Source organism: Salmo trutta, chromosome 1 (genome assembly GCF_901001165.1).
Source record: "Salmo trutta chromosome 1, fSalTru1.1, whole genome shotgun sequence".
Classification (NCBI taxonomy): Eukaryota; Metazoa; Chordata; class Actinopteri; order Salmoniformes; family Salmonidae; genus Salmo; species Salmo trutta.
In genome coordinates this window covers 11,521,194-11,653,816 of record NC_042957.1, presented here as the reverse complement: position 1 = coordinate 11,653,816, position 132,623 = coordinate 11,521,194, and the positions used below count along the sequence as shown (strand labels likewise).

The 132,623-nt window shown below is 45.1% G+C and overlaps 4 protein-coding genes across 4 annotated transcripts; all 4 read left to right on the top strand.

The window, feature by feature from the left end:
- The first annotated feature begins 16,042 nt into the window (after nucleotides 1–16,042).
- On the top strand, nucleotides 16,043–45,405 carry LOC115162015 (homeobox protein Meis2-like). The gene is made up of 13 exons (XM_029712968.1): nucleotides 16,043–16,714; nucleotides 17,050–17,279; nucleotides 17,674–17,815; nucleotides 18,083–18,133; nucleotides 19,404–19,454; nucleotides 19,669–19,815; nucleotides 27,342–27,456; nucleotides 36,793–36,932; nucleotides 40,308–40,384; nucleotides 42,210–42,268; nucleotides 42,861–42,950; nucleotides 43,120–43,217; nucleotides 44,284–45,405. Exons 1-12 carry the CDS (start codon nucleotides 16,697–16,699, stop codon nucleotides 43,176–43,178), a joined length of 1,179 nt encoding a protein of 392 aa, XP_029568828.1. The 5' UTR covers nucleotides 16,043–16,696; the 3' UTR covers nucleotides 43,179–43,217; nucleotides 44,284–45,405.
- A 17,971-nt stretch (nucleotides 45,406–63,376) lies between these two features.
- LOC115161879 (zinc finger protein 770) lies at nucleotides 63,377–70,354 on the top strand. Its single transcript, XM_029712723.1, has 2 exons — nucleotides 63,377–63,525; nucleotides 66,234–70,354. The coding sequence occupies exon 2, from the start codon at nucleotides 66,262–66,264 to the stop codon at nucleotides 69,694–69,696; it is 3,435 nt and encodes a 1,144-aa protein (XP_029568583.1). The 5' UTR covers nucleotides 63,377–63,525; nucleotides 66,234–66,261; the 3' UTR covers nucleotides 69,697–70,354.
- Nucleotides 70,355–97,340: 26,986 nt separating this feature from the next.
- LOC115161672 (actin, alpha cardiac muscle 1) lies at nucleotides 97,341–100,747 on the top strand. The gene is made up of 7 exons (XM_029712533.1): nucleotides 97,341–97,361; nucleotides 97,770–97,914; nucleotides 98,383–98,707; nucleotides 98,885–99,046; nucleotides 99,160–99,351; nucleotides 99,617–99,798; nucleotides 100,375–100,747. The coding sequence occupies exons 2-7, from the start codon at nucleotides 97,786–97,788 to the stop codon at nucleotides 100,516–100,518; spliced, it is 1,134 nt and encodes a 377-aa protein (XP_029568393.1). The 5' UTR covers nucleotides 97,341–97,361; nucleotides 97,770–97,785; the 3' UTR covers nucleotides 100,519–100,747.
- A 99-nt stretch (nucleotides 100,748–100,846) lies between these two features.
- Nucleotides 100,847–104,129, top strand: LOC115161801 (gap junction delta-2 protein-like). Its single transcript, XM_029712615.1, has 2 exons — nucleotides 100,847–101,933; nucleotides 102,341–104,129. The coding sequence occupies exons 1-2, from the start codon at nucleotides 101,857–101,859 to the stop codon at nucleotides 103,194–103,196; spliced, it is 933 nt and encodes a 310-aa protein (XP_029568475.1). The 5' UTR covers nucleotides 100,847–101,856; the 3' UTR covers nucleotides 103,197–104,129.
- Nucleotides 104,130–132,623: the final 28,494 nt, after the last annotated feature.

Below are 132,623 nucleotides of genomic sequence, written 5' to 3'. Positions count from 1 at the left end.
TCACATACTAACACACACACACTCGGCCATCCTGGCGCACCACTCAGAACAAGGACAGGCTAATGATAACAAGTTGACACTGAGGGTTTTAGTGTGTCTCTCCTCTCGATTAATACATCGATGTGGTCATCACACAGCGACCCACATTGTAAAGACAAAGAAATCCTAATATCTGAATGATAGAGTAAATTAACTCTATATAATAACACAATGACCTCTATGTAATGATATAATGATCTCTATGTAATAATATAATGGCTTCTAATATAATGACCTCTATGTAACAATATAATGACCTCTATATAATAATATAATAACCTCTATATAATAATATAATGACCTCTATATAATAATATAATGACCTCTATGTAATAATATAATGACCTCTATATAATAATATAATGACCTCTATGTAATAATATAATGACCTCTATGTAATCATATAATGACCTCTATGTAATAATATAATGACCTCTATATAATAATATAATGACCTCTATATAATAATATAATGACCTCTATGTAATAATATAATGACCTCTATATAATAATATAATGACCTCTATATAATAATATAATGACCTCTATGTAATAATATAATGACCTCTATATAATAATATAATGACCTCTATGTAATCATATAATGACCTCTATGTAATAATATAATGACCTCTATATAATAATATAATGACCTCTAAGTAACAATATAATGACCTCTGTGTAATAATATAATGACCTCTAAGTAACAATATAATGACCTCTATATAATAATATAATGACCTCTATGTAATAATATAATGACCTCTATATAATAATATAATGACCTCTATGTAATAATATAATGACCTCTACGTGATTATATAATGGCTTCTAGTATAATAACCTCTACATAATAATATAATGACCTCTATATAATAATATAATGACCTCTAAGTAACAATATAATGAACTCTATATAACAATATAATGACCTCTATGTAGTAATATAATGAACTCTATATAATAATATAATGACCTCTATGTAAGAGACCTCTATGGAGTCTCTCATCTCCTCTAGAGGAGGAGGTGGAGTCGCTCATCTCCTCTTGAGGTGGAGGTGGAGTCTCCCATCTCCTATAGAAGTGGAGGTGGAGGTGTAGTCTCCCATCTCTTATAGAGGTTTAGGTGGAGTCTCTCATCTCCTCTAGAAGTGGAGGTGGAGTCTCTCATCTCCTCTAGAGGTGGAGGTGGAGTCTCCCAAATCCTCTAGAGGTGGAGGTGGAGTCTTTCATCTCCTCTAGAGGTGGAGGTGGAGTCTCCCATCTCCTATAGAAGTGTAGGTGGAGTCTCCCATCTCCTCTAGAGGTGGAGGTGGAGTCGCTCATCTATTCTTGAGGTGGAGGTGGAGTCTCCCATCTCCTATAGAGGTAGAGGTGGAGGTGTAGTCTCCCATCTCCTCTAGTGTTGGAGGTAGAGTCTCTCATCTCCTCTGGAGGTGGAAGTAGAGTCTCTAATCTCCTCTAGAGGTGGAGGTGGAGTCTCCCATCTAATCTAGAGGCGGAGGTGGAGAGGGAGTCTCCCATCTCCTCTAGAGGTGCAGGTGGAAGTGTAGTCTCCCATGTCCTCTAGTGGTGGAGGTGGAGGTGCAGTCTCCCATCTCCTCTAGAGGTGGAGTCTCCCATCTCCTCTAGTGGTGGAGGTAGAGTCTCTCATCTCCTCTAGAGGTGGATGTGGAGTCTTTAATCTCCTATAGAGGTGGAAGTGAAGTCTCGCATCTCCTCTAGAGTTGGAGGTGATGTCACCCATCTCCTCTAGTGGTGGAGGTGGAGGTCTAGTCTCCCATCTACTCTAGAGGTGGAGGTGGAGTCTCCCATCTACTCTAGAGGTGGAGGTGGAGTCTCCCATCTACTCTAGAGGTGGGGGTGGAGTCTCTAATCTATTCCAGAGGTGGAGTTGGTCTCCCATCCCAGGTGGAGTCTCCCATCTATTCTAGAGGTGGAGGTGGAGGGGGAGTCTCTCATCTCCTCTCGAGTTGGAGGTGGAGTCTCCCATCTCCTCTAGAGGTGGAGATGGAGGTGGAGTGTCACATCTTCTCTAGAGGTGTAGGTGGTGTCTCCCATCTCCTCTAGTGGTGGAAGTGGAGTCTCCCATGTCCTCTAGAGGTGGAGGTTGAGTCTCTCATGACCTCTAGAAGTGTAGGTGGAGTCTCTCATCTCCTCTAGAGGTGGAGGTGGAGTCTCCCAAATCCTCTAAAGGTGGAGGTGAAGGTGGAGGTGGAGTCTCTCATCTCCTCTAGAGATGGAGGTGGAGTCTCCCAAATCCTCTAAAGGTGGAGGTGAAGGTGGAGGTGGAGTCTCTCATCTCCTCTAGAGGTGGAGGTGGAGTCTCTCATCTCCTCTAGAGGAGGAGGTGGAGTCGCTCATCTCCTCTTGAGGTGGAGGTGGAGTCTCCCATCTCCTATAGAAGTGAAGGTGGAGGTGTAGTCTCCCATCTCCTATAGAGGTGTAGGTGGAGTCTCCCATCTCCTCTAGAGGTGAAGGTGGAGTCGCTCATCTATTGTTGAGGTGGATGTGGAGTCTCCCATCTCCTATAGAGGTGGAGGTGGAGGTGTAGTCTCCCATCTCCTCTAGTGTTGGAGGTGGAGTCTCTCATCTCCTCTGGAGGTGGAAGTGGAGTCTCTAATCTCCTCTAGAGGTGGAGGTGGAGTCACCCATCTCCTCTAGAGGTGGAGAGGGAGTCTCCCATCTCCTCTAGTGTTGGAGGTGGAGTCTCTCATCTCCTCTGGAGTTGGAAGTAGAGTCTCTAATCTCCTCTAGAGGTGGAGGTGGAGTCACCCATCTCCTCTAGAGGTGCAGGTGGAGGTGCAGTCTCCCATCTCCTCTAGAGGTGGATGTGGAGTCTCTAATCTCCTATAGAGGTGGAAGTGTAGTCTCCCATCTCCTCTAGAGGTGGAGGTGGAGTCTCCTATCTCCTCTAGAGGTGGAGGTGGAGTCTTTCATCTCCTCTAGAGGTGGAGGTGGAGTCTCTAATCTCCTCTAGAGTTGGAGGTGAAGTCAACCATCTCGTTTAGAGGTGGAGGTGGAGTCTCCCATCTCCTCTAGAGGTGGAAATGTAGTCTCCCATCTCCTCTAATGGTGGAGGTGGAGGTCTAGTCTCCCATCTACTCTAGAGGTGGAGTCTCCCATCTACTCTAGAGGTGGGGTGGAGTCTCTAATCTATTCTAGAGGTGGAGATGGAGGTGGAGTGTCTCATCTTCTCTAGAGGTGGAGGTGGAGTCTCCCATCTCCTCTAGTGGTGGAAGTGGAGGTGGAGTCTCTCATCTCCTCTAGAGGTTGAGGTGGAGTCACTCATCTACTCTAGAGGTGGAGGTGGAGTCTCTTATCTCCACTAGAAGTGGAGGTGGAGTCTCCCATCTCCTCTAGAGGTGGAGGTGGAGTCTCCCTTCTCCTCTAGAGGTGGAGGTGGAGTCTCTCATCTCCACTAGAGGTGGAGATGGAGGTGGAGTCTCCCATCTCCTCTAGAGATGGAGGTTGAGTCTCTCTTCTCCTCTAGAGGTGGAGGTGGAGTCTCTCATCTCCACTAGAGGTAGAGATGGAGGTGGAGTCTCCCATCTCCTCTAGAGGTGGAGGTGGAGTCTCTCATCTCCTCTAGAAGTGGAGTTGGAGTCTCTCATCTCCTCTAGAGGTGGAGGTGGAGTCTCCCATCTCCTCTAGAAGTGGAGGTGGAGGTGGAGGTAGAAGTGGAGTCTTCCATCTCCTCTAGAGGTGGAGGTTGAGTCTCTCTTCTCCTCTAGAGGTGGAGGTGGAGTCTCTCATCTCCACTAGAGGTGGAGATGGAGGTGGAGTCTCCCATCTCATCTAGAGGTGGAGGTGTAGGTGGAGTCTCTCATCTCCTCTAGCGGTGGAGAAAAAGGTGTAGTCTCCCATCTCCTCTAGAGGTGGAAGTGGAGTCTCCCATCTCCTCTAGAAGTGGAGGTGGAGTCTCCCATCTCCTCTAGAGTTGGAGGTGGAGTCTCCCATCTCCTTTAGAGGTGGAGGTGGAGGTCTATCATCTCCTCTAGAGGTGGAGGTGGCGTCTCTCATCTACTCTAGAGGTGGAGGTGGAGTCTCTCATCTCCTTGAGAGGTGGAGGTGGAGTCTCCCATCTCCTCTAGAGGTGAAGGTGGAGTCGCTCATCTCCTCTAGAGGTGGAGGTGGAGTCTCTCATCTCCACTAGAGGACAAGGGTGAGTCACTCATCTCCTCTTGAGGTGGAGGTGGAGTCTCCCATCTCCTATAGAAGTAGAGGTGGAGGTGTAGTCTCCCATCTCCTATAGTGGTGTAGGTGGAGTCTCCCATCTCCTCTAGAGGTGGAGGTGGAGTCGCTCATCTAATCTTGAGGTGGAGGTGGAGTCTCCCATCTCCTATTGTTTTGGAGGTGGAGTCTCTCATCTCCTCTGGAGGTGGAAGTGGAGTCTCTAATCTCCTCTAGAGGTGGAGGTGGAGTCACCCATCTCCTCTAAAGGTGGAGGTGGAGTCTCCCATCTAATCTAGAGGCGGAGGTGGAGAGGGAGTCTCCCATCTCCTCTAGAGGTGGAGGTGGAGGTAGAGGTGGAGTCTTCCATCTCCTCTCGTGGTGGAGGTGGAGTCTCATCTCCTCTGGAGGTGGAGGTGGAGTCTATAATCTCCTCTAGAGGTGGAGTCACCCATCTCATCTAGAGGTGGAGGTGTAGGTGGAGTCTCTCATCTCCTCTAGCGGTGGAGAAAAAGGTGTAGTCTCCCATCTCCTCTAGAGGTGGATGTGGAGTCTCCCATCTCCTCTAGAAGTGGAGGTGTGGTCTCCCATCTCCTCTAGCAGTGGATGTGGAGTCTCCCATCTCCTCTAGAAGTAGAGGTGGAGTCTCCCGTCTCCTCTAGCGGTGGAGGTGGAAGTGTATTCTCGGGTGCACCTCAGCCACGCTCAAGGTCCTAAACGATATCATAACCGCCATCGATTAAAGACAGTACTGTTCGTCCGTCTTCATCAACGTGGCCAAGGCTTTCGACTCTGTCAATCACCATATTCTTATCGGCAGACTCAACAGCCTTGGTTTCTCTAATGACTGCCTCGCCTGGTTCATTGACTACTTCTCAGATAGAGTGTCAAATCGGAGGGCCTGTTGTCCGAACCTCTGGCAGTCTCTATGGGGGTTCCACAGGGTTCAATTCAATTTAATTTCTCTGTATACATCAATGATGTCGCTCTTGCGGCTGGTGATTCTCTGATCCACCTCTACGCAGACAACACCATTCTGGATACATCTGGCCCTTCTTTGGACACTGTGTTAACCAACCTCCAGACGAGCTTCAACGCCATACAACTCTCCTTCCGTGGCCTCCAACTGCTCATAAATGCTAGTAAAACTAAATGCATGCTTTTCAACCAATCGCTGCTCGCACGTGCCCGCCCGACTAGCATCACTACTCTGGACAGTTCCAACTTAGAATATGTGGACAACTACAAATACCTAAGTGTCTGGCTAGACTTTAAACTCTCCTTCCAGACTCATATTAAACATCTCCAATCCAAAGTTAAATCTAGAATCGGCTTCCTATTTCGCAAAACAAAGCCGCCTTATCTCAGCTCACTGGTCAACACCCACCCGTAGCATGCGCTCCAGCAGGTATATTTCACTGGTCATCCCCAAACCCAACACCTCCTTTAGCCGACTTTCCCCTCACTAACTTTAAGCATCAGCTGTCAGAGCAGCTTACCGATCGCTGCAGCTGTACACACAGCCCATCTGTAAATAGCACATCCATCCAACCAACCAGCTACCTACCTCATCCCCATATTTATTTTTGTTTTTCTGCTCTTTTGCACACCAGTATTTCTACTTGCACATCCTCATCTGTACATATATCACTCCTGTGTAAATTTCTAAATTGTCATTTACTTCACCACTATTGGCCTAATTATTGCCTTACCTCCTTACTTCATTTGCACACACTGTATACAGATTTTTATATTGTGTTATTGACTGTACAATTGTTTATCCCATGTGTAACTCTGTGTTGTTTTTGTCGCACTGCTTTGCTCTATCTTGGCCAGGTCGCAGTTGTAAATGAGAACTTGTTCTCAACTGGCCTACCTGGTTAAATAAAGGTGAAATAAATAAAAAAGAAATAAAAATACTTTTACAAGGGACTGTATAATAGGTATGGTCTGGATTTCTGGTTAGTGAGAACTCTACCTTCACTCTGAGCTCACTCACCTATGTGTCTCTTATACACATGCAGACACTGTAAAAGATATGCACTGCGTGGAATGATGTGTTGTAACAGACTGAAGCAAAGCAATAGGTTATATTTTCAGTCCCACAGAGTGCTTATTGATAATCAGATGATGTGTTAACCCCTTAGATTGCTGGACTTATTGGTGGGTTATATTATAGGACAACCCATGCTGACTGTTCACAATCTGTTTGGGGATTTATAAGCAACTCTTCGCCTTTGATAGCACATTATTAAATGTACAAAAAAAATAATAATCTGCTGTATGGTTAGGCTACTAATATTTGTGTATCAGTGCATATAAATTCATATTAAAGAAACCCAAAACAAACAATGTGGTTTTATTATTTCCAGTCTTCATACGTGACTACTTTATATGTTCAGTATGCTTTAACAAGGAGGTCGTTAAAGCATCCAAATATACACACAGCAGCATCTCTCCTCTCCATACACACCTCCACACACACCTCCATACACACCACCATACACACCTCCATACACACCTCCATACACACCTCCACACACTGCTCCATACACACCTCCATACACACCTCCATACACAACTCCATACACACCTCCACACACTGCTCCATACACACCTCCATACACAGCCCTACAGCTCCACACACAGCTCCACACAACCCTACAGCTCCACACACAGCCCTACACAGCTCCACACACAGCCCTACAGCTCCACACACAGCTCCACACACAGCCCTACAGCTCCACAAACAGCTCCATACACACCTCCACTCACAGCTCCACACACAGCCCTACAGCTCCACACACATCTCCACACACAGCTCCACACACTGCTCCACAGCTCCACACACATCTCCACACACAGCTCCACACACTGCTCCACAGCTCCACACACATCTCCACACACAGCTCCACACACAGCTCCACAGCTCCACACACATCTCCACACACAGCTCCACACACTGCTCCACAGCTCCACACACATCTCCACACACAGCTCCACACACAGCTCCACACCTCCACACACAGCTCCACACACAGCCCTACAGCTCCACACACATCTCCACACACAGCTCCACACACCGCCCTACAGCTCCACAAACAGCTCCACACACAGCTCCACACACAGCTCCACACACAGCCCTACAGCTCCACAAACAGCTCCACACACAGCTCCACATCTCCACACACAGCTCCACACACATCTCCACACACAGCTCCACACACAGCCCGACAGCTCCACATCTCCACAGCTCCACACACAGTTCCACAGCTCCACACACAGCTCCACACACAGCCCGACAGCTCCACATCTCCACAGCTCCACACACAGCTCCACACACAGCTCCACACACAGCTCCACACACAGCCCACAGCTCCACACACAGCCCCACAGCTCCACACACAGCTCCACACACAGCTCCACACACAGCTCCACACACAGCCCGACAGCTCCACATCTCCACAGCTCCACACACAGCCCACAGCTCCACACACAGCTCCACACACAGTTCCACAGCTCCACACACAGCTCCACACACATCTCCACACACATCTCCACACACAGCTCCACACACTGCTCCACAGCTCCACACACATCTCCACACACAGCTCCACACACAGCCCTACAGCTCCACAAACAGCTCCACACACAGCTCCACATCTCCACACACAGCTCCACACACATCTCCACACACAGCTCCACACACAGCCCGACAGCTCAACATCTCCACAGCTCCACACACAGTTCCACAGCTCCACACACAGCTCCACACACAGCCCGACAGCTCCACATCTCCACAGCTCCACACACAGCTCCACACACAGCTCCACACACAGCTCCACACACAGCCCACAGCTCCACACACAGCCCCACAGCTCCACACACAGCTCCACACACAGCCCGACAGCTCCACATCTCCACAGCTCCACACACAGCCCACAGCTCCACACACAGCTCCACACACAGTTCCACAGCTCCACACACAGCTCCACACACAGCTCCACACACATCTCCACACACATCTCCACACACAGCTCCACACACTGCTCCACAGCTCCACACACATCTCCACACACAGCTCCACACACTGCTCCACAGCTCCACACACATCTCCACACACAGCTCCACACACAGCCCTACAGCTCCACAAACAGCTCCACACACAGCTCCACACACAGCTCCACACACAGCCCTACAGCTCCACAAACAGCTCCACACACAGCTCCACATCTCCACACACAGCTCCACACACATCTCCATACACAGCTCCACACACAGCCCGACAGCTCCACATCTCCACAGCTCCACACACAGTTCCACAGCTCCACACACAGCTCCACACACAGCCCAACAGCTCCACATCTCCACAGCTCCACACACAGCTCCACACACAGCTCCACACACAGCTCCACACACAGCCCACAGCTCCACACACAGCCCCACAGCTCCACACACAGCTCCACACACAGCTCCACACACAGCTCCACACACAGCCCGACAGCTCCACATCTCCAAAGCTCCACACACAGCCCACAGCGCCACACACAGCTCCACACACAGTTCCACAGCTCCACACACAGCTCCACAGTTCCACACACAGCTCCACACACAGCTCCATACACAGTTCCACAGCTCCACACACAGCTCCACACACAGCTCCACCACAGCTCCATACACAGTTCCACACACAGCTCCACACACAGCTCCATACACAGTTCCACACACAGTTCCACACACAGCTCCACACACAGCTCCATACACAGTTCCACAGCTCCACACACAGCTCCACACACAGCTCCACACACAGCTCCATACACAGTTCCACACACAGCTCCACACACAGCTCCACACAAAGCTTCACACACAGCTCCACACACAGCTCCACACACAGCTCCATACACAGTTCCACACACAGCTCTACACACAGCTCCATACACAGTTCCACACACAGCTCAACACACAGTTCCACACACAGCTCCACACAAAGCTCCACACACAGCTCCACACACAGCTCCACAGCTCCACAAACAGCTCCACACACAGCTCCACACACAGCTCCACACACAGCTCCACAAACAGCTCCACACCCCGCTCCACACAAAGCTCCACACACAGCTCCATACACAGTTCCACAGCTCCACACACAGTTCCACAGCACCACACACAGCTCCACACACAGCTCCACAGCTCCACACACATCTCCACACACAGCTCCACACACAGCCCTACAGCTCCACAAACAGCTCCACACACAGCTCCACACACAGCTCCACACACAGCCCTACAGCTCCACAAACAGCTCCACACACAGCTCCACATCTCCACACACAGCTCCACACACAGCCCGACAGCTCCACATCTCCACAGCTCCACACACAGTTCCACAGCTCCACACACAGCTCCACACACAGCCCGACAGCTCCACATCTCCACAGCTCCACACACAGCTCCACACACAGCTCCACACACAGCTCCACACACAGCCCACAGCTCCACACACAGCCCCACAGCTCCACATCTCCACAGCTCCACACACAGCCCACAGCTCCACACACAGCTCCACACACAGTTCCACAGCTCCACACACAGCTCCACACACAGCTCCACACACAGCTCCACACACAGCTCCACAGTTCCACACACAGCTCCACACACAGCTCCATACACAGTTCCACAGCTCCACACACAGCTCCTCACACAGCTCCATACACAGTTCCACACACAGCTCCACACACAGCTCCATACACAGTTCCACACACAGTTCCACACACAGCTCCACACACAGCTCCATACACAGTTCCACAGCTCCACACACAGCTCCACACACAGCTCCATACACAGTTCCACACACAGCTCTACACACAGCTCCATACACAGTTCCACACACAGCTCCACACACAGTTCCACACACAGCTCCACACAAAGCTCCACACACAGCTCCACACACAGCTCCACAGCTCCACAGTCAGCTCCACACACAGCTCCACACACAGCTCCACACACAGCTCCACAAACAGCACCACACACAGCTCCACACACAGCTCCACACACAGCTCCATACACAGTTCCACAGCTCCACACACAGTTCCACAGCACCACACACAGCTCCACACACAGCTCCACACACAGCTCCACAGCTCCACACACATCTCCACACACAGCTCCACACACAGCCCTACAGCTCCACAAACAGCTCCACACACAGCCCTACAGCTCCACAAACAGCTCCACACACAGCTCCACATCTCCACACACAGCTCCACACACAGCCCGACTGCTCCACATCTCCACAGCTCCACACACAGTTCCACAGCTCCACACACAGCTCCACACACAGCCCGACAGCTCCACATCTCCACATCTCCACACACAGCTCCACACACAGCTCCACACACAGCTCCACACACAGCCCACAGCTCCACACACAGCCCCACAGCTCCACACACAGCACCACACACAGCTCCACACACAGCTCCACACACAGCCCGACAGCTCCACATCTCCACAGCTCCACACACAGCCCACAGCTCCACACACAGCTCCACACACAGTTCCACAGCTCCACACACAGCTCCACACACAGCTCCACACACAGCTCCATACACAGTTCCACACACAGCTCCACACACAGCTCCATACACAGTTCCACACACAGCTCCACACACAGCTCCACACACAGCTCCACACACAGCTCCACACACAGCTCCATACACAGTTCCACACACAGCTCCACACACAGCTCCACACAAAGCTCCACACACAGCTCCACACACAGCTCCATACACAGTTCCACAGCTCCACACACAGCTCCACACACAGCTCCATACACAGTTCCACACACAGCTCTACACACAGCTCCATACACAGTTCCACACACAGCTCCACACACAGCTCTACACACAGCTCCATACACAGTTCCACACACAGCTCCACACACAGTTCCACACACAGCTCCACACAAAGCTCCACACACAGCTCCATACACAGTTCCACAGCTCCACACACAGCTCCACACACAGCTCCATACACAGTTCCACACACAGCTCTACACACAGCTCCATACACAGTTCCACACACAGCTCCACACACAGTTCCACACACAGCTCCACACAAAGCTCCACACACAGCTCCACACACAGCTCCACAGCTCCACAAACAGCTCCACACACAGCTCCACACACAGCTCCACAAACAGCACCACACACAGCTCCACACACAGCTCCACACACAGCTCCATACACAGTTCCACAGCTCCACACACAGTTCCACAGCACCACACACAGCTCCACACACAGCTCCACACACAGCTCCACAGCTCCACACACATCTCCACACACAGCTCCACACACAGCCCTACAGCTCCACAAACAGCTCCACACACAGCTCCACACACAGCCCTACAGCTCCACAAACAGCTCCACACACAGCTCCACATCTCCACACACAGCTCCACACACAGCCCGACTGCTCCACATCTCCACAGCTCCACACACAGTTCCACAGCTCCACACACAGCTCCACACACAGCCCGACAGCTCCACATCTCCACATCTCCACACACAGCTCCACACACAGCTCCACACACAGCTCCACACACAGCCCACAGCTCCACACACAGCCCCACAGCTCCACACACAGCACCACACACAGCTCCACACACAGCTCCACACACAGCCCGACAGCTCCACATCTCCACAGCTCCACACACAGCCCACAGCTCCACACACAGCTCCACACACAGTTCCACAGCTCCACACACAGCTCCACACACAGCTCCACACACAGCTCCATACACAGTTCCACACACAGCTCCACACACAGCTCCATACACAGTTCCACACACAGCTCCACACACAGCTCCACACACAGCTCCACACACAGCTCCACACACAGCTCCATACACAGTTCCACACACAGCTCCACACACAGCTCCACACAAAGCTCCACACACAGCTCCACACACAGCTCCATACACAGTTCCACAGCTCCACACACAGCTCCACACACAGCTCCATACACAGTTCCACACACAGCTCTACACACAGCTCCATACACAGTTCCACACACAGCTCCACACACAGTTCCACACACAGCTCCACACAAAGCTCCACACACAGCTCCACACACAGCTCCACAGCTCCACAAACAGCTCCACACACAGCTCCACACACAGCTCCACACACAGCTCCACACACAGTTCCACAGCACCACACACAGCACCACACACAGCTCCACACACAGCTCCACACACAGCTCCACACACAGCTCCACAATCAGCTCCACACACAGCTCCACACACAGCTCCATACACAGTTCCACACACAGTTCCACAGCACCACACACAGCTCCACACACAGCTCCACACACAGCTCCACACACAGTTCCACAGCACCACACACAGCACCACACACAGCTCCACACACAGCTCCACACACAGCTCCACACACAGCTCCACACACAGTTCCACAACACCACACACAGTTCCACTAACAGCTCCACACACAGCACCACACACAGCTCCACACACAGCTCCACACACAGCTCCACACACAGCTCCACACACAGTTCCACAGCACCACACACAGTTCCACTAACAGCTCCTCTCAGCCAAACTCTGAGACCTGTCACATGCATACTGTTTACCATTCATCACCCACCCTCTCTCCATCTCTCGCTATCTCCCTACACAGACCATTGCTTACCAATGCACTACCCTGCCTCACACACATACACACAGGCTTGCATGCAAGCATACACACACATACACATGCATGTCAGCAAAAACACACGCCTGCACACATACACACACACCCCACCCCAGTCTCTGCTGGCCTCCTTTCCCTGTCCAGTCCTGACATTGCTAATGATTCTCACTGGGGCACAGGATAACGTGTGACAGAGGCAGGCAGACCAGGGCTAAGGGTGGGGGGTGGAAGATGGGGGGAGGCGCGGGGGAGGGGTTCAGGGATGGTGGTGGGTCGTGGTCCTTGCTTTCTGCATGGTGGAAGGTTGGAGGATGCTCAGATGTGGGGAAGATGGTAATGTATTACATTTAAGACAGGCATGACACCCTGAATCAGCCTGCGTTCAGATCACTGGCTGGGCGAGAGAGTGGGAGGGGGAGGTGGGGAGGTAAACACAAAGGAGGAGAAATGGGGAGAAGAGGAAATGGAGGAGAGTAGTAGGAAATAACGTGCAATGGGAGAATTTAGCCCCAGGCATGGTGAATGTTTTGCTCATTTCTGTATAGTTAGGGTATTTATAATTCAAATGTATGCCTTTGGTAATTCACCAGCATAGAATATCAAAGGTCAGTGTGTAACATTTTTTTAACACATTAAAAATAATAAAAGAAATGCATTTTTGGGCGAAAAGAAATGACCACCTGATTATGAGTATTTATGGATCCTCCTCACAGTGTTTGTAATGATGAAGATAAAAGTGAGTCGGGTTTTTTTCATTTTATTTCAATTTATATGAGCTTATCTCAAAGTAGCTTGTCAATTTCAATCAAAGTTAAGGTAACATTGTGCATGATTAATTATATAAAGAGAATGTTTTGCTTGGTAGTCTGTATTTTTTCAATAAGGTTATGGATAATATTAATTAAACATAACATGTTGTTATATACCTATATAAACGTTTTTTTTAACAATTTTAAAACAAAATATTGTTCAACCTCAAAAGTCGGGAGGCTAATTTCCTCAAGCTGCTAAATGGCAATGCAATTCAGTAACCTCGTAAACATTTCAGATCCAATTGGTTTCATAAGGTGTCATCTTCAGAAGTTAGGGCAGGTTTATCAGTGATGTCACTCCTATTATTCTCTAACGTCACCGAGAAATTGGAGTAGCCTACAGAAGAGGCAGATCGTCTGTCATACTAGGCCTTGAGTAGGTAGCCATAGAACTAACCTACAGATCTTCAGACAGCTATGAGCACTCAGGCTTACATTTTTTAAGTTGAGGGTCTGATATCATATGTCAGTGAAGTGAGGTAATGTTCTTGTTGACGCGAACCCATTGTTTTGGTTGGCTAGGTAGGCTATACTTACCCAAACAGCAGTGCTAAGAGGGGACAGATTTACCAAGATCCGACCTTTTATTTTTGTATTCCGCGTATGAACCGTTTTAAACAAACATTCGAAGAAATGTTGTCATTGCCAAGCTGCTGTTGTTTTAAACATTGGAATCGAACATATTCCTGTCTCCATAAGCTTCAGGGGAGGAACACAATGCGTTAGGCCATATTATGTCATTATGTCGAGTTTGTTTTACTCCAATGGACTTTATGTACATGTAATTTCTTTAATTTCATTGGAATAAAAATATAGGTCTGTTCTTTATTGCAATCTAATAATAAAGCGAATATTGATATTTTGTTATTTGGGTTTGTATATACTGTTTTGCATGCATTTTGTAAAATTCTAAAGTAAATGATTGACTAACACAAAATGCACATTTAATTTCCAGTAATTTTAAACCTATTTCCAATGTCAAGATCTTTTATCATTACTTTTCCTGTTCTTCAAAAGCGTTCATTATTTCCTCCCTGCAGTCAAGTTAAACAAGTATTATGAGATAGGCCTATTATTAGCCATATAAAATGAACTATCTTCCTATTATGTAAATAATCGTTTATAATTATGTATAAATGCATTTCATAACTGCCCATAACTGCCCATGTCCAAATAATTTCTACTTGGACTAAACCTTACCTTCAAATCAGGATGTTTCATAATGTATTCAAACATTTGTCACAACAAAATGATAAGGCTATCTATCTGTATCTGTCCAGTATCTCTCTGGAAACCATATACATTCCTTGATGCGCATGTTGTTGGTCCAGAAGGCAAGTTTTGGTCGAAAAAATATATTTTTTGCTACCCTCTTTAATTGTTTTTATTTTCAATGTAACCAAAATATGATATTTCGCTTGTTTCACACGGAACCCCTAAAGTTTCTATATATAGAGCCCCAATGAACCATTTTTTCTAACAGTATATGGTGTCCATTTCAAGGAAGGGAACGCCGAGAGACTGGGATAATTCGAGCCAACACGCCTACAGCATTCCCACATTCTCAGACACAATCCGCTGACCACTGTATACAGTGTCTGTTCGTGTAAACTATGTTAACGGCATCGTTATACAAACTATGCGCTCGACCAGCAGGCCTACTTCAAGGCACTCCGATCTGTCATATAGACCAAAATATGTGCACAAAATATTTTAAATATAGGCAAAATGTATGCCATATCAAAAATATGACTGAGTGACCAATGTCAATGCTGCTCAGTGAGGTCTATTCGCGCAGAAATTCAAGCCCTGTTTTGTGCCTATCCATAGCCTACGCTATGCATGATGTACGCCTATGATTTTACCTGGATCATTACCACAGAAAGGGGGAAATAATTGTCATTTTTACCATACGCCAAACCCATAGGGTTATCATTCTCATCTCTTCTCAAGACTGCACTTTACCCATGGCTTTTGCGCCAGGCACCTTGCGTTAAAAGCATCAGACAGTTGGGCAAGTTAGGCCATTTAAAAACAAAAACATGTAGTTTTCTTGACGGTAACGTTCAAGGGGAATAGTTAAAGTGTTGAATTGCCATCTACCAAATTCCTTTATTGGTGACTGTTATTTTGCGTCACCCTCTGCTTGATCCAATGCAAACAACATTCGCTGGCGTGTCACAGGCATTGCTCCAATCCCCTTTATTTAGCAGTATGGGACTGGTTGCACCCTCCCACTTTCCGGGTTCCGTCATCACCTTCTCCCGCTGATCAGTGGAGCCAGTCTATCCTATAAGCGCGCTCACAGACAACCTGCTAACATTCGCTGACACCCTCACGTTTCAGAGCCAGAGGAAATGGCCACGAGGACCGACGCATCAATATAGTCTTTCTTATGAGATTTCATTCAAAAGCTGTGCGTTGGAGGAATGGACTGCCTTCTGGAACTAATAATCTCTGTACACCGTATTTAGATTACCTTGACAACCGGTCTCAGTGATTGACAGCAGGACCGATACATGCGAGTTGTTGATGCGCTTAAAAAACTTTTAACCGAAGGTTCTAGTTGGTCTTATCCGTTATGGTGATTTTTCCATTTAGGCTATTGTAATATTTTTTTTCTTGTTGAAAAATACACATCTTCCCCTTGCTGCGGGTTTCTTCTTTATTGCCACTGCGGATTACAATTCTCAAGTGGATGTAAAAGTCATCAACTTTATACACCACCTTCTCTGTGGACTCACAGTACCTGACCACCTTCTCTGTGGACTCACAGTACCTGACCACCTTCTCTGCGGACTCACAGTACCTGACCACCTTCTCTGCGGACTCACAGAACCTGACCACCTTCTCTGCGGACTCACAGTACCTGACCACCTTCTCTGCGGACTCACAGTACCTGACCACCTTCTCTGCGGACTGACACATTCCCTGTTTCTTACCTTTTTATCTCCAAGACAGGCGCATGTCGATGGCGCAAAGGGTAGGCTTTAGTGCAGTTGCAATGTATAATTTCTTATACATATTGATCGAACCTCATTTACCCATAAGTAATCTGGACAGGCTGAGAACATCTCAACTCTCCACATACAAGTAGCCTACACGTTGAGCTTTTCTCAGCAGTCTGCACCCAGCATTAGATTAGTTGTTCTGTTTTCCATGCATGGGAAATTTGATCAAATGAATGTTCACTGTCATTCTCATGAGTAAAGGCTTGTGTTTGGGGGATGTCTGTAGCCTACGATAAATCCGTGATAGAAGCATACCAACAGACAGTCCATGAGTTTCTCACATGTAACTCTGTCTTTCTCCATCCAGTACGATGAACTGTCCCACTATGGTGTTGGGATGGACGGAGTTGGACTCCCGGCGTCCATGTATGGAGACCCGCATGCTCCCCGGCCTCTTCCGCAAGTCCACCACCTGAACCATGGTCCGACTGCACATCCAACCCAGCACTATGGATCCCACGCACCCCACAACATCATGCCCAGCATGGGCAGCGTGGTGAACGACGCATTAAAAAGAGACAAAGATCAAATCTATGGGTGCGCATCAGAAATATTCCACATTTGTCTCTGCTAGGTTTTCTTATTCTTGTTAGACCTATACTCATAACATTTAGATGTGAATAGGGTATTTATCGACTATCGAGAAATTAGAACCAAATCCTAACTTGACATAGGCTACGTGCGTAAATCGAGTTTATGTCAATGCCACATTTTGCGCAAATAATGTGTTTTACGGGTATGCACGCATCTCAAGATTGTGGCCCTTATTCTGAGTGGAGACACTTCACATTTATCAGCTATGCTAGGCTAAAAACAAATACAAGACACGGATCATGAAACCTTAAAATACAACACAGTCCACTTGAACAAAACGTTTATTTAACATTCCTCGTCTAATTGGCGTTGATGTTTTGTCTGCATCATGTTGCAGTCACCCGTTGTTCCCTCTGCTAGCCCTGGTGTTTGAGAAGTGTGAGTTGGCGACCTGCACGCCCAGGGAGCCTGGAGTAGCGGGCGGCGATGTCTGCTCCTCAGACTCCTTCAACGAAGACATCGCTGTCTTTGCAAAACAGGTACTGGTACATGTGGTTTATGATAAGCCCTTTTTTTATGACCTAAAATATAGACAACGATAGGAATAGAGGTTTGTATAGCCTGCTTTGGCCATTATCTGTGCTTTTAAACGTTCATCATATTTTCCTTTTTTTAATGTTTGATAATTGATGGACGGATGGATGAATTGTTTGATTGATTGCTTGCCTGTTTGATTGATAGATTGATGGACTATCTGATTGATTGCGGTATGCAGACAATAGACTAATATGATGTTTTCTCTATAGATACGTGCAGAAAAACCGTTATTTTCATCGAATCAAGAGGTGGACAATTTGGTAAGCCAGATAACTTACATGTCCACTTTTTACGCATCAATTGCGCAGCTGGATAAATCGTGTCATATTGTCTTGTTTCACTTTGTTTAAATACAACACGACAATTCAGAATGTTCCATTGAAGGAGCAACAGGAAACGCAGACGAGTCGTAGTTAAAGGCCTATTTTGTTCCTCTGCAGCGGGTAGCCGCGGAGGTCCTTGCCTTGGGCATCCCAAAAGCAGGGACTGTCTAGGAACCATTGCTCTGCTAAAGCATCTATTTGATTAAGAAAATACATTGTAACATACTGTAACTTATGGCTACTTTACTGTATAGGCCTAAAGTGTGCATTCATTAATGTATGGTGTTATTACATAGGCCTAGTTACTATTCATTAATCTATGTTGTTATTACATAGGCCTAGTTACTATTCATTAATGTATGGTGTTATTACATAGGCCTAGTTACTATTCATTAATCTATGTTGTTATTACATAGGCCTAGTTACTATTCATTAATGTATGGTGTTATTACATAGGCCTAGTTACTATTCATTAATGTATGGTGTTATTACATAGGCCTAGTTACTATTCATTAATCTATGTTGTTATTACATAGGCCTAGTTACTATTCATTAATGTATGGTGTTATTACATAGGCCTAGTTACTATTCATTAATCTATGGTGTTATAACATATGCCTAGTTACTATTCATTAATGTATGGTGTTATTACATAGGCCTAGTTACTATTCATTAATGTATGGTGTTATTACATAGGCTTATTATTCATTAATCTATGGTGTTATTACATAGGCCTAGTTACTATTCATTAATGTATGGTGTTATTACATAGGCCTAGTTACTATTCATTAATGTATGGTGTTATTACATAGGCCTAGTTACTATTCATTCAGGTATGGTGTTATTACATAGGCCTAGTTACTATTCATTAATGTATGGTGTTATTACATAGGCCTAGTTACTATTCATTAATGTATGGTGTTATTACATAGGCCTAGTTACTATTCATTAATCTATGGTGTTATAACATAGGCCTAGTTACTATTCATTAATGTATGGTGTTATTACATAGGCCTAGTTACTATTCATTAATGTATGGTGTTATTACATAGGCCTAGTTACTATTCATTAATGTATGGTGTTATTACATAGGCCTAGTTACTATTCATTAATGTATGGTGTTATTACATAGGCCTAGTTACTATTCATTTGAGGCAAACATGTCAGCATGACTAAATACTACATTTGATATGTTCTTTTTTTCCAGATGATCCAAGCTATTCAAGTATTACGATTTCATCTTTTAGAATTAGAGAAGGTAAATTATGTTTTATTGTAAACCTATATTTAATGCTTTACTCTTTGCTTTTTTGTTATTATATTTTTTTGTAGGAACGTTATACAATCACTCATAATAGCATAGCTTTAACTTCTTGAAGTGTAATATTTTCCTCTAACACACATAGGCCTACACATGGCTGTGGCACCGAGATCTTGTAAGGGTGCTGCTAACACGAATTTTCATTGAATAGGTGCACGAGCTCTGCGACAACTTCTGCCATCGGTACATCAGTTGTTTGAAAGGCAAAATGCCCATCGACTTGGTTATAGACGACCGAGATGGCTGCAAATCCGACTTAGATGACCTGACAGGATCTTCCACAAATCTAGCAGATCACGTGAGTGTCTAGGCTTCGAAATTACATATTGGTGCTAATTCTTGCAAGGGGTGCTGCTAGTAGCATGGTCTTTACGATGTACAAAACTATAATTTCAAGATCATGGGCAATTTAGCCTAATTGTGAGTCAGTTTAATATATAACAAATTTAATCGACAGTTTTCAAAATAAACGGTCTCACATTGAATTTACTGGTTACTATTAAACAATTATTGTATTAGTAACCTATCAACAAAAAGTAATTCAATGCACCTACATGTCTGCAAAAATGAGTGCTAACGGTGATGTGTACTGAGGGAAGTTTTGTAGAGCTCTCATGTCTTCTTAAAAAGAAGAGGAATGAGAGAGGGAATTGTTCCCCTTTTTCAGCTCTATTGTATAAATCATCTATTTTATAGGTTTATCAGAGAGGGAGAGAGAAGATGACAATTAGATGACAATGTGTGCTAATTAGGAAGCCCTTTTTTATTATTTTATATTCTTTCCTTAATTTAATGTTTGATATATTTAATTTGAGCTAATACATTAGTAATAGATCAATTAAGATTGGTAATAATGATGATGGTGATGATGATGATGATGATGAGGATGATGATGATGATGGTGATGGTGATGATGAGGATGGTGATGATGATGGTGATGATGATGATGAGGATGTGATGGTGATGATGATGATGATGATGATGAGGATGGTGATGATGATGGTGATGATGATGGTGATGATGGTGATGATGATGGTGATGATGATGAGGATGATGATTTTTATTTATTTATTTCACCTTTTTTTAACCAGGTAGGCTAGTTGAGAACAAGTTCTCATTTGCAACTGCGACCTGGCCAAGATAAAGCATAGCAATTCGACACATACAACAACACAGAGTTACACATGGAATAAACAAAACATACAGTCAATAATACAGGAGAACAAAAGAAAACAACAAGTCTATATACAGTGAGTGCAAATGAGGTAAGTTAAGGCAATAAATAGGCCATGGTGGCGAAGTAATTACAATATAGCAATTAAACACTGGAATGGTAGATGTGCAGGAGATGTATGTGCAAGTCGAGATACTGGGGTGCAAAGGAGCAAGATAAATAAATAAATACAGTATGGGGATGAGGTAGGTAGATAGATGGGCTGTTTACAGGTGGGCAATGTACAGGTGCAGTGATCTGTGAGGATGATGATGAGGATGATGGTGGGGATGATGATGATGATGAGGATGGTGGTGGTGATGATGATGGTGGTGGTGATGAGGATGATGATGATGGTGGTGATGATGATGATGATGGTGGTGATGAGGATGATGATGATGAGGATGGTGGTGATGAGGATGATGGTGATGATGATGGCGATGAAGATGATGATAATCATGATGATGGTGGTGGTGATGATGATGATGGTGATAATGATGATGATGAGGATGTGGTGATGTTGGTGATGGTGATGATGTTGGTGATAATCATGATGATGATGAGGATGATGATGATGAGGATGATGGTGATGATGGTGATGATGATTGTGATGATGATGAGGATGATGATGAGGATGATGATGATGGTGATGAGGATGATGGTGATGATGATTGTGATGATGATGAGGATGATGGTGATGATGATGAGGATGATGATGAGGAGGATGAGGATGATGATGGTGATGATGATGAAGAGGATGATGATGGTGATGATGATGATGATGTGGATGATGGTGGGGATGATGATGATGATGGTGGTGATGATGGTAGTGGTGATGATGATGATGGTGATGGTGATGGTGATGATGATGAGGATTGTGGTGATGACGATGATGATGGTGGTGAGGATGAGGATGATGATGTTGATGATGATAGTGATGATGATGATGAAGATGATGATAATGATGATGATGGTGGTGGTGATGATGATGATGATGGTGATAATGATGATGATGAGGATGGTGGTGGTGATGATGATGATGGTGATGATGATGATGGTGGTGGTTATGAGGATGATGATGAAGAGGATAAGGATGATGATGGTGATGATGAGGATGGTGGTGATGATGAGGATGATGGTGATGATGATGATGATGATGATGAGGATGATGATGATGGTGGTGATGGTGATGATGATTGTGATGATGATTAGGATGATGATGATGATGAGGATGATGAGGATGATGGTGATGATGATGAGGATGATGATGAGGAGGATGAGGATGATGATGGTGATGATGATGATGAGGATGAAGATGATGATGATGGTGATGATGATGATGATGTTGATGATGGTGGGGATGATGATGAAGATGATGAGGATGGTGGTGATGATGTGGATGATGATGATGGTGGTGATGATGATGGTGATGATGATGAGGATGATGAGGATGATGATGGTGATGAGGATGATGATGATGAGGATGATGATGGTATGATCATGATGGTGGAGATGATGATGATGGTGGTGGTGATGATGATGAAGATTATGATAATGATGATGATGGTGGTGGTGATGATGGTGATGATGATGATGGTGGTGGTTATGAGGATGATGATGAAGAGGATAAGGATGATGATGGTGGTGATGATGAGGATGATGGTGGTGATGATGATGAGGATGAAGATGATAATGATAATGGTGATGATGATGATGATGATGATTAGGATGATGATGATGATGAGGATGATGAGGATGATGAGGATGATGGTGATGATGATGGTGATGATGATTAGGATGATGATGTTGATGATGTTGATGATGGATATGATGATGTGGATGATGATGTTGATGATGGTGGTGATGATGATGAGGATGTTGATGTTGATGATGGTGGTGATGATGATGATGGTGGTGATGATGATTATGATGAGGATGGTGGTGATGAGGATGATGATGATGGTGGTTGTGGTGATGATGAGGATAGTGGTGGTGGTGATGAGGATGATGATGATGAAGATTATGATGATGATGGTGTAGATGATGATGATGATGAGGATGATGACGAAGATGATGGTGGTGGTGGTGGTGATGATGGTGGTGGTGGTGGTGGTGATGATGATGGTGGTGATGATGATGATGATTATTGGGTCTGCATGGTGAAGAGTACAGCTGGATGTGTCCTGTTTGGTCTTTCCCCTCTCCCTCCCCTCTAAGAGGGCTATGAGGACTAGTGTTTGATTTTACACTTGAATGCTAAACCAATTGGATTACTATTGTCGGTAAAGAGGAGGGTCTTTGTCAATCCATGGGCCTATAGGGTGCCCCCTACACGGGCTCTTTCTCCTCCCACATGTCAATTCTGATTTCATGGTTCCTTTAATAACCCTACGGTACTGGAGCAATGGCATCAACTTTGTGTTGGGGAGATTCCTCATATTAGATTGCTGTCCTTTACACTAAGTAGGTTTATCCGAAGTAAACTACTCATGACTATCAGAAAAAAATGGTGTTTACTGTCCACATCTAATTTCATTGTATTCACATTGTTAGATGATGTTGCATTTTCTTAATTCAGTGGATGTAGACACAAACACACTTTGTATGTATGTGCGTGTTGTGAACATTGTTCAAGGTTCACTTATCTGACAGGACATTCTGCTGCTGGCTGTCCCGTGATCCAGTTCACCTTTTGTCCAATGCATATATATGGGCTGAACTTCTCTGGGTGTTAGGTCACATGCAGAACAGTGTATGAATGTATTCCTAATATAATAATAATGTATGCCATTTAGCAGACACTTTTATCCAAGGAGGCTTACAGTCACGCTTCATACATTTTACGTATCGTTGGAACCGGGAATCAAGCCACAATCCTGTTGTTGCAAGCATTCTATGCTCTACCATCTGAGCCATACAGGGCCACATGGCTTTCAGCATAATGTATGGGCTGTAGTCCTCTGGGTGTTAGGCACAGGCGGCTGGTGGCACCTTAATTGGGGAGGGCGGGCTCATAGTAATTGAAGGAACCAAATTAATGGAATGGTATCAAACACATCAAACACGTGGTTTCTATGTTAATACCACTCCATTCTCTCCATTCCGGCTATTATTATGAGCCGTCCTCCTCTCACCAGCCTCCTGTGGTGTAAGGACACATGCAATGCACACGCAGAACGGTGTATGTGAATGCCAACCACTCTGTATCTTGGGCCTAGTTCATGATTGAGAAGAACAACAGCTGTTTGTGTAGCTGTGTTGATTAGTGGTTGTGAAGGCAACTTTAGTGTCCATTTCCAGTCTTTCACATTTGCGTTATTTCAGAAACAATTATCTGAATACTAAAAGCAACTTGTGAGACTAAAAACAACTATCTCAAGGTCATCAGATTGTTAAATAGCCATCACTAGCACATTAGAGGCTGCTGCCTAGATACATAGACTTGAAATCACTGGCCACTTGAATAAATGGAACACTGGTCACTTTAATAATGTTTACATGTTTTGTTTACATATGTTTACATATGTAAATACTGTATTCTATTCTATTCTACTGTATCTTAGTCTATGCCACTCTGACATTGCTCGTCCATATACACTACAGGTTAAAAGTTTTAGAACACCTACTCATTCAAGGGTTTTCTTTATTTTTTACTATTTTCTACATTGTAGAATAATAGTGAAGACATCAAAACTATGAAATAACAAATATGGAATCATGTAGTAAACAAAAAAGTGTTAACCAAATCAAAATATATTTTATATTTGAGATTCTTCAAATAGCCTTGATAACAGCTTTGCACACTCTTGGCATTCTCTCAACCAGCTTCACCTGAAATGCTTTCCCAACAGGCTTGAAGGAGTTCCCACATATGCTGAGCACTTGTTGGCTGCTTTCCCTTCACACTGCGGTCTGACTCACGCCGAATCATCTCAATTTGGTTGAGGTCGGGGGATTGTGGATGTCAGGTCATCTGATGCTGCACTCTCCTTCTTGGTCAAATAGCTCTTACTCAGCCTGGAGGAGTGTTGGGTCATTGTCCTGTTGAAAAACAAATGATAGTCCCGCTAAACGCAAACCAGATGGGATGGTGTATCGCTGCAGAATTCTGTGATAGCTATGCTGGTTAAGTGTGCCTTGAATTCTAAATAAATCACAAACAGGGTCACCAGTAAAGCACCCCCACACCATAACACCTCCTCCTCTATGCTTTATGGTGGGAAACCAAAAATCTCAAATTTGGACTCCAGACCAAAGGAATAATTTAAACCAATCTAATGTCCATTTCTCTGGTTTCTTGGCCCAAGCAAGTCTCTTCTAATTAATGATGTCCTTTAGTAGTGGTTTCATTGCGGTAATTCAATCATGAAGGCCTGATTCACACGATCTCCTCTGAACAGTTGATGTTGAGATGGGTCTGTTACTTGAACTCTGTGAAGCATTTATTTGGCCTGCAATTTCTGAGGCTGGTAACTCTAATGAACTTATCCTCTGCAGGAGAGGTAACTCTGGGTCTTCCTTTCCTGTAGCGGTCCTCATGAGAGCTAGTTTCGTCATAGCGCTTGGTGGTTTTTGCGACTGCATTTGAAGAAATGTTCATTGTTCTTGAAATGTTCCGTATTGACTGACCTTCGTGTCTTAAAGTAATGATGGACTGTCATTTCTCTTTGCTTATTTGAGCTGTTCTTGCCATAATATGGGCTTGATCTTTTACCAAATAGAGCTATCTTCTGTATACCACCCCTACCTTGTCACAACACAACTGATTGGCTCAAATGCATTAAGAAGGAAAGAAATTGCACAAATTAACTTTTAAGAAGTCACTCCGGTTAATTGAAATGCATTCCAGGTGACTACCTCATGAAGCTGGTTGAGAGAATGCCAATGGTTTGCAAAGCTGTCATCAAGGCAAAAGGTGCCTATTTTAAGAATCTCAAATATAAAATATATTTTGATTTGTTTAACACTTTTTTGGTTACTACATGATTCCATGTGTTATTTCATAGTTTTGATGTCTTCACTATTATTCTACAATGTAGAAAATAGTAAAAATAAAGAAAAACCTTTGAATGAGTAGGTGTTCTAAAACTTTTGACCCGTAGTGTATATATATTCTTAATTCCATTCCTTTACTTTAGATTTGTGTGTATTGTGTGTATTGTTGTGAAATTGTTCGATATTACCTGTTAGATATTACGGCACTGTTGAAGCTAGAAACACAAGCATTTCGCTACACCTGCAATAACATCTGATAAATGCTTGTATGTAACCAATAAAATGTGATTTGATTTGATTTGCTGTACGTGTGAGAAGTTCATGACAAATCTTCAGGAGTTTAGAACTCTGTTCTCTCTGCCAGTTCTAGGCAGCTAAACCTCACAATGAGTACAGTATGTTGGTTCTCTTCAGGACACACCAACTCTGCCTCTCTTTTGGAAATGTTTGCGTGAGTCCACAACCCAGCCTATATCCAAGAGAGAGCAGCTCAATATTCGTGTTTATATCACAAACTTACAGAGTAAGAAGACTCATCTGAGTTAAGGGATGACAAATGTGTAATTGAAGATCAGTTGAAATCAGTTATGATGTCATAATTTATTATCTATTTGTATTATCTTAACTTCTCTACCTTTATGGATCTAAGTTTGTACGATACATTTTAAAGAAGGATAGACCACACTGTATCTGTAATTAATGTAATCTTAACAGCTGGGGTGTGAGTGAGTAAAGAACCCCCTTCATTAGCTTGATAAACGTGGAAACACATGGCACTTTGAATGGGACGCCACACAAACAGCTTTCTAATTACTGTGTGTTGGGATGGAAAAGGGGGCCTGCTCGTCGAGCTCGATGAGAGGCCTCATTCACACTGCGCTGCCATTGTTGCTGTGATTATTCTTGTCGTTGGCTGAGCTCTTCATCTGAGCGCCATCCGGCGAACAGCTGACGCCAAGAGGCTGAAGAGGTTGCTCTGCTGTTTGGCCCTCAGCTTTAGACTGTCTAAGTACCCTGGTCCCTGCGCATATATGGCCCAATAAATAGGTGTTCGGAGAGACCACTGGGCTTCAGAATCAGTCAAGACACCGGAGGATAGAGGAAAGGAAGAAGTGTTGCTGGAGCTCTGGTGCTGATTGCTTTGGCTCTACAGTATTAGCTAGTGTAGCTGAATATCAGCTTTAAAGTTTTATTTTTTATTTTATTTTGCCGCCGTCTCAGTCTCAGGGAAAATGGTAATTTACATTGTTGGATTATTGGATTATGGATTTTATGGACATGTTCTATTTTCTTATTGACAACATGGTCATATTGTGCGCTGTGGTAAATTGGCTGGGTTTGTGTGTGTTTGAGTGCGTATGTTTGTGTGTGTGTGTGCGTGTATGTGTGTGTGTTAGGGAGTTACATTGATGTTCAGCGATGGCATACTGTATCCACTGTTCTCTAATGTGATCTCTCTCTCTCTTTCTCTCTCTCTCTCTCTCTCTCTCTCTCCCTCTCCCTCTCCCTCTCTCCCTCTCCCTCTCCCTCTCCCTCTCCCTCTCTCTCTCGTTCTCTCCCTCCTCTGCTGTTGTGTGGTCGGGACGGGGGATATGTTGATTCTCTGTGGACCCCAGAACCCGGCGTCCTGGAGAGACCTGGATGACGCCCACTCCACGCCATCCGTGGGTACCCCGGGGCCCTCCAGCGGGGGCCACGTCTCCCAGAGTGGGGACAACAGCAGCGAACTCGGTAAGAGAACCACAGCTTCTCTTTAGACTCAATACCATATCAAAGGTTAACCTCAGTGCTGACCTCATACAAAGGCAATGGTCTTTTCTCTACTTGTGGGCTTTAGATGAAACTTAGTCTCTCCAGAGATCATAATGATAAGCAGCTATTGTTTCTCCATCCTTATCATTCAGATAATGTTGAGATAAGAGGTTGTTGTTGAATCAACAGTTAGTTTGTTGGGTTTTGATGGTGAGGGATCACTTATCCAGGTCAGGTGATAAAGTTCAAAAGTTTAATCTGATATGATGAGGGTAATTATTGCCAATGACTTGTTTTGCATGACTGTGTCCAGTATTGCTGTATAATAGCCTACTTGGCTTTCTGTCTGTGTGCCGGCTGTTCATTTGGCCTGTGATGAGCTCATTGGAGGCTATAAGGGTTTTATGACTTGTTTTTGTTTTTCTCTCCTATGGCCGCAGTAAAAATAGAATAGACTTTAAAGCAACTTACCACCCTCTGCCCATCAGGCATCAATAGCAAGGCACTGAGCTAAACAATGGCAGGATGTTTTGCAAGACAAGAGCAATTCAGAGGATGAAAGGACAGTCAGAAACAAAGATTAAGTTTATTCCTCCTGATTTTACTGCAGTTTCTTCCGTTATCCTAACTATCTGAAAAACACGTTCAACGAATTTCACTTAGCCTAGTATCCATGTCATGTTTAATGTCATTGTATGCCGTAACACAGTAGCACTGACTATGTGAATTGTATTGTCAGCAGAGGGGGAAAGGATGGTGTTGTCAGCAGAGGGGGAAAGGATGGTGCTGTCAGCAGAGGGGGAAAGGATGGTGTTGTCAGCAGAGGGGGAAAGGATGGTGTTGTCAGCAGAGGGGGAAAGGATGGTGTTGTCAGCAGAGGGGGAAAGGATGGTGTTGTCAGCAGAGGGGGAAAGGATGGTGTTGTCAGCAGAGGGGGAAAGGATGGTGTTGTCAGCAGAGGGGGAAAGGATGGTGTTGTCAGCAGAGGGGGAAAGGATGGCGCTGTCAGCAGAGGGGGAAAGGATGGTGCTGTCAGCAGAGGGGGAAAGGATGGTGTTGTCAGCAGAGGGGGAAATGATGGTGTTGTCAGCAGAGGGGGAAAGGATGGTGTGAATGGCTTTTTCCTTGGTTCCTCTGGAGATGTTTATTTTTTTAAACAAAAGCGGGGGGGGGGGGACCCAAAGTCCATGTCTCCCTGCCCTTTTGACCTGGGTAGAGAATGCATAGAGGCTGGGGAAGCACAATAACCCCTGCCGTGGAGCTGAGAAGGACAGAGCCACTTTATGTATGGAGGAACAAAGGGGAGAAATAGCCCCAGAATGATCAGAGTCCCAGTTATAGTCACTGGTAGCAGGATCTGATGCTTCCCTGCCTACCTGCTGCTCCTCATAATCCTCCTGGGGACTCGGCTATTTTTTCATCCCTTGTTTTCATCCCTTGTTTTCATCCCTTGTTACCATCCCTTTTCTCATTCAAGGGGATGAGGAAAGCAAACACTTTTAACATAGGAAGGGACCTGGGGGCCAAAGCGGGGCCTTTACGTCAGCAGCGCAGGCCTGGCTAGGAGATTACTGATGCTCTTCAAAGTACCTACTATGAGGGAGCTCCTATTGTCCGAATGGACATTAGTCATGGTTGTGTGGTTCAATGATAAAACCCTTAAAAGGGTGAACCTACAGTCTTATCTAATGGGAGAGAATTGTGGTTAGTATGGTTGGTATCAACCACAGGTAGTTGATATGTGGTTGGTTGATTGGTGGTGTAGTTATGGCTTAGTGACTATGTTAGCCATGTGGCTAACCGCTAACCCATTGCTTTATGCAGTCTTTGGTTGTTTTCTTGTAAGCTGTGTGATATGCAGAAGGGAATGTCTTTGATTCCACCTCCCCCGGAGTGACTCTCAGATAGATGGGGCACAGGGACAGTTCTAAAAGGGATGAGCTATCCTAGGAATGTTTTTTGGGGGCGGGGCTTGGAATGTCCGTCATAAAAAAAGAAAAGGAAACCAAGGGGAACTAGGTGCTGTGAAGCCGCTGTACACTAGCGTTTACAAAGAGGGGAATGCAGAGCGGGAAGAAACAGGATGCAGTCCGTGCATCTTTTTGTCTCCTCCGGATACCCCCGAAAATGGAATCCAGAACTGCTGGTGGTGACATACCAATGACACTGCAGGCTAATGTCCCCATATAACCTGTGACAAGATGCTCTCACAAATAACAAGGGAGAGAGGCACAAGAACTAGAAGTGTTCATCTTAATCCAGCCCTTACCAATCACCACTCCAAATCAATAGGATAAAGGCCTCTGGGAGGAACGATTCTAGATCTATTCATCAACATCAATATAGGATTCCCAGTGTCTTGGAAAGCTTCCAGACAACAACTCCCATTTAGCAGTGTGCATCATGGGTAATAACAGGAGGAGCTGAGAAGTGTCATTGGTGATGGATCAGGTCCAGGTGAGCTCATTAGGCAGGCTGCATTGAGTTCCCATCACTGATGCAGGCCGGAATACAGCAATCAGTTCTGTTAGCTAATAGCCAACCCTGCACTTTGTCTGATATGGACATGTCATCATGTGGATTCTCTTGCCTCATCTAGTTTTCCCAGTTTATACCTAATTGTAGGAGCACTGGTCTCTGATGTTGTTGATGAGAGAGAGGAAGAGAAAGGGAGAGAGAGAAGGAGAGACAGAGAAAGAATGAGAGAGGGAGAGAGAGAAGGAGAGACAGAGAGAGGAAGATAGAGGGAGAGAGGAGAGACAGAGAGGAAGAGAGAGGGAGAGAGAAGGAGAGACTGAGAGAGGAAGAGAGAGGGAGAGAGAGGGGCTTAGAGTAGGGTGTTGGGGGTTGGAAGCCAGCCAAGGATGCCTCTCTTCTTCATATCTTAGGGTGCTGTTTTCCCTAAAGCGCCCGAGGCAGTACTCCAGCCTTCCCCACGGCAGCAGCCCCCCGTGTCACGAGTGCAGACACCGGGGCAGGCATGCAGGGGGGAGGGAGGAAGGGAGCGGGGCAGGCAAGCAGGGAGGGAGCGGGGTAGGCAGGCAGGCGAGGGGGCTAGGCCACGGGAGGAGCGTTCCACGGGTACGATTTTGAGAGTAGTGCACTGTCACACTGCTTAGATTGGCTGAGTTGCCAGGGAACAGTCAGAAGCGATTAGCGTAGCAGAGGATCTGCCCTGCGGCCTTCCCTCTCTGGAGCAGGAAAAAAAAGAGGGCTGGGGGGAGAGGAGGGGGGCAGGGGGAGAGGAGGGGGGAGGAGGGGGGCAGGGGGGAGAGGAGGAGGACAGGGGGGAGAGGAGGAGGGCAGGGGGGAGAGGAGGAGGGCTGGGGGGAGAAGAGGGGGGCAGGGGGGGTTGACGCTCCTTAGATATAATTAGGCCGTGCTGGTGACTTCCTATTTTTCATTCTTTCCCTCATTCTCTCTTCCATTGGTTTCAGTTATTTGGTACAGAAACAGATACATAACTAATTTAAAATGACCAACATGGATTTTTGTCATTTTGATCACCCGCACCAGCCCAAATGTTTAGTCATTGATAGGTATCGTTTTTTATTGATTATTTCACCACTCAAGGCATTTCTGAACAAAATGTCTCTCCTAGCCTGTGAGACAGGATATTAACTGTCCTCTCTGAAACAACAGATCTCTTCAACACCATCCTCCAAGACTTTTCTTCCCACAACAAACCTCCTCATTTGTGTCAGTCATAAGACCAAAAGCTTAGAAAAGAAACCTGTTATAAAAGCTTGTTATAACATCTATGAACAGAGAGGATGAGGAATAGAGGACACACAAAGTAAAGCATCACATAAGCAAAGGAGACAGTGGCCAAACAACCTGCCCTGTCCTTGACTTGGACTACACCATTCATCAGAACACCTCCATCCCCAACCCACCCCTCCCCTCCCCTCCCCTCCCACCCCACTCAGTCCAAGTCATCCTTTTTAATGGCAATATTCATTAGCTGAAATATTTATGCATGATTATGGGTGCATATATAGAAGCCCCTTTGATTGATGCATCCCCAAAAACAAAAAGACATGCCAGGGCAAATCTTATGAAAAGTAGGGTTCCAGTCCCGCCTCCGGGGAGGAGTCTCTCAGATGCATTATTCACATGCCCTCCAGGCAGGCTTTCAAGGCATCTCTGCCCCGAGGGCAAGAAAAACAACCACCACTGTTAAAAGTAAATCATCTCGGCTGATGCACAATTAATGGCGGAGAGGGAGAAGGAAAGAGACAGAGAGAGAGAGAAAGAGAGGGAGAGAGAGTGCACAGAAGGTTCTGTGATGGAGAGCAATGGGGAGCGAGGGCAGGGGCGGAAGCCGCGGAAATCTCAGTTTAAAAGGGAGCCTTCTAGCCTTGATCTGTGAGAAGGTTCCCATTGAAACAATAATACAAGTAGGAGAGAGAGGCTGTGTGTGTTGTGTGGCTGTGTGTGTGTGTGTGTGTGTGTGTGTGTGTGTGTGTGTGTGTGTGTGTGTGTGTGTGTGTGTGTGTGTGTGTGTGTGTGTGTGTGTGTGTGTGTGTGTGTGTGTGCGTGTGTGTGTGTGTGCGTCGCAGTGTGAGTCAGACAATCCAACACAGACAGACTGGAGGGGGGTGTGAAGGTGGAAGGGGTAGGGGAAGGCTAGGTCACTGAACACATGGGGGGTTTGAGGGGGAATGACCACAACCCCCCCAGCCCCATAACACCCCCCTCCATCCACCCAAACATCCTTAGCACACATAGACAAAAGGAGCGCCCTGCTTTCAACTTCACAGGTGAGGGGGTTTGTTATGTTATTGTGATGTCATGCCTTAACTGTGAGGTCACAATTGTTATTTTGTTATTGTGACATTTTCCCTTTTTTTTTTTTTTTACAACTAAACCATTTGTCTTTATCAAATTGTGGAATATCTATACTGGGCAAAAATATAAACGCAATATTTAAAGTGTTGGTCCCATGTTTCATGAGCTGAAATAAAAGAACCCATAAAATTTCCATAAGTACAATAATTGTATTTTTCACAAATGTTGTGCATAAATGTATTTATATCCATCTTAGTGAGCATTTTGCCCTGCCAAGAGAATCCACCCACCTGACAGGTGTGGCATATCAAGAAGCTGATTAAACAGCATGATCATTACACAGGTGCACCTTGTGCTACGGACAATAAAAGTCCACTCATATGCAGTTTTGTCACACAACACAATGTCACACATGTCTCAAGTTTTGAGGGAGCGTGCAATTGGCATGCTGACTACAGGAATGTCCACCAGAGCTGTTGCCAGAGAATTTAATGTTTTTTTACCATAAGCCGCCTCCAACATCATTTTAGAGAATTTGGCAGTACGTCCAATCACAGACCATGTGTAACCACGCCAGCCTAGGACCTCCACATTCGGCTTCTTCTCTTGTCTGAGATCAGCTACCCGGACAGCTGATGAAACTGAGGAGTATTTCTGTCTGCAATAAAGCCCTTTTGCGGGGAAAAATGTATTCTGATTGGCTGGGCCTGGCTCCCCAGTGGGTGAATGCACCAATCTGTAAGTCACTCTGGATAAGAGCGTCTGCTAAATGACTTAAATGTAAATGTAAATGTAATTAAAATGCTGCTGCCTGCGCATTGTGTCTGGCCACGGCTCTAACAGTCATTACTTCATGTCAAATCAAATCAAATCAAATCAATCAAATCAAATTTATTTATATAGCCCTTCGTATATCAGCTGAAATCTCAAAGTGCTGTACAGAAACCCAGCCTAAAACCCCAAACAGCAAGCAATGCATGTGAAAGAAGCACGGTGGCTAGGAAAAACTCCCTAGGAAAAACTCCCTAGAAAGGCCAAAAACCTAGGAAGAAACCTAGAGAGGAACCAGGCTATGAGGGGTGGCCAGTCCTCTTCTGGCTGTGCCGGGTGGATATTATAACAGAACATGGTCAAGATGTTAAAATGTTCATAAATGACCAGCATGGTCAAATAATAATAATCATAGTAGTTGTCGAGGGTGCAACAAGCACGTCCGGTGAACAGGTCAGGGTTCCGTAGCCGCAGGCAGAACAGTGGGAACTGGAGCAGCAGCAAGGAGTCATCATGCCAGGTAGTCCCGAGGCATGGTCCTAGGGCTCAGTTCCTCCGAGAGAAAGAAAGAAAGAGAGAATTAGAGAGAGCATATTTAAATTCACACAGGACACCGGATAAGACAAGAGAATACTCCAGATGTAACAGACTGACCCTAGCCCCCCGACACATAAACTACTGCAGCATAAATACTGGAGGCTGAGACAGGAGGGATCAGAAGACACTGTGGCCCCATCCGATGATACCTCCGGACAGGGCCAAACAGGCAGGATATAACCCCACCCACTTTGCCAAAGCACAGCCCCCACACCACTAGAGGGATGTCTACAACCACCAACTTACCGTCCGAAGACAAGGCCGAGTATAGCCCACAAAGATCTCCGCCATGGCACAACCCTAGGGGGGGCGCCAACCCAGACAGGAAGACCATGTCAGTGACTCAACCCACTCAAGTGACGCACCCCTCCCATGGACGGCATGGAAGAACACCAGTAAGTCAGTGACTCAGCCCCTGTAATATGGTTAGAGGCAGAGAATCCCAGTGGAAAGAGGGGAACCGGCAAGGCAGAGACAGCAAGGGCGGTTCGTTGCTCCAGCCTTTCCGTTCACCTTCACACTCCTGGGCCAGACTATACTTAATCATAGGACCTACTGAAGAGATAAGTCTTCAGTAAAGACTTAAAGGTTGAGACTGAGTCTGCGTCTCTCGCATGGGTAGGCAGACCATTCCATAAAAATGGAGCTCTATAGGAGAAATGTCAAGCCTACAGCCTGGCTCTAACAGTCAGTACTTCATGTCAAACTTACAGCCTGGCGCTGTCAGTACTTCATGTGAAACTTACAGCCTGGCGCTAACAGTCAGTACTTCATGTCAAGCCTACAGCCTGGCGCTAACAGTCAGTACTTCATGTGAAACTTACAGCCTGGCGCTAACAGTCAGTACTTCATGTCAAGCCTACAGCCTGGCTCTAACAGTCAGTACTTCATGTCAAGCCTACAGCCTGGCTCTAACAGTCAGTACTTCATGTCAAGCCTACAGCCTGGCGCTAACAGTCAGTACTTCATGTCAAGCCTACAGCCTGGCGCTAACAGTCAGTACTTCATGTCAAACCTACAGCCTGGCTCTAACAGTCATTACTTCATGTCAAGCCTACAGCCTGGCGCTAACAGTCAGTACTTCATGTCAGGCCTACAGCCTGGCTCTAACAGTCAGTACTTCATGTGAAACTTACAGCCTGGCGCTAACAGTCAGTACTTCATGTCAAGCCTACAGCCTGGTGCTAACAGTCAGTACTACATGTCAGGCCTACAGCCTGGCTCTAACAGTCAGTACTTCATGTCAAGCCTACAGCCTGGTGCTAACAGTCAGTACTACATGTCAGGCCTACAGCCTGGCTCTAACAGTCAGTACTTCATGTGAAACTTACAGCCTGGCGCTAACAGTCAGTACTTCATGTCAAGCCTACAGCCTGGCTCTAACAGTCAGTACTTCATGTCAAACTTACAGCCTGGCTCTAACAGTCAGTACTTCATGTCAAACATGCAGCCTGGCTCTAACAGTCAGTACTTCATGTCAAGCCTACAGCCTGGCGCTAACAGTCAGTACTTCATGTGAAACTTACAGCCTGGCGCTAACAGTCATTACTTCATGTCAAGCCTACAGCCTGGCTCTAACAGTCAGTACTTCATGTCAAGCCTACAGCCTGGCTCTAACAGTCAGTACTTCATGTCAAGCCTACAGCCTGGCTCTAACAGTCAGTACTTCATGTCAAGCCTACAGCCTGGCTCTAACAGTCAGTACTTCATGTCAAGCCTACAGCCTGGCGCTAACAGTCAGTACTTCATGTCAGGCCTACAGCCTGGCTCTAACAGTCAGTACTTCATGTCAAACTTTCAGCCTGGCTCTAACAGTCAGTACTTCATGTCAAGCCTACAGCCTGGCTCTAACAGTCAGTACTTCATGTCAAGCCTACAGCCTGGCTCTAACAGTCAGTACTTCATGTCAGGCCTACAGCCTAGCTCTAACAGTCAGTACTTCATGTGAAACTTACAGCCTGGTTCTAACAGTCAGTACTTCATGTCAGGCCTACAGCCTGGCTCTAACAGTCAGTACTTCATGTCAGGCCTACAGCCTGGCGCTAACAGTCATTACTTCATGTCAAGCCTACAGCCTGGCTCTAACAGTCAGTACTTCATGTCAAGCCTACAGCCTGGCTCTAACAGTCATTACTTCATGTCAAGCCTACAGCCTGGCGCTAACAGTCAGTACTTCATGTCAAACTTACAGCCTGGCTCTAACACTCAGTACTTCATGTGAAACTTACAGCCTGGCGCTAACAGTCAGTACTTCATGTGAAACTTACAGCCTGGCGCTAACAGTCAGTACTTCATGTCAGGCCTACAGCCTGGCTCTAACAGTCAGTACTTCATGTCAAGCCTACAGCCTGGCTCTAACAGTCAGTACTTCATGTCAAGCCTACAGCCTGGCTCTAACAGTCAGTACTTCATGTCAAGCCTACAGCCTGGCTCTAACAGTCATTACTTCATGTCAAGCCTACAGCCTGGCTCTAACAGTCAGTACTTCATGTCAAGCCTACAGCCTGGCTCTAACAGTCATTACTTCATGTCAAGCCTACAGCCTGGCTCTAACAGTCAGTACTTCATGTCAAGCCTACAGCCTGGCTCTAACAGTCAGTACTTCATGTCAAGCCTACAGCCTGGCTCTAACAGTCAGTACTTCATGTCAAGCCTACAGCCTGGCTCTAACAGTCAGTACTTCATGTCAAGCCTACAGCCTGGCTCTAACAGTCAGTACTTCATGTCAAGCCTACAGCCTGGCGCTAACAGTCAGTACTTCATGTCAAGCCTACAGCCTGGCTCTAACAGTCAGTACTTCATGTCAAGCCTACAGCCTGGCGCTAACAGTCAGTACTTCATGTCAAGCCTACAGCCTGGCTCTAACAGTCAGTACTTCATGTCAATCGTGCTGCTCAGATTGAATTAACAGCTCATCATTTTTTATTGAGCTCTGTCATTACAGTATATGCCCCTCTACATTATCCAGAACTGTAGCAGAATGTGGATGAGGTCGTGCAAATGTGGAAGATGTGGAATCTTCTGTTGCTATGCTGTTGATTTGCCCTAGACCTCTGCTACTCTTTCAGTGTGCGTTTCTGGCGAATGGAGGTGATGTGTCTAAGTTAAAGACTTCTCCTAACATATCCCTTGTGGCTACTTTTTCTCCTGTTTTAGGAGATGGCCTCGACAACAGTCTGGCATCGCCGGGCACAGGAGACGAGGATGACCTGGACAAGAAGAGACAGAAGAAGAGAGGTATCTTCCCCAAAGTGGCCACCAATATAATGCGAGCGTGGCTCTTCCAGCACCTCACGGTAAGACAGCAGGCCCGACCTGGCCCTAGCTCCAGCCCTAACCAGACTCCACTACTGGGGTGGTTCTGTTACCCCAATCACATCTTGCTCTGCCCAAAGTACACCCTCTTGTGCAACTGGTCATGACTATCATGCATTTAACCATGAGGCCCATGTTTTGTAGACATCTTCTGAATCTTCCCACGTTCCCCATGTGGGTAGGCCAAGTACTCCTGGGGGTAATAGTAATACAAGTTACTGCATTCAACACTCAGTCATGTCACAACACAGGGGCATTGGTCTGTGACATTGTAGTGCTTTGCCGAATGATTTTCCCTGTGATTTTTTATTTGTAAAAAAACAGTAATTGTGGCTCAAGGGAACAGTGGGCTGTATAAAAGACAAGTAGTGTATGTTGTCTAACTGCAGACTCTCCATTATACAACACTTGTTAGGAATGATGCCACTATACTGAACGTCTGAACTTCGTTTTACAAAAACATAATAGACTACTTTCCCAGAATGCAACTCCTCTGTTCAGGCTCAGAAGGACTATCTGACATTCCAACGACTTCCAACCAATCCCCTATGAGGAGAGTTTCACCTTTTATCTCCAGACCCAATAGACAGCGCCGCAGTCTCTGACTCCTCCTCCTTCTCCTCTGGTTTTCTACTTTTCTCCTCTCCACTCGTAGATGTTTTCAAAGCTCCTTATTTGTTTTCTGGGTGAACATCTGTCACACATCTCCTGTACAGGATGTAAGAACCTTTAGATTGGACAGACAAAAAAGAAGAAGGAAAGGAAGGCTAATTGAATCATCCCCTCTCTGTTCCCTGTCTCTTTTCAGACTCACTGGTTAAGCACAAGTGTTTGTCATGGAAGGATGTGGCTCGGAAACACGGTGTAAGGGGGACTTTGGCCCCTCTATGTCCTCTGAATGGTCCCATTGCAACACCCAGGCGATCAGCCATTCATCGGGCCACAGAGGGTGAAGGAGACGGATTATGTTTTGTCCCAACTTTACCGTTGAGGCTGGGGTCGGAGAAGGGGAGAGAGGGTCTTTCTCTAGATAGTCTTAGCCTTCAGCTGTTATGCTCCTGTTCTGAGGAGGAGCTCTAAAGATCCTCCTCTACAAAGGTACAGAGAAAGCAGCAATGGAAGATTTAGATTCATTCTAGGATTCATTATTGGCCAACTAGCATGGTCATACAGTAACTGTTGGTTTTAGACCTCCACTTACATGCTGATTGAAACAGATCTTTGTGAAGCTCTCTTTTTAATGCTAATGTATTCAATTAGTTACAATAAACATACATTGCATTTCGCAAAAACACAGCTATAAAAGGGTGCTCTTGATCAACCATGAGGCCCTATCGGAGCTCAAAGGAATTTCTTGTTCAACCTTGAGGCCCTATTGGAGCTCAGAGGAATAAGTCTTGTTCCACCATGAGGCCCTGTTGGAGCTCAGAGGAATAAGTCTTGTTCCACCATGAGGCCCTGTTGGAGCTCAGAGGAATAAGTCTTGTTCCACCATGAGGCCCTGTTGGAGCTCAGAGGAATAAGTCTTGTTCCACCATGAGGCCCTGTTGGAGCTCAGAGGAATAAATCTTGTTCCACCATGAGGCCCTATTGGAGCTCAGAGGAATAAGTCTTGTTCCACCATGAGGCCCTGTTGGAGCTCAGAGGAATAAGTCTTGTTCCACCATGAGGCCCTGTTGGAGCTCAGAGGAATAAGTCTTGTTCCACCATGAGGCCCTGTTGGAGCTCAGAGGAATAAATCTTGTTCCACCATGAGGCCCTATTGGAGCTCAGAGGAATAAGTCTTGTTCCACCATGAGGCCCTGTTGGAGCTCAGAGGAATAAGTCTTGTTCCACCATGAGGCCCTGTTGGAGCTCAGAGGAATAAGTCTTGTTTAACCACAGCTCAATGACAGGTGACCTGAGTAAAGTAACATAGCTGAAAAGGGTTAGACATTGGAGAGAGGCCCCAATGTGACAACCCTCTGTGGATTGGACTGGAGACATTAGCAGAGGGTTTTATTTAGGAAGACAGAGACATTCTGCTGGGTTGAGGGAGGAGCACTGAGCCATCCGTCACTAGACTGTCAGACACCAAGCTGGGAGGTCACCATGACGATCACTTGTGGCAACAATGGCTTTTGTCACCACCATTGCGGTTTATGTGTGTGTGTGTGTGTGTGTGTGTGTGTGTGTGTGTGTGTGTGTGTGTGTGTGTGTGAGAGAGAGAGAGTGTGTGTGTGTGTGTGTGAGAGAGAGAGAGAGAGAGAGAGAGAGAGAGAGAGAGTGTGTGTGTGTGTGTGGGGGGGGGGTGTGTGGGTGTGTGTGTGTGTGGGTGCGGGCGCTGTGTGTGTGTGTGTGTGTGTGTGTGTGTGTGTGTGTGTGTGAGAGAGAGAGAGAGAGAGTGTTTGTGTGTGTGTGGGGGGGGTGTGTGGGTGTGTGTGTGTGTGGGTGCGGGCGCTGTGTGTGTGTGTGTGTGTGTGTGAGAGAGAGAGAGAGAGAGAGAGAGAGAGAGAGAGAGAGAGAGAGAGAGAGTGTTTGTGTGTGTGTGTGTGTGTGGGTGCGGGCGCTGTGTGTGTTTGTGTGTGTGTGTGTGAGAGAGAGAGACAAAGAGAGTGTGTGTGTGTGTGTGTGTGTGTGTGTGTGTGTGTGTGTGTGTGACTTTGTGTGTGTGTGTGTGCGTGCGTGTGTGTGTGCGTGCGTGCGTGCGTGCGTGTGTGTGTGACTGAAAGACCTGTTTAAAAATGAAGTTGTTTCGAGCTCATTCCTCACCCGGTGACCATAGGAGGTGGCTGCAGCCCTGACAGCGCCCACCACCCTGTACCCTGTGAATGGGTAAACTCTGTCTGCAATCTGCCGCCCTCCTCCCTCTGTCACACCGCCAGCAGAGAGGCAGGGGACAGGGAGACAGGGGGACAGGGGCCAGGCCCTATTCAGGCCCTAACAAAGGTCTCCATTGTGTTCCTTTGTATTGCATTTGATCATTTGTCAAATCATGTCAAATAATGTCAAACAATGCCACACGCTTTGAGCCCAAAGTGTTCGGGGGCCAATCAGTGGTCAGTCTTGGTTGTTCACTTGTGCTTATGCTAACGAGAGAGATTGACTTGTGTGTATATTAGCCAAGGGTCACTGTGGATGTGAGTCTATCACTGGGCGTGATTACATTTCCTGAGTTTGACTTTCCCTTATGTTGTGAATGGAAAGCCCCTGGTCGTATGTGAGGTGTGTTTCTGTCTAACCCTAACCCTAACCCTAACCCCTAGTCGTATGTGACGTGTGTTTCTGTCTAGACATGATCGTTTGTAAATCAATGCAAGCTGGGTGTTTTTTTTTTTACTGAAGATGTCGTTTTTTCTGTCCTCTGTGTACCACAGCACCCCTACCCTTCAGAGGAACAGAAGAAGCAGCTAGCACAGGACACAGGCCTCACCATCCTGCAAGTGAACAACTGGTGAGTAGCTAACCCTAACCCTAACGCTAACCCTAACCCTAACACTAACCCTAAAGCTAACGCTAACATTAACCCTAACCCTAAAGCTGACACTAACCCTAACGCTAACACTAACACTAACCCTAACACTAACCCTAAAGCTAACACTAACACTAACCCTAAAGCTAACACTAACACTAACCCTAACACTAACCCTAACACTAACCCTAACACTAACCCTAACACTAACCCTAAAGCTAACCCTAACACTAACCCTAACCCTAACACTAACCCTAAAGCTAACGCTAACACTAACCCTAACCCTAACACTAACCCTAACACTAACCCTAACCCTAACCCTAACCCTAACACTAACCCTAACGCTAACGCTAACCCTAACGCTAACCCTTAAGCTAACGCTAACCCTAACACTAACCCTAACACTAACCCTTAAGCTAACGCTAACCCTAACACTAACCCTTAAGCTAACGCTAACCCTAACGCTTACCCTAACACTAACCTTAAAGCTAACGCTAACCCTAACGCTAACCCTAATCCTAACGCTAACCCCAAACCTAACCCTTGTGCTTCATTCTCTCCTTTATTCCTTTCCTTCTTTCCTTCGTACCTCCTCCCAGGACTGGCTCATAGGCTCCTATCTAAATCTATGCTACAGCTATGTTTTTGGCGAAGCCTGCACATTCTATGTTCAGCTCTTTGGAAAGGGAACTAAAATGGAAGTGTTAAACATACTCAATCTATCTTCACTGTTTGGGAAACATTAACAGGGAGATGTACACCCCCTCTTGTCCCCTTACAATCCCTCAGCCTCATTTTACATGTATGACATGATGGATTAAAGCATATTTAAGGCCCGGCAACCTGGCCCCTTTGTAGATGGCTTATCCCATTTTGGGAAGGGGGGCGGTGTCCAATGTAATGATCACAGAGGAAAGAGGAACAGATCCAGGGGGGTTTGGTTTCGAGATTACAGTTCTGGTGTGTTATCTAAAAGGTATCACTTTACTTTGAGTTTACACAGGGTCAGGTTTGGAATAAATGATTTGACTTTGGCTTCTCGCGATTAATCCTCCCCCATCCCAGAATCCATATTGGGTTCTCAACACACCTAATTACATAGACGTGCACCTCTAGGAGTTAAGAATTCTATTAGTTTTATTAATGGATCTACTTCAATACACTTATCAAAGCAGGCGAATGCTTAGCTTACCTATCTGTCCGGTCCTGCTGGGTCCTGTTGGGTCCTGTTGGATACAGTGATACGTCTCTGACCGAAATTGGCTAAACGTTTAGCCTTATTACAGCCTGAGGCTGAAGGGGCTAAACCCAAATCAATAGATCTGGTAAGCTATGTGGCTGTCTCCTAATACCCCAGATCATGTCAATAAGAATAAGAGCGATTATTAACCTAATCCCTGAAGACACGAGACATTGGAATACTAGTAAAACTGGAGCAGGAAATTGTCATATTCTGTTTGATTGCTGAATGCTTTGATTATCTTAAAGAACTCCACCCAAAAACTGTATATTTAAAAAAATGTCATTACTCCATTATTGATATAGTCCCAAAATGTTTTGCGTGTCAACAATGAAGTTTTCAAGACATGTAACTTTCAAAATACAGAAATCTGGCCCATATGATGCATCGTATGAAGAACAGATGGACTAATGAAACAAAGACAAATAGATCGTTTTTGGGGTGGAGTTTTCCTTTAAGCAGACCAGGAAGATGAATGCAAAGGAGATCTAAAGCCAAGGAGAAGCTTCAGGTACTGTATATTCCATGTTGGTTTGAATTCTCTCTCCCTTCTCTCCTCCTCTCCAGGTTCATCAACGCCAGGAGGAGAATAGTACAGCCTATGATTGACCAGTCTAACAGATCAGGTAAACCACAATTTCAATTGGTTCAAATTAATAACATACAATGGCTTTGATTCTCAGTCATGTTTTTAATTGTACTATACTGTATGATTTTGTAATGTAGATGAGGATGTTTTGAACGCCACTTTTATTCTTATGCTTTATCTCTTCTGTCTTTTGGCTTCGACACATACTGACCAATAGAAATATAATTGTAATCTAGTATTATTGCTCTATACTGACCCGTAGAAATAGAATTACAATCTAGTATTATATCTCTATACTGACCAATAGAAATATAATTATAATCTAGTATTGTAGCTCTATACTGACCTGTAGAAATATAATTATAATCTAGTATTATAGCTCTATACTGACCCGTAGAAATAGAATTACAATCTAGTATTATAACTCTATACTTACCCATACAAATAGAATTACAATCCAGTATTATATCTCTATACTGACCAATAGAAATAGAATTACAGTCTAGTATTATATCTCTATACGGACCAATATAATTATAAATATAATCTAGTATTATATGTCTATACTGACCCATATAAATATAATATACAGTATACTGACCCATGTCTTGTTAATGTTACATCCACAGTGGGCCAGGGGACGGCATACAGCCCTGACGGGCAACCAATGGGAGGCTTTGTACTCGATGGACAGCAACACCTGGGGATTCGGCCTGGCGGTAAATAAGCAACCTTTATTCTCATCCTGTTATCTGTCCCTTTCTACCAATGTAGCCAAAAATCTGTTTCTGTTCTGTTTGTCTACTCATGGGTTATTATTGTACATTGTCATATGAACCTGTGATTTCACCATGTAATTAGTTCCCCTCTCTGTCACTCATTCTGCAGGACCAATGGGTGGAATGGGAATGAATATGGGGATGGATGGTCAGTGGCACTACATGTAAACCCTGTCCAACCGAGGCAAGCCTGAAGAAGATGGAGAAGTAAGCACAGCCTCATTCTCACTCCCCTGTTACATTTTTCACCCACAAGCCCCCCACCTCCATTGTTCCTCTATTCCTCTCCATCACTCCATCTCTCTCTCTCTCTCTCTCTCTCTCTACATTGCTCACCCTCTCTCCCTCATCTGCTCCCCTTCTCACCCCCTCCTCCATTGTTCCTCTATCCCTCTCCATTCCTTTTTATCAATTTTTTTTCCCATCCTCCTCTCCTTCTCCAGGGCTCAATCTGATTAAGAATGTGGGGTTCTGGACTCCCTCAGTCCCCCTCCAGCCCTATCAGCTCTCTGGGCCCTGCTGACAGTTCACAAATCAAGACGTATTGCCTGCCGGAGGCACTAGAGCTCACCAGATTTTATTTAACACCCACACTCCACTGCTCAATGAGCCACGCTATAATGACACTTACCTTGATTAATTAAGCTCTTTATATGTAAATAGAGAGCCCCGCGTTCGCCTCAATCTTCACTGGGTGCCAGTTCCGCCAACACAGCCCCTTTTCCCTTCCCGACATTTCCCTGATTTCGCTAATCAAGTCCAAAGAGCATGAGGGTGATAGCAGCGAGGGTGCCGCGCCAACATTTAGAATACAGTCCACATAGAGATGTCTTATTCACTCAAGCTGAATAATAATATCATTTTGAGACTATTTCATCCAATCCTTTCTCATTGAATGATCATTGACCGGTTACTGTAATGGTGTAATACAGGAGGCTGTTCTCCTCCCTTCATTTGATCTGTGGCAAGACCGTATGCTGATTGTGACGGCTGTACATTTACCCAGGGTTCCATGTGGGGTTGTTTTGCAGTAAAATGCACTTATCCCATGCATAATGGAGTCAGAGCCATAACATTTGTCAATTAAAAGATCCCTTAAGAATTACACCACTGAACCAGCAATGTCCAAATGTATGTACCAGCTGTAAGACCTATGTCTGGCTCAGTCATGTATAGCATTGTCTTTACCTTATAAGATTTTGGTTCTGTATTTGACGTGTGTTAGGGTATGTTTGTATAAGAGACTGACCCAGGCTCCTTCTTTGTGTTACAGGCCTCCATGGTTTGCTCAGGGAAAATCCTGCCGCTTGGTCCAATGAGCGCGTGACTCTGCCCCAGTCACACCTGTACCTGTCATCTGACTACGCCCACCTCACCTCCCCACTGGAGCATAGAGGACCACATCTGCACAAATGCCGCCCACATTGACCTTTAATAACCCCACGCCTGGAGGAAGACGAGGAAAGACTAATAAACAACAACAGAAACAACAACATTTGCAGACAACAACAATCTTCCAAAACAAAAAAAGACTTCTGAATGAACAACGGAAGCTAAAATGACCTCAACAACATTTTGACACATTTTTTGTTTTGTTTTTTAAATTATTTATTTATTTTTCTACAATGGTGAACCATGGGGACAAGAACTTTTTAGTCTTTGCCCGAGATATATTGACACAGCCCGCACACACTCACACACTAACACACATTCCCTCTCTCTCTCACACACACACACACACTAACACACATTCCCTCTCTCTCACACACACACTCACTAACACACATTCCCTCTCTCTCTCACACACACACTCAAACAAATACACACACTTCATCTTATGAACACACCATTTGAGCCACTGTGGAATATCTAAAAAGATGATAAAGAGTTTTAATAACTGTTGTGGTGTATAGACTTGTGCTTTTTCATTTGACTGTTTTATTAACCATGTTTGCGCTTTGTGATCATTAGTTTATGGAGTGAGAGTTTATCACTAATCCCACCCCTATGTGCTGTGGAACAGAGAGAAAGAGAGGAAGAGAGAGATTGCCTTAGAGTCTGCAGCCTGGAGCTTGTCTCCGATACTGCAGATGGCAGCTCCATCCAGCTCCCAACAAAAAAACAAGCCCTCTTTTTATTTCTATTCTGAATGTGGCCCAGTTGCTTTTATTGCCCATGCACTGAATGAATTTCATATATTTGTATTATTCTGTTTTGATTTGGATTGTTCTGTGTTGTCCTGAAATCAGACTAAAGAGCTGATGGAGTGACGTCATACTGGTAAGGTGGATCTTGGACCGACTTCCATTTAGATCATGTTAAAATAGTTTTATAGCACACAGGAAGAAGGGAAAGGTTTCTGCACTAAAGACCAAAATAAAAACACATTTTAAAACTTGACCTCAGAGTCTTTTTTCGGCACATATTCAATTTCTCCTGTGAAAGAAAGAACCTTTTGAGGAGAGAAAGAAAAGTTAGAGCTTGAGTTGATACTATAATATGATACTGTGACCTAATTCAGTTGGATAACATCTGAAGTGAATGCATTTTTTTTGGTTTACTGTTTGGGCGACATTTACATATTAGCTACCTCGTGACATGTATTAAATATTGCATGTCTTTGTAAAAAAAAAAAATATTTGTATTAACAAACAACAATTCGTATTCACACACGAGGTCACGTTACAGTTTTGGTCGATATAGAACGATATAAGACGACCATTTCTTATTGATTGAGGCTGGCAGGAATGATGGATGACCTACCGGGCTTCGAAACATACTGAGATAGGTTACTGTGAATCCCACAGCCACACTCTGTCGTTTTTATCAAGACACTATTTAAAAAACAAACAATAGGCATATGCCACAAAGATAACCGTGGAAGCAACGACAATTTCATATTTTTTCAAATAAATTGGTATGATGTCACTCCTCCGGCAAAAAGCAAAACATTCATTTGAAGCTGGGTCTTGTAGCCTAAAACAAAACGTGGATTGAGAAACATTCGTTCGTATATGGATTTATTATGAGACTCGTTGATATTGCCTTATTTTTCAAGGATATATTCGTTTGACTAGTTTGCTGTCTGTATGCAGGGTGTGAGGTGGACTGAGAAAAAATGCTGTGGGCTGCTTGGATCATTTATCAATGTCAGCCAGTGTGCGGATTTGGTGTGCTGCTGTATTGATGAGGAGAATTACATAAGCAAGAGAGCAGAGACTCATGGGCCAATGGTAAATGTGCTATTATGAGTTAGGCATACAAGTTAGGCCTATTCATTTTTATTCATATATATGTTTTAGATTTTATCTTTAAATTCTTCTTCTTCTTGTTATTATTATTATTATTATTGTTATTGTGTTATTTGAACGGCATCTAATTATTTCTGTAGTTTTTTATATTTCTCTTATTATAGGTATAATCTGTAATAATCATGCCTTTTGAAACGGTTGCTATTTTTAGATTTAGCCTATATTTTTATCTCTCACCGAATAGAAATTCCTCCACATCAGTGAATATTTTAGATAACTAATCAATGATACCATTGGTTTTCTAAGATTAAACGTAGGATTGCATTTAAGAGCTTTGTGCGTTTTAAAATCAAATTCATTTCAATATTCTAGCTCTGCATGCGAAATAAAAAAAATAGTAGTATTTTCGTTTTGCAACGGTATAGCTAAAAAGAAAACTCAGGGAACTTGTTTTCTCAAAATGATTTTGGTGTCACTTAACCTGCGTCGAACATCGTGCGTCGCACCACTATGGATCAGTTGAAGGCAATACTTTTCCTGTCAAATATGAAAACTGATAGTCAAAAGAGCAGCTTGTAAGTCAGACATTATGGATAACGTTTCTTGTTTTAAATGTATATGTCAATTAAATGGACGTATAAAAACGACAACCATTTCAGACCAATGGCCTTAGGCTTGTGGTTTAATCCATGATACGGAAATATATTTATTTGTTAGGCTATTTAATTCGTAATCTTACAGCTGTAAATTAACTTCATATAGGCCTAATTAAATTATAAAAAATAAAACAAGTTCAACAATTGCCTTCTTTATAGTCGTGTTATTTAAATTCGTATAAACCAAACCTGCTTCTCCAACAACAAAAAGTTTGGACGGTTGAATATTCCAAGACATTAATTATTTAAATTAGAGATGATCATGAGTTCAAAACCACATCAGAAAAATAGAGAAATATAAATGTACAGTCGGCATCCAAGCTAAACCCATTGTGATACATCCTCTGCATAGGTCTAGATACCCCATGCATTTTCCACATGTACTGTACATAAAAACAAAGAGCAGACTAAAACGCATGCAGCCTTCGCCGATGTAGATAAATGCGTTTTGAAGGGTGCCGGAAACAAGCGCCTATCCACATGAAATATGGGTCATTCCTCCCGCAGAAAGCAGCATCACGTGGGAGAGAACTTATTTTCAGAACACATCCATTCTCTGGCGCATGGAATACTGCCAACTCTTCTGTTCCGCTAAATGGAAGGTACCTGCGCCTCTACAACCGAAATAAGTAAATAATGAATGGATTCTAATAGGCCAGATGTCCAGTTAATTTATACCATATAGATACATTGACAAAGATTAACGAGAAGATAGATGCATGGTAAAATCTGGAAAGCAGTCAGTCAGAAAATGAACACCAAGTTTCTCTGTTCACTGTGTTTTCTCCAACAAGTTTGCACGTGCAGAACAACATTGAACAGTGAACAGTAGGTGCACGCTCTGTTCAACATGTTCTGCACGCTATAGCCATGCTCTTATGGCTACAGCGACTGTGCCCTCTGAAATGGCTCTAAATGGTTTTATTCCAAATCACCAAATGTCATTTCTAATCTGAGGATCTCGCTCTCTCTATTACCCTTTTTGCCCAACACACACGTCCCCCTCTCTCTCTCTCCTCAATCAATGAATGGAGGGATGGTTGGAAGGTGATGCGGGTGGTTTTACTTCACAAAATCGTAGCCTACTCGCCCAACTCCTCTGTTCAGTCATGTCTTCATCCTGTCAAGGCAGCAGGCCAGGCACACATGTCCCAGATCCAGACTGACATCAACCAGAACAGGCTGGGGAGGTCTCTAGGCTCAGGCCCTGTACAGCCTGGAAGAGGCTGGCGGGAAATGTGGTATTATCCACAGGGGGTCAACACGTTTACTGCGGTGACATGTAAAGCTATAGAAAACAGTGCTCAGGGTTAGGGGTTATAAAAAAACAGGTTTGTGACCAAAAAAAGATGCTGGTTCTGTTTTTTTCTTCTAAGTTGAAGACGCTGTCATCCACCTAAAATACCCTATAAATAGGTCCCATTTTTATGGCAGGATATTTCAATAGATGACAGTATTTATTAATGGTTTATTGATTGATGTATTGATTTGAGCAGTAATGACAACATTCACCCGCTAATCATACTCGGCTAACACCAGTAGTAAACCTCCTTTTGTTAGATGCATATAATTACTCCTCAGCCCCTGGATCATTTCACCGACCCGCTGATCCCAGTTAAGGCAACCTGAGTAATAGCTACAGACCCCTGAATCAGCCTTGTCATACACAATCTCACATGTGTATATCTCCTCTCTCGGAATCTCTGAAGCATTTCTTTGAGACTCCCTGCAACATGGATAGATGTTCATCCCCCGGTTCAATTCCCTGTCTGGGAACGATTTGGGTTCAAATTTGGGATATTTGGGACAAGGAAAATCAGGTGGGGCAGCAGGAGGCCTCTCGTCTGTTTTATAGCAATACATGCCAGAGGTCAGGGGTCAAAGTTGAGAGAGGGGCCAGCAAGGCAGAAATAGGACGGTCGGGCTTGGGTTTTTATAGGATGGTGAATGGGGATGTTCGATGTGTCAGCTCTTCTAAACATTCTCTCTGGTATCGACCTTGATGTGTCATGGCGCTAAGCAGGGAGATACTATTATATCATTCTGTAGTGAATGGTGACCTCATATCTCCAATGAAACACTTTCCCTTCAGAGGAAAGACAGCTTGTAACACTACTGTATTCTCTCAACAGCCATTTTATTTGAGAGAATGGTACTACAGGGACTGAATAGTGATCACCATGGTTACTTGAATGTCCTGTTCAGTATATGCTGTTAAGTTTTACACTGGATTGGGAAAAAGGACAGGAGTGCATAATATTGTTTTTTTATTAATGTGACATTTTCTGATGAGAACACATTGATTTGCTACCTAACAACAGTCTCTGTTGTTATAAGTCTTTATGTTTATATTGCATTTAGAGTATATGTCTGTTGACATCAGCATCCTTTCCATTTTAAGATGATATTCTAGAATTCCTTTCATCCTGTCCAGCCTCTCCCTCAAGCCCTGTCTTTCTGCGTCTGGGATCTTTGGACATGAGAGTCTTCACTCAGATTAGGGTGAGAGAGAGGAGAAGTCGCACAGGCACAGCTGGACAGTGATCTAGCAACACTGGACGCTGCTTTGACAATCAAAGTGACAGATGTCGTCCCAGTTATTCACCTGACAACTTAGTTTCCACTGTTGTCCAGTCTATGTGACAGGCTCTCACACTGTAGCCGGCACATCAGAACCCTACTTCATTCAGACACCTTTACTACCTATTTAATTGTCCTCAGCAGCTCATGATTAGCCTATAAAACTACAATATCTAGCCCTAAATCTTTACTATCGTTTTCGTTTCGAATTAACTTCAGGTACTATCAGGTCAATGTATGTAATTCAATTATAAGCTTTTAAATGTTTTACGTATCTGTTGATAATAAAAGTAAACCCATAGTCTGGCCTTTCTGGGGTAATGTTTACCTTCAGTGGTAACACTTGTGATAGTATCAGTGGAGGCTGCTGAGGGGAGGACGGCTCATAATAATGGCTGGAACGGAGTCAATGGACTGGCATGGCACACATGGTTGTCAAGTGTTAGATTCCCTTCCATTTACTCCATTCCAGCCATTAATATGAGCCGTCCTTCCCTCAGCAGCCTCCACTGGATAGTATATAATGTTAATGTAACAGAAATAAAATCCATTGGCAGACTAATAACTGAGTCTCTAAAAGGTTGAACATATGTTTAAATGAGCAACGAACATGTAACGTAATTAATCGCACATGCGGAACAGTCTGAATAGGGGAAAGCATTGACAAATGAGATATTGTATGTCAGCGCAAATTAATGAGAAATTAAAGGTCAGAGGTCACAATGGGACCTCAAAACGCACACATGATTTTGATTAGCCGGCCCCTCTGTTTGGCTACAACTGTCACAAGCAGTCAAGTCATTGGGCAACCACTGAGAGGCAGAGAGCTACAGAAGTGAGATTTGTTTAGGCATATTGTCTAAGGCACCATGACGAAAAGACAAATGAATACTACAGGGAGGGACTGTTGTTTTAAAAAGCACATTTACATTTTCAGACGTTAGGTCACTATAGGGTTTTACTGACCTGGTGAACATGATTCATTTCATACCTATATGTTCTAGCTTTCAGGTCCTTGCAGTTCAAGTGTTACACAATATTTGACTATTAATTAAACTATTAATCAAATGTCCATTTGTTCCCAGCATGCATTAGAAGCAAAGACTTAACACTCCCACAAAAACACAAACGCACACTCTTGAACTGAGCCAGGACCCCCCCCTTCCTGCAGGACAACCCCCCCCCCCCCTCCCCCCACACACAAACACACACACAATCCACCCCAACACACACCCAACACACACACACACACCCCCCCCCTCCCCAAATAGTGTGAGTGTGAGCACCAGGTGACCTCGCTGAGCTCATCTGGTTCTCCATTACAACGACAAAGTCTGGGTCGGGCCTGACGGATGGCCGGGGCAGACAGAGGTAACGTGGGGCCTCTACGGGGGAACAGTCAGGGTTGAGACAGAGGACAAGGCTCCAGAGGAGGACTGGGCCAGAGTGTATTTATAAACAGGAACTTATCCCTCTTAATCCACAGAGTAGTTCATCGCCATCACCATTTCACTCTGAGGTGATATTGACAGTAGGAATATGTGTATACGTATAGTGAAATACACAGTAGATTCTTCCATTTTGCCTCAAGTTCATGCTGGTGACTGGGGCTATTTCATCTCTACATTTACCATAGTAAATTATATAGCAGATTCCTCCATTTTGGCTCAAGCTTGAATCGTGGATTGTTTGCAGTTTCTGTGATCCTGGATGAGTAGTGCTGTACCGCTGTGTTTGATCTCTACATCTTCTCTGGGTTACTCTGCCCCAAGACAGAGTCTCTCTGGTAGGGGTCAGGGGTGACCACCATTCTCAAAAAACATTAGTTCCCCCTCTTTTGGATAGGATGAAATCCCGCGGTGAGAATCTCTCACGGCCGTGTCCGTGTGACAAATGCCTCTGCCCTCCACCTGCGATGGGATCTGACAGGGTCATCACAGAGAGGAAACGTGCCCAGACCACTCGCATCACATAAATCTCCACAGGAGCCGACAACACAGAAATGCAGAACGGTCGTTTTCCCTTTTCACAGAGAGAGCACCATAACAAAACAGGCATTTGTTCCAAAGACATGTTTCTGATATGGTTTAGTTTAAACTTCATTTCTCAATACCCTTTTCATGTTAAATGTTAATGTAAAAAAAAATTGCAACTTAAAAGTCAAGACTTGGGACTATTGAATTTACATCTTGTTCTACATTTTATTTTCAGATCATGGAAAGTCTTCTTCTTCTTCTTTAAATCTTGGGTTTTCTGAACCTTTCGACAAAGACTCTTTATGAATATAATTACATTTCTCTCATGCAGGTCGGCGGAGAGGTCCAGTGTGAGAGTCCACAGCTGCTGAGTGAGAAAATAAAATAAACCATTGGTGATAATGGGTGTGCCCCAGAGTACAGGAGCTGTTGATTTGCCCTTGTCAGGTGAGGCCATTTGATTGTGATTACATCTATCACAGTACTGCAATTACTCTCCAAAATAAACATGTCCGCCGATCCACTCGCCACTTGTAAGGATGGCGAGGCTGCTCGATTGTAACCATCGATACCTCATCACACCAATGTCCTGTTGTTATGATACTGTTTTACATGTGAGGCAGAGCTAAGATGAAATGCAGGGAAATACACAGACATGCACAAGTACAGGTACAGTACATACAGTACGCACATACTAACACACACACACTAATCTGTCGTTGACAGAATAATCTGCAGGGACTGCATGGGGTGCGTGGCATAACGAGCTGCTGTAGTTCTGGCCTTAAGGTTTTTATCACTGGTTATGGACGTATCAGGATTGGGCAAAGGTGGTGCCTAAACTGGTTTGCTTTACACACACACACACACACACACACACACACACACACACACACACACACACACAATGCTTCTAGTGAGTGTTATAGTGGGTACACATCTTAATTAAAGTAATCTAAAGATCACAACGAAACATCAGATTTCCAAAACGCGACGAGCCCCAGCGTCAGACAGCAGTTAATGAATGAGAGGGGGTTCTGGTCCGGGTCATCCATCATCCAGCCCGGTTCGCCAGACAGCGCAGACGTGACAGGAACGGTCAAATAACATTTAGCACACGGGACCCTGTGTTTGGGGGGAGATTATTACTGTCAGAGCTGTAATGGATTAGCTTGGTTGTTTGGTCCGTCGCAGGTCCCAACCAATCGTCTGTTGGGCTGGTTATTAGCATAGCTATCAGAGGTCCAGCCAGGCTGCAGCAGGTTGGTGATTGACAGATGGAGGTGGCCGCCCCGGCAGACATTGAGCCAGACTCGGGCCAAACAGCCAGGAGCCAATTATATGGGGAGAAACAGGGACATTCATCATTCAGTTAGACACCTGTCCAGCCAGCACAAAGGAGAGATAGAGAGGAAGAGAGAGACAAAGAGAGAGAGAGAGAATGAGAGTGAAAGAAAGAAAGAAAGAAAGAAAAGAAAGAGAGAGAGAATGAGAGCGAGAAGGGGTGGGAAAGAAAGAAAGAAAGAGAAAAAAGATAGAGCGAGTGAGTGAGAGAATAAGAGAGAGCGAGAGAGAGAAAGAAAAGAAAGAAAGAGAGAGAAAGAGAGAGAGTGGGAGAGAGAAAGAAAGAAAGAAAGAGAGAGAAAGAGAGAGAGTGGGAGAGAGAAAGAAAGAAAGGGTGCATCCAGGGACTGAGATGATACTCATTAGACTGAACTGGGGGAAATAAAGGAAGACCAGGGTTCACATTCAAAGTACACTGAACAGAGAAGATGGAGGTAGAAACCTGGAGAAGCGTGCAGTTCCATAATCTGAAGGTACATAGAGAAGGGTAAAGCTTGTCTTTCGCCTGGCATGGATGGATGGATGGATCAGGGGCTGTGGTATTGGCTGTGGAATTGGCTTTTGGCTATAGATTCTCCTTGTATGATGTACTGTATACTGAAAATATAATTTTCACACTAATGAGTTGAGCCGAGCTGAACCGAGTAGAGCTGTACTGCGCTGGTCTGGTTACACATCCACCATAGTTGCTGGAACAGTGCTGTACAGGACAATGTGAAAACAGAATCCGAGTCAGCACAGTTCAGATTGACACAACAGTGTGAAACAGGTAGATACAGCTGTAACTACTACGGCAGACCTTGATTTGCTCTAAGATCCGGGGTGTGTCTGTATCCGCGTAGTGTGCAGCAACTCCTCCTCAGCACCCGCTGTAAGGTCACGCCTCATCAGCCCCTTAGCCATCGCTCCCTCCACTCCCTCCACTCCCTCCACTCACCCCTCTGTCTGATCACAGCCCATAAACCCGGAGCTGCATGACACCGAAATTAACAAACGCTTGACATTTGCTCCACGGCCAATTACTTAATATCCAAGGCTGAGCACATGTTGAATCAACATTCATATCCCTCAGGGATCCAGAGGCAGCTCTCTGCATCACCACCCAGGCCACATTAGGCCCCTTCCCCTGGGCCACTACCACTACGGCAAGCAGGCTCCACTGTCTACCCTCATCCAAACACACTGGAGACACCCCTCATCCAAACACACTGGAGACACCCCTCATCCAAACACCTTGGAGACACCCCTCATCCAAACACCTTGGAGACACCCCTCATCCAAACACACTGGAGACACCCCTCATCCAAACACACTGGAGACACCCCTCATCCAAACACACTGGAGACACCCCTCATCCAAACACCTTGGAGACACCCCTCATCCAAACACACTGGAGACACTGTCAACTTAAAGTCACCCAGCCAAATCAACCGTATGGGAGTTCAAATCAAATCTGGAGGTAGGTTTAGATTTAGGGTTATCCATCCATCCATCTATTACAGTAGGGTCAAACATGATAATGGGCTGGGGAACAGGCTGGAGAGAGGGCTAGGGAGCAGGCTGGACATGGCTGGGGAGAGGGCTAGGGAGGAGGCTGGACATGGCTGGGGAGAGGGCTAGGGAGCAGGCTGGACATGGCTGGAGAGAGGGCTAGGGAGGAGACTGGACATGGCTGGGGAGAGGGCTAGGGAGGAGACTGGACATGGCTGGGGAGAGGGCTAGGGAGCAGGCTGGACATGGCTGGGGAGAGGGCTAGGGAGCAGGCTGGACATGGCTGGGTAATGGGCTGGGGAACAGGCTGGAGAGAGGGCTAGGGAGCAGGCTGGACATGGCTGGGTAATGGGCTGGGGAACAGGCTGGAGAGAGGGCTAGGGAGCAGGCTGGACATGGCTGGGGAGAGGGCTAGGGAGGAGACTGGACATGGCTGGGGAGAGGGCTAGGGAGGAGGCTGGACATGGCTGGGGAGAGGGCTAGGGAGGAGGCTGGACATGGCTGGGGAGAGGGCTAGGGAGCAGGCTGGACATGGCTGGGTAATGGGCTGGGGAACAGGCTGGAGAGAGGGCTAGGGAGCAGGCTGGACATGGCTGGGTAATGGGCTGGGGAACAGGCTGGAGAGAGGGCTAGGGAGCAGGCTGGACATGGCTGGGTAATGGGCTAGGGAACAGGCTGGAGAGAGGGCTAGGGAGCAGGCTGGACATGGATGGGGAGAGGGCTAGGGAGCAGGCTGGACATGGCTGGGTAATGGGCTGGGGAACAGGCTGGAGAGAGGGCTAGGGAGCAGGCCGGACATGGCTGGGTAATGGGCTGGGGAACAGGCTGGAGAGAGGGCTAGGGAGCAGGCTGGACATGGCTGGGTAATGGGCTAGGGAGGAGACTGGCATGGCTGGGGAGAGGGCTAGGGAGCAGGCTGGACATGGCTGGGGAGAGGGCTAGGGAGGAGGCTGGACATGGCTGGGGAGAGGGCTAGGGAGCAGGCTGGACATGGCTGGGGAGAGGGCTAGGGAGGAGCCTGGACATGGCTGGGGAGAGGGCTAGGGAGGAGACTGGACATGGCTGGGGAGAGGGCTAGGGAGGAGGCTGGACATGGCTGGGGAGAGGGCTAGGGAGGAGCCTGGACATGGCTGGGGAGAGAGGAGAGATCAGGGAAGTGACAGCAGTGGGAAGGCTGATTTCTCCTCACCACGTGGGGGGGGGGACATGGGAGGCAGGGAGGACAGATGACTCCACAGCATCTGGGATATGCTGGCTAATTGCATGAGAGACTTACAAATATACACCGATGGTAATGAGCTCTGTGCTCTGAGTTAGTATTGACACTAAACCAGAGTCGTCGGGATATTGGATGATTTTTCTTAAGATATACAGTATATGCCATTTAACAGACACTTTTATCCAAATCGACGTACAGTCATGCGTGCATATCATTTTTATGTATGGGTGGTCCCAGGAATCGACCCCCTATCCAGGCAATGCAAGTGCCATGCTCTACCAACTGAGCTACAGAGGACCACCATAGATTTTATGGAATCTGTTTTAAACCTGCACACACACATGTTTGTTTCACTATCCTTGTGGCAAACAAACAATTGATTCCCATTCAAAATCCTATTTCCCTACAGAGATGGAACACGTTAGAGAGACAGAAGGTACGGTGCATTGCACAGTGTTGCAATGGCGTTTTTTGTCACAAAAGGGGCGGCTCCTTGTAATACTCTCCGGAATTTTACATAGTTTTATTCTACCTGAAAATTGAGACGTGCCATATCATTACATTCGCAGCCGTGTTGTCGCTTGGTTCCTTGATCTAATCTATAGGCTATATAGGCTATTCATCAAAGTAGCCTATTTTGCATTGATAACCAAATATAATCTCAGCAACTGTTCAAACAGTAAACCAAACAACAAGAATCCACCCAAAAAGGAATTTGGTTTATAAGTAATAACTAGCGATTATAGGCTATTGTGAAATAGTGTAACCTGCTAGCCATGTGCTATTTTCTCCATGACCAAAACATGATGACATTCTATTTTTAGCTGATATCAGAGTGAATACACTAGTTTGCTATGTTTTTAGCCAGGCTGCCAGCTAGCTAGTACTACAAGGGAAGGTCTTCCTTGCTTTCACAAAGTGAAAAAACAAATAAACTCTGCTACCTCCCCCTTGTGCATGGGAGTGGGACCGGAGACGATATCATGTTACCAAAAGGTGTCTGTTGCTCCAAAAATTCCACCCAACTCAAGCACACACAGTGGTGTAAAGTACTTAAGTGAAAATACTTTAAAGTCCTATTTAAATTATTTTTTAGGGTACCTGTACTTTACTTTACTATTTATACTTTTGACAACTTTTACTTTTACTTCACTACATTCCTAAAGCAAATAATGTACTTTTTACTCCATACATTAACCCTGACATGTAAAAGTATTTGTTACATTTTGAAAGCTTAGCATGCCAGGAAAACGGTCCAATTCACACATTTATCAAGAGAACATCCCTCATCTCTACTGCCTCTGATCTGACAGACCATCCCAACACACATGCTTCACTTGTAAATGATGTCGGAGTGTTGGAGTGTGCCCTTGACTATCCATATATCTTTTTTTTAATCTTGAAAACGGTACCTTCTGGTTTGCTTAATATTTATTTCATCTTTATTTAAACAGGGAGTCACATAGAGATTAAAAATCTATTTTACAAGAGAGCCCTGTATACATTACAATAAAAACAGAACTATAAAACAACACACATATATGTGTATAAAACAATATAATTCAGCACAAAATAAACCAAAATAAACATATTTAAGAAAAGCAATCACATTCAACTACATAGAGGTCCTCAATCAATAATGTAAAATAATGGCACCAGCACATCTAACTGCAGTGAACTCTGCAGATTGTTCCAGAAATTAGGGGCAAAAAATCAAAATGCAGATTTTCCCAAATCTGTGGAGACTGAAGGGATCTCTAATGTTATCCATTCCTGAGAACGGGTTTGGTAATTTATGATTCTTAACTTATAATATAAGGAATTTGAAATTATTTATACTTTTACGTTTGATACTTAAGTATATTTAAAACCAAACACTTTTAGACTTTTACCCAAGTAGTATTTTACTGGGTGACTTTCACTTTTACTTGAGTCATTTTCTATTAAGGAATCTTTACTTTTACTCAAGTATGACAATTGGGTACTTTTACCACCACTGCATGAACGCATGGACACACATAAATCAACGGAGTGAAGCTTGTAGTAACCTTAATCCCTAAACCTAAACCTAAACCTAACCCCTGAGCTTAAAATAACCTTTTTCCTTGTTGGGACCGGCAAAATGTCCCCACCTGTCCGTATTTTCCTTGTTTAACTATCCTATGAGGACTTCTGGTCTTCACAAGGATAGTTAAACGAAACAAACACACGCACACACACACACACAAACAAACACTCTGGAATGGATTCATTTTAAAACACATACACGCCCACACACACACACGCACACACACACACACACACACAGGCTGGAATGCGGAAATGTAAAACACATACACGCCCACACATGCACACACACACACACACACACACACACACACACACACACACACACACACACACACACACACACACACACACACACACACACACACACACACACACACACACAGGCTGGAATGCGGAAATGTAAAACACACACACACACACAAACACACACTCTTTCTTCCACTGAGCATACATTGTATAACAATAGGCTGATCCATGATCAAACAGAGGATTCCATCTGTATGTGAGTGGTTCTGATTTAAGTGGATGTGTCAGCAGGATGATGTATGACCCGGGAATGAGCTGCATCCCAGCAGCCTGATACAAGCAGCCTAACCCCCCCCCCCCCCCATCTGAGCCTGCCCCAGCCACAGCCACAGCCAACTCATTTGTCAGAGAGAAACCATTTTCTGTGCAGCAGTGCATTGAGCTTAAGGTTATTTCATTTCTTCATTACAAACTGTGGTGATCCTAAAATTCTAGGCTAGGCTAAGCTATACACACACACACGCACACAGAGAGAGAGGTATACAGATCACAGTTATTGTAACCTTGGTGTAGCCAGTGTGGTTTCATAAAGGGTTGTGAGGAAACAAAGGAAGACATTTGGTGTAGGGGAGGGTAGCAAAACCTTGACCAACTGTTGTGTGTAATTTACCTCACATAATCAAACTACAGCTAGCCGTTAGAGCAGCAATATATAGCCTAGCCTACACATCCAATCATTTTCTCTTTTTAAATGGTATAGAATTATAGCCACCCTCAGTTTTGCCTTTATGACCTTAGCATTGAACTTAACAACAATCCAAGGTATATGAGGCCTCTGTGTCCAATAATCACATGTAATTGTGCATAATGTGAACAGATTTGTCGGGGTTAATGTCCCACTGGGCACACACTGGTTAAATCAAAACATTTTCCACGTCATTTCAATGAAATGATGTTGAAACAACATGGAACAGACGTTGAATTGACGTGAGACGGGTCATGTTTGGGGACTGTGTTTGGCACAGGGCAGTCACACAGAGAAACAAAGACGGGCCAACGTTGTCATTCATTTTAGTCAGTGGCCCCAACTCTGCCGCTGGCCAGCCTGGCCTCAAGGACTAGAGGTAACATAGTAAAAGTAAATCAGTGACAGTGTAATTAGAACGATATGTTATGCTTGGTATGGTTACATAAGACAGAAGGTACCTTAACCCCTAAAAGTATAAGCCTTGATCGTTTCAAGATGGTCATACCATGGACAAATGCCACTATTGGACTGGAGGCGTCGCATCTCCTCGGCTTCATCTCCCGTTAATGTCACATTCATCACAGGCCAAGCCCTGTCCTGCCATGTCGGGAGAAATTAGACCGGTCGTGGACAGGAATTCATCGGAGGGACAAGCACAAGTTGATACTGTCTGGATAAATGTAGGCTAGGTAGCACCTGGACAAAACAAATGTCTCTTGTGAAGCTGTCTACTGTCTTGGTAGAATTGTATTCGTGATACATTTTGAATTAGTGATTGTGTTTCCAATTACAGAATGGTCCCTGGCTATGACAGTGATCAAATACTACAAAACTGAACAGTTAGTAACAGTAATAGCATCTAAAGTGATGGTTACTTTCTGTGCAAAATTGTATTGCCTCTCTCCAGTATTCTGAATGAGGCAATGCCTTTGTCTGTAATTTATGTGGCACAAACTGCTCTGTGACCTACTACTGCCACCTGGTGATGAATATGTGTCCTCATCTGTGGATTAAATAGCCTGTTAAAAAACATGTTGTACATCCCTGGTTAAGCTTTGAGGCAAGAGATATATGTCTCATGTGTTTACTTCAATGAGCTAAAATGTGACATTAAATGAAGTAACACACACACACAGACACACACACATACATGCTGTATCACATCCGGCCGTGATTGGGAGTCCCATGGGGCGGCGCACAATTGGTCCAGCGTCGTCCGGGTTTGGCCGGGGTAGGCCGTCATTGTAAATAAGAATTTGTTCTTAACTGATTTGCCTAGTTAAATTAAGGTTCAATAAAAATAAAAAATAAAAAAAATATATATATATATATATATATAAACACACAAACACAGACAATAAGCTCACACCAGGACTACCTGGCCTGATGACTCCTTGCTGTCCCCAATCCACCTGGCCGTGCTGCTGCTCCAGTTTCAACTGTTCTGCCTGCGGCTATGGATTCCTAACCTGTTCACCAGACGTGCTACCTGTCCCAGACCTGCTGTTTGTAACTCTCTAGAGACAGCAGGAGTGGTAGAGATACTCTGAATGGCTATGAAAAGCCAACTGACATTTACTCCTGAGGTGCTGACCTGTTGCACCCTCGACAACCACTGTGATTCTTATTATTTGACCCTGCTGGTCATCTGTGAACATTTGAACATCTTGGCCATTTTCTGTTACAATCTCCTTTCGGCACAGCCAGAAGAGGACTGGCCAACCCTCATAGCCTGGTTCCTCTCTAGGTTTCTTCCTAGGTTCTAGTCTTTCTAGGGAGTTTTTCCTAGCCACCGTGCTTCTACACCTGAATTGCTTGCTGTTTGGAGTTTTAGGCTGGGTTTCTGTACAGCACCTTGTGACATCAGCTGATGAAAGAAGGGCTTTATAAATAAATTTGATTTACATCACCAGCCATGTAAATCACCATGTACACTCAACCACACAATAATGTAATATGAATGGAATCGACAGACGTATTCTGTGGCTAATGGGAATAATGTGTTTTCATCACTCCGTACCAGAGGAGCTTTGGGTTCGGCATCAGAGTCAATAGAACCCCGCTTGAGGAGATGGTGCAGCATGTTACAGGCAAGTCCAGGGGACGGAGCCAACCCTCTGGGATTCAATCAATCAGTCAGCCTGGCCCTCAGCCAAGTGCCAAGATCTGCCCATCCCTTTGTGTTACGCAGATTAGCTGCACATGCATGATGAGGAATGAAGGAATTTGTCATCATTTGCATCATTCCACAGAGATGCGGACTGAGCGGGGAAAGCGATGGGTCCAGGCTTGTCATGTCCCACGGGCAGGTTGCAGAGGGAGCGGAGCAGGGAGATCTTTTTCACTGGAAATCAAAATCCTACTTTGAATTTGTCAACAACAACAAAAATAATGTATTGTTAATGTCCTACTGTTTTGTAACTCCCTGGCCATAGAGAGGGGTTTTTTGTTCTTTTTTTTGGTTAGGCCAGGGTGTTACATTGGGTGGGAGTGCTATGTTCATTTTCTATGTTGTCTGTTTCATTGATTTTGGCCGTGTGGCTTCCAATCACGCACAGCTGTTGTTGGTTGTTGCTGATTGGGAGTCACACATAAGTGCCTGTTTTTCCGTTGGGCTTTTGTGGGTAATTGTTTCTGTTAGATTATTTCCTAACAGGACTGTTTTGCTGTCGTGTTTTTGTTCAGTTTTGTATAGTGTTCTTACGTTAATTAAAATCATGATGAACACTAACTCCGCTGCGCCTTGGTCTACTCTCTCTCCGGACAGCCGTTACATGTTTGAATATACTTACTGTAGACCGCTCATATGTCAGGCTGAAAGCAAAATTGTAAATCTAAGTGGTAAAATGATCACTCATAAAAAAAATATGGAGATGTGGTGTTTAAATGGCAATTCCAGAAACGTTCTGTGTTTTTATTTCCCCAGAATGCTAATCAGAGGTAATTAGACCCCTCATTAGCCATGGGGGTTGAGGCTATTCAAATACAAAATTGCACAAATAAATAAAATCTATTAAAACAAACACATCATCTCACCTCCCCTCTACTGTTAAATGCCCTGAGGACTCCGGAGGCTTTTGACCACGCACACATGATGTTCTTTCTCTGTCACTGTTTATGCAACTGTTATGACTGATTTGACTTCCAGCTCATTGCAAGTGTTCCACAGTAGTTAATAGTATGGCTTTGACCCCTTGTCACGTCCTGGCCAGTATAAAGGTTAATTGGTATTGTAGTTTGGTCAGGACGTGGCAGAGGGTATTTGTTTTATGTGGTTCAGGGTGGTGTGTTTGTTAAAAGGGTGTTTGATTTAGTATTTCCGGGTTTTGGTTTATGTTTAGGTATTTCTATGTGGAGTCTAGTGAGTGTATGTCTATGGTGGATTAATTGGGGTTGGGACTCTCAATTAAAGGCAGGTGTTTTCTCTTTGCCTTTGATTGAGAGTCCCATATATTGGGGTGTGTTTGTCATTTGTGGGGGATTGTTCTGTGTTTAGCCTTGTGCCTTACCAGACTGTTTTTGTTGATCGTTCGTTCTTTTGGTGTTCATTTTGTATTTATTAAAAAAGCAAGATGAGCATACACATACCTGCTGCGTTTTGGTCCTCCTTCACCGACGACAACCGTGACACCCCTTTAACTGTCAATGGGATAAATGGTATCTCAACAGAAGAACTGAAAGGAATTGGCTACATTTCAATGCTACTGTTTTGGATGGTAATACATATCTATTCTTCTGAAAATTATAGGAAAATGGTAGCCTGGATGCCGACCTGTCTTCGCTCTCTTGCCAACTCTTTGAGTTATCATGCCAAACATTTAGCTTGACAATGTCGTAGGCAAAAGCACAGATCTGGGACCAGGCTAGGAAAATGGTGCATGCATCACCCAAGGCATGCTTCTAAGATATTATATTCTATTGTCAGTGTGAACTTTCAGGAGTAAATCAGATTAGGCTACTGAATATTTTATATTGATGTCTCAACAACAACGGCAGGACTTGGGGACAGCCTTGCTCTGCATTTCTATAATTTATGAGAGATAAGACTAAAAAGTTGAGCCTCCCTGTTAAATTGCTTTTCTTGTTTTTATATTATATTATTTTCCATGCTGTCACGATTGTCGTAAGGAGTGGACCAAAACGCAGCGGGAAAATGTATACTCATCTTTTTTTATTTGAAGAAGGAAAAACAAAATAAACACGTATACAAAAACAAACGATTCCAAACAGTCCCGTCAGGTGCAACAAACACTAAACAAGGAAATAACTACCCACAAACCTCCATAGAACAAACACCCCTATAAATAGGACCTTCAATCAGAGGCAACGAGAAGCAGCTGCCTCCAATTGAAGGTCAACCCAATAAACACCACATAGAAATAGACCAACTAGAAATAACATAGAAATACACTAACATAGAACATAACCCAAACAACCCCGAAACACCCTAAACAAACACCCCCTGACACGCCCTGACCAAATAATAACAAACAGCCCCTTTACTGGTCAGGACCTTTTATGTTATATTCTATAGAATATTTAGAGTAGAAGAATATAATATTATCTTACATATTATGTTAATATTATGCTTAAAAATATATACAAATACCTACCATCAAATCGGACCCATAGCTTACCACGATTATTGCACACAATCAGATTTATCCGCGAATCTGATCACATTTACATTTTCTGAGCAATTCACCATGCATTCCACAGTGGATTATAAACCTAGGAACCTAGAATTGCGATAACGTTTCCGCCCGTGCACTTATAATAGACGTCAGTTGAAGGCTTGTTTTGGAGAAAGTGAACGTTTTAGCATAACGTTAGCTAGATAGCAAGCTAAATGCTTATTTTGTCAAATAATAACAGTATTTGTTACTTAATAGCTTGTGGGGCGGGATTTAGCCATTTCTAAAGGTTGCCATAAGGTGAGTTGGCAGAAATTAATCGAATGAATTTTGTTTCATAGCTACATTTGTGGGTAGCTAACGTTAGCTAGCTAGCTCTGTTTCAAAAGTAACCAGCCTCCCTTGTTGGCTAGCTAGCTAGCAAATGTTTGTAAAAATGTTATTCTGTTGGATATTATTTGGTAACACTTCATTTTAAGGGGTCCTCATTACAGTGTAACTACTACTGTAACAAGTATTGTAACGTTAGTTGATTGTAATAACTCATAGATACACTGTAATAACATAATGTAACTTGGTAATTGCAGTCTGTAATTACAATGGTTTAACAACAAATAAGGGTTTATTTTCTTTTCAGCTGCATCCGGTTCAATAATAACTGTCATAAGGTCGTAATCGCTTGTGGACAGATGCGCTGCGTGTTGCGAGATTTAAACAATTGGAGGCTCAATAGGCTATAATTACCTACCCGTGAATGCGCACTCTTTAAAATCTCCACTCAATGTTTTTGCTAGCAATTGCCCCCAAAAAGTGTACCATCTGGGTTAACATGGTTGAGTTTACAAAAACAGATCAAATATAGATAGGTCAACCTCACTGACTGGGATCTACCATACGGATGTCATCCCAGATGGCGGCAGGTAGCCTGGTGGTTAGCCAGTAACTGAACGTTTGCTGGTTCGAATCCCCGAACAGACTATGTGAAAAATGTATCAATGTGCCTTTGAGCAAGGCACTTAACCCTGTAAGTCACGCAATATTATTTAAAATTATAATAAAAAAATAACTCATAATGAATGCATATGTTACCCATTATGATAAACCCATAAGTACCATACAGAGTACATTATATATCTGCATAAGTACAATGTATTTACAAGGTGCTACACAGGATTTTGAGGGGCACTTGTAATTAACGTGTAATTATACACTGAGTGTACAAAACATTAGGAACACCTGCGCTTTTCATGAGTGACCAGGTCAATCCAGAGGAAAGTTATTTATGTCACTTGTTAAATCCACTTCAATTAGTGTAGATCAAGGGGAGGAGACAGGTTAAAGAAGGATTTTTAAGCCTTGAGACAACATGCATTGTGTATGTGTGCCATTCAGAGGTTGAATGGGGAAGACAGAATATTTAAGTGCCTTTGAATGGGGTATGAGTATGTCAAGAACTGCACCACTGCTGTGTTTTTCACGCTCAACAGTTTCCTGTGTGTATCAAGAATGGTCCACCACTCAAAGGACATCCAGCCAACTTGACACAACTGTGGGAAGCATTGGAGTCAACATGGGCCAGCATCCCTGTGGAACGCTTATGACACCTTGTAAAATCCATGACCGGACAAATTGAGGCTGTTCTGAGGGCAAAAGGGAGTGCAACTCAATATTAGGAAGCTGTTCCTAATGTTCCTGACAACCTGGCCCTAATTTTAAGGCTTCTGGAAGTGCCATCCAAGTGGGAGGATAAACACACTGGTACACCACAGAGTACATGTAATATCTGTAGAAGTACAATGAAATTACTAGGTGTTACACAGGATCTAGCTAGTTAAAATGAAGTTCATCTTGGTGTACTTGTAATTATTGTGTACCTACAACAATAGACTAGCTAGAAAATGCTAGCGAACTACCTATGCTAAATTGTCCAGCCGAATTCATGTATTCCAAAAAGCTAGAACAAATTGCATGGAAAACGTACTTTCTCTCTTCTGTATTGACGTTTTTTTAACCTACAACACTTGTATCTTTTGCGGCAATCTTTCATGTCTGTATTTTGCACACTGACATTCTTCTTGACCCTGTTCTATGCGCACTGTATCAGCACATGTGGGCATGTTCGAGGTCGTTGTTATGTCGAGCGTGTTGCGCAGATGGACAGATCTTGCAATGATGCAGTATGTATAAATCATTGAGGTCTTGACATGATGCCTTAATTCCTGGGATAAATAAATAATTGCTCCAATGCATCCCATCCAAAAGTGAGAATGTTCCTCAACAGTGAAACCCTTGCAAGGTTACATGACAGAATAAGAGTTTGCGTTATGACCATTTTAAGTTCATTTATAAACTATTATTCAACTAAGCTTAAAAGGCTTACAATTTGGAAAGCACAAATGACTATGTAACAACTTTAAACTTAACTTTTTATTAATGTGTCTAAAAATGTTTAATTGATGGTTAATAACCTTTTACCACAGTGGGCTAAATCAGGGTCACATAGAGTGTTTCTTCATAGTCTTAAACGTACTGTGAAACAAAAGTATTCAGCTCACACACATGGTTCTGGGCTTTAAAAAAAGAAGACGCCTGTACCATGTCAGATATTTCTTTTGTGAACCCGTTTTTGCCATTGCGCCTGGGCATCAGAATCCAGAGCGCTTTATTGTAGAGTTGTGTCAATGAGGTGGTCGGTTTTCAATTGGCTAACCCTTATCATGTGGTTTGTGCATGCTGAAATATGGTGCGTTGGGATGCTATCGGAAACTTGAACATTTGTAACAAGCATGGTAACACTCATTCGTTTTTACACCCCTGTAATTACAGACTGCAGTTACCACCAGTTACATGTTGTTGTTACAGTGTAACTATGAATTATTACAATTAATTACATTACTTGTTACAGTGTAATGACATATGTAATTACACTGTAATAAGGACCCCTTAGTTTACATACTCTATAATACATAACAATATTTGTAAATGACTAAATGATTTGTTCACTACAGATGTTGTCCTCCCGTACTGGCAGCTGGGATGTGCCACGGCGGAACTAGAATGATGTTAGTAGACACAATGCTAGCCAGGCAACATGGACCACAGGAGGCCTTTGGTGTTATGGAGAAGACGCCACAGGGCAGGAATTATCAGTGTGTCACATGCTTGAAATGTTTTTCCGCCCCATCCAAGCTACAGAGGCATATCCTTTCACACACAGGACAACGACCATTTGGGTGTCACCTCTGTGAAAAGGCATTTCGGCAACTAGCACACCTGAAACTCCATCTTAATACACATCTTTATCCAAAACGAACTGAACAGAAGAAGATGAATGTAAAGTCTAGCTTGCATCCAAGTGGATATGAAAATACCCCTCCATTAAAGCTAGACAACTCAAAAGCATGTTTGCAGACAGGCTCCTTGGACCCAGTCGGTGCAAAGGACACATTGGAGGTAGACATCAGGCCTACTGCACCTGTCCACATAATTGAGGAAAATTCTCTCTGTTCCTCTCGTTGTATCGCTGAACTATATCCCCCACACTCCGAGGTCGAAAGGTTTGAGAAACAGCACACAGAAGAGGAGCCAATCAGGGACCACGATGACTGGAGTGAACCTGAGAAACAGACACTGGATGAGGATAGATCCTCCAGAGATGAAACAGTGGACAAACATACAAAAAGAATTGAGAATTCAAACTCTCATAAATGCCCTGAGTGTTTTAAGTGCTTCAGCGCACCGTCCAAATTAAAGAGGCACTGCCTGATTCACACAGGCCAGAAACCATTTCAGTGCTACCTATGCCGGCGTGCTTTTAGGCAGCTGGCCCATCTTAAGGTACACTACAGCATTCACTCAGGGGTCGCCAAGTCTAGAAGTCTCAAATCTTTCTCTCAACCCCAGAGGTCAAAACCCTGGCCAAGGAACTATCCATGTAACATTTGTGGCAGGAGATTTAAACAGAAGAGACATTTGATAGTTCACCAGCAAACTCATCAAGATCCAGATACTGCTGTGCAGCCTGAGAAGTTAGATAATACGAGTAAGGCCTGCCTTCCAACTCACACTGACCATGCATCCCAAGTAGATTTCTCAAACTCTGAAAATGCTATAGTGTACAATACAGAGCTGAATGAAAAGAGTCAAATACATGTTGTTGAAGGTTTAGACAGCTTATCTGAAGAATGGCATAACAGTGCAAAGCATGCGTCACAGGACATTGACCTCACTCACTCCTCAGACAGAAACAATAAGCCATCTGTGTCTAATCGCACTGACCGTACAAACACAGGTAAGGTAAGGGAAAATCAGTGCATGCTGTGCCTAAAGAAGTTTGACTATCCCTCCAAACTCTCCCGACATCTATTGGTCCACATGGACATCAAGCCATTCGGATGCACCGTCTGTAGTAAGTCTTTCAGACAGCACTGCCACTTACAGAATCACATGAAGGCTCACCACGTAAAAAGCGACAATGTTTTGAAAAGTGTAGAAGATGCTCCCGACCAACCAGGGGTTATTCTATTAAAGGACGAGTCTGTTTCTGAGATGAGGAGAAATCAAAGTGAACATTTAGACCAAGTTTCTCAACCTCAGGAAGGCAGCAGAGACATCAGTGAAGTTGGTTGTTTTCTAAGCCAGTATGTTCTACCTGTCAGACCTACCTTAAGTCATTGCTCCACTGACAGTCTCTACAACTATGGTGCTCAACAACCTACATGGAACCCCAGTAGGAAGCTGCTACCTGGATTGGACTGTGATACAGTAAACAGGAAGTCTGCAGCGGAGCCTGTGTCTCTCAGACAAGGACATAACACAGACTACACAAATACCAGTGATGTGTTTGAAAGCACACCAACACACCAATCACTGGTAGGCATATCTAAACAAAGGAGTTGCATCTTTCAAAACAAACCCACAATCCATGGCAGAGGGCGTTATTGTTGCCCAATTTGTTCAAAGCGCTTTGATGCTCCATCCAAGCTACAGCGGCATTCCCTGATCCATACAGGACAGAGGTCCTATCAGTGCCCCACTTGTCTCAAGACATTTAGACAAAAAGCTCATCTGAAGGTGCACCAGTCTGTTCATGAACAAAGGAAAGAGGCTAAACCCTCTACTAGTCATAGTGAAGACCGAGAGACCAAGTCTTTCTCAAGACCAAAAAGGACCCCATCTTCAAATGAAAAGGACATAGTCTTCTGTAATAGAAGTCAGAAGACATCACGTGACAGTGATCTCTCTGCTGTCCTTCCAACTCAATCCGACTGCCCCCTGACAAACAACGACAACAGCCCACCACCGCCTTCTGTTGCACCTAGGAAATTGGGGGGGTACCAGTGCATGGCCTGTCTAAAGAAGTTTGACTATCCTTCTAAACTCTCCCGACATCTATTGGTCCACATGGGCATCAAGCCTTTCAGATGTGCCGTCTGTAGTAAGTCCTTCAGACAGCTCTGCCACCTACAGTCTCACATGAAGGTCCACAACAGTAAGACCACACTGCATGAGGATGGTCAACAGAGGAACATTAACTTGGCTCAACTGGACAACATTCCCCCTGAGGCTGGGGTTGTTTCGGAGGTACACATCTTTGCAGCAAGTCTTCATCCAGATGAACCAGGCCCAAGTCAAACTTTTGGAAATAACATACAAAATAGTAATGGTGGTGAATCCTTATCTCACTACTGTTCAACAGAAAGCACGAACCAATCAACAGAAATCATCAGAAAGAATGAAACGACCCCAACCCCTGAACAGTCAGAAGACATGAAAAGCATGAAGTCAGAAAATAACTGCCTAGTGGAGCAGAAATGCATCTCGCCTCCTCAACTGACAAAGAGCACTTGGAATATTGCTGAAGAGAAACATGTGGACAAGTTTCCCTCGGATGAATATTATGGACAGCAAAACCACCCCCTGATTCCCAACTGGTTAAACCCCTATCCATATCACCAAGAAACCGCAAATAACAAACAGACATATCCAATTGCTACCCACCGTCTTCCTTACCTGGAGGAACCAGGACCCAGCCACAGTGACCAACCGGAAATACCAGTTGATGTGAATCACAAGTTAAATCTATATCAATCCCCTTTAGAATCTCCTAGCACTAATTCACAATATGGAGCTAAAGAGGAGGAAAGGTTGGAGGTTGGGCTTAGGTCAGAGTTTAATGTTACATACAAGTCGGAACCTCCCAACGACCTTCACGGCTGCTCAGACTGTAGTCAGTGTTTTACCACCAAGGGGAAACTGAATCATCACAGGTGTTCTCCAAGACATTCAGCTGAAGAGAGGCAGGCGAGCTCATATCGGTGTGCTATCTGCTTCAAAAGCTTCGAGGCTCCCTCGAAATTGAAAAGACACTATGTTATCCACACAGGCCAGAGGCCGTTTCAGTGTACCGTGTGTGGAAAGTCTTTCACCCAGGCAGGCCATTTGAAGACACACCTGCAAACCCACAGGTAAAAGACTTGGGACATTCACCTACTGTATAACGACTCTAATCACAGATCTCCACACACTCCTATCTTACTTATATTTACCATTCTCCTCTACTCTCCAACATTAGCTTTTTGAACTGCAGAATATACCTTTTTATTATGTATATTGTTCTGCCTTTCTATTCTGTCTTATTTTCTTGAAGTGGCTTTTATAGATGGTGTTATATGGTTTAATGACTTTGTACTATACAGTAATGTACGTGTGGTGTATTAATTGGTTTCAACAATCTGCCTATTTACAGTGTGATATTGCATGTTTATGTGTTGCCTGCATTATGAATATGTAAATATGACAGCAGTCGGTACTTCTGTTTCACACACAAAGTATACACTAATGCAAATGTGTCTTTAGTGCAACACTGGCTGGCCATGGCATTATGGTGCTAGTTGCTTATAGCTAAAACAATATACATTTTGGGTAGGTCTTGTTATTGGAACTGAGATAGGCATTATTTATTTTGAGATGGTAGGATCAACGCCATCAGATAACTGGGAAGTCGTTTCATTGTGGCTTGCAGTACCACCTGTTCACACAAGATGGCATCATGTCTATGTGTTTTGGTTGGTTGAGATGCGGTTGGGGGGACACTTCAGTGTGAAATAAACTCTTTTTTTACATGGTACATTTTCTGTTTGACATTTAGATAGAAGATCATACTGATTTATGAATGTGTACTCATTTGAAGTGTTCGAACTGTCTTTAATCCTGATGTAAAGGTTCTGAGACATGTTGAGGATCTTAAAGAGTAGACTACCTAAGCTGGCAGGCCATGACAAGATAAAAAGCTCATTGACCTGTTAGGGATTTGTGGAGTACGGATTACGGGGATTATTTTCCCCCTAAAACCATTCAAGATTCAAGCTGTTTCTTCTTTAACCCTCCTGCTGTGTTCTGGTCGAATTGGACCGATTTACAAGTTTTCTCTCTGAAAAATGTTGTTAATTTAATATTATTGTCATATAAGGTTCCATGACTTTGTCCACACAGGGCATCTGAACACACAAACTACATTTTTATGATTTTCATTACATTTTGGGTGTTTTATTTACCTTTTGTACACCTGTGATGTTACCAGTCATTAGAAATGAATGGATGACACTACAATTAGTGTATAAAACTGAGCTCAGTCACATGCCCATTCATCAGATGGATACACTTCCTCTCCCAGACCCCTACCTGCATGTGTGTTTGAGCGCATATACACAGACACACACACACACACACCCCACTCCCCTTCTTGGCTTCCATGGCAACCCCCACGGGAACCTTTCCCCAATAGAATCTTTCCCCACGGGAACCACACCTGTTGGCATTCTCACAAACGATCGCAACATTGTTTCAATAATATATAGAACCTTTCTAGCAGCTCTGGTATATAAAGCTTTTTTGAGGCCTTGCTCACAATTCATTCTGTGGCAGCCCAATGACCAAACGATATACTGTATGAGAGACTCTTGTTCATATCTTTGATCATGACACTGGTGAGGAGGAGAGAGTCCTTGTTAAACTTTGACACAAAGTAGTCTGTGATAAATAGCACAATATGTTTCATCTGAGTATTTGTTATAGTCAAATTAATCCATACATTATGCTTTTTTTAAACTCAAAAACTAGTTGTATGAGCTCAAGTCAATGAGGCCTACAGGCCATAAATAGCAAATAGAAGTTCAAAACTTGTAATGTTCACAAGAACCTATGTTGATAAAAAGATCTAACACAACATTAGGTGATAATATATGTATTATGGATTTATAATCAGCTATAATGGGGCGGTCATTTTGGACCGGGAACACAGAATTAATTAACATGAAACAAACACAACAGCAGGGTTAAGAGTTTCACAAGATGTTATATTATGTTAAGTATATTATATTGTATGCAGTTCTACTGTATATGCAAATAAATCATAGAAGTTTTATCCAAATGTGTTACAGCAGTTCATTGATGTAAGGATAAATCAATATTGCTTGTGCGGGAGTTTTTGAATGTAAAACAAAGTGTAAGGGATCTTCTTCATTGTTTGCACTCCCTGCCATCATGCAATGGGGATGTGGGGAGGGATTGGGAGAGGGATTCATTTCTGTCATTTTGTACATCTAAATGAAAGTCTCCTCCCTAAATGAAACATTTTGGTCTTTACTGAGGCACCCCACAAAAAACAAAATCCAAATTTTATTAATGGATCAGGTCAGATATTTTTGGGAGTTACCTGTCAACGTAAAAATATCTCAAAATGCCTGAATATGTAGGCTAGGTGTAATTGACCAACAGCCGAAAACATAGACGATGCTACCCTGAACCATGGCCTTACCCTCACCCTGACAGAATGGGTTTAGTTTCTGAAATACACAGTTGGACATTATGTGTGTCTTCTTGCTGCTCAGAGCAGAGGCAACAGAACGTCATATTTTATAGGTCAGGTTGTGATTACAGGGCAGTGTAATAATCTCTGACATGTCTCTGGTGTGCAGACATGGGATCTAATCCTAGCAGTAGTAGCCAGTCCTGCCCTGTTGCTACCTCATGTCCCCATTTGATTGGATTAGGTAGCTTTACAGTAGACCTAGACCTCCAACCCAATAGAGACCTGTTAGGATTTGATAGTTCATAATAATGAATATTTATAGCACTATTCATTACATAAAGAATCTCAAAGCGTTGCAAAGCATCAACAACAAAAACAAAGCAATTAAAAAAAACATAGTTAGGCTAATCATCATACACTTCTCAGTAGTTGATATTCAGATTTACCTTATGCAGGCGCGTAACGGGCTTTGCAGGTGTGGTTCCATTGCGCGGGCTGAATACATTTCAGCCGCTGAAAATCCTCCCACTTGTTGGCCAACAGATTTTCTCATGGAGTTTTCGTTCAATATAGAGTTTTCAGTACATTTATCTTAAGCAATCCCTTTAAAACACGGTGTACTTTTAATTATAATTGTGTGGACAGACTAACTAGAATACATCAAGACAACAGGTTCAGAATATTAGGGATCAATGAAAGGAAGCTATCTAAATATATGCATAGTGTTTCCGTTTCAGCACCAACTGGTGTAGCCCTTTCCTGTAGTCAAATGAGCTCATGGATGGAATGTTATCAACATTTTTAATAATTTCATAAATAATAAACTTTTTTTTTATAACGCTGAAAATTCGGTTTTTCTATGTCAAACAGTTTTGTTATATTTCAGTCTTCTGTGATGTATATAAAGTGTAATATTGGGATACAACTGAAAATGTAATACATTTCAACTCTATATCTGACATGGTACAGGTGTCTTCTTATTGTTGTGTGTGAGACGTATACTTTTGTTTCAAAGTAGATTTGTTTAAGGTTAGGAATGTATGTTTGACTCATAAAAAACTATTTTGGAGATATTTCCAAACTTGTTATACATCCCAAAATATATCGATGAATAAAAAATACAGTGGTTTGATTCATCCTAAAAGTTGCCATATTCAAGTCAAACCATGACATTTTAGAAGGTTAAAGAAGTTACAATAGGGGTCGAACAATAGGCTAGTCCTATGAATCTACCCAAATCATCACTAATTATGGAACTGGAATGACTACGGTCCAGTAGTCGTGAACCGTGCGCCAGGCGGTTTAAACTGCTACAGTATGTTTGGTCTGAGTTCCATAATGCTTCAAATAGGCTGCAGGTACCAAATTATTGCTCAACGTTAGGCTAATATGATCCAGTATTGCTAGCGACCCTCGGGAACAACTACATGGATGTGACAGAGAAAGAAAGGCAAACGGAATGGAATGATGCAAAATGTAGGCTACAAATAGAACACTAGAGTTACGGTTATAAATGTATGTGGGTATTACTGACGTGCCTCCCGATAGTGGCTACTATTTAACTTGATACAAATGGTCAAATAAAACAGAAAATCCTGGGCATATAATTAAAACGTTATAAACCCGCATTAATCAACTTGGTAGGTTCGGCCTTATAGAAGCCTATAGCTTGTGGTTTCCATATGTCATCGCTGCAAATTATGAGGGCATAGCATTAGACATTTCAATAAAGTCACAGCTATTTATAGCCTACTTTACTGTGGAAAAGGGCCCAATACATGTCATGTTGAAATTGTTTTTTGTTTCCATATGACTGGTTTCACATTTGTCTCTAGGGATAATGAGGAGCAATCATCTAAAACAATTGCTATTTGTATTTACAATCCCCTTTTCCAAAGGTATTACTCATTTACCTAGCTCTGGTCATTAGCTGTTATCGATTTATAAATTACAGTGCATGGAGAATGCTGAATATTTCTATCGAAAAATGAAAGTATATGCCAATTCCATTTGGAAGGTTTGCTCAACCTTGTTCATGGTTTCCTCTGCATAAAGGAGGTGGAATTATGAGTGAATTAAGTCAAGGTCATAATATGGAGTATCTGTAGACACAGCTCCACCACACCTTCGTTTCTTTCATCTCCACCCCAAAGGAATGGCTGATGAATAGCATTATATTCTCATGCTTAAATTCAAGGTCAGAATATGGAGTATCTGTAGACACACCTCCTTCGTTTCTTTGATCTCCACCCTGAACAAATAGCAGGTGAATAACATGATATTATCATGCATAATTCAAGGTCAGAATATGCATAGAGAGAAAAGTGCATAAAAAGGGAATTACTTCCATTTACACGCTGTAACGGCTGTCGTCGCAAGAAAACCAAGATGCAGCGGAGGTTGTGGATTCATTATAAATATTTAATAAAATGAACCACTATAAACAAAACATCAAACAGCAACGATAGCTAACAGTCCTGTCTGGTCAAAAACGAACGAGACAGAAAACAAAACCCAAAGGAAAAACATGCTCCTTATGTGTGACTCCCAATCAACAACAACGAACTTCAGCTGTGCCTGATTGGGAGCCACACACGGCCCAAAACAAAGAAATACAAAAAACCTAGAAAAAGAACATAGAATGCCCACCCAATGTAACACCCTGGCCTAACCAAAATAAAGAACAAAAAACCCCTCTCTATGGCCAGGGCCTTACACACGCGCTTGACTCCGCCTAGATGGACGTCAAGAGACTAAAGGTCGAAAAGTTCATGGCGGATCTTTATGGAGAGAATGGTATACTAAGTGGAGAGCTGTATTGGATATATCTAGATAGTTCCAGATTATATATACAAATTGAGTTTGTGAATTCTTTTTTCAGGAAAATGATTCTGGCTCCATGCTTGTGGATGGCATGAGTGCACTTTTAATCGTTTTAAACATGTGTGGAGTCAGGAGTTTTTCAAACACTTAACAGGTACATACAGATCATGTCCAGTACTGTCATATTGATTACATTCAGCAGATCCAGTCTCATGCATGTCACCATTTGGCATGACAGTACTGTACGCCTGACACATCATTTGGCATGAGAGTACTGTATGCCTGACACCTCATTTGGCATGAGAGTACTGTACGCCTGACACCTCATTTGGCATGAGAGTACTGTATGCCTGACACCTCATTTGGCATGAGAGTACTGTACGCCTGACACCTCATTTGGCATGAGAGTACTGTATGCCTGACACCTCATTTGGCATGAGAGTACTGTACGCCTGACACCTCATTTGGCATGAGAGTACTGTATGCCTGACACCTCATTTGGCATGAGAGTACTGTACGCCTGACACCTCATTTGGCATGAGAGTACTGTATGCCTGACACCTCATTTGGCATGAGAGTACTGTACGCCTGACACCTCATTTGGCATGAGAGTACTCTATGCCTGACACCTCATTTGGCATGAGAGTACTGTACGCCTGACACCTCATTTGGCATGAGAGTACTGTATGCCTGACACCTCATTTGGCATGAGAGTACTGTACGCCTGACACCTCATTTGGCATGAGAGTACTGTATGCCTGACACATCATTTGGCATGAGAGTACTGTACGCCTTACACCTCATTTGGCATGAGAGTACTGTATGCCTGACACATCATTTGGCATGAGAGTACTGTATGCCGGACACCTCATTTGGCATGAGAGTACTGTACGCCTGACACCTCATTTGGCATGAGAGTACTGTATGCCTGACACCTCATTTGGCATGAGAGTACTGTATGCCTGACACCTCAGTGCCCTAAAAGCCTTATACATCCTTTGTGTTTACATAGTTGCCAGTTCATGTCTGAAATTCTTCACATAAAGACGGGAGTACCAACCAACCAACCAATCAAATCTCAGGTTCTCCCATCCTGTTCCAGCTAGCCATTTGCCTAGCAGCGTTGCAGGAGACTACAAGACGGTGAAACGGGGACTTATGTATTTATTATGAGCCCATAAAAAAAAGTCACTCTGGCAGCATCAGCGGTAGGCAGGCGAGTGGCTCTGTGGGCTCAGAGGAAGTGCACTGCTCAGCAGGTCTAAACCACATCATGGTTTAAACAGTGCAGATGATGTCAAAACCCCCAGGGTGGCGGAATCTTAATGAATCTTGATCCCTTTTTTGTTAACATGCGAAGTGATGTGAAGTTCAGTGCTCATGACCCTCTAATCTCAACCCATTAAATATGCAGACAGGAAAGCCATGCCTCTGTGACTGTTTTACTTAGAGGAACTGTTAAATATAACTGTTAAATAGTCTCATGCTGGGCTGTGTGTGTGTGTGCGTGTGTGTGTGTGCGTGCGTGCGTGTGTGTGTGTGTGTGCGTGCGTGTGTGTGTGCGTGTGTGTGTGCGTGTGTGTGTCAGAGAGGAACTAGAGTTGGAATCCGTAGTTTTAAAGACGGGGTTAGAGCCAAAATGTGTGTTTCAGTGACTCAGCTACCTATTGTGTGTTGCGAGGAACATAATTGTTTCTGTGAAACATGTCCTCTATCTACCCAGTGTGTCTCCAAACAAAACTCCTAGTTCAGTCAACGTACACACCAGCCTTATATAGCCTGTAAGAAGCGTTCTTGTACGTCACGACCCAATCAGTTTTTGCAAGAAGTGTTGACAAGCTTAATGCACTGAGCTGTCTGTTTAAACTACTAGCACACAGCTCAGACACCCATGCATACCCCACAAGACATGCCACCAGAGGTCTCTTCACAATCCCCAAGTCCAGAACAGACTATGGGAGGCACACAGTACTACATAGAGCCATGACTACATGGAACTCTATTCCACATCAGATAACTGATGAAAGCAGTAGAATCAGATTTTTTTTTAAACAGATAAAAATACACACTATGGAACAGTGGGGACTGTGAAGAGACACACACACAGGCACAGACACACATACACATGATAAGGCACGCACTCCAGACACACATAAACATGGACTTTGTATTGCAGATATGTGATAGTAGAGTAGTGGCCTGAGGAAACACATTTCATGTGTTGTGAAAAGTGTTATGAAATGTAATGTCATGTATTATTTTAAATTGTATATAACTGCCTTAATGTTGCTGGACCCCAGGAAGAGTAGCTGTTGCCTTGGCAGGAACTAATGGACCCCAGGAAGAGTAGCTGCTGCCTTGGCAGGAACTAATGGACCCCAGGAAGAGTAGCTGCTGCCTTGGCAGGAACTAATGGGGATCCATAATGGACCCCAGGAAGAGTAGCTGCTGCCTTGGCAGGAACTAATGGGGATCCATAATAAACCCCTGGAAGAGTAGCGGCTGCCTTGGCAGGAACTAATGGGGATCCATAATGAACCCCAGGAAGAGTATCTGCTGCCTTGGCAGGAACTAATGGGGATCCATAATAAACCCCAGGAAGAGTAGCTGCTGCCTTGGCAGGAACTAATGGGGATCCATAATGGACCCCAGGAAGAGTAGCTGCTGCCTTGGCAGGAACTAATGGGGATCCATAATAAACCCCAGGAAGAGTAGCGGCTGCCTTGGCAGGAACTAATGGGGATCCATAATAAACCCCAGGAAGAGTAGCTGCTGCCTTGGCAGGAACTAATGGGGATCCATAATGAACCCCAGGAAGAGTATCTGCTGCCTTGGCAGGAACTAATGGGGATCCATAATAAACCCCAGGAAGAGTAGCTGCTGCCTTGGCAGGAACTAATGGGGATCCATAATAAACCCCTGGAAGAGTAGCGGCTGCCTTGGCAGGAACTAATGGGGATCCATAATAAACCCCAGGAAGAGTAGCTGCTGCCTTGGCAGGAACTAATGGACCCCAGGAAGAGTGGCTATTTCCTTGGCAACAGCAAATGGGGATCCTTAATAAATACAAATACAAATCAGTGTCTGACGTATCTCCCATACCGACTAACCTTGTCCCAGTGCCCGGTCCCTGAACCCTAACCATTGATGAAGTTTCACACCCAGACAGTCCTAACATCAGGGCCTGCCCTGACAGCCTCTCTCCCACAGTGGAGCTCCAGCATGGGGCCTCTGTTTGTGTATTTGTGTAGTATATATTTGTCTCTGTGAAACTTGATCCCCAGGAACTGGATGGGAATGAGATGCATTTCTAAGGGTATTTCGGAAAGGGCCTGGGGGGGCCATGAGCTTGGGCTTTGGGGTCTTTGGTTTCAAGGCCTCTGGAGCCACCTAGTAGAGAAATGCTAGACCACAGGAATTGTTCCAGTGTGACACTGTGTTTGGGATGGACTGTGGCCAAGTCATAACTTATCCCCAACATCACCAAAGTGGGTTATATTTGGAGGGCTTCCTGCTTGCTAGCCATGTTGCTCATTACCATGAGCAACTCATTTATAAGCCTACTATACAGCATGCCATCAATTAAAGGCAAAAAGTCTACACTATAGAAAATTATAATTAAACACCAACAAATCTAGTTGTTTCAACTAATTATTATTTAGTTCCAAAGCCATTTTTTTGTGTTACCTGAACAACAACAAAAATCATTAGCCCAAACTTAGCTCTAACTTGAGAAAAGATTGGCAAAGATTCTGTCAATTTAAAATGTGTTTAACTTGTCTCATACTGTATGTTCATTCAACTATATACATTATTATTTGGACATCTTAACTAAAAAAGGCTGTGCAACTGGTTACACATAGTGCTTTTAACAGACAAGATTTTCAACTACATATTTGACACACGTTATTACATTGTGCATGTTCATTTCTACAGTCATTATTATTCAACATGTCCTCACCTGGGATTTGAACTCACAACCTCTTGGTTAATGTCTTTTCTGATCTTCCTGCTACGCCACCATGTCTGTTTCAACTATCAGGCAATCTGACTGGTCTCTCATCATTGATTTGATTCACTTATTTAAGCAATTGTAGTTTTTTTCTGTATAGTTGTCTAATGTTGGTGAGGAATATTACTAGCAGGAAGATCAGAATGCTGTGAACCAAGAGCTTGTAAATTCAAATCCCAGCTGAGGACATGTTGAATATGAATTACTGTAAAAATGAACATGCACATGTTGAATATGAATTACTGTAAAAATGAACATGCACATGTTGAATATGAATTACTGTAAAAAATGAACATGCACATGTTGAATATGAATTACTGTAAAAAATGAACATGCACATGTTGAATATGAATTACTGTAAAAAATGAACATGCACATGTTGAATATGAATTACTGTAAAAAATGAACATGCACATGTTGAATATGAATTACTGTAAAAATGAACATGCACAATGTAATCCTGTGTCAAATATGGAAGTTGAAAACATTGCATGTTAAAAGCACTCTGTGTGTGTGTAACTAGTTCCACAGCCTTTTTTAAAAGGTAAGATGCCCAAATCACAATTTCTAGTTGAATGAACATACAATTTTAGCAAACACATAATTTTAAGTATACTGAAATTTGCCTACATTTTCTCAAGTTGGAGCTAAGTTTGGGCCAACTAAAAATGTTAAGTTCAGGTAACACTTCGACTGAAACGTTGAGTAAACAAACAAAAAGTTGTGGAATCAGTTACTTAATATTATTTAGTTGAAACGTGATTTTGTTTTTACAGTGTACTTCAATACAAATTGGATTTAAACATGTACTCTGAAAACAACTATCATATCTCCTTAGAAATTTTTATCTATCTATCTATCTATCTATCTATCTATCTATCTATCTATCTATCTATCTATCATGATGTTTTCCATATGTCCCCTCTACATTAGAACTGTAGAAAAAGAAAAGGGATGACTGTAAGACTTACGTTCCTGTGAACATGTCAACCTGAATACACACATCAAAGGAAGATTACAAAACCTATCTCCCTGTATGAATGTTTCATAAATAATGTGATGGTGTCTCCCTGTATGAATGTTTGTTAAATAATGTGATGTGTCTCCCTGTATGAATGTTTGTTAAATAATGTGATGGTGTCTCCCTGTATGAATGTTTGTTAAATAATGTGATGGTGTCTCCCTGTATGAATGTTTGTTAAATAATGTGATGGTGTCTCCCTGTATGAATGTTTGTTAAATAATGTGATGGTGTCTCCCTGTATGAATGTTTGTTAAATAATGTGATGGTGTCTCCCTGTATGAATGTTTGTTAAATAATGTGATGGTGTCTCCCTGTATGAATGTTTGTTAAATAATGTGATGGTGTCTCCCTGTATGAATGTTTGTTAAATAATGTGATGGTGTCTCCCTGTATGAATGTTTGTTAAATAATGTGATGGTGTCTCCCTGTATGAATGTTTGTTAAATAATGTGATGGTGTCTCCCTGTATGAATGTTTGTTAAATAATGTGATGGTGTCTCCCTGTATGAATGTTTGTTAAATAATGTGATGGTGTCTCCCTGTATGAATGTTTGTTAAATAATGTGATGGTGTCTCCCTGTATGAATGTTTGTTAAATAATGTGATGGTGTCTCCCTGTATGAATGTTTGTTAAATAATGTGATGGTGTCTCCCTGTATGAATGATTGTTAAATAATGTGATGTGTCTCCCTGTATGAATGATTGTTAAATAATGTGATGTGTCTCCCTGTATGAATGTTTGTTAAATAATGTGATGTGTCTCTCTGTATGAATGTTTGTTAAATAATGTGATGTGTCTCCCTGTATGAATGTTTGTTAAATAATGTGATGGTGTCTCCCTGTATGAATGTTTCATAAATAATGTGATGGTGTCTCCCTGTATGAATGTTTCATAAATAATGTGATGGTGTCTCCCTGTATGAATGTTTGTTAAATAATGTGATGGTGTCTCCCTGTATAAATGTTTGTTAAATAATGTGATGTGTCTCCCTGTATGAATGTTTGTTAAATAATGTGATGGTGTCTCCCTGTATAAATGTTTGTTAAATAATGTGATGTGTCTCCCTGTATGAATGTTTGTTAAATAATGTGATGTGTCTCCCTGTATGAATGTTTCATAAATAATGTGATGGTGTCTCCCTGTATGAATGTTTGTTAAATAATGTGATGATGTGTCTTCACTCAAAATGAATCCATCTCAGGTTTCAGTTTGCATTTAAAGAGACCTGCAATGCCTAGTCAGAAATTATTTGCATTGTGTAGTAGGATATAAAATAAATAATTACCTCTCAGCATACTGTACTATCCCATCTCTACACACCTCCCTTCCCAACTCCCTCCCCCTCTGTCTGTCAGAAGTGCTCCGCTTCCTACTGTCCAAGTTGGGAATTGCCTTCCACTTTGTGGTCTTTGGCAGATAACTTACCAAACTAGGCCTGTCCGGTGTCAGAGCCCCTCTCCTTCTGAATCATTCCTACCGCCTGGCTGCCTGCACAGGGGCTGGAAGCTGCTGGTAGAGAGATCCATAACCCCCCAGGTTCTCCTGTCTCTGTCACTCTAGTCTAGTATACAGCAGCTGCCTCAGAGGAGTACCCCCACCAACACCTCCCACAAAGACAGAGACAGACACCACCACCACGCTGACCCCCAGCCACAGTTGAGAGCAGCAGGACACTGAAGGAAGAAAACAATAGGAAGACAGGTGATCATTGCTAGGCTCTGTTTATTTTCAGAACCTCCACACAGGACCATACACTCTGATTTGAACAAACAAACACGTAATCACAGTTGCAGAAATAACTCTTCGTTAAAGTAGCCTGTGGGTCGGTGAAGACCCCATGCATATAGAAGTTATTTTTTCTCATAATACCGCACAATCCGTTTCATGAAAGATCATTCATCAGGAGGAAATGCACCCGTTATGTGTCTGTAAGGCTTGAGGGGTGAGTCTCAGTAAAAGAGAGGGAAGGCGAGAGAGAGAAGAGAGAGATGGGCGAGAGAGAGAGACAGATGGGGGCAAAGATAAATAGAGGGGTTATAGGGAGAGAGAGAGAAAGAAAGAGAGAGTGAGAAGAAGAGAGAGCCAGAGGAGAGAGAAAGAGAGAGCGAGAGAGGAGAAAGAGAGAGAAAGAGAGAGAGAAAGAGCGAGAGCGAGAGAGAGAGATGGTGTGGTGACATGACCCCTCTGCCCCGCCAACGTAGATATAAGATTATAGATCTGGCACTGGCATGATGTTCTACATCTCTCCCTGACATGCCTCGCTTGGGGCCAGAGCGGACTTTATACAGAGCACACTTAGGAATAAGAGGGTATTTATAGATGGATATACTGTAGTAGCCTTTACACCGTGTCAACAACAAGTCACCAACCAATCATGTTTGACATGTTTTCCTTACATACTGTTTGTCAGGATACCTTATTATCTTATGAATAGATATCAATAGCAATAGCCCAACCATGCATTTGCCCTTAATTTGGAAATAATTTCAAAATTAAAGGTAGTTTTGTTGCTTTAAAAATGTTCATGCACTGTGGAATATCCTTGTTGTGTCTCTCCAGTCCAAATGAAGGCCTTTGAAGACAGAATTCTGCTATGCATGTACTTGACCTTAATTCTCTCCATACGCTCGAAAATATTTCTCTAAAAAAGGAAACAAACACAGTTGGTTACTTTGTGTATCCTGTTGAGGGACTAAATGCTTTCATTGTGAATTGCTAAACTCAAACTAAAATGCCCCAATATATTTTGCACTTTGGTGCAAGTTAAAATAGAACATCAACTATTCATATTTATGTGCTTATGTCTCGCATCTTCGGCTGTTAACAGCCAGAACAGTTTGATGAAATCCTCAGACTTTCTGTATGGATTTAGAATACTGCAAGACACAGTATTGTTCTTTGAGGTTCCTCTGAGGAAAACGGTTGGATCAAACTACTGTATCTATTTCAGGGAGCTGAATGTAAGGAAATCTACTCGGAAGTGGTTCGTCTTCCTCCTTTCTGCACTACTCTAGGCTTTTTGTATCACATTCTCAATGGCGGACAGGTCACCAATAGAGACACTATTGTGTTTCTAACCAGAAAAGAATAAGCAGGCTATATTTCAGACTCGGACATTGAGGAACTCACAGTGTTGCTTATTAAGCTGTTTATTATCTATTAATTGTTTATATTTTTTATTTTAATTTGCAAAGTGTGTTGAGACTTTGTTAAATGCACTTTAAATAAATTGTGATTTGATTGTGATATGAATTGTGCTATATTAGCCTGATCCCAGATCTGTTTATACTGTCTGGCATAACAACCACCAAAGGAGATGGCTATACAGCACAAACAGATCTGGGAACAGGCTAGTAAGATCTGACCCATGTTGTTCATAATATGTCATCCAAAGATAAGCAGAATATGGACAGTGAAACTGCATGGTAAGATTGCCACTAAGCAACATTGAAATGTTGGGTAACTGAACACAGTGAAGGTCTGAAGTGTCCTCAATGCCAACTTTGTTTACTGAGCCCAGGCGTTGGGTGGAATTAAATTGACATTGATGGAATCCTTAATGATGGCAGCAGATCAATCTCAGCTGTTTAATATGAGCAGGGAAGACAGCAGAGGGCTAGAGGGAGAGGTTATCTTCCTCCCTAAGGATTCCCAGCGGATCTCCTTCCATGTCCTGAAACCATGGTACAGTTACAGATCTGTATCTATCTAAATAAAATCATACTTTGTTCAGATTAAAATATATATATACATTTACAGTAACACTAGCTGTGCAGTATTTTAAATACAGTATATTAAATACAGTATCTGCACGTTGTTTATGGTTGGTGAGTCTAAATAAGGGCTAGATTCGCAGCTGTAGTGTTTACCGTGAATGCAATCTTCACGAAGAAGGGAACATTGCCATTAAATTCCAATCGCGCTATAGAGCTGAACTTCCGCGATACAGATTGAATCGAGCCCTAAATGTCCAAATGTAGCTGGATACAGTGAGAGGTGCATGAGGGTCGGATGGATCAGACTGCAGACAGGAGGAGGACGGACCAGACAGAGGACAGGAGGAGGACGGACCAGACAGAGGACAGGAGGAGGACGGACCAGACTGCAGGGAGGTGGAGGACGGACCAGACAGAGGACAGGAGGAGGACGGACCAGACTGCAGGGAGGTGGAGGACGGACCAGACTGAGGAGAGGAGGAGGACGGACCAGACAGAGGACAGGAGGAGGACGGACCAGACTGAGGACAGGAGGAGGACGGACCAGACTGCAGGGAGGTGGAGGACGGACCAGACTGAGGAGAGGAGGAGGACGGACCAGACTGAGGAGAGGAGGAGGATGGACCAGACAGAGGACAGGAGGAGGACGGACCAGACTGAGGAGAGGAGGAGGACGGACCAGACTGCAGGCAGGTGGAGGACGGACCAGACAGAGGACAGGAGGAGGATGGACCAGACTGAGGAGAGGAGGAGGACGGACCAGACTGCAGGGAGGTGGAGGACGGACCAGACTGAGGACAGGAGGAGGACGGACCAGACTGAGGACAGGAGGAGGACGGACCAGACAGAGGACAGGAGGAGGACGGACCAGACTGAGGAGAGGAGGAGGACGGACCAGACTGAGGAGAGGAGGAGGACGGACCAGACAGAGGACAGGAGGAGGATGGACCAGACTGAGGACAGGAGGAGGACGGACCAGACTGAGGAGAGGAGGAGGACGGACAAGACTGCAGGCAGGTGGAGGACGGACCAGACAGAGGACAGGAGGAGGATGGACCAGACTGAGGACAGGAGGAGGACGGACCAGACTGAGGACAGGAGGAGGACGGACCAGACTGAGGACAGGTGGAGGACGGACCAGACTGAGGAGAGGAGGAGGACGGACCAGACAGAGGACAGGAGGAGGACGGACCAGACTGAGGACAGGAGGAGGACGGACCAGACTGCAGGGAGGTGGAGGACGGACCAGACAGAGGACAGGAGGAGGACGGACCAGACTGAGGAGAGGAGGAGGACGGACCAGACTGAGGACAGGAGGAGGACGGACCAGACAGAGGACAGGAGGAGGACGGACCAGACTGCAGGCAGGTGGAGGACGGACCAGACAGAGGACAGGAGGAGGATGGACCAGACTGAGGAGAGGAGGAGGACGGACCAGACTGAGGACAGGAGGAGGATGGACCAAACAGAGGACAGGAGGAGGACGGACCAGACTGAGGACAGGAGGAGGACGGACAAGACTGCAGGCAGGTGGAGGACGGACCAGACAGAGGACAGGAGGAGGATGGACCAGACTGAGGACAGGAGGAGGACGGACCAGACTGAGGACAGGAGGAGGATGGACCAGACTGAGGACAGGAGGAGGACGGACCAGACTGAGGACAGGAGGAGGACGGACCAGACTGCAGGCAGGTGGAGGACGGACCAGACAGAGGACAGGAAAGGACGGACCAGACAGAGGACAGGAGGAGGACAGACCAGACTGCAGGCAGGTGGAGGACGGACCAGACTGAGGAGAGGAGGAGGACGGACCAGACTGAGGACAGGAGGAGGACGGACCAGACTGAGGACAGGAGGAGGACGGACCAGACTGCAGGCAGGTGGAGGACGGACCAGACTGAGGAGAGGAGGAGGACGGACCAGACTGAGGAGAGGAGGAGGACGGACAAGACTGCGGAGAGGAGGAGGACGGACCAGAATGCGGAGGAGGAAGACAGACTAGACTAAGGACAGGAGGAGGACAGACCAGACTGAGGAGAGGAGGAGGACAGACCAGACTGAGGAGAGGTGGACGGACCAGACTGAGGACAGGAGGAGGACAGACCAGACTACAGACAGGAGTGTTTATACAATATAAGAGATGTCAAAACAAACAAACTCTTTCCTGCCGTTCAGGTATAGGCTTAGATATATGTGTTTTTAGGCAACAAAGGAAAGCCTACACTTGTGCATAATCAATGCTTTATGAATATGGATATGCCTAAATTAATATCAAAGGCTAATACATTAATTTATGCAGATCTCACCACAGCATGCAAAGCAGAGAAGGTGTTTTTTCTGGAACTACTTATTCAAGTCTATTCTAACATGACTAATATGCATAAACATTATTGATCACAAAACGTTGGTTTCAAGCTGTAGTTTACACTTGCAGACTATGATATCTCCTGCTGAGTCATCCTCAACATGTATCATAAACCCAGAACCTAAAGTCATTCTAGTAAGAGTTGGAACTTTGGAAATGACACCCTTCTGTACACAGTTGCTTGGAGACAGTGAAGTTACAAATATATGAACAATTTACATAAAACAACCCATAAGAGATTAAAACCAAGCGTACAGTATGATTTGTTTATTTTTTTAGTTAGCACATAGGAGAGGATTAAGAAACATAAAAAAACGTAATCCTTACTTCATAGACTAATAGGATCATTCAGAATGAAATCTTCTTTTAAAGAAATTAAGTTTAATGCTGATGCAGTTTAAGAAGTTCACACAAGGGAATCATTACAAATGACTAGAACCACTAAGGACATAGATTACAGTAAATTGGTAGCCTCAGCATGCCCATACTTAATACACGTGCTTTTGCGGACTAAAGGTTTATCCTTTTTAAAATAAATGTTAGAAATTGACACTTCATAGGCTAGTTATTGTGCATCCAAAATACAGTAAAACAAACATCATAAATCTGACACTTTATCCACATAGCAAAACCCATCTCAGTTATTTCTAACCGCGACCCCCCTCTTCCTAACCCCGAACCATTTATCCCAGCCCTGAAGACCCGAGGCCAGCTGACAGATGCTCAGACAGAGAATGTGGGTGGGATTATGGGTAAAGCACTAGTGGCTGTCTGTTACATCATCTAGTCACATGACTTCCCCCAGTGTCAGAGGATAGGAAGAGGTTGATCTGGCTGCTATCGCCATAGTACCAAAATGTACAACTAAAGAAAAGACATATACAGAGTTCAGGGACTCAGGAAAAAACATACACAGCTCAAATGGATAGCTCAATGTTGCCATGATGTTCTTACTGCAGTAAAATAGCACTGTAAGAGAGTGATAATGTAATGTGTGAGGAAGGGAGAGTCTCATACCAGACTAGAAACCCAAGTAACTATCTATCCCATTCTGGGTATTGGACAGCTGCTCTCACCATAGGAAGTCACAGCTCTGTTCATTTTGATGTTAATAGCCTCTCGGGCAGCATCTTTTGCAGATCTGGTGTGTGGGTGTGTTTGTAATGTACACTGAACAAAAATATAAACACAACATGTAAAGTGTTGGTCCCATGTTTCATGAGCTGAAATAAAAGATCCCAGAAATGTACCATATGCACAAAAAGCTTATTTCTCTCAAATTGTGCGCACAAATTTGTTTACATCTGTGTTAGTGAGCATTTCTCCTTTGCCAAGATAATGCATCCACCTGACAGGTGTGGCATATCATGAAGCTGATTAAACAGCATGATTATTACACAGGTGCACCTTGTGCTGGGGAAAATAAAAGGCCACTCTAAAATGTGCAGTTTTGTCACACAACACAATGCCACAGATGTCTTCAATTTTGAGGTAGTGTACAATTGGCATGCTGACTATAGGAATGTCCACCAGAGCTGTTACCAGATAATTGAATGTAAATTTCTCTACCATAAGCCTCCTCCAACGTCGCTTTAGAGAATTTGGCAGTACGTCCAACCAGACCACATGTATGGCGTCGTGTGGGTGAGCGGTTTGCTGATGTCAACATTGTAAAGAGAGTGCCCCATGGTGATGGTGGGGTTATGGGGCAGGCATAAGCTACGGACAACGAACACAAATGCATTTTATCAATGGCAATTTAAATGCACAAAGATACCTTGATGAAATCCTGAGGTCCATAGTCGTGCCATTCACCCGCCGCCATCACCTCATGTTTCATCATGATAATGCACAGCCCAATGTCACAAAGATCTGTACACCATTCCTGGAAGCTGAAAATGTCCCAGTTCTTCCATGGCCTGCATACTCAGACATGGCACCCATTGAGCATATTTGGGAGGCTCTGGATCAACGTGTACGACAGTGTGTTCCAGTTCCTGCCAATATCCAGAAACTTCGCACAGCCATTGAAGAGGAGTGGGACAACGTTCCACAGGCCACCATCAACAGCCTTATCAACTATATGTGAAGGAGATGTGTCGCGCTGCATGAGGCTAATGAAGGTCACACCAGATACTGACTGGTTTTCTGATCCACGCCCCTGCATTTTTTTAAAAAGGTATCTGAACAACAGATGCATATCTGTCTTCCGAGTCATGGGAAATCCATAGATGAGGGCCTAATGAATGTATTTAAATGGACTAATTTCCTTACACAAACTGTAACTCAGTAAAAGTGTTGAAATTATTCAATATATATGGGACAGTGGGAGTAGGGTGAAGAAAGATTCTGTCTGCAGAAAATAGAAAAATAACAAATAATTAAAGAGCAACAATAAAATAACAGTAACGAGGTTATATACAGGGGGTACCGGTACAGTGTCAATGTGCGGGGGCACAGGTTAGTCGAGGTCATTTGATCATGTAGGTAGAGGTAAAATGACTATGCATAGATAATAAACGGAGTAGCAGCAGCGTAAAAATGGGAGGGGGGGGGGGGTCAATGCACATAGCCCAGGGAGCCATTTGATTAGCTGTTCAGGAGACTTATAGCTTGGAGTAGAAGCTGTTTAGAAGCCTTTTGGACATATACTTTGCACTACGGTACCACTTGCCGTGCGGTAGCAGAGAGAACAGTCTATGACTAGGGTGGCTGGAGTCTTTGGCAATATTTAGGGCCTTCCTCTGACACTGCCCGGTATAGAGGTCCTGGATGGCAGGAAGCTTGGCCCCAGGGATGTACATGGCCGTATGCACTACCCTCTGTAGTGCCTTGCGGTTGGATGCCAAGCAGTTGCCATACCAGGCGGTGAAGCATCCAGTCAGGATGCTCTCGATGGTGCACCTGTAGAACATTTTTGAGGATCTGGGGACCCATGTAAAATCTTTTCAATCTCCTGAATAGGCGTTGTCGCTCCCTCTTCACGACTGTCTTGGTGTGTTTGGACCATGATACTTTGTTGGTGATGTGGACAACAAGGAACTTGAAGCGCTCAACCTGCTCCACTACAGCCCCGTCGATGAGAATAGGGTGTGCTCGGCCCTTCTTTTCCTGTAATCCACGATCATCTCATTTGTCTTGATCACATTGAGGGAGAGGTTGTTATCCTGGTACCACACTCCCAGGTCTCTGACCTCCTCCCTATAGGCTGTCACATTGTTGTCGGTGATAAGGCCTTCCACTGTTGTGTCGTCGGCAAACTTAATGATGGTGTTGGAGTCGTACTTGTCCATGCAGGCATGGGTGAACAGGGAGTACAGGAGAGGACTGAGCACGCACCACTGAGGGGCCCCCGTGTTGAGGATCAATGTGCAGATGTGTTGTTACCTACCCTTACCACCTGGGGGCGGACCGTCAGGAAGTCCAGTATCCAGTTGCAGAGGGAGGTGTTTAGTCCCAGGGTCCTTAGCTTAATGAAGAGCTTTGAGGGCTCTCTGGTGTTGAACACTGAGCTGTAGTCAATGAATAGCATTCTCATGTATGTGTTCCTTTGTCCAGGTGGGAAAGGGCAGTGTGGAGTGCAATAGAGATTGCATCATCTGTGGATCTGTTGGAGCATTATGCAAATCGGAGTGGGTCTAGGGTTTCTGGGATAATGGTGTTGATGTGAGCCATGACCAGCCTTTCAACGCATTTCATGGCTACAGACGTGAGTGCTATGGGTCGTTATTAATTTAGGCAGGTTACCTTGGTGTTCTTGGGCACAGGGACTATGGTGGTCTGCTTGAAACATGTTGGTATTACAGACTCAGTCAGGGACAGGTTGAAAATATCAGTGAAGACACTTGCCAGTTGGTCAGCGCATGCTCGGAATACACGTCCTGGTAGTTCGTCTGGCCCAGCGGCCTTGTGAATGTTGACCTGTTGAAAGGTCACATTGGCTACGGAGAGCGGCTACGGAGAGCGTGATCACACGCTGGTCGTCCAGAACAGCTGGTGCTCTCATGCATGCTTTAGTGTTGCTTGCCTCGAAGCGTGCATAGCAGTAATTTAGCTCGTCTGGTAGGCTTGTGTCACTGGGCAGCTCGTGGCTGTGTTTCCCTTTGTTGTCCGTAATAGTTTGCAAGCCCTGCCACATCCGACAATCGTCAGAACCGCTGTAGTAGGATTCAATCTTAGTCCTGTATTGATGCTTTGACTGTTTGATGGTTCGTCAGAGGGCATAGCGGGATTACTTATAAGCATCCAGGTTAGAGTCCCGCTCTTTGAAAGTGGCAGCTCTATCCTTTAGCTTGGTGCAGATTTTGCTTGTAATCCATGGCTTCTGGTTGGGATATGTACATACAGTCACTGTGGAGACGATGTCATTGATGCACTTATTGATGAAGCCAGTGACTGATGTGCTGTACTCCTCAATGCCATCTGAAGAATCCCGAAACATATTCCAGTCTGTGCAAGCAAAACAGTCCTGTAGCTTAGCATCTGCGTCATCGGACCACTTCCGTATTGAGTGAGTCACTGGTGCTTCCTGCTTTAGTTTTTGCTTGTAAGCAGGAATCAGGAGGAGAGAGTTATGGTCAGATTTGCCAAATGAAGGGTGAGGTAGAGCTTTGTATGCGCCTCTGTGTGTGGAGTAAAGGTGGTCTGGAGTTTTTTCCCCTCTGGTTGCACATGTAACATGCTGGTAGAAATGAGATAAAATGGATGTAAGTTTCCCTGCATTAAAGTCCCCAGCCACTAGGAGCGCTGCCTCTGGATGAGCATTTTCTTGTTTGCTTATGGCCTTATACAGCTCATTGAGTGTGATCTTAGTGCCAGCATCGGTATGAAATAGACAGCTACGAAAAATATAGATGAAAATGATCTTGGTAAATAGTGTGCTCAACAGCTTATCATGAGATACTCTACCTCAGGCGAGCAAAACCTTGAGACTTCCTAAATATTCGATTTCGTGTACCAGCTGTTATTTACAAATAGACACAGACACCCACCCCTTGTCTTACCGGAGGCAGCTGTTCTATCTTGCCGATGCACAGAAAACCCAGCCAGCTGTATGTTATCCTTGTCTTCTTTCAGCCACGACTCTGTGAAACATAAGATATTACAGTTTTTATTATCCTGTTGGTAGGATAATCTTGATCGGAGCTCATCCAGTTTATTATCCAATGATTGCACGTTGGCTAATAGGACGGATGGTAGAGGGGGATTACCCACTCTCCGTCTGAGTCTTACAAGGCACCCCAACATGTCCCCTATATCTCTGTCTCTTCTTCATGCGAATTAAATGGATTTGGGCCTTGTCCGTGTCTGAAGTAAATCCTTTGCGTCCGACTCAAATAAAAAATCTTTGTCCAGAACAAGGCAAGTAATCGCTGTTCTGATATCCAGAACCTATTTTCGGTCATAAGAGATGGTGGCAGAAACATTATGGACAAAATAAGTTACAAATAATGCAAAACAATACACACAGTTCTTGGTTAGCAGCCTGTAAAACGGCAGCCATCTTCTCCGGCGCCATTTCTCCAAAATATACTGCTCAAAAAAAATAAAGGGAACACTAAAATAACACATCCTAGATCTGAATGAATGAAATAATCTTATTAAATACTTTTTTCTTTACATAGTTGAATGTGCTGACAACAAAAATCACACAAAAATAATCAATGGAAATCCAATTTATCAACCCATGGAGGTTTGGATTTGGGAGTCACACTCAAAATTAAAGTGGAAAACCACACTACAGGCTGATCCAACTTTAATGTAATGTCCTTAAAACAAGTCAAAATGAGGCTCAGTAGTGTGTGTGGCCTCCACGTGCCTGTATGACCTCCCTACAATGCCTGGGCATGCTCTTGATGAGGTGACGGATGGTCTCCTGAGGGATCTCCTCCCAGACCTGGACTAAAGCATCCGCCAACTCCTGGACAGTCTGTGGTGCAACGTGGCGTTGGTGGATGGAGCGAGACATGATGTCCCAGATGTGTGTCAGCAGTTCCTGCAAGAGGAAGGCATTGATGCTATGGACTGGCCCACCCGTTCCCCAGACCTGAATCCAATTGGTGCTCAATTGGATTCAGGTCTGGGGAACAGGCGGTGCTGGTGGCATTGTCATGCTGGAGGGTCATGTCAGGATGAGCCTGCAGGAAGGGTACAACATGAGGGAGGAGGATGTCTTCCCTGTAACGCATAGTGTTGAGATTGCCTGCAATGACAACAAGCTCAGTCCGATGATGCTGGGACACACCACCCCAGACCATGACGGACCCTCCACCTACAAATCGATCCCGCTCCAGAGTACAGGCCTCGGTGTAACGCTCATTCCTTCAACGATAAACACGAATCCGACAATCACCCCTGGTGAGTCAAAACCACGACTCGTCAGTGAAGAGTACTTTTTGCCAGTCCTATCTGGTCCAGCGATGGTGGGTTTGTGCCCATAGGCAACGTTGTTGCCGGTGATGTCTGGTGAGGACCTGCCTTACAACAGGCCTACAAGTCCTCAGTCCAGCCTCTCTCAGCCTATTGCAGACAGTCTGAGCACTGATGGAGGGATTGTGCATTCCTGGTGTAACTCGGGCAGTTGTTGTTGCCATCTTGTACCTGTCCCGCAGGTGTGATGTTCAGATGTACCGATCCTGTGCAGGTGTTGTTACACGTGGTCTGCGACTGCAAGGAAGATCAGCTGTTTGTCCTGTCTCCCTGTAGCGCTGTCTTAGGCATCTCACAGTACGGACATTGCAATTTATTGCCCTGGCCACATCTGCAGTCCTCATGCCTCCTTGCAGCATGCCTAAGGCACATTCACGCAGAGGAGCAGGGACCCTGGGCATCTTTCTTTTGGTGTTTTTCAGAGTCAGTAGAAAGGCCTCTTTAGTGTCCTAAGTTTTCATAACTGTGACCTTAATTGCCTACCGTCTGTAAGCTGTTAGTGTCTTAACAACCGTTCCACAGGTGCATGTTCATTAATTGTTTATGGTTCATTGAACAAGCATGGGAAACAGTGTATAAACCCTTTACAATGAAGATCTGTGAAGTTATTTGGATCTTTATGAATTATCTTTGAAGGACAGGGTCCTTCAGTTTTATATGTAGATATCTTTGCTAGAAGTATACTATATTTCCCTTGATGGAGTGATGCTGAATATCAAAAATCGATAAACTTACCCCACTGTCCCCAATTTGTCAAATAATTTCTACATTTTTTCTACAGAAAAAAAGCATTTTGAACTGAAAACAAATGAAGGACAACCAATACAGATCAAAATAATTTAATATAATGGAAATTCAAGTAAACTTTACAATGACATGTATGCACATATGTGACATTACAGGACATTACAGTGCATTCGGAAAGTATTCAGACTTTTTCCACATTTTGTTACATTACAGCCTTGTTCTAAAATGTATTAAATCATTTACCCCCTCATCAATCTACACACAATACCCCATAATGACTGTCACAACGTTCACAGAAGGTGGCGCCACTCCCCGATCGGGTGGCGGTCGTCGTCGCCGTCCTACTAGCTGCCATCGATCCATGTTTCATGTGTTTGTTAGTTATGTTTGTTTTGTGCGCACCTGTTTCTTGTTTTTAATTAGTGGGAGGGTATTTAGTTAGTCAGTTTCTTGTTTGGGGTTGTGCGGGATTGTTTCGTGTCTGCTGTTGTAAGTTGGGGGAATGTATTTTTCTGTCCATTTTATGTCTTAGCGTTTATACGTTAGGGTTGCTGGGTTGCGTCCCAAATTATTTTAGAAGACTGTGTTAGTCTTCCTTATTTGGTATTTGCCCTGCCTTTTCGGCTTGATATTTTTGGACTGATTTTTCCCTTCATTAAATTACTACGTGTTTCACGTACCTGAGTCTCCTGCGCCTGACTTCACCCCTTCCTTCAGAACTATTCTATGACAATGATAAACTGAAAACAGGCTTTTTTGGGGGGCAAATCTACATAAGTATTCAGACCCTTTGCTACGAGACTCGAAATTGAGCTCAGGTGAATCCTGTTTCCATTGATCATCCTTGAGATGTTCCTACAACTTGATTGGAGTTCACCTGTGGTAAATTAAATTGATTGGACATGATTATGAAAAGGTACACACCTGTCTATATTAGGTCACACCATTGACAGTGCATGTCAGAGCAAAAACCAAGCCATGAGGTCGAAGGAATTGTCCTTAGAGCTCTGAGACAGGATTGTGTTGAGGCACAGATCTGGGGAAGGGTACCAAAAAATGTCTATAGCATTGAAGGTCCCCAAGAACACATTGGCCTCCATTGTTCTTAAATGGAATAAGTTTGGAATCACCAAGACCCTTCTTAGAGTTGGCCGCCTGGCCAAACTGAGCAATCGGGGGAGAAGGGCCTTGGTCAGGGAGGTGACCAAGAACCCCATGGTCACTCTGACATGGCTCCAGAGTTCCTCTATGGAGATGGGAGAATCTTCCAGAAGGACAACCCTCTCTGCAGCACTCTACCAATCAGGCCTTTTAAGTGGAGTGGCCAGACGGAGGCCACGCCTCAGTAAAAGGTACATGACAGCCCACTTGGAGTTTGCAAAAGGCAGTTAAAGATTCTCAGATCATGAGAAACAAGATTCTCTGGTCTGATGAAACCAAGATTGAACTCTTTGGCCTGAATGCCAAGCGTCACATCTGGAGGAAACCTGGCACCATCCATACGGTGAAGTATGGTGGTGGCAGCAGCATGCTGTGGGGATGTTTTTCAGTGGCAGGGACAAGGAGACTAGTCAGGATAGAGGGAAAGATGAACGGAGCAAATTACAGAGAGATCTTTGATGAAAACCTGCTCCTGGGGCGGAGGTTCACCTTCCAACAGGACAACGACCCTAAGCACACAGCCAAGACAACACAGGAGTGGCTTCGGGACAAGTCTCTGAATGTCCTTGAGTGGTCCAGCCAGAGCCCAACCTTGAACCTGATCGAAGATTTCTGGAGAGACCTCAGAATAGCTGTGCAGCGACGCTTCCCATCCAACATGACAGAGCTTAAGAGGATCTGCAGAGAAGAATGTGAGAAACTCCCCAAATACAGGTGTGCCAAGCTTATAGTGTCATACCCAAGAAGAGTTGAGGCTGTAATTGCTGCAAAAGGTGCTTCAACAAGGTACTGAGTAAAGGCTCTGAATACTTACACTACTGTTCAAAAGTTTGGGGTCACTTAGAAATGTCTTTGTTTTTGAAAGAAAAGCACATTTTTGGTCCATTAAAAAAACATCAAATTGATCAGAAATACAGTGTAGACATTGTTAATGTTGTAAATGACTATTGTAGCTGGAAATGGCAGATTTTTTATGGAATATCTACATAGGCAACCATCACTCCTCTACATTATCAGCAACCATCACTCCTGTGTTACAATGGCACGTTCTGTTAGCAAATTCAAGTTTATCATTTTAAAAATACTAATTGATCATTAGAAAACAATTTTGCTATTATGTTAGCACAGCTGAAAACTGTTATCCTGATTTAACGAAGAAATAAAACTTGACTAGTTAAGTATCTGGAGCATCAGCATTTGTGGGTTCGATTACAGGCTCAAAATGGCCAGAAACAAAGAACCTTCTTCTGAAACTCGTCAGTCTATTATTGTTCTGAGAAATGGCTATTCCATGCGAGAAATTGCCAAGAAACTGAAAATCTAATACAACGCTGTGTACTACTCCCTTCACAGAACAGCGCAAACTGGCTCTAACCAGAATAGAAAGAGGAGTGAGAGGACAAGTACATTAGAGTGTCTAGTTTGAGAAACAGACGCCTCACAAGTACTCAACTTGCAGCTTTATTAAATAGTACCTGCAAAACACCAGTCTCAACGTCAACAATGAAGTGGCGACTCCGGGATGCTGGCCTTCTACGCAGAGTTGCAAAGAAAAAGCCTCATCTCAGACTGGCCAATAAAAAGAAAAGATTAAGACAGGCAAAAGAACACAGACACTGGACAGAGGAAGATTGGAAAAAAGTGTTATGGACAGACAAATCTTGAGGTGTTCGGATCACAAAGAAGAACATTCGTGAGACGCAGAAAAAATGAAAAGATGCTGGAGGAGTGCTTGACACCATCTGTCAAGCATGGTGGAGGCAATGTGATGATCTGGGGGTGCTTTGGTGGTGGTAAAGTGGGAGATTTGTACAGGGTAAAAGGGATCTTGAAGAGGGAAGGCTATCACTTCATTTTGCAATGCCATGCCATACCCTGTGGACGGCGCTTAATTGGAGCCAATTTCCTCCTACAACAGGACGATGACCCAAAGCACAGCTCCAAACTATGCAAGAACTATTTACGGAAGAAGCAGTCAGCTGGTATTCTGTCTATAATGGAGTGGCCAGCACAGTCACCAGATCTCAACCCTATTGAGCTGTTGTGGGAGCAGCTTGACCGTATGGTATGTAAGAAGTGCCCATCAAGACAATCCAACTTGTGGGAGGTGCTTCAGGAAGCATGGGGTGAAATCTCTTCAGATTACCTCAACAAATTGACAACTAGAATGCCAAAGGTAAGCAAGGCTGTAATTGCTGCAAATTGAGGATTCTTTGATGAAAGCAAAGTTTGAAGGAAACAATTATTATTTCAATTGAAAATAATTATTTATAACCCTGTCAATGTCTTGACTATATTTCCTATTCATTTTGCAACTCATGTCATGTATGTTTTCATGGAAAACAAGGACATTTCTAAGTGATCCCAAACTTTGGAATGTTAGCGTATGTTTTTTTATTTTATTTATTTCACCTTTATTTAACCAGGTAGGCTAGTTGAGAACAAGTTCTCATTTGCAACTGCGACCTGGCCAAGATAAAGCAAAGCAATTCGACACAAACAACACAGAGTTACACATGGAATAAACAAACATACAATCAATAATACAGTAGTGACAAACACACACACACACCAGAAGTCATTGTTCTTAATAGAAGGCATTGCTAAGAGCTAAAACGTTAACTCTCACATCACATAACCCCTGAAAATATAGACCCTATAAGGCCTGTTAAAATCCATGGCATGCTCAAGTCTATAAGAGGGAATGACGTCTGCTGCTGAAACCTTAGCCAGCAAATAACATTATTCTTCATGTCTACTCACTGTGCCGTGTAGAAAATAGAGGGAATACCTCCAGACATCTTCACACCCTCATACTTCGCAGCTGTCTGTCCGCGCGGGTCCCCTTCCATACATGGGCGTTCAGGAGTCAACGCGCGAGCCTCAGCGCCCTTCCACTCCACTCATAATAGGGCCTGGCATCCAAATAAGGAGAAAGGGGCCGCCGGGCGTAGTGGCGCTTGTAGAGTACACCTATAAATTGGCTTCTGCACTCACCACACCACCGCTGCTCATTCAGAGGAACAGGATACTCGGTACTTATCTGGTGAGTATCTGACAACTTGTCATTCAAATACGGGAAACAGAGAGTTCTATTTACTAGTCTGTTTTCCACCAGGTTCAGACGAAACAGCGAAATTGATGATGAATCATATGGAATATTAATCTGCAGTTCATTATTATTATTAGATTAATAATACATTATTTGACATTGCGGTGCTCGCTATAGGGTTTTCAAAGAGATAAATCATTACTCAAAACAAGTTTGTTAGACTTGTGTGGCCTGTGTGTTGTAGCCTATACTGTACAACGTTAGCCTGCCAGTGTTTCCCGGGGCCACAACAAAAAGATGTAGGCTACTGTTGGGGCTATTCAAGGACCGGAGTTGGGAAACACTGTTGTATATGACCTGTAGCCTATACTTCTTAGTCTAATGTGCGTTTTATCACAACAGAAACCCAGCTGACATCATGTGTGACGACGACGAGACTACCGCCCTTGTGTGCGATAACGGCTCGGGTCTGGTGAAGGCTGGATTTGCAGGAGATGACGCACCTCGCGCTGTGTTCCCCTCCATCGTTGGTCGCCCCCGTCACCAGGTAAACTTCACAGCATGAAAATCAATGAAACATTTATGAGGATACATCAAACATCCATCAAACCGGGCGTTTTTCCAGACTTAATTGTCTGTACATTATGCATTACCCTTGATTATCTGCTCACAACTTTATTTTACCTAACCAGGGGTATTCAACTCTTACCCTAAGAGGTCCAGATTTCTGTTCTACCTGATAATGAATTGCACCCACCTGCGGTCTAAATCATTCCCTGATTAGAGGGGAAAAATGAAAAAAGACAGTGGAACAGGCTTCAAGGTCCAGAGTTCTGTTTGAGAGCACTAGACCATTGAATTGTGAAAGAAACAAAGACACAAAGGAAGAAAAATAATGAATGTATAAATGAATGAATGAATGTCCTGTGCTATTGTAGCTTACAACTATCTGGCCCTGTGTTTGAGTTTGAGGAATTGTGTTTTGACTAAGTTTGTTTCCTTTCTTCCCCTGCAGGGTGTGATGGTGGGAATGGGACAGAAGGACTCCTACGTGGGAGACGAGGCTCAGAGCAAGAGAGGTATCCTGACCCTGAAGTACCCCATCGAGCACGGCATCATCACCAACTGGGACGACATGGAGAAGATCTGGCACCACACCTTCTACAACGAGCTGCGTGTGGCCCCTGAGGAGCACCCCACCCTGCTCACTGAGGCCCCCCTCAACCCCAAGGCCAACAGGGAGAAGATGACCCAGATCATGTTCGAGACCTTCAACGTCCCCGCCATGTACGTGGCCATCCAGGCCGTGCTGTCCCTGTACGCCTCCGGTCGTACCACTGGTGAGAAACGAGCAGAGGAGAAAGGCTACATACATTAACATACAATTCAGATCCAGTGCATTATTGAGTCTCATGCAACCTTTCATTACATGAATCGTAGTTTACACCATTAAGATAAACATAAAGCTGTTCTATTCTATTTCCGTGGTTTACATAGTATTCTGCCTCATGTTCTAGGTATTGTGCTGGACTCTGGTGATGGTGTGACCCACAACGTGCCCATCTATGAGGGTTATGCTCTGCCCCACGCCATCATGCGTCTGGATCTGGCAGGTCGCGACCTCACTGACTACCTGATGAAGATCCTGACAGAGCGCGGCTACTCCTTCGTTACCACTGGTGAGACCATCATTCCTGACAATAAACGGATTTGCTATGTTTGATATTGAATGGTACGGTCATAATTCATTATCCACCTTCTCGACCAAACTCTGAATCTTCTATTCTAACAGCCGAGCGTGAGATCGTGCGGGACATCAAGGAGAAGCTGTGCTACGTGGCCCTGGACTTTGAGAATGAGATGGCCACCGCTGCCTCCTCCTCCTCTCTGGAGAAGAGCTATGAGCTGCCTGACGGTCAGGTCATCACCATCGGCAACGAGCGTTTCCGCTGCCCTGAGACCCTCTTCCAGCCTTCCTTCATCGGTAGGTATCTTAGAAGCATTGTGCAGCTCACTGTCCAATCAAACCCATTTTTTTACCTCTTTAAGAGACAAGAAAAGAGTCCCTGTGTGATCTTATATAGCCTTCATAGCAGCAACATAAGCCATTATACTAACTACTGCCAAACATACTGTATGTTTATATTGAAGCAATGAGGGAGTTGTCCATTTCAGCACCAGTTAGGCCTACACGGGTGACTTCTCATCCAGAGCATTCGCTTACAACTTGTTCTCTTCTATCTCACCAGGCATGGAGTCTGCTGGTATCCATGAGACCACCTATAACAGCATCATGAAGTGCGACATTGACATCCGTAAGGACCTGTACGCCAACAACGTCCTGTCAGGAGGTACCACCATGTACCCTGGTATTGCTGACCGTATGCAGAAGGAGATCACCGCCCTGGCCCCCAGCACTATGAAGATCAAGGTCAATATTATTCTCACTGAAGTCCACAAACTGAACATCTAAGACCAACCTGACCACAATCTCTGTGTGAGCCTACTAATGACCAATCACAGCCTTCTAATGACCAATCCCAATCACAGCCTTCTAATGACCAATCACAGTCTACTAATGACTAATGACCAATCACAGTCTACTAATGACCAATCACAGTCTACTAATGACCAATGACCAATCACAACCTACTAATGACCAATCCCAACCTACTAATGACCAATCCCAACCTACTAATGACCAATGCCAACCTACTAATGACCAATCCCAACCTACTAACGACCAATCCCAACCTACTAACGACCAATCACAGTCTACTAACGACCAATCACAGTCTACTAACGACCAATCACAGTCTACTAATGACCAATCACAGTCTACTAATGACCAATCACAGTCTACTAATGACCAATCACAGTAACACCTATATTCTCCTTATAATGCATTATATGCTAATTTGAACAAATGATGAACTGTATGGTGCATTATAAAGCAGTACATATTGAGAGGACTTTTGTTTATCAGTTTCTCTTCCCCTTTCTCTAGATCATCGCTCCCCCCGAGCGAAAGTACTCGGTCTGGATCGGCGGGTCCATCCTGGCCTCTCTCTCCACCTTCCAGCAGATGTGGATCAGTAAGCAGGAGTACGACGAGGCAGGCCCCTCCATCGTCCACAGGAAGTGCTTCTAAGCTCCCCACTTGCCCATCGCTCCCCCCAGAGACAGTCAGACGACCACGGATGAAAAATCTGTTTACAGTACCTCCGCCTATGGATATGTTGTTTATGACCCATATGCAAGTTACAAATCCAGGCAGGCCTCTGTTTTATGTTTTGTCAATGATGTACAGTTTGTTTACACCCAAGTGCAATATGTAGATATTTATTTGCTTTATAAAAAGACTGGGATCTTGTATAATACCGCACTTTGTCATCTCGTCAGTCATCTGCATATTGGTATTTGTTGTATTATAATTCAGGAAAATGACATACTGTATCTGTTTACTCATAGGCTATCCATTCACAATACAGGTTTAACTAATTCCTGCTAGTGAGATTAGTACGCTACATGTTAAGTCCAGTGACGCACACTGTACAGTACAATGTGTTATGTTAAAATGACTACTAGAGGCTGCCCACTAAGTTGTTTCTTTAGACCCTCTGAGGCAACCCTGTAAAGCCATTACTCAACCCAGATAGATCACCTTGGCTGGGACTCTATAGGAATTATTGCGGCTTTGAATACAAACAAATGCTTAGGCTACTATAAGGTAATATATTGTTGCTTTGCTTGACAGACTGTAACATCTGTTTTTATACAGACACTAGTGTAGGAGGTCATGGTAGATCTGCACCGATGCAGGCATGTTTCAATATAGTTTCTCCAGACAAGCAGATTAGACGTTGTAGCCTCCATCATGACAACAATCATAGTCAGAATACAGAATAGGCCTACAGAGAATACAGACCAGAACAATAGTCTCTCTCTCTGTCTCTCTCTCGGCCACTACTCGTTCTGTCACTGTCATGTGGTGGTCTTACAGGCGACAGACATCCCTCGTGATTTGAGCATATGACCAATCATTTTTATTTCATATTAATATGCTACATTCCCGCCTTATACTTGGAGAACAATGAAAGTCAAAAACATGGTGTCTCTTTCTGCCTATCTCCACCAACCTGTCCGCGCGTGACGCAAGGGGAGTATACTTAAAGTAGGATTAGCTCTCTACCAACATTAAACTCAACTGCCCTCCATTCAAGCACCGCGCGACATACCGTCCGGCGCGCACGATCGAAAATAGGAGGGCTTTCTACTAATCAGCACTCAGGCTCGCGCGAGCAAAAGTGCTTGGGTTGTCGAGTGAGCTTTTAGCAGAGGCGCAGAAGGTAGAAGGCATGAGCGAACGCAGAAGCGGTGGGTTACCAATGCATTCTCCAGATATTGGAGCATCCGGAGTAAAACACGGGAAACAATAGATTCCACGGGAATTTTGCACAGTGCACGGTGTGCTATCGTCTCCGAATGAATGACCATGGGGGAGTGGACAATATTAGAGCGTCTCTTGGAGGCGGCTGTCCAACAGCATTCTACTATGATCGGAAGGTAAGAGGGAAAGTGAGGATACTTTGTAAAAGTGTTAGCAGGAGTGTGTGGTTGATCAAGTGCTGAAAGTGATTGGGTATAAAGAATTGTACAAAAAAAAACCTGCGAAAACCCCAACAAAGATTCATGACATTATGCAAAAAACGTGAACCAATAGGGAATCATTTGATAACAGAGCTGTCACTTGAGATGAAAAACTGTGGCGCTTTCCTTCTATAACAAAACTGTCTGGTGGCTTTCAGCACTGGATAGCTCCCAGTTAGCGTCTGCTTAGTAGCCTACACTAGAGCCAGCTTTACTTTGCAATCGCTAATTGTCTCTATATCTTGTTTGTTTAACAATCAATCCTATCATCTCTCCACATCTGAACTGAGACATTTTGGTTTTCGTGCTTGTTTGTTTTGTAGGATCCTCCTAACTGTGGTGGTGATCTTCCGGATTCTAATCGTTGCGATCGTTGGAGAGACGGTCTATGATGACGAGCAGTCCATGTTTGTGTGCAACACCCTGCAGCCCGGCTGTAACCAGGCCTGCTACGACAAGGCGTTCCCCATTTCCCATATCAGATATTGGGTGTTTCAGATTATTCTGGTGTGCACCCCCAGTCTCTGTTTCATCACATACTCCGTACACCAGTCCGCCAAGCAGAAGGAGCGTTTGGAGCGGGGGTACTCCACCGTGTTCCTCTCCTTGGACAAGCGCCACGATTCCATCAAAAGAGACGACAGCAAAAAGATCAAAAACACCATTGTAAATGGAGTACTTCAGAACACGGAGAACTCCACCAAAGAAGCCGAGCCCGACTGCTTGGAGGTGAAGGACATCCCAAATTCGGCCATGAGAACTAGTGGAAAGTCTAAAATGAGGAGGCAGGAGGGAATCTCAAGATTCTACATCATCCAAGTGGTTTTCCGAAACGCTCTAGAGATAGGGTTCCTGGTGGGTCAATATTTCCTCTATGGATTCAATGTCCCCGCGGTATATGAGTGTGATCGATACCCCTGCATCAAAGATGTAGAATGCTACGTTTCAAGGCCCACGGAAAAGACAGTGTTTCTGGTCTTCATGTTTGCGGTCAGTGGCGTCTGTGTGCTCCTGAACCTGGCTGAACTCAATCATCTTGGATGGAAGAAGATCAAAGTAGCTGTCAAAGGCGTGCAGGCCAGGAGGAAGTCCATCTACGAGATCCGTAACAAAGACTTGCCTAGAATGAGCATGCCAAATTTCGGCCGCACTCAATCAAGTGACTCTGCCTATGTGTAGCTGTCGATTTCAATACAACTGAATGGAACAATTGTAGCCTACAAAGAATTGACATATATTTAATAATAATGTGGTAGATATTTTATCTCACCGACTTCGTTTGCGAAGTAGGTCGGGTATATGGATTTTATTTGTATTTTATGGATAGGTAAAAAAACTAACGGACCAAAACGTTTGCTTGTCATATATATACACACACGAGAAGGCACTGATGCAACTTTTTACTATGGTTTATCCTATATTTTGTAAAGTGCTTCTTAAAAGCATTTAATTTGTGTTCACATATTCACTCTGTCGTTCACTTCAGCGGTTGAACATGGAGCAAATACTTGCACTAAATATGAATAATAAGGCAAAATATATCCGATTTGTGCTGTGACGTCTTTTAATGACATTCTACCGGTTTTAAACTCCACATTCCATTATAGGCACGAAACACACACATTGTTTGGCAGTTTTAGGGTCAATATTCCTCAAATGTACACAAATGCATATTCATTCTTCTAGTAGGCTAGATCACTCATTTCACATATTTGTCAGATAGATCAATGACATTAGCGCTCTAAGTTGTTTTGGTTGCCTGAGTTTGCACCATTGACCTTAACCTATGTGATCACTCCATTGGGGAATGTGCTGCAAATGCTGACTTTTTTCTTTACTTTTTATTTACACCCAAGCGCCCATTCCTTTTATTTGTGGGGAAATTGATTTTCTTGATTTTCATGTCATCAAGTGCCATATATGTACATAAATATAAACATGACCATATCTATAAAGTATTCTCTTCATCGTGAAAGCTTTAATTCCAGTAAAGGCTGTTGTCATCTTTGATTTGAATCACTGTGGTTTCTATGTAAATGGTATGCTACTATATTATTATCTCTGGTTTCATTTGCAACATACAAAAATAAACAAGCTTTGCATATTCAAAAAGTATTGACGAGCAATTAGTCAAATAGACCACACATCTACAGTAAGTTGGAATCAATTACAAAGGGCAATAGATGTTGGCCCCTGATGCTACCATTTTCCAAAGCAATGATTTAAAGTATCAATGTACACTACATGGCAAAAAGTATGTGGACACCCCTTCAAATTAGTGGATTCGGCTATTTCAGCCACAACCGTAGCAAACAGGTGTATAAAATCGAGCACACGTCCATGCAATCTCCATAGACAAACATTGACAGTAAAATGGCCCATTCTGAAAAGCTCAGTAACTTTCAACGTTGCACCGTCATAGGATGCAACCTTTCCAACAAGTCAGTTCGTCAAATTTCTACCTTGCTAGAGCTGCCCCAGTCAATTGCAAGTGCTGTTATCGTGAAGGGGAAACATCTAGGAGCAACAACGGCTCAGCCGCGAAGTGGTAAGTCACACAAGCTCACAGAACGAGACCGCCGAGCGCTGAAGCACATAGCGCATAAAAATCGTCTGTCCTCAGTTGCAACACTCACTACTGAGTTCCAAATTGCCTCTGGAAGCAACGTCAGCACAATAACTATTCGTCGGGAGCTTCAAGAAATGGGTGTCCATGGCCGAGCAGCCGCACACAAGCCTAAGATCAACAAGGACGATGACAAGCATCGGTTGGAGTGGTGTAAAGTTCACCACCAATAGACTCTGGAGTGAGGAATCACGTTTCACAGTCTGATGGAAGAAGTCTGATGGAAGAATCTGGGTTTGGTGGATGCCAGGAGAATTCTACCTGCCCCAATGCATTGTGCCAACTGTGTAAAGTTTGGTAAAGGAGGAATAATGGTCTGGGGCTGTTTTTCATGGTTTGGGCCTCTTAGATCCAGTGAAGGGAAATCTTAACGCTACAGCATACAATTATATTCTAGACACTTCTGTGCTTCCAACTTCGTGGCAACATCTTAGGGAAGGCCCTTTCCTGTTTCAGCATGACAATGCCCCCGTGCACAAAGAGAGATCCATACAGAAATGTTTGTCAAGATTGATGTGACAGAACTTGACTAGCCTGCACAGAACCCTGACCTCAACCCCATCGAACACCTTTGGAATGCCGAATGCAAGCCAGGCCTAATCGCCCGCGCGCGGGCTGCCAGTTGGAGACATCTGTTGTAGCGAATGAGCAGATTCAGCTCTGTCGGAAGCCGAAAAGTCGCCTTCTGCACTCCCACAAGGTCACGGAGAAAAGTGCTGAACACTGAAACCCGTTTCCCCAGAGAGTCGGAGTCTCCCCAGCTAACGAATCATGATGCGGGGTGCAAGAATGGGGAGGGGCTGGAGTGTTGGTGGACAGGTATGGCTGCCAAGATGACTCGGCAACTCTGAGGAGCAGAAATGGAAGCACCAAGGCCCTGACAGATCAATATCAAATTCAGCAGCGACTTTAGATGCTCCACCAACTCTCCAACACGAAACAAGCTCTGATCGGTTGGATCGGCTGGCTAATGGCCATTCCTGCTTCCTGTCTGTCTGCCTGTCTGTCAGTCTGTCAGTCAGACAGATGCAGCTTAGCACTTGGTGTATTGGATTAGTGGTTTCTAACATTTCCCTTTGTAACCTTCATGGAAGGCTATCTGAGAACACAGGACAGGCTCCGACTGGTAACAGGAAGTACTTAGCTACGGCTAAATATAGCTACACTGAACCTCAGTCTGATCACACACTGACTGCATGATGTCCTTGTATTTTCTGATTGTCTATCCAGCAAATATGAATCTCCAATCCACAGCCTTTATAGGAATGTGTTAATGTTTTTCATACATATCGAAAAAGATATCCCCTGTTTACACTCTAAACAGTGCACTTTTCATTCAGATATGCATGACAAATACTAAAGGAAAATCAATAAACATTCATTTCGGTGATTCATGTTATGCTTCCAACTGTTTATCTAGAGGCATAGTGAGGATGTATGTTAATATCACATTAATGCGACTAATAAATATTAAATAAAGGCGTCATCATCTGACTGCTGTCCATCATGCATGTTACTTTTAGCGCCGATACTAACAAAATAAAACATTTAGAGCAGCAGTGATTGTAAAGATGAGTGTTTGTTTCTATTACAACATACAGATTGTGTGTGTGTTTGTTTGTTTAACTATCCTTGTGGGTACCAGAAGTCCTCACAAGGATAGTAAAATAAGAACAATTCAGACAAGTGGGGATGTTTTGCCAGTCCCCACGAGGAAAAATGCTATTTTAGCCTTAGGGGCAAGGTTTAAGGTTACATTTAGGGTTAGGTTTAGAATTAAGGTCAGGGTTACGAGTTACGGTTAGGTTTAGGAGTTAGGGTTAGGTATAGTTTTAGGGTTAGGGGTTAAGGTTAGGCTTAAGGTTAATGTTAGGTTAAGGATTTTGGATGGGAATCAATTATTTGGTCCCCACAAGGACACCAATGCAAAACTGTGTGTGTGTGTGTGTGTGTTTCCTCCGGAGACTATTCAACCCAGCAGGAACCACTCAGAGCTCCTTTAGATACAGTCCACTCACCATAAATATTCATACTAATCTTGCTTACAGCACACAAGTGATCCATGGACTGTCTTTCAGAGAGGCCTTCTCTAAAAATGTTGCAATTCAGATCATTCTTCCGAAATAAACCTTTGACCATCAACAACCGTAAAAAATCACTATGTCCATTTCTGAAAATAGTTTTTAATAATGACAATATGTGTTATGATCATACACAATCATCACTCATCTTCAGAGCTTCCAAGATGAGAAACCCAGCCAAGCTGCCTACACTCTTAGAAAAAAAAAGTGCCCTCTAGAACCTAAAAGGGTTCTTTGGCTGTCCCAATAGGTGAACCCTTTGAAGAAACCTTTTTGGTTCCAGGTAGAATTCTTTTTCGGTCCATGTAGAACCCTTTCTACAGAGGGTTCTACCTGGAACCAAAAAAGGTTCTGCCTGGAACCAAAAAGGGTTCTCCAATGGGGACAGCCGAAGAACCCATTTGGAACACTTTTTTCCCAAGAGTAAGTAGAAACATCAAAGATAGTACATGGATCCTCCTCTCTAAGAGTGTTCCATATGTCTAGTATTCTACATGGATCCTCCTCTCTAAGAGTGTTCCATGTGTCTAGTATTCTACCTGCCACTATGCCCAACACTGAGAGGGTCTGTCTCTGGTTTGGAGCAAATTAAGACATCAAAGCAACCATGGGAATAGAAGACAGATCTGATGTTGAAGTGCCTGAGGCCTGGTCACACGCATAAATACTGTGTGTGTGTGTGTGTTTCACTTCTGCACTCCACCTCACTGTCTAATAGGGGCTATTCCTCTAATATAAACACTAAAGGAGAACAACAGCTCTTACTTCATATTCATAAGGTCTTCTGTTTATTTTGTAACTATATTTCCTACAGAGAGCTGCTTCAGTATACGTTTAGAGTGCAATTCCTAATAACACAAAGACTTGAAAGAGAGTGGTTGTCTTTCTGCATTTGTTTCCACATCTAGAGTGAATTTACACACTCTTTTGAAGTAAGCAGGTCCATCTCAGACAGCTCATCAGTATATACATCAATGAACACCTAACATGGGGTGATGATGGCCAGGTAAGAGGGAAGGAGAGGGAAGGAGTGGGAAGAAAGGAGAGCGAGGTTCTGCTGGTGCTGCCAGGACGTGGAGCTCCCTGTGTGGGCAGGGTGCCCACTGGAGTCATCACCGCGGCCCTGGGCACGGTGCCCATGACATTAAGGATTTATGAGGTCATAGGGGTTGACGGAGTTAGAGCCCAAACGAGGCGGAGCAGCAAAGACAATAATGATAATGCAATGTCATGCTGTCACCTCGGCCCACCCAACACGTCACTACCACCTAGGCTGGCTGGCTGGCAGCGGGGCCACACTTCAAATACAGTCAAGTGGGTGTTAGCAGAGTGTGTGTGTGTGTTTGTGTGGACATGTTTAACTATTCTTGTGGGGACCAAAAGTCCCCACAAGAATAATAAACAAACAAAAATTTGACCAACAGGTCAAATGCTATTTCTACGGGGTTTAGGGTTAAGGTTAGAATTAGTGTTAGGGTTAGAATTAGGTTTAGGGTTAGGAGCTAGGGTTAGTTTTAGGGTAAGGGTTAAGAGCTAGGGTTAGGTTTAGGGTAAGGGCTAGGAGCTAGGGTTAGGTTTAGGGTTAAGGTTAGGTTTTTGGGTTAGGGTTAAGGTTAGGGTAAGAGTACCGGTTAGGGTTAAGGAAAACATGATTTTTAATGGGACTGAATTGTGTGTCCCCACAAGGTTAGCTGTACAAGACTGTGTGTGTGTACAGTTTTAGCAGTGCTCAGTTGTTTGAATAAGCAGCCAGCTCATCGGAATCTGACATTAACTTCCTTTAGGTCCACAGGAAGTGCTGTCAAAGCAGAGATAGGTATTTCTGTGTTGTCAACATTTTCACTTCAGTCAGATACATTTTAGAGTCCTGTATTGTGGCATTAGTGTCACTCAAGAAGAAGACATCACATGACATGATGGACAGCTCAGTGCTTTACGATGGACAGCTCAGTGCTTTATGATGGCCAGCTCAGTGCTGCACATGCTGTGATGGCAATAAAGTTAAGGAATTACCAAAGCTCCCTCTGTTAGATTGTTTACCATTATTCATGCCAAACATTGTCAAAGAGAACACGACGCGTTAGTTTCTCATAAAACACTAAAGCCATTGCAATGGATCACTTGGATCCGTTTCTGATTTCATGAGTTATGGAGAGGTTTCAAAGGCAGCCAGATCTGCCCGGCAACACCCACCCCAACAGACTACCAGGCCAGCCAGGCAGAAAGGACTAGAGTCTCCCAGCTGTGGCCTCCTCCATGGGCTCCCTCCTATCTCCTCTCCTCACTCTCTGATTGCCAGTGGGGGGGGGGGCTTCTACAGTAGTATTCTACAGTAGTATCCTCAAAGAGATGATTTACAAGCACATGACCTCTCCCTCTGTATTATAAATCACAAGGATGACCTTCGTGTCACAGCTGAAGCACCCCATGGGAATTGTGAGGAATGCTGCCAAAATCAGCTATTCCTATTCTCTTGGATGGTTGTTGTTCAGGCAGTGTTTTTCTTTCTCTCCTTAAATATCTCTCTCCCTCTAAGACCATCTTTCAAAAATATATGAGATGGGAAATATTGATGTTCAGGGCCCGTATTCATAAAGCATCTCATAGTAGGAGTGAGGATCTAGGATCAGGTCCCCCCTCTTATTAATTATTATCCAACAGGCAAAACTGATCCTAGATCAGCACTCCTACTCCAAGGCGCTTTATGAATATGTGCCCAGTGCATGTTTTGTTGTGGCAATGAAATAATGTCAGGTGTGTTCTGTACTGTACTTGGTATGTCGGGTGTTAAGGTGTCTGTGTAGGTGTCAACCTTATGGTAATGATGGATTTCTAATGAGACTAAGAAACCTAGTGTGGTTCACAGTTCCCATGGAGACAGTGTGTGGAGGAAGGGCTGGCAAAACGTTACCTCAACAAGAGGACCTCTACTTCAACATCGATTAGACATTACCTCAACAAGAGGACCTCTACTTCAACATCGATAAGACATTACCTCAACAAGAGGACCTCTACTTCAACATCGATAAGACATTACCTCAACAAGAGGACCTCTACTTCAACATCGATGAGACATTACCTCAACAAGAGGACCTCTACTTCAATACCGATAAGACATTACCTCAACAAGAGGACCTCTACTTCAATACCGATAAGACATTACCTCAACAAGAGGACCTCTACTTCAACATCGATACTCCCAGTCTGAGATTATTGCATCAAATGAGTTCATTATTTAAAACCAGCAAGATAAACAGTGGAGGAGAGGTTAGATAATCACGGCTACAGTAGAACCTCATCACTGATTGACAGAGCTAATCCGATTACTATCACTAGAGTTATCTTCAGAGCTCTTTATCAAACACTGAATAAACAATACCATTTCTCACAAAATTTCGCTAGCTCTGCAAAGCAGTTATAGCATTTTAAAGCTGTATAGTCAGGCGTTGCCACGCCACCGCAGGTGAGAAAATGAACAGGTGTGATTTTAGCAGGCCAAGAGTTGCTAATGAACTCAAGGGTAGATTTTTCATAGAGCAGAAATCAGTGCTGCTATATAATCTCAGCAAAAAAAGAAACGTCCCTTTTTCAGGACCCTGTCTTTCAAAGATAATTCGTAAAAATTCGAATAACTTCACAGATCTTCATTGTAAAGAAGTTAAATACTGTTTCCCATGAACAATTAATGAACATGCACCTGTGGAACAGTCGTTAAGACACTAACAGCTTACAGACGGTAGGCAATTAAGGTCACAGTTATGAAAACTTAGGACACTAAAGAGGCCTTCCTACTGACTCTGAAAAACAGCAAAAGAAAGATGCCCAGGGTTCCTGCTCATCTGCGTGAACGTGCCTTAGGCTGGTGAGAGGCTGGACTGCGGGCTTGTAGGCCTGTTGTAAGGCATGTCCTCACCGGACATCACCGGCAACAACGTCGCCTATGGTCACAAACCCACCATCGCTGGACCAGACAGGACTGGCAAAAAGTGCTCTTCTCTGACGAGTCACGGATTTTTCTCACCAGGGGTGATGGTCGGATTTGCATTTATCGTCGAAGGAATGAGCGTTACACCGAGGCCTGTACTCTGGAGCAGGATCGATTTGGAGGTGGAGGGTCCGTCATGGTCTGGGGCGGTGTGTCACAGCATCATTGGACTGAGCTTGTTGTCATTGCAGGCAATCTCAACACTGTGCGTTACAGGGAAGACATCCTCCTCCCTCATGTGGTACCCTTCCTGCAGGCTCATCCTGACATGACCCTCCAGCATGACAATGCCACCAGCCATACTGCTCATTCTGTGCGTGATTTCCTACAAGACAGGAATGTCAGTGTTCTGCCATGTCCAGCGAAGAGCCCGGATCTCAATCCCATTGAGCACATTTGGGACCTGTTGGATCGGAGGGTGAGGGCTAGGGCCATTCTCCCCCAGAAATGTCCGGGAACTTGCAGGTGCTTTGGTGGAAGAGTGGGGTAACATCTCACAGCAAGAACTGGCAAATCTGGTGCAGTCCATAAGGAGGAGATGCACTCCCTGCAGTACTTAATGCAGCTGGTGGCCACACCAAATACTGACTGTTACTTTTGATTTTGACCACCCCTTTGTTCAGGGACACATTATTCCATTTCTGTTGGTCACATGTCTGTGGAACTTGTTCAGTTCATGTCTCAGTTGTTGAATCTTGTTATGTTCATACAAATATTTACACATGTTAAGTTTGCTGAAAATAAACACAGTTGACAGTGAGAGGACATTTCTTTTTTTGCTGAGTTTATCTACTGCACCACCCAGCATGCAACACAGCCTATAGGAGTCAATCAGCACTCCTATACAACTTGAGTCTGTAGGAGTCAATCTGCACTCTGAGCCAACCTGAGCCTGTAGGAGTCAATCTGCACTCTTGAGCCAACCTGAGCCAGTAGGAGTCAATTTGCACTCTGGCTCCTAGCATAGATACTTTGTAACTCTCCCACTTGAAAATAAATTCATTAGACTACTGTCAATATAATCTGTATCCCACCGCTGCCACCAAATGTCGCAAATCCATTTTTCTACTTCTTATCGTATCTGTTGCCATAAAATCAGTAGAGGAGTGAGATTATTCTGGAGATGGTTTTAGCTTGGTCATAATCTCGACAACTCCAAATGCTGACACTATTTCATCATCATACTCATCCTTGATATTAAACACAGGTCATTTCATCTCTATTATGTTTTTGGCGAGAAGGATAGGTCCCAAAACGGGTGGCCCCTTCCTCCCCCTTATATCACCTGTTCACATTTGTCCCCTAGTTTACATTGGTTTCCTTCCCATAACCCCCCACCCACACCAGCATAATGCACCAAATAACATGACCCTTTTCCATTTGGAAGTTGAGATGAATCATTGTGATTTTACACTGATTTCTATGATCTTAGATTAGAGGACCCACGGGTGGTAGACTCCAGAGGTGAACGGGTGGAGTCCATTCAAGAATACGATCACTGGTTCATTTTATAGGAAATCCGCTGCATATACTGTACCATCCAGCGGGTATTTGATAATACCAGGAGATTTTCTCAACCACAAGACCTGACCAGGTGAACTCCAGGCCCTAGTGATAAACAATGGACATCTACAGTACGTGCCTTAAGAGTAAAGTCTATACACTGTTAGGATGGCCTCCATGCCATGTCCTCTAGATCCAAAGATGGTGTCCGGTATCCACAGTCACTGGGAATGCACACTGGTGTCTGGTTACTGGTGCTTCTGTGACCTCAAAGCTCTGATCTGACCGTGTGACCCCTACTGCGTCCTGTGGAACTTTGGGGGGAATTATAGGAAGTGGTGCTCTATTTTTAATCTGATGGCTATTTAAAGATCCTCATGATATTGTACTCTCATACATGCACACACACACAAGATGCAGTCACTCTGGATGTCAACTCTCCCTCTGGATGTCAACTGTCACTCTGGACGTCACTCCGGATGTCAACTGCCACTCTGGATGTCAACTGTCCCTCTCGATGTCAACTGTCACTCTGGACGTCACTCTGGATGTCAACTGTCCCTCTGGATGTCAACTGTCCCTCTGGATATCAACTGTCACACTGGATGTCAACTGTCACACTGGATGTCAACTGTCACACTGGATGTCAACTGTCCCTCTGGACGTCACTCTGTATGTCAACTGTCCCTCTGGATGTCAACTGTCACACTGGATGTCAACTGTCACTCTGGACATCACTCTGGATGTCAACTGTCCCTCTGGATGTCAACTGTCACTCTGGACGTCACTCTGGATGTCAACTGTCCCTCTGGATGTCAACTGTCACACTGGACGTCACTCTGGATGTCAACTGTCCCTCTGGATGTCAACTGTCCCTCTGGATATCAACTGTCACACTGGATGTCAACTGTCACACTGGATGTCAACTGTCACACTGGATGTCAACTGTCCCTCTGGACGTCACTCTGTATGTCAACTGTCCCTCTGGATGTCAACTGTCACACTGGATGTCAACTGTCACACTGGATGTCAACTGTCCCTCTGGACGTCACACTGGATGTCAACTGTCACACTGGATGTCAACTGTCTCTCTAGATGTCAACTGTCACTCTGGACATCAACTGTCCCTCTGGATGTCAACTGTCCCTCTGGATATCAACTGTCACACTGGATGTCAACTCTCTGGATGTCAACTGTCCCTCTAGATGTCAACTGTCACTCTGGACGTCACTCTGGATGTCAACTGTCCCTCGATGTCAACTGTCCCTCTGGATGTCAACTGTCCCTCTGGATGTCAACTGTCACTCTGGATATCAACTGTCACTCTGGATGTCAACTGTCCCTCTGGATGTCAACTGTCCCTCTGGATGTCAACTGTCCCTCTGGACGTCCCTCTGGATGTCAACTGTCTCTCTGGATGTCAACTGTCACTCTGGACGTCAACTGTCCCTCTAGATGTCAACTGTCACTCTGGATGTCAACTGTCCCTCGATGTCAACTGTCCCTCTGGATGTCAACTGTCCCTCTGGATATCAACTGTCCCTCTGGACGTCCCTCTGGATGTCAACTGTCACTCTGGACGTCAACTGTCACTCTGGACGTCAACTGTCACTCTGGACATCAACTGTCACTCTGGACGTCACTCTGGATGTCAACTGTCCCTCTGGATGTCAACTGTCACTGTGGATGTCAACTCTCCCTCTGGATGTCAACTGCCACTCTGGATGTCAACTGTCTTTCTGGATGTCAACTGTCCTTCTAGATGTCAACTGTCCCTCTGGATGTCAACTGTCACTTGATGTCAACTGTCACTCTGGATTTCACTCCGGATGTCAATTGTCACTCTGGATGTCAACTGTACTTCTGGATGTCAACTGTCTCTCTGGATGTCAACTGTCCCTCTGGATGTCAACTGTCCCTCTGGATTTCACTCCGGATGTCAACTGTCACTCTGGATTTCACTCCGGATGTCAACCGTCACTCTGGATGTCAACTGTCACTCTGGATTTCACTGCAGATGTCAACTGTCCCTCTGGATGTCAACTGTCACTTGATGTCAACTGTCACTCTGGATTTCACTCCGGATGTCAATTGTCACTCTGGATGTCAACTGTACTTCTGGATGTCAACTGTCTCTCTGGATGTCAACTGTCCCTCTGGATGTCAACTGTCCCTCTGGATTTCACTCCGGATGTCAACTGTCACTCTGGATTTCACTCCGGATGTCAACCGTCCCTCTGGATGTCAACTGTCACTCTGGATTTCACTGCAGATGTCAACTGTCCCTCTGGATGTCAACTGTCACTCTGGTGTCAGCAGGCATTCACTCAGCTGCTCCTCCAACACTCTAATCCATGTGTGTGTGTGTGTGTGTGTGTGTGTGTGTGTGTGTGTGTGTGTGTGTGTGTGTGTGTGACAGATGGAGAGAGATCAAAGGCACACGACTCATTATGAATTATAACCCTGATCATATTACAGAATGCTTTGCTGAAGTCTGATTACTTACTGCTCCCCTGTAGTGATCTGTCTACCTCCCCTATAGTGATCTGTCCCTACCTCCCCTGCAGTAATCTGTGTCTACCTCCCCTATAGTGATCTGTCCCTACCTCCCCTGCAGTAATCTGTGTCTACCTTCCCCTATAGTGATCTGTGTCTACCTTCCCCTATAGTGATCTGTCCCTATCTCCCCTGCAGTGATCTGTCTTTACCTCCCCTGCAGTGATCTGTGTCTACCTCCCCTGCAGTGATCTGTGTCTACCTCCCCTGCAGTGATCTGTGTCTACCTTCCCCTGCAGTGATCTGTGTCTACCTTCCCCTGCAGTGATCTGTCCCTACCTCCCCTGCAGTGATCCGTGTCTACCTCCCCTGCAGTGATCTGTGTCTACCTTCCCCTGCAGTGATCTGTCCCTACCTTCCCCTGCAGTGATCTGTCCCTACCTTCCCCTGCAGTGATCTGTCCCTACCTTCCCCTGCAGTGAACTGTCCCTACCTCCCCTGCAGTGATCTGTGTCTACCTCCCCTGCAGTGATCTGTGTCTACCTCCACTGCAGTGATCTGTGTCTATCTCCCCTGCAGTGATCTGTCTACCTTCCCCTGCAATGATCTGTGTCTACCTTCCCCTGCAGTGATCTGTGTCTACCTTCCCCTGCAGTGATCTGTGTCTACCTTCCCCTGCAGTGATATGTCTACCTCCCCTGCAGTGATTTGTGTCTTCCTTCCCCTGCAGTGATCTGTCCCTACCTCCCCTGCAGTGATCTGTGTCTACCTCCCCTGCAGTGATCTGTGTCTACCTCCCCTGCAGTGATCTGTGTCTACCTCCCCTGCAGTGATCTGTCCCTACCTCCCCTGCAGTGATCTGTGTCTACCTCCCCTGCAGTGATCTGTGTCTACCTTCTCCTGCAGTGATCTGTCTACCTTCTCCTGCAGTGATCTGTGTCTACCTTCTCCTGTAGTGATGTGTCTACCTTCTCCTGCAGTGATGTGTCTACCTTCTCCTGCAGTGATGTGTCTACCTTCTCCTGCAGTGATGTGTCTACCTTCCCCTGCAGTGATGTGTCTACCTTCTCCTGCAGTGATGTGTCTACCTTCTCCTGCAGTGATGTGTCTACCTTCTCCTGTAATGATCTGTCTACCTTCCCCTGCAGTGATGTGTCTACCTCCCCTGCAGGGATGTGTCTACCTTCCCCTGCAGTGATGTGTCTACCTTCTCCTGCAGTGATGTGTCTACCTTCTCCTGCAGTGATGTGTCTACCTTCTCCTGCAGTGATGTGTCTACCGTCCCCTGCAGTGATGTGTCTACCTTCCCCTGCAGTGATGTGTCTACCTTCCCCTGCAGTGATGTGTCTACCTTCTCCTGCAGTGATGTGTCTACCTTCTCCTGCAGTGATGTGTCTACCTTCCCCTGCAGTGATGTGTCTACCTTCTCCTGCAGTGATGTGTCTACCTCCCCTGCAGTGATGTGTCTACCTTCTCCTGTAGTGATCTGTCTACCTTCTCCTGTAGTGATCTGTCTACCTTCCCCTGCAGTGATGTGTCTACCTTCCCCTGCAGTGATGTGTCTACCTTCTCCTGTAGTGATCTGTCTACCTTCCCCTATAGTGATCTGTTTCTACCTCCCCTGCAGTGATCTGTCCCTCCTTCCCCTATAGTGATCTGTGTCTACCTCCCCTGCAGTGATCTGTCCCTCCTTCCCCTATAGTGATCTGTGTCTACCTCCCCTGCAGTGATCTGTCCCTCCTTCCCCTATAGTGATCTGTGTCTACCTCCCCTGCAGTGATCTGTGTCTACCTCCCCTGCAGTGATCTGTGTCTACCTCCCCTGTAGTGATCTGTCCCTACCTCCCCTGCAGTGATCTGTGTCTACCTCCCCTGCAGTGATCTGTGTCTACCTCCCCTGTAGTGATCTGTGTCTACCTCCCCTGCAGTGATCTGTGTCTACCTCCCCTGCAGTGATCTGTGTCTACCTCCCCTGCAGTGATCTGTGTCTACCTCCCCTGTAGTGATCTGTGTCTACCTCCCCTGCAGTGATCTGTCCCTACCTCCCCTGCAGTAATCGGTCTACCTTCTCCTGTAGTGATCTGTCCCTACCTCTCCTGCAGTGATGTGTCTACCTTCTCCTGTAGTGATCTGTCTACCTTCCCCTGCAGTAATCTGTCCTTGCTCCCTCCCCTGCAGTGATCTGTCCTTGCTCCCTCCCCTGCAATGATCTGTCCTTGCTCCCTCCCCTGCAGTGATCTGTCCTTGCTCCCTCCCCTGCAGTGATCTGTCCTTGCTCCCTCCCCTATAGTGATCTGTCCTTGCTCCCTCCCCTGCAGTGATCTGTCCTTGCTCCCTCCCCTGGAGTGATCTGTCCTTGCTCCCTCCCCTGCAGTGATCTGTCCCTGCTCCCTCCCCTGCAGTGATCTGTCCCTGCTCCCTCCCCTGCAGTGATCTGTCCCTGCTCCCTCCCCTGCAGTGATCTGTCCTTGCTCCCTTTCCTGCAGTGATCTGTCCTTGCTCCCTTTCCTGCAGTGATCTGTCCTTGCTCCCTCCCCTGCAGTGATCTGTCCCTGCTCCCTCCCCTGCAGTGATCTGTCCTTGCTCCCTTTCCTGCAGTGATCTGTCCTTGCTCCTTCCCCTACAGTGATCTGTCCCTGCTCCCTCCCCTGCAGTGATCTGTCCCTGCTCCCTCCCCTGCAGTGATCTGTCCTTGCTCCCTCCCCTGCAGTGATCTGTCCCGGCTCCCTCCCCTATAGTGATCTGTCCCAGCTCCCTCCCCTGCAGTGATCTGTCCCGGCTCCCTCCCCTGCAGTGATCTGTCCCGGCTCCCTCCCCTGCAGTGATCTGTCCCGGCTCCCTCCCCTATAGTGATCTGTCCCGGCTCCCTCCCCTGCAGTGATCTGTCCCGGCTCCCTCCCCTGCAGTGATCTGTCCCGGCTCCCTCCCCTATAGTGATCTGTCCCGGCTCCCTCCCCTGCAGTGATCTGTCCCGGCTCCCTCCCCTATAGTGATCTGTCCCGGCTCCCTCCCCTGCAGTGATCTGTCCCGGCTCCCTCCCCTATAGTGATCTGTCCCGGCTCCCTCCCCTGCAGTGATCTGTCCCTACTTTCCCCTTAAAACCCTGGAAAGGCTTAAAACTGAAAGTAAGCTTCTTTATTGGACAAACTCAAATAGACTATTGCACTATAACGATGAACAATTTCAATGATTTGCTTCCTTGCCAAAGGAACATTGTCGCATCCTTGGGTGGACAATAAAGTTATTCGATTTGATTCTTTCATCTAAATTCTAAGCAATCAGAAAGGGTTTTGAGTGGAGTTGTGTGTACTGCTGCTTTTATCTGCTTTCTGCCAAGACCGAAGTCTGGGTAGGAGCTGCTTGGCTGGAGGGGGTGAGGTCCTGTCCAGGCATTGACTTATTACCTAGAGGTCACTTGGACAAATTTATGGGTGATTTCCAGGGTCCACTTCACATGAGGTCCTGACAAGAATGTGCAATCAATAAGATAATAGCGAACGAAACAGCGGGAAGGGTCTGAATTTATTGACGCACCGTAACTCCTGTCAAGTACAAGTGTGACATCAGGGCTCTCTTGACCTGGCTCGATTCATTTAACCCTGGACAGTAACGTAAGTGCTTACCACTAAAAGACCGAAATATATTACATTCATACTGCTTAAGATAAAAAAGATAAAAAAATTCTACAAATTCGCTGAATTCTACAAAAAGATTAAAAAAATTCTACAAATATGAAGAATCCACACAGTACATATTTTACACGTAGTACAGTACTGTTACAATCCAACACCATAAAACCACTGATGAAGTTCCCCTGCCTGGCATTTCAGCATCCCTCTCTAGCTGCTTGCCACACATGACAAACAGGCTGGTTGTCGCACCAGCTCATCCACATCCGTATATAACGCTGCTGATTATGTTGCTGTGTGGCTGTGGGGCTGATTGCTTGGTGTGCAGAGCGGCTGGCCCTGTGGAGGAGGAAGTGGGGGTGGAAGATGAGTACTGGATCAGCTGGTGGAGAGAGGGAAGGAGAGAGGGAAGGAGAGAGGGAAGGAGAGAGGGAAGGAGGGAGGGAAAGAGAGAGGGAAGGTTTAATGCCCCAGCCAGCGATCCATCACTGCCAATGAGTCTCGGTAGAGGCAGAGCCAGCCCAGCGACCCACTCAGCCCGTCACCGGTCCCCTGTCCCTGCTCTGACGGATGGCCGCTGGGACATCGGCGTGTCAAGGGCCCTGGGTCGCCACAGGGCTGGTGGTAAATCTTTCGGCCCCCTCTCTATCAGAGACCACTAGGGACCTTAGAGGGAGAAGGGAGGATGCTTTCCCGTGTCTCTGAGATCTCTTCATACTGTTCTGGCCTAGGTCGGGTGTTAGAATGAACGTCACAAGCTCAAAATGTGACAGACTACTGGTTTGAAACCCAGGTCTCCTGCATGCTGTAATACTGTGTTAGCCCAAGGAGCTAAAGCCTAGGCATTCGCTTTGGGAGCTAACGCAAGTTTTCAGGTCACAGGCAAGGTTACTCATCATCACGCGAGTGTGGATCCCAACCACCTCCATTGCACTAAGGCAAACTGTTTCACATAGGGAAACAACACAACATACATAAATACGCTGTGTTAGCGCTAGTAACGCGCCACCACAGTGCTAAGATTCGCTGACGGCTCTTAACGGTTTCCTATCACAGATCGGATCTGTTTTGACAAGGTTTCACGCGATTTTACTTAAAGTTGCACAAACAACAAAAGCACAAACCCAAAACACTTTTCATAAGACGAAGTGCTGTTTATTATCGTCTGTTTTGCTCCGGGAAAACTTTGCTGGGCCAGCACTGTCCTCCTCGTCTTGGCACTGGACATGTCACACGGTGTGACATGTTCCCCGGTCGTCATGCTGACACAGGAGTTTGGAGGTCAGTCGAGGCGGCCATTGCGTCACGCCATGACAATATCCGCTGTGACAACCCACGGTGCATTCTGCTGACACCTGGAAGTGCACACCGTCGTTACCTAGGATGCATAGGGGGAGGAGAAGGACTGTTGTCAAAAAGGAGATGGCTTAGAGGGGGTTACTTTGGGTAGTGGGAGTACTGTATGCTTGAGGTGCAGTGCATTATGGTTATCGTTCAGCGGTTGTGTGTCTCAGATTTTGTGGCATAGTCATTTAGTTTTGTAAATTGCACTGAGGTTGTGATTCATAATAAAGTGGTTTCCTGGTAATCTGCAGCAACAGAGGAGGAAAACCAATCCTCTTTCATCTGTCTTTACAGTGGATAGTAGACATCTAATTTAGCCCTTCTCCCCTTCCATCACTCTTCCCTACCCCATCTATCTCCTCTCCCTTTCCCTCACTCTTCCCTACCCCATCCATCTCCTCCCCTTCCCTACCCCATCCATCTCCTCCCCTCCCTACCCCATCCATCTCCTCCCCTTCCCTACCCCATCCATCTCCTCCCCTCCCTACCCCATCCATCTCCTCCCCTTCCCTCACTCTTCCCTACCCCATCCATCTCCTCTCCCCTTCCCTACCCCATCCATCTCCTCCCCTTCCCTCACTCTTCCCTACCCCATCCATCTCCTCCCCTTCCCTACCCCATCCATCTCCTCCCCTCCCTACCCCATCCATCTCCTCCCCTTCCCTCACTCTTCCCTACCCCATCCATCTCCTCTCCCCTTCCCTACCCCATCCATCTCCTCTCCCCTTTCTTCTTTTGTCATCCGCCACCATTTCCACATCACGTGGTCGTTTATAGTCTGGAAATGACAACGGCAGAGAAAATAAGGAAGACATTGAATAAAAACATTTCTACTCCACTACTCTTTCCCCTTTTAGAATGCTTTGTCCCCATTTCCTATTTTCTTTCTCCCGCTAGACCATTAGGCATATTTGGGGTTGATGTTATTCAAAGTAGAGTGCATTATTCCGGCTTCCTGGCCTATTTAATCTTGCCCGGGACGTGCCACATGTGTGGATTATAGGATTATTTGCAGCTGCTTATTCCTGCCATTGTTTTGCAGGTGAAGTAGGCCAGAGGTTTGGGACACACAGCTGCAGTAACACTAGCTGCAGTAACACTAGCTGCAGTAACACTAGCTGCAGTAACACTAGCTGCAGTAACACTAGCTGCAGTAACACTACTGTTTGAGGACAGAATGACACACTAGTTGTAGTAACACTAGCTGCAGTAACACTAGCTGTAGTAACACTAGCTGCAGTAACACTAGCTGTAGTAACACTAGCTGCAGTAACACTAGCTGTAGTAACACTAGCTGTAGTAACACTAGTTGTAGTAACACTAGCTGTAGTAACACTAGATGCAGTAACACTAGATGCAGTAACACTAGCTGCAGTAACACTAGCTGCAGTAACACTAGCTGTAGTAACACTAGCTGCAGTAACACTAGCTGTAGTAACACTAGCTGCAGTAACACTAGCTGCAGTAACACTAGCTGTAGTAACACTAGCTGCAGTAACACTAGCTGCAGTAACACTAGCTGCAGTAACACTAGTTGTAGTAACACTAGCTGCAGTAACACTAGCTGCAGTAACACTAGCTGTAGTAACACTAGTTGTAGTAACACTAGTTGCAGTAACACTAGCTGTAGTAACACTAGCTGTAGTAACACTAGCTGCAGTAACACTAGCTGCAGTAACACTAGCTGCAGTAAGCAGTAACACTAGTTGCAGTAACACTAGTTGCAGTAACACTAGCTGTAGTAACACTAGCTGCAGTAACACTAGCTGCAGTAACACTAGCTGTAGTAACACTAGCTGCAGTAACACTAGCTGCAGTAACACTAGCTGCAGTAACACTAGCTGCAGTAAGCAGTAACACTAGCTAATACACACAAATCTAAAGGGATGAATAAGAATATGTACATATAAATATATGGATGAGCAATGGCCGAGCAGCATAGGCTAAGATGCAATAGATGGTATAAGATACTTTATACACATATGAGATGAGTAATGTAAGATATGTAAACATTATTAAAGCGGCATTATTAAAGTGACTAGAGCGTCTCAATTTAGGCAGCAGCCTCTCTGAGTTAGTGATTGCTGTTTAGCAGTCTGATGGCCTTGAGATAGAAGCTATTTTTCAGTCTCTCGGTCCCAGTTTTGATGCACCTGTACTGACCTCGCCTTCTGAATGGTAGCGGGGTGAACAGGCGGGTGGTTGTTGTCCTTAATTTTCTTTTTGGCCATCCTGTGACATCGGGTGCTGTAGGTTTCCTGGAGGGCAGGTAGTTTGCCCCCGGTGATGCGTTGTGCAGACCGCACCACCCTCTGGAGAGCCTTGCGGTTGAGGGCGTTGCAATTGACGTACCAGGCGGTGATACAGCCAGACAGGATGCTCTCAATTGTGCATCTGTAAAGGTTTGTCAGGGTTTTAGGTAACAAGCCAAATTTCTTCAACCTCCGCTGTTGCGCCTTCTTCACCACACTGTCTGTGTGGGTGGACCATTTCAGTTTGTCTGTGATGTGTACGCCAAGGAACTTAAAACTTTCCACATTCTCCACTACTGTCCCTTCGATGTGGATAGGGGGTGCTCTCTCTGCTGTTTCCTGAAGTCCACGATCATCTCCTTTGTTTTCTTGACGTTGAGTGAGAGGTTGTTTTCCTGACACCACACTCCGAGTGCCCTCACCTCCTCCCTGTAGGCTGTCTCGTCATTGTTGGTAATCAAACCCTGTTGTGTCGTCTGCAAACTTGATCATGCAGTCATGGATGAACAGGGAGTACAGGAGGGGGCTGAGTACGCACCCTTGCGAGGCCCCAGTGTTGAGGGCCAGCAAAGTGGAGATGTTTCCTACCTTCACCACCTGGTGGCGGCCCATCAGAAAGTCCAGGACCCAATTGCACAGGGCGGGGTTGAGACCCTTGGGCCTCCAGCTTAATGATGAGCTTGGAGGGTACTATGGTGTTGAATGCTGAGTTGTAGTCAATGAACAGCATTCTTACATATGTATTCCTCTTGTCCAGATGGGCTAGGGCAGCGTGCAGTGTGATGGTGATTGCATTGTCTGTGGACTGCAGTAACGCTGCCGTTTGAGGACAGAGTGACACAGTAGCTGCAGTAACACTACTGTTTAAGGACAGAGGGACACAAGTTACAGCTCATAGTATGTCCCTGGTTAGCTACCTCAGAAAATAGAGAGAGCTTAGAACAGGGGTGTCAAACTCATTCCATGGAGGGCCTAGTGTCTGCTGGTCATCCTTTCAATGAACACCTAGACAACCAGCTGAGGGGAGTTCCTTACTAATCAGGGACCTTAATTCATTAATCAAGTACAAGAGAGGAGTGAAAACCTGCAGACACTCATTCCTCTGTGGAATGAGTTTGACACATGGCCTAGAACAGTGGTTCGCAACCTTTTTATAGTCCCATAGCCCTTCAAACATTCAACCTCCAGCTGCGTACCCCCTCTAGCACCAGGGTCAGCACACTCTCAAATCTTGTTTTGTGCCATCATTGTAAGCCTGCCACACACACACTATACGATACATTTATTAAACATAAGAATGAGTGTGCGATTTTGTCACAACCCGGCTCGTGGGAAGTGACAAAGAGCTCTTAAATCGTTTTCCACACACAGTCTGGGCCTGTATTTAGTTTTCATGCTAGTGAGGGCCGAGAATCCACTCTCACATAGGTACGTGGTTGCAAAGGGCATCAGTGTCTTAACAGCGAGATTTGCCAAGGAAAGAAACTCTGAGCGCAGCCCAATCCAGAAATCTGTCAGTGGCTTCTGATTAAATTACATTTTAACAGAACCGCTTGTTGCAATTTCGAAATCAGTAAGTGGACGGAGGCAGGACATGAAAGGGATAACAGTTGTTCGTGTGTCCGTTTCGGGAAAGTACCTGCGTAATTGCGCACCCAACTCACTCAGGTGCTTCGCTATATCACATTTGACGTTGTCATTGCTTGAGTTCATTTGTATGTGAAGCAGTAATTGTTCCAAAACATCTCCTGCCATGTAACCGATGTGTCGTGAAACAGGTTGTTTGATTAAAGCTTTGTATAGTTTTTTGGGCCTTTCCCCCCAGCATTGTCCCAGCCATATCCACGGCAACAGGAAGAATTAAGTCCTCCACAATAGTATGGGTCTTGCCTGTCCTAGCCACTCGGTAGCTCATTATATAAGACTCTTCTAGCACCTTCTTATTAATGGTATCTGTTGCTTTTAAACATGTCTTACTATTTGTTATTTTTTATTTATTTAACCATTATTTAACTAAGCAAGTCAGTTAAGAGATGGGAGTCAGTTATTTTACAATGACAGTCTAGGAACAGTGGGTTAACTGCCTTGTTCTGGGGCAGAACAACAGATTCTTACCTTGTCAGCTCGGGGATTCGATCCACCAACCTTTCGGTTACTGGCCCAACGCCCTAACCACTAGGTTACCTGCAGCCCCTACTACTTGAAAGTCATCTTTATTCTCGCTCAAAAAACTGATGTAGCTTATTTTTCAAATTGTCATGTTTCATTTCTAAATGTCTGAGCAAGAGTGAAGGTTTCCCGCGAGAGTGTAACGGTTAATGTGATTGGATGTTAATTATTTGACTAGGCTACCTGTATTTGACATTGTGTTGTTATTTTGCTGAACACTAGATGGTTTCATTTTATTTTTACCAATGAAACAAGGCTACTTAGGTGAGAAAAAAACCTCACCCAAATGTATAGCCCCGTTGGAAAAATAGAAATGTACTGTATGAAAATGTGAAGACAAAAAAAGCAAGAAAATAAATTAAGAAAAAAAACGAACAAAAAAACAAACATGTGAATCACATTTTTATTTGGCGTACCCTGACCTCACCGTCTCTCCCCTTACCTCTCCTGTCTCTCTAATTACCGCTTTCCCGTCTCTCTCCTTACCGCTCTCCCCTGTCTCCCCCCTTACCTCACCTCTCCCGTCTCTTCCCATACCTCACCTCTCCCGTCTCTTCCCATACCTCACCTCTCCCGTCTCTCCCCATACCTCACCTCTCCCGTCTCTCCCCATACCTCACCTCTCCCGTCTCTCCCCATACCTCACCTCTCCCGTCTCTCCCCATACCTCACCTCTCCCGTCTCTTCCCATACCTCACCTCTCCCGTCTCTCCCCATACCTCACCTCTCCCGTCTCTCCCCATACCTCACCTCTCCCGTCTCTCCCCATACCTCACCTCTCCCGTCTCTCTTCCTCCTGTCTCTCTCCTTACCTCTTCCCTGTCTCTCTCCCTACCTCTCCTGTCTCTCTCCCTACCTCTCCTGCCTCTCTCCCTACCTCTCCTGCCTCTCTCCCTACCTCTCCTGTCTCTCTCCCTACCTCTCCTGCCTCTCTCCCTACCTCTTCTGCCTCTCTCCCTACCTCTCCTGCCTCTCTCCCTACCTCTCCTGCCTCTCTCCCTACCTCTCAACGGTCTGTCTCCAATGTCTGTCTCCCCACCTCTCCCCTGTCTGTCTCCCGTCTCTCTCTCTCCTTACTTCTCCCGTCTCTCTCGCTCTCTCTCCTTACCTCTCCTTACCTCTCCCGTCTCCCTCCCCTTACCTCTCCCGTCTCCCTCCCCTTACCTCTCCCGTCTCCCTCCCCTTACCTCTCCAGTCTCCCTCCCCTTACCTCTCCAGTCTCCCTCCCCTTACCTCTCCCGTCTCCCTCCCCTTACCTCTCCCGTCTCCCTCCCCTTACCTCTCCCGTCTCCCTCCCCTTACCTCTCCCGTCTCTCTCGCTCTCTCTCCTTACCTCTCCCGTCTCTCTCTCCCTCTCCTTACCTCTCCCGTCTCCCTCCCCTTACCTCTCCCGTCTCCCTCACCTTACCTCTCCCGTCTCCCTCCCCTTACCTCTCCCGTCTCCCTCCCCTTACCTCTCCAGTCTCCCTCCCCTTACCTCTCCAGTCTCCCTCCCCTTACCTCTCCAGTCTCCCTCCCCTTACCTCTCCCGTCTCCCTCCCCTTACCTCTCCCGTCTCCCTCTCCTTACCTCTCCAGTCTCCCTCCCCTTACCTCTCCAGTCTCCCTCCCCTTACCTCTCCCGTCTCCCTCCCCTTACCTCTCCCGTCTCCCTCCCCTTACCTCTCCAGTCTCCCTCCCCTTACCTCTCCAGTCTCTCTCCCGTCACCTCTCCCCTAACCTCTCCCGTCTCTCTCTCTCTCCTTACTTCTCCCGTCTCTCTCTCTCTCCTTACCTCTCCCCTGTCTGTCTTTCTCACATCTCTCCTCTTAGCTCTGCCCTGACCTCACCTTCTCTCGCCTGTCTCTTCCATTACCTCTATCTCCAGTCTCTCTCCTATTACCGCTCCCTTTCTCTCCCCTTACCTCTCTCCTCTCCCTCCTTACCGTCTCCCTCCTTACCTCTCTCCTCTCCCCCATCTCCCCCCTTACCTCTCTCCTCTCCCTCCTTACCTCTCTCCTCTCCGTCTCCCTCCTTACCTCTCTCCTCTCCGTCTCCCTCCTTACCTCTCTCCTCTCCCCCATCTCCCCCTTACCTCTCTCCCGTCTCCCTCATTACCTCTCCCTACCACTCCCCCGTCTCTCTCCCTACCTTCCCCCTACCGACTGTCTCCCTACCTCTCCCCTTAGCTCTGCCCTGACCTCACATTCTCTCCCGTCTCTCTCCTAATCTTCCCTTACCGCTCTCCTGTCTCTCCCTTTACTGCTCCCCTGACATCTCTCCCCTGACCTCTCCCCCCCTCTCCCCTGACCTCTCTCCCCCGTCTCTCCCCTGACCTCTCTCCCCCGTCTCTCCCCCGTCTCTCCCCTGACCTCTCTCCCCCGTCTCTCCCCTGACCTCTCTCCCCCGTCTCTCCCCTGACCTCTCTCCCCCGTCTCTCCCCTGACCTCTCTCCCCCGTCTCGTTCCTTACCCCTCCCGCCTCGCTCCTTACCTCTCCCCATACCTCGCTCCTTACCCCTCCCCATACCTCGCTCCTTACCCCTCCCCATACCTCGCTCCTTACCCTCCCATACCCTCGCTCCTTACCTCTCCCCATACCTCGCTCCTTACCTCTCCCCATACCTCGCTCCTTACCTCTCCCCATACCTCGCTCCTTACCTCTCCCCATACCTCGCTCCTTACCCCTCCCCATACCTCGCTCCTTACCTCTCCCCATACCTCGCTCCTTACCTCTCCCCATACCTCGCTCCTTACCCCTCCCCATACCTCGCTCCTTACCTCTCCCCATACCTCGCTCCTTACCTCTCCCCATACCTCGCTCCTTACCCCTCCCCATACCTCGCTCCTTACCCCTCCCCATACCTCGCTCCTTACCCCTCCCCATACCTCGCTCCTTACCCCTCCCGCCTCGCTCCTTACCCCTCCCCATACCTCGCTCCTTACCCCTCCCCATACCTCGCTCCTTACCTCTCCCCATACCTCGCTCCTTACCCCTCCCCATACCTCGCTCCTTACCTCTCCCCATACCTCGCTCCTTACCCCTCCCCATACCTCGCTCCTTACCCCTCCCGCCTCGCTCCTTACCTCTCCCCATACCTCGCTCCTTACCCCTCCCCATACCTCGCTCCTTACCCCTCCCCATACCTCGCTCCTTACCCCTCCCCATACCTCGCTCCTTACCTCTCCCCATACCTCGCTCCTTACCCCTCCCCCATACCTCGCTCCTTACCCCTCCCCATACCTCGCTCCTTACCTCTCCCCATACCTCGCTCCTTACCCCTCCCCATACCTCGCTCCTTACCCCTCCCGCCTCGCTCCTTACCCCTCGCCATACCTCGCTCCTTACCCCTCCCCATACCTCGCTCCTTACCCCTCCCCATACCTCGCTCCTGACCTCTCCCCATACCTCGCTCCTTACCTCTCCCCATACCTCTCCCCATACCTCGCTCCTTACCTCTCCCCATACCTCGCTCCTTACCCCTCCCCATACCTCGCTCCTTACCCCTCCCCATACCTCGCTCCTTACCCCTCCCCATACCTCGCTCCTTACCCCTCCCCATACCTCGCTCCTTACCTCTCCCCATACCTCGCTCCTTACCTCTCCCCATACCTCGCTCCTTACCCCTCCCCATACCTCGCTCCTTACCTCTCCCCCATACCTCGCTCCTTACCCCTCCCCATACCTCGCTCCTTACCCTCCCCATACCTCGCTCCTTACCTCTCCCATACCTCGCTCCTTACCCCTCCCCATACCTCGCTCCTTACCTCTCCCCATACCTCGCTCCTTACCCCTCCCCATACCTCGCTCCTTACCTCTCCCCATACCTCGCTCCTACCTCTCCCCATACCTCGCTCCTTACCTCTCCCCATACCTCGCTCCTTACCTCTCCCCATACCTCGCTCCTTACCTCTCCCATACCTCGCTCCTTAACCTCTCCCCATACCTCGCTCCTTACCTCTCCCCATACCTCGCTCCTTACCCCTCCCCCATACCTCGCTCCTTACCCCTCCCCATACCTCGCTCCTTACCCCTCCCCATACCTCGCTCCTTACCCCTCCCCATACCTCGCTCCTTACCCCTCCCCATACCTCGCTCCTTACCCCTCCCCATACCTCGCTCCTTACCCCTCCCCATACCTCGCTCCTTACCCCTCCCCATACCTCGCTCCTTACCTCTCCCCATACCTCGCTCCTTACCCCTCCCCATACCTCGCTCCTTACTTCTCCCGTCTCTCTTCTTACCCCTCCCCATACCTCTCCCCTGTATCTCTCCTTAACTCTCCACTGTCTCCCGTCTCTTCCCTCTCCTATCTCTCTTCTGTCTTTCTCATTACCTCTCCCTACCTCCCCTGGCTCTCTCCCTACCTCCCCCCTGGCTCTCTCCCTACCTCCCCCCTGGCTCTCTCCCTACTTCCCCCTGGCTCTCTCCCTACTTCCCCCCTGGCTCTCTCCCTACCTCCCCCCTGGCTCTCTCCCTACCTCCCCCCTGGCTCTCTCCCTACCTCCCCCCTGGCTCTCTCCCTACCTCTTTTGTTTGTGTTCTTTCCCCAGAGTTGGCTCTGGATGGACAGCTGCTGGCCGAAAATCACAGAGCTAAGCACTGCTTCTCATCTTGTTCTCTGCTTGAGAAAAGTGTGTGTTTTTGTCTGTTTGTGCGTGTTTGTGTGCTCTCAGTATCTCCATGTGGCAGAGCTATGTCAGGGAGCAACAGCGGCTCTGTGATGCTGTGAAGGAAAAGACTGGGTTCTACCCTACACCCTTATATCATTATGCACACTGAATGGGCATGCCTTTTAATGCTACTATGGACCGCTGTCTTACATAAGCATGGTGACTAAATGAGGTCTAAGTGTTCATTGTGCTGTGTTGCCGTGGGTGTGCTGTAAAAACATGTGTACACTACATACAGAACACCCCACCCTTGAACCTTAAGCGTTTAATGCCATTCATCCCCCCCCCCCCCCCAATCTGGTGTTAACACAATACCTGTGTGCGACGGCAGAAAAACGGCACATCCCAAGTTTGTATCATCTTACCGCCAAGGCGCAGTATTGCACAGGGGCCATGGTACAAACGCGCTTCAGTGAAATGTAAGCTATAGCCTATGTACTCGTTCTTCCAGCGGAAACGTTTCTGATTCCACAGACATTACTGGTGGTGTGTTGAAGGGAAAGAAAATGTCCCCACCTGTCCGACGTCTACTTTGGTACTTTAGGCTGATACCGGACTTCCTATACAGCTTCCTCATTCTGAACACAATAATGGGCAATAATGTTGGACATGGACCAAGACAGTCAAAGACCCTCTCAGTGGTATAGTTCTCTATAGGATCTAAATAGGCCACTTTGATACTAGCTATACACGTGTCAAGAACTGCAATGCTGCTGGGTTTTTCACACTCAACAGTTTCCTGTGTGTATCAAGAATGGTCCACCACCCAAAGGACATCCAGGAAACTTCACAAAACTTTGGGAAGCATTTGAGTCAACATGGTCCAGCATCTCTGTGGAACGCTTTCAACACCTTGTAGAGTCCATGACCCAACGAATTGAGGCTGTTCTGAGGGAAAAAAGGGTGCACCTCAATATTAGGAAGGTGTTATTCATGTTTGGTACACTCAGTGTATATGGTGTATCGGACTACTGAATACATTCATTCTGTATAGCAGGAAAATGAGCTATTTACAGTGGAACGCATAAAATAACCCATTCAATATACATTCCTAAAATACATTCTCTAAAGAAAGATACTATTATATGTGCACACACTTAAACATACAGTACATGACAAGCTCTCACCCGCACACCAAAATACTCGGAGGACATGTAAGGACAAAGCCATTGTGCACTGAACAGAAAGGTTAAGTCTGGAGTGTTTTTGGTTCTTAGTCCACATATTCTTTGGATGGAACAGGTCTGACAGAGGTATTTCACCTCACAGCATCTGTCTCCAGACGGATTTATCCTCTGTTAGCTGAACTCCTCACAGCATCTGTCTCCAGACGGATTTATCCTCTGTTAGCTGAACCCCTCACAGCATCTGTCTCCAGACGGATTTATCCTCTGTTAGCTGAACCCCTCACAGCATCTGTCTCCAGACGGATTTATCCTCTGTTAGCTGAACCCCTCACAGCATCTGTCTCCAGACGGATTTATCCTCTGTTAGCTGAACCCCTCACAGCATCTGTCTCCAGGCGGATTTATCCTCTGTTAGCTGAACCCTTCACAGCATCTGTCTCCAGACGGATTTATCCTCTGTTAGCTGAACCCCTCACAGCATCTGTCTCCAGACGGATTTATCCTCTGTTAGCTGAACCCTTCACAGCATCTGTCTCCAGACGGATTTATCCTCTGTTAGCTGAACCCTTCACAGCATCTGTCTCCAGACGGATTTATCCTCTGTTAGCTGAACCCCTCACAGCATCTGTCTCCAGACGGATTTATCCTCTGTTAGCTGAACTCCTCACAGCATCTGTCTCCAGACGGATTTAGCCTCTGTTAGCTGAACCCCTCACAGCATTTGTCTCCAGATGGATTTATCCTCTGTTAGCTGAACACCTGGTCCCTCCCTGGATTCTGTGTTAAATCCTCTACAACAAAGCTTTCTTAGTGTCAAACAAGTTCTCTCTACCCTTAAACTTATTCTGAATACCTCAGAAACAAAGGTCATGTGGTTCGGTAAGAAGAATGCCCCTCTCCCCCACAGGTGTGATTAGGGTTTAGAGCTTGAGGTAGTCACCTCATACAAGTACTTGGGAGTATAGCTAGACGGTACGCTGTCCTTCTATCAGCACATATCAAAGCTGCAGGCTAAAGTTAAATCAAGACTTTCCTCTATCGTAATCACTCCTCTTTCACCTCAGCTGTGTGCCCCCGCACATTGACTCTGTACCGGTACGCCCTGTATATAGTCTCACTATTGTTATTTTACTGCTGCTCTTTAACTACTTGTTACTTTTATCTCTTATTTGTATTTTTTAAACTGCATTGTTGGTTAGAGGCTTGTAAGTAAGCATTTCACTGTATTGGGCGCTTGCCTCACTCCCCCCAGAGATATCTACTGCAGCCCTCATCCTCCACATACAACACCCGTTCTGCCAGTCACATTCTGTTAAAGGTCCCCAAAGCACACACATCCCTGGGTCGCTCCTCTTTCCAGTTCGCTCTAGCTAGCGACTGGAACGAGCTGCAACAAACACTCAAACTGGACAGTTTCATCTCAATCTCTTCATTCAAAGACTCAATCATGGACACTCTTACTGACAGTTGTGGCTGCTTCGCGTGATGTATTGTTGTCTCTACCTTCTTGCCCTTTGTGCTGTTGTCTGTGCCCAATAATGTTTGTACCATGTTTTGTGCTTCTACCATGTTGTGTTTCTACCATGCTGTTGTCATGGGTTGCTGCCTTGCTATGTTGTCGTCTTAGGTCTCTCTTTATGTAGTGTTGTGTCTCTTGTCGTGACGTGTGTTTTGTCCTATATTTATAATATATATATTTTTTTATAATCCCAGACCCCGTCGCCGCAACCGGCCTTTTGCCATTTGGTAGGGAGTCATTGTAAATAAGAATCTGTTCTTAACCTTTATTTAACTAGGCAAGTCAGTTAAATAAATAAATAAAAGTAATCCAATCACAGGGCACGTAACCAGGAAATTACTAAAATAACCAATAACGCTGAACAATAGGAAAGGCCGATGGATCGCAGAGAGAGACAGAGCTTGGTCCCACTGTGACGGATACAGTACTGCATTTTATGTTTATACATGCACAGTGCATGTATACAAATCTAAGAACCTGTATTGGCATGTTAAAAGTACACAGTACTGCCCAATGTGTGGATTAATCATGAATCAGCCAATCAGATTACAGTTTAAAGCCCACACAGCGGCTACAGTCCAGACAGGCCAGTCAGAGCAGGGAGGGTTGAGTGTGGTGAGTTCTGATGGTGTCCGCATGGACCATGAAGCCCCCTTTACACTGCCCATGGTTGGGAGGGGGGGTGGTCACACACACAGGGGTGTTTGCCCTGTCACCGTGTAGTGGGGGTGGGGGCAGGGCAGAGAGGCCATGTAGTGGTGATGGATACGAGGCAAAGGGGTTTGTCATTTCAGGGCGTGATATGCGACATCAATGATCGTGCGGTGAGCCTTGATGCTGGCACTTTCAAGCTCTCCACCCCCATCCTTTCCCTCTGTATCTTTAATCATATTGCTCTTCCCCCCCCCTCCCCCTCCCCCTCGCTCACTCAAATAAAAGCGCAGCTCTGTTTGGAGCCAGTGCAGAGGCTCAGGGGCTTTTTTTGGTGCAGCAATGAAGCGGGGAAAAGACGAGCATGAAAACACCAGCTTAATTCTGTGATGTTACCAAACATCTGCTCAAAGCGGAGCGCCAAGCCTTACTCATGCCTGCCCAGCTCCAGCGTTGGGGGAGATGAGAGAGTTGGATCGTGTTCATTGTGGCACACTGTAGAATTTATTTTTCCATGGAAAGCGAAAACTAGCGTTTCCTATTGGACCCGTTTAGGTAGTCCCTACCGGTTTCA

What these genes read in the sequence shown, in the direction of transcription:
- LOC115162015 (XM_029712968.1), top strand. An exon ending in GACAAAGATCAAATCTATGG is followed by an intron (nt 17,280 to 17,673) that starts GTGCGCATCAGA and finishes ATCATGTTGCAG; the next exon opens with TCACCCGTTGTTCCCTCTGC. An exon ending in CCACAAATCTAGCAGATCAC is followed by an intron (nt 19,816 to 27,341) that starts GTGAGTGTCTAG and finishes TGTGGACCCCAG; the next exon opens with AACCCGGCGTCCTGGAGAGA.
- LOC115161879 (XM_029712723.1), top strand. Translation starts at nt 66,262, where the DNA reads ATGTGCCACGGCGGAACTAGAATGATGTTAGTAGACACAATGCTAGCC.
- LOC115161672 (XM_029712533.1), top strand. Translation starts at nt 97,786, where the DNA reads ATGTGTGACGACGACGAGACTACCGCCCTTGTGTGCGATAACGGCTCG. An exon ending in CGCCTCCGGTCGTACCACTG is followed by an intron (nt 98,708 to 98,884) that starts GTGAGAAACGAG and finishes CTCATGTTCTAG; the next exon opens with GTATTGTGCTGGACTCTGGT. An exon ending in CTTCCAGCCTTCCTTCATCG is followed by an intron (nt 99,352 to 99,616) that starts GTAGGTATCTTA and finishes CTATCTCACCAG; the next exon opens with GCATGGAGTCTGCTGGTATC.
- LOC115161801 (XM_029712615.1), top strand. Translation starts at nt 101,857, where the DNA reads ATGACCATGGGGGAGTGGACAATATTAGAGCGTCTCTTGGAGGCGGCT. An exon ending in CATTCTACTATGATCGGAAG is followed by an intron (nt 101,934 to 102,340) that starts GTAAGAGGGAAA and finishes TTTGTTTTGTAG; the next exon opens with GATCCTCCTAACTGTGGTGG.